The sequence below is a fragment of the Salmo trutta genome, chromosome 35 (genome assembly GCF_901001165.1).
Source record: "Salmo trutta chromosome 35, fSalTru1.1, whole genome shotgun sequence".
NCBI lineage: Eukaryota > Metazoa > Chordata > Actinopteri > Salmoniformes > Salmonidae > Salmo > Salmo trutta.
The window spans coordinates 2,966,695-3,110,873 of NC_042991.1; the positions used below are offsets into that span (position 1 = coordinate 2,966,695).

The 144,179-nt window shown below is 42.9% G+C and overlaps 2 protein-coding genes and 1 pseudogene across 4 annotated transcripts; 2 read left to right on the forward strand and 1 right to left on the reverse strand.

Moving 5' to 3' along the window:
• The first annotated feature begins 7,023 nt into the window (after positions 1-7,023).
• Positions 7,024-66,054, forward strand: LOC115174453 (A-kinase anchor protein 12). The gene is made up of 4 exons (XM_029732985.1): positions 7,024-7,324; positions 42,562-42,667; positions 55,741-60,459; positions 65,848-66,054. The coding sequence occupies exons 1-3, from the start codon at positions 7,208-7,210 to the stop codon at positions 60,432-60,434; spliced, it is 4,917 nt and encodes a 1,638-aa protein (XP_029588845.1). The 5' UTR covers positions 7,024-7,207; the 3' UTR covers positions 60,435-60,459; positions 65,848-66,054.
• Positions 66,055-87,198: 21,144 nt separating this feature from the next.
• Positions 87,199-95,688, forward strand: LOC115174388 (estrogen receptor-like; annotated as a pseudogene).
• Positions 95,689-107,002: 11,314 nt separating this feature from the next.
• LOC115174454 (uncharacterized) lies at positions 107,003-117,789 on the reverse strand. 3 transcript variants are annotated; one of them, XM_029732987.1, is made up of 8 exons: positions 117,645-117,789; positions 116,995-117,137; positions 116,751-116,841; positions 116,509-116,637; positions 116,090-116,117; positions 114,018-114,062; positions 107,477-107,603; positions 107,003-107,259 (listed from the first exon to the last, which is right to left on the reverse strand). In XM_029732987.1, exons 2-8 carry the CDS (start codon positions 117,000-117,002, stop codon positions 107,151-107,153), a joined length of 537 nt encoding a protein of 178 aa, XP_029588847.1. In that variant the 5' UTR covers positions 117,003-117,137; positions 117,645-117,789; the 3' UTR covers positions 107,003-107,150. The 3 variants fall into 3 exon arrangements, with proteins under 3 accessions (XP_029588847.1, XP_029588848.1, XP_029588846.1); XM_029732988.1 differs by having other exon boundaries at positions 107,004-107,259; positions 116,751-116,838; XM_029732986.1 differs by lacking the exon at positions 116,751-116,841 and having other exon boundaries at positions 107,010-107,259.
• Between the last annotated feature and the right edge of the window lie 26,390 nt (positions 117,790-144,179).

The window sequence follows — 144,179 nt, forward strand, 5'->3', positions numbered from 1 at the left end:
CGTACCCGAACGCTGAGAGAGCACAGCTAGGATTGAGGTCAGGGCATGTGATGGCCACTCCAATACCTTGACTTTGTGGTCCTTAAGTCATTTTGTCACAACTTTGGAAGTATGTTTGGGGTCATTGTCCATTTGGATGACCGATTTGCGACCAAGCTGTAACTTCCCGACTGATGTCTTGAGATGTTGCTTCAATATATCCACATCACTTTCCATCCTCATGATGACATCTATTTTGTGAAGTGCACCAGTCCCTCCTGCAGCAAAGCACCCCCACAACATGATGCTGCCACCCCCTTGCTTCACTGTTGGGATGGTGTTCTTCGGCTTGCAAGCCTCCCCCTTTTTCCTCCAAACATAATGATGGTCATTATGGCCAAACAATTCTATTTTTGTTTGTTTCATCAGACCAGAGGACATTTCTCCAAAAAGTACAATCTTTCTCCCCATTTGCAGTTGCAATCTGTAGTCTGGCTTTTTTATGCCGGTTTTGGAGCAGTGGCTTCTTTCTTGCTGAGCGGCCTTTCAGTTTATGTCAATATACTTTTGATATGTTTCCTCCAGCATCTTCACAGGGTCCTTTGCTGTTGTACTGGGATTGATTTTCACTTTTCGCACATATGTACGTTCATCTCTAGGAGACAGAACACGTCTCCTTCCTGAGCGGTATGACGGCTGCTTGGTCCCATGGTGTTTATACTTGCGTACTATTGTTTGTACAGATGAATGTGGTACCTTCAGGCATTTGGAAATTGCTCCCAAGGATGACCCAGACTTGTGGAGGTCTAAAAAAAAAGTTCTGAGGTCTTGGCTGATTTCTTTAGATTTTCCCATGATGTCAAGCAAAGAGGCACTGAGTTTGAAGGTAGGCCTTGAAATACATCCACAGGTACACCTCCAATTGACTCAAATGATGTCAATTAGCCTATCAGAAGCCTCTAAAGCCATGACATCATTTTCTGGAATTTTCTAAGCTGTTTAAAGGCACAGTCAATTTAGTGTATGTCAACTTCTGACCCACTGGAATTATGATACAGTGAATTATAAGTGAAATAATCTGACTGTAAACAATTGTTTGAAAAATTCCTTGTGTCATGCACAAAGTAGATGTCCTAACCGACATACCAAAACTATAGTTTGCTAACAAGAATTTTGTTGAGTGTTTGAAAAACGAGTTTTAATGACTCCAACCTAAGTGTATGTAAACTTCCGACTTCAACTGTAGATAAAAGCAGAAGTGCTGAACCTAACCATTCAGACCACAGTCCTACCTACCTACCTACATATAGGTTTTCAAAAATGTTCTGTTTTAGTGTTTGTCCAGTAAGTTTCCTCAAGAAAAAAGCCAAAAAAAGATAAGCTAAACACAGATATATACTGAACTAAAATATAGACGCAACATGTAAAGTGTTGGTACAATGTTTCATTAGCTGAAATAAAAGATCCCAGAAATGTTTCATACATACAAAAAGCTTATTTCTCTCAAATTTTGTGCACATACTTGTTTAATCCCTGTTAGTGAGCATTTCTCCTTTGCCAAAATAATCCATCCACCTGACAGCTGTGGCATATCAAGAAGCTAATTAAACAGCATAATCATTACACAGGTGTACCTGTGTACAATAAAAGACCCCTCTAAAATGTGCAGTTTTTCACACAACACAATATCACAGATGTCTCAAGTTTTCAGGGGGCATAGAATTGGCATGCTGACTGCAGGAATGTCCACCAGAGCTGTTGCCAGAAAAAGTAATGTTCATTTCTCTACCATAAGCCATCGTCATTTTAGAGAATTTGGCAGTACCTCCAACCGGCCTCACAACCGCAGACCATGTGTAAACATGGGACCTCCACATCCGACTTCTTCACCTGCGGGATATTCTGAGCAGGAAGGGGTGAGGTTGCTGAAGAGTATTTATATCTGTAATAAAGCCCTTTGACTGGGCCTGGCTCCCCAGTGGGTGGGCCTGTTTCCCAGGTGGGTGGGCCTCTGCCCAGTCATGTGAAACCCGTAAATTAGGGCCTGATACATTTATTTCAATTGAAGGAACCTATCCTATGAAGTTTTATCCTATTTTCTATTGGATTTTTGTATTGAATCCTTTTGTATCTTATAGGAATCTCATAGGAGTCCAATAGGACTGGTTACACAATCTGATAGGATTGTTCTACTATGGATCCTATTCTTGGATTCCTATGGGATTCTATAGGATAAAATCCTATAGGATAGAATCCCATAGGACTCCAATAGGACTGGTTCCAAAATCTGATAAGATTTTTCTACTAGGGATCTACCAGAAAACGGGGTTGATTTGCATACACAGACAAGGCACACACAGTGCATTTGGAAAGTATTCAGACCCCTTGACTTTTCCCACATTTTGTTACATTACAGGCTTATTTTTAAATGGTCCAAAAATGTTTTGCAAATGTATACAAAAAACTGAAATACTGAAATATTACATTTACACCCTTTACTCAGTACGTTGTTGAAGCACCTTTGGCAGCAATTACAGACTCGAGCCTTCTTGGGTAGGACGCTACAGGTTTGGCACACCTGTATTTGGGGAGTTTATCCCATTCTTCTCTTCAGATCCTCTCATGCTCTGTCAGGTTGGATGGAGAGTGTTACGCCATAGCTATTGTGAGGTCTCTCCAGAGATTTTAAATCGGGTTCAAGCCCGGGCTGTGGCTGGGCCACTCAAGGACATTCAGAGACGTATCCTGAGGCCACTGCATTGTCTTGGCTGTGTGCTTAGTGTCGTTGTAGTATTGGAAGGGGAACCTTCACCCCAGTCTGAGGTCCTGAGCACTCTGGAGCAGGTTTTCATCAAAGATCTCTCTGTACTTTGCCCCGTTCATCTTTCCCATGATCCTGACTAGTCTCCCAGTCCCATTTAACGTCTTCATTTAACTTTTAATGACATCCCAAAATAGACACCCCAAAATAGACAATCTTCCACATTCCATCTCTCATCATTACCAGCATTTGGAGGATGAAATATATTGTCCCTGTGTCCATTGTTTGATGTTCTAGATTTGGGCTGTAAACTCTTCATAAGGCACGAAGACATTCCGATCACCAATACTAGAGACCAGAAAGGAGTTGGTCTGCTGCCTTACAATTTACGATTGACGTAAGGTGTCATAAAAACCCCACATCAATCCCTCTACAGAGAGAGCTCTGTAACCTGGTCCTTTGGATCCTCACAGGAGAGGCATGGCACTCCAGACGTGACCCTTGACATTCAGGCCAAAGAGTTTAACCTTGGTTTCATCAGACCAGAGAATCTTGTTTCTTTAGGTGCCTTTTGGCAAACTCCAAGCGGGCTGTCATGTGCCTTTTACTGAGGAGTGGCTTCAGTCGGTCCACTCTACCATAAAGGCCGGATTGGTGCAGTGCTGCAGAGATTGCTTTCCTTCTGGAAGGTTCTCCCATCTCCACAAAGGAACTCTGGAGCTCTGCCAGAATGTCCATCGGATTCTTGGTCACCTACCTGACCAAGGCTCTTCTCCCCTGATTGCCAGATCTAGGAAGAGTCTTGGTGGTTTCAAACTTCTTCCATTTAAGAATGATGGAGTCCACTGTGTTCTTGGAGACCTTCAATGCTGCAGAAATGGTTTGGTACCCTTCCCCAGATCTGTGCCTCAACACAATCCTGTTTCGGCGCTCTATGGACATTTTCTTTGACCTCATGGCTTGGTTTTTGCTCTGACATGCACTGTCAAATGTGGGACCTTATAAATACAGGAGTGTGCCTTTCCAAATCATGTCCAATCAATTTAATTTTCTACAGGTGGACTCCAATCAAGTTGCAGAAACATCTCAAGGATGATCAATGGAAACAGGATGGACCTGAGCTCAATTTCGAGTCTCATAGCAAAGGGTCTGAATTAGGGTCTGTTTTTTATTTTTAATAAATGTGCAAACATTTCTAAAACCTGTTTTTGCTTTGTCATTATGGGTTATTGTGTGTAGATTGATGAAGACATTTTTTTATTAAATACACTTCAGAATAAGGCTGTAACGTAACAAAATGTGGAAAAAGTCAAGGGGTCTGAATGCTTTCTGAATGCACTGTATATTTAGCAATAACAAACAAGAAAAAACATTTCTACAATAATAACGTTAGAAAACCAGAGATTCTCTGAAGCTGACCTTGGGAGTTAGGCTAATTAACACTGCAAGCTCATGCTAGCTGTGACGTCATCAGTCACTCTTAAAGGGACATGCTTTCTTACAGGTAAGTTGATACCGATTGGGGCGCTGGAGATGGGGGGTGTGAGCAGGTGGGTCTAGGCAAGGTTGATGTTGTGGATATTTGAGTATGTTGTTGTTTATATGTGTATGTTTTGTATTGTTGCGACAAAAATTAAATAACTATAGGATTCAATCGGATTACTTTGATTTCCAGTAGGAACAAAAGTAGTCCTATAGGATTCTGATATAGGTGATACAAAATCCTAACATATATGGTACAATAGGATTACTTTTGATTTCCAATCGGGGAAAAAAGTTGTCAAATATGATTCCATTTGGATTCTGATACAGGTGGCATGAGAATCCTATAGGCAGTGGCGACCTTTCATTCAGGGCAGGTGGGGCTTTCCTGTTTTGAATTTTATTTAGGCATTAATACGTCACATATCAGTTTGCAAACAATGTAAAGAAAATATATATTATTGAGTTAATAAAGTAATATTCTTGAGTAAAGCAGCTCCAAAATGCAGGTGTTTCAGCCTAGCTCAGTGTTTTCTGTGGTGATGGGGCAAGCCAGAAGAAAATACTGAGTTGTGACGTGATTGGCTCAGTGTTCTATCACTCATGGGGACACTACATCACCGCCACGTCTAAGGGTAGAGCTAGAAAATTCAAGCCCCTTGGGTGCTGCCATAGTTACATTAGAAGTGCCCATCCAAGAAGGGTCAAGGTCATTGGCCACAGATAACATTACGTCAAATTACATTATATCTACAGTAGCTTTGATTGGACTGATCATGTCAACATCATACTTTCAAAATCGTAGCTAGCAGTCATCAACATGAATGAAGTCGACAATCTACTGGCAAATCCTTTTTAACCCTTGCATATGAAGAGAAATAATGAAGAGAAATTATAGATAAAACGTATCAGTGCTCATCGGTCATTGGACATAAACATTACACAACAAGTTGGAAATCGCAAATTCAACAATTAATGATTTGGAAGGAATCAGTGTGGCTAACTACAAGCATTGCAAAGCAACCATTAGCCTGCTATTCAGTGGAGTGGCTGTGTGGTCCCAAGTCTAAGATTAAGGCTCTCTTTAACTATTTTAAAATTATAAACATTCAACATTGGCCATGCAGTCAATGAAGCATGATTTGTGCAGCACTCAAAACAACTGTTAACTCGGGAACTGCAAACTTAAGTGAGTTCAAGCCAACTGGGAACTAGGGAAAAAATGAGCTATGACTGGGAAAATACGTTTGTGTACGGACAGACGCTGGGAGATGCGAAGCAAGTACAGGGAGTGAATATTTAATAAATAACAGACATGAAACAAAACACGGACAGCTTCTGGACAAGGGAAACATAACATTAATGCTGGCACAGGGATCAAACTGAGGAATAGACAAATATACTGTAGAGGAGGCAATCAATAAAGTAATGGAGTCCAGGTGAGTCCAATGAAGCGCTGATGCGCGTAATGATGGTGACAGGTGTGCGTAATGATGGGCAGCCTGGCGCCTTCGAACGTAAGAGAGGGGGAGCGGGAGCAGGTGTGACAGTTTGGAACTTTCATCCAACTCGGAATTGTACATTTGGAACTCGGGACTCTTTTTAGATCTACGACCTGAAGATCACTGATGTAATCATGATTCAACTGTTTTTTTTCCAGAGTTCCCAGTTGTCTTGAAAGCACCATAAATCCAGAGAATGCCAGACTTTGATGGCAAAGTTTGCCTAAGTAGGCCGCCATGCCACCTTCCTGTTCAAGTGAGCACAGCACAACAAGGTGAGTCCAAAAATGTATTGTATGCTGCTGCATAAATGATGTCATATGCCAAGGGGATGTGTATACTGTAGCTAAGAAAGTAATACTAAGTGTATGTTGTGTAGCCCATGTGCCTCACTTTAATAATTTGGTCTATTTTCACCTCTTAATTTCGGCTACTGTTCTGACTTGATGGTGCACATGTAGCCTACAACCTGTTTTTGAGAAATGTAATCATTGAATATTGTAAGAGCTTTCATTGTCTGCTTATATGCCCCCTTTATTTATCCTACCATTCTGACTTTGTGTACAGGGAGAACACTGTAAGAACAGCCCATGTTCTGAATTCTGTCACTGTACATTTCAAAAGTGCTGAACAAATAGTTATATTGACTACGTCCGTCCTAGATCGCTCATTAATGCCTCTTATCTGCTTGTCGTCCCCTTATGCCATAGTTTCTACATCTCAATTGTCAGTAGAAACCACATTTGTTTAAGCAAGTCAGCCATATCAGCAATGTTTTTTTAAAAGGCAGTAAATGAGGCTGAATGAACTGTTTCGCTGCCAACAAGGCTCCGCTGATAGCCAGGTGTCGCAGTGGTTAGGCGTTGAGCCTGCTGTTGGGACAGCTTTTTGTAGGCCCTAACAGTTTGTTGGCAGTGTTTGTCACCATTATAGTACAATTCATGCATTGTTTAGTTTTGTGTTGTGTAGTGGTTTTGCTGGCATTCATCCCACATGTTCTATTTTGCACGACCAAGATGTACATGCCAAAATCAACACTGCCTATAGGATCCAATATGATACTTTTTTATTTCCAATACTTGCAGAAAACTTAGGCATAAACAATAAATATGGTACAGTACAATAGGGAAAATAGAATAAAGATGCTCTTCCCCTCTGATCTGAAAACAACGCGCTCTGTGTAGCAGGTAGAAAGTCACAGTGACACGATGCTGCTGCCAAATTAAGTGATTATGCAACACTTGCTATTGCACACTGGCTTTGGCCATGTTGTAGGGAGGGGAGGAGCGGGGTCCTAAAAGAGTTCGCTGCCATTCACGTTTCATCACTTGAGCGCTCGACTACCCCGGATCTGTGCTAGTACGCATTTTAGGCGCGTGGATGCATACTTGCTATCACTGACTACCTTTTTTACTTTTATCGCGTTTGCAGTGGTTTCCGGACGAGCAGGAGCCAAAGAGGTTAAATAAGTGCGGGTTTCGCGATGGGAGCACAGACCTCAGCGCATCCGGACGGGAAGAACCAAGAGGATGCATCAGCCGAGAATCTGAGATCAGCGGTGAACGCGATTTCGGAGGGAGATAGCGTCGTCGAATCCAAGGTAAAACAATGGTACCCAGTAATGGCCACTTTACAGCTGACAATGTCAATATCGACTATTCTCAGGCTTAGCCTACATCCCAGGTTTATAAACATATTTGAGTTTATTTTTATAAACAAAGTATAAAATATTGGGCATCAATGTTGAATATTTTTGAGAAATCATAAACTCACGATGCTGCGATGCAGTGTCACTTTTTTTTGCTGAGTAATGCTATGAGGTGCCTGTGGTCGCTGCAGTTAGCTTGTCTGTAGTAGGCTGTAGTATCGGACTAAACTCTACTCCCGCAGTAATAAAAACGCCAACTGTGGTCTGCCGTGGTCACGATTTACGGCTCAGTACCATGGGCTCACGGCATCAACAGTCCCAGTGTGCGTTTCAATAGCCTATAGCAGCCTAACCTACTGCAATATTCCAACATTTATAGATGTTTAAGATACATGGATCTGCTGCTGATGATGATGGAGAATGATAAGAAGAAGAATAAAACAGATGTATTAGACATTTATAATCATATTTACAACACACATGCAGTCATAATACAGGCTGCAATATTTTGTAGCTTGTAATGAATGACACTCCCCAGGTTGATTGACAGCCACTTGTCTTGGTCTTCAGATTTAGCCTCCACATCTTGATAGTTTCCTGCACTTTTTGAAACATATTCAAAGATACCCTAGATAAAATGATGAAAATCATAAAAAAGGTATTGGCCAGTAATAACCTTTTAGCTTTTTGTGTCACATGATAATGCCATGTTTTGATTCCAATGTGCTTGTCCAAGCTCATACATAGCTGACTAATTTAACAATTTGCTGGTCCCATGTTAGTATGTAGGGTGCATAACTGCCACATCTATGTTATATTGCGAACAATGAACTATGGATCATGTTGACAACAAGGTTCATATGACTGACACTGATTCTGCTGTGGTGGACAGTGCAGTGCAGTGCCCCAGACTCAGCAGCGCTGGGAAGGCATGTCTCAATTTGCACCTTGTGAAAAGAAAAATAACAAGAGCACAGCAAATGTCCAAATGCCTGGCTGGTTCTGACTTAAGATCCAGACGCACCGACACACACACCTTAATTTAATTAGGCATAACAATCATTCTTTTACTTTGGCTAGTGTCCTAGAAGCCAGGCGTGGCACAGTGGGTGTCCAACATGATACACTCTGCAGCTGGGAGCTGTGGATAGGCATCAGTGATGTTTTTGTTCTACTGTAAGATAAGAGGAGATAGGCCCACTGACTCCAGATGGGTTATGGATATATTGCTTCTGTGTGAACGCTTCTGTAGGTGAACGCTTCTTTATGTGTGAATAATTCAGCTTTAAGAGGACTTCAGTTAATGGCTTGGTACATTTGGCCACCTGCTGTTTTTGAAGCACCATTAAACATAATGCATTTCTTGACCTTTCAGTAGCCAGAAGTTGAAAAGTCAAGTTGATCTTTATTTTGTTGTATTTTAAAAGGTCAACAGCTACATCAAAGAGTATTGAAATATTACCCTTCTATGCTGAACAGCAAATTAATAGTAAATATTAAAGACTTTCAAAGTTCCATTATATTTTGATGAAGCTGTATAGCACAAACTAAGCATTCACTCAAGCTTGTTTTTCTGTGTGCTGTGTTTGCTCCTGATGTCATGGTGTGTAATAGTGAGGGTATTGTGATTTGTGATTTTAGCAAGAACAGAGAAATAGGCATGTATGTATTGCAGATGACAATATGTAGCCCACTGTAGCAGCTTTGTAGGACTATTCAAGCAACTTGCTACTTTGCTACTTCAAATATTTTTGCTTTCTCACCAATCTCAAATTTTAGTAACTTCTTGCATTTTTACCCAACGAAGTTGGGGGATTGGATACAGGAGCCAGCTTTATGCAATGATGATGAAGGTCATGATTTTGATGGTTTCCCATCTAAAATGTTTCCCATCTGATTGGTTTAATGTCCACCTATCGAACTGGAGAGCATTCTAAACTTGATAAGCCCAGGAAGAGATCAACTCCTCACTGAAGTAGCTATGAGTCGCATACACACCTATTCAGTTTCAGCCTGAAGTAAATCAAAAGTTTACAGTTTTTCAGCCCTTTAGTGACTAAACTAACATTGAATGCATGTTTACGGCAGAGTCTTTGTCATTTGGCCTAGGACATTGTCTCTCAGGGCCATCATGTGTTAAGAGTTTTGGTCGGGATGCAAATCCAGCCAGCTTTAGATGTTTGCTGTTGTCTTTAAGCCTACCTTATGGTGTGAGGTTTTGCTTACCTCATATGTCATATAATCCAGCCCATCTGACTGAGTAGACCCTCATGACCTGTTATAACATAGGTATACCATCTTTATGATATTTAAATGTAGGATTGTCACCCAGTGGCAATGAGAAGCTAGACCATCTCAGGGATGGTGGGGATACAGCTCTAACAGATCCACAGATGATGCAATTTCTATTGCACTCCACACTGTCCTTTCCCACCTGGACAAAAGGAACACCTATGTGAGAATAATATTCATTGACTACAGCTCAGCGTTCAACACCATAGTGCCCTCAAAGCTCATCACAAAGCTAAGGATCCTGGGAATAAACACATGTATCTGGATCCTGGACTTCCTGATGGGCCGCCCCCAGGTGGTAAGGGTAGGTAACGACACATCTGCCACGCTGATCCGCAACACTGGAGCCCCTCAGGGGTGCGTGCTCAGTCCCCTCCTGGACTCCCTGTTCACCCATGACTGCATGGCCAGGCACGACTCCAACACCGCCATTAAGTTTGCAGACGACACAACAGTGATAGGCCTGATCACCGACAATGACGAGACAGTCTATAGGGAGGAGGTCAGAGACCTGGTCGGGTGGTGCCAGAATAACAATCTATCCCTCAATGTAATCAAGACAGAGGAGATGATTGTGGACTACAGGAAAAGGAGGACCGAGCATGCCCCCATTCTCATCGACGGGGCTGTAGTGGAGAAGGTTGAGAGCCTCAAGTTCCTTGGTGTCCACATCACCAACAAACTAGAATGGTCCAAACACACCAAGACAGTCGTGAAGAGGGCAAGACAAAACCTTTTCTCCCTCAGGAGACTGAAAAGATTTGGCATGGGTCCTCAGATCCTCAAAAGGTTCTACAGCTGCAACATTGAGAGTATCCTGACTGGTTGCATGGCTGCCTGATACGGCATCTGCTCGGCTTCCGACCTTAAGACAAATTGCAGACTGTCGGTCACACTTGATATGGCCACACAACTTTTACCATAGCCTGTAGGTGAGCATGTCATAACATCTCTTTTTTTGAAAGCGTGTTCAAGCAGAGGAGTTGTTGCCTTCATCAACTCGGAAATTAGTGACTAACACGCGCACCCCTTCTACTGGCATGTGGGGAGGGTTCTTGAAATGTAACATCCATCACAATGTAGCAGCTGGAATCCAGCAGCCCATTCTAGCCATTTCAAAAGGCGGCGTGACAACATCGTGAAATTTGATATATGGTTACGCAAGAATAGGCGGGATCCTAAATACTAATGCGGGGGGGGGGTGGAAACAATATTTACTTATCACAATGTTATTTTTGGACGATAGTATATCGATATTTGACTCCTAATATCGATTTGTAAAAAGCCAACTAGCTAATGTAGCTAGTGATAACTACCGCTAGTCGGCACTACTTGAACCAAAACTCGGTTATTTTTCACCCTATAGCTTGTTCTCCATCTTCTTTTTAAATAATGAGCCATCATGTTTTCAGCACTTTTATTTCCCTGACTGATAAAAACATATTTTCTCATTTACTTATCACAATGTTATTTTTGGACGGTAGTATATCGATATTTGACTCCTAATATCGATTTGTAAAAAGCCAACTAGCTAATGTAGCTAGTGATAACTACCGCTAGTCGGCACTACTTGCACCAAAACTCGGTTATTTTTCACCCTATAGCTTGTTCTCCATCTTCTTTTTAAATAATGAGCCATCATGTTTTCAGCACTTTTATTTCCCTGACTGATAAAAACATATTTTCTCATGCTCTCTCATCTCTCTGTAGCAGACATATAGTGAGCAATATGTTTGGAACATCAAATTGCAATAAAATCACCGTATCGTATCGCAATACATATAGAATTGTGAGAATCGCAATACATATCGTATCGGCACCTAAGTATTGTGACAATATTGTATCGTGAGATCGCTGGCAATTCCCAGCCCTACTAAATACATTGTTTTGCTCCTGACACACAATACCTGTGTCAATCAAGAAATGTATGTAGCATGAACATTCCTTACACAGCACCATCCATCCATAAGCACATACATGCATTCATACAAACACTGTTTACACATGTCTGTGTCATGCAGTTCACAATAGAGGGCCATTCACTTGCTCTCAGCAGAACACAGTAGCGGGTGATTATAAACATTGACATGGTTAATGTTATGTAATGTAATGAGTAGATCGCTTAAAGGCCCATACGTTCTTTTATAATGAGCTTTGGCTGATCTAGCTCCGTTATGACTCTTATTATCCTGTTTAGGACTGAAGGACGAGGCAGGCATAGAGGGATGGGAGTGGGTGAGGAGGGGGGAGGAGGAGAAGAGGGCGTAAAGCCAAATTGAGGAGCCATTGAGGATAGGCTGAGGGAGACAGGCTTGAGTGTGCACCAGCCCAAAACAACCAGGAAGGAGAGTGTTTTGGGTGGGTGGGGGGATGGCGTGATGAGAGAGGGGGAGAGGTCAGGAGAGAGGTAGAGAGAGACCAAGAGGTGGAGTGAAATGGGGACCTGCCAGGGTGACAAAGACAGATGAATCGGGTGATTGTTCCTGGTCCCCTTGGTTAAAAGGACCCCGATGACAGCAGGGGTAGAGAGTGAAACGGACTCAGGTAAAGAAAGAGTCTAATGGGGAGATCTAGGCAGCCAGGCCACCCGTGATACAAGTCAGTATTCGACGTCCATCCATGTCTGAACACGTTGGAAGATGACGCGGAAACCGACCACTAGGGGCAACAGTGAGCGATGTTACCTTCAAGTAGATTGTAGATGGGGTTGGCAAATGAACGTCTAATTCTGACATGAGACTGTGAGAGCTAGTTGGATCGAGGACCTCCTCTCTCATCTGCAGCTATGGGTTAATGGTAGAGTTTGGACTGAGTAGGAGTCTGTAGCTAGGTCCCAATGCTCTCACAAGGCCTTCCTCTGTTCCCCAACCTCTTCTCTTCATAACAACTGAGGGGTGGAAGGACTGGATAGGATTCAACAATATAGCATTAACCTATCCAATCCTGTCAGATCTTTGATCACAAAGGAAAGGCAATGATGAGAGAATGCTATTGAAGACTACTGAGACATGCATGCCTTTGATTCAACCTTTCATTGACTAGGTTCATGTTATAGGAGCCTCACCTGATTACATCATTCAGTTAAACCGTATTGGAAGTAGCTTCTGGAGGTTAATCACATTTATATATAAAGCCCTTTTTACATCAGCCGATGTAAAAAAAAGTGCTGTACAGAAACCCAGCCTAAAACCCCAAACAGCAAGCAATGCAGATGTAGAAGTACAGTGGCTAGGAAAAACTACCTAGAAAGGCAGGAGCCTAGGAAGTAACCCAGAGAGGACCCAGGCTCTGAGGAGTGGCCAGTCCTCTTCTGGCTGTGCCATGTGGAGGTTATAACAGTACATGGCCAAGATGTTCATAGATGACCAGCAGGGTCAAATAATAATAATCATAGTGGTTGTAGAGGGTGCAACAGGTCAGCACTTCAGGACTAAATGCCAGTTGGCTTTTCATAGCTGATCATTCAGAGTTAGAGACAACAGGTGCGGTAGAGAGAGAGAGAGTCGAAAACAGCAGGTCCGGGACAAGGTAGCACGTCTGGTGAACAGCTCAGGGTTCCATAGCCGCAGGCAGAAAAGTTGAAACTGGAGCAGCAGCACGACCAGGTGGACTGGGGACAGCAAGGAGTCATCAGGCCAGGTAGTTCTGAGGCATGGTCCTAGGTCTCAGGTCCTCCGAGAGAAGAGAGCAAGAGCAAGAGAGAGAGAATTAGATGTAGGATACTTAAATTCACACAGGACACCGGATAAGACTCCAGATGTGCCTTGCAAAAGTATTCATCCCCTGTGGCGTTTTTTCCTATTTTGTTGCATTACAATCTGTAATTTAAATAGATTTTTATTTGGATTTCATGTAATGGAATTGGGCTAATTCTTTATGAAAGGCAAAAGCAGTTTGGGAAGGGAAATAGAATTGGAATTCCCTTATCTTATCTGGTATTTTTTTCTAATCTTTACAGGAAAATGCCACGGGCACTGCGAAGAATTTAGCCTGTCCGTAAGCGAGACGTCGGTCTCGGCGACATGGCTGGTTTTCCTTTTATAGTCCATGATTGTCTGTTGTCCCTGCCTCAAACGTCTCGTGTCTAAGCCGTTGAATTGCGACTCCATTTAGAGATATTCATCTTTAAGTAAATCACATACATTTGGTTCCACCTTTGGTCTACAACCAAACTCTAACGTATAACTGTTGGGATCAACTGAAAACATGCCCTGTTTTCCAAAAATACATAAAATGCTGGTTGTCCAGTAGATTGGTCAGACCATCGTTGAATAGTAAGAAGCACAGGCACTTCCTGTTTGAGTTTCTTCCTATAGGATGGGAGGAGCAAGATGGAGTCATGGTTAGATTTGCCGAAAGGAGGACGGGGGAGGACCTTGTAAGCATCCCGGAAGTTTGAATAGCAATGTTCGAGAATCTTAGTAGAGCGAGTAGGACAGTCAATATGTTGGTTGAATTTCGGCAGCCTAGTCCTCAGATTTGCTTTGTTAAAATCCCCAGATACGATAAATGCAGCCTCAGGATATGTGGTTTCCAGTTTGCATAAATTCCAGTGAAGTTCTTTGAGGGCCGTTGAGGTTTCGGCTATTGATGGGATGTAACGGCTGTGGCGATGACGGAGGAGAATTCTATTGGGAGATAATATGATCGCCATTTAATTGTGAGGTATTCTACGTCAGGTGAACAAAATGACTTGAGTTCCTGTATGTTCCTAAAATTACTCCATGAGTCGTTAATCATGAAACACAACCCCCCCCCCCCGCACCCTTCTGCTTCCCGGAGAGATATTGATTCCTGTCTAAATGATGTACTGAGAATCCTGCTGGCTTTACTGACTCCTACAGAGTATTAAGAGAGAGCCATGTTTCCATGAAACAAAGTATGTTACAGGCCCTCCAGAACACCTACAGCACCCGATGTCACAGGAAGGCCAAAAAGATCATCAAGGACAACGACTGTTCACCCCGCTACCATCCAGAAGCCGAGGTCAGTACAGGTGCATCAAAGCTGGGACCAAGAGACTGAAAAACAGCTTCTGTCTCAAGGCCATCAGACTGTTAAACAGCCATCACTAACAGAGAGGCTGCTGCCTACATACAGACTTAAAATCATTGGCAACTTTAATAAATGGATCACTAGTCACTTTAATAATGCCACTTTAATAATGTTTACATCTTGCATTACTCATGTCATATGTATATACTGTATTTTATACAGTATACACATATACTGCTTTGTCATTGCTCATCCATATATTTATATGTATATATTCTTATTCCATCCCTTTACTTAGATTTGTGTATTAGGTAGTTGTTGTGGAATTGTTAGATTACATGTTAGATATTGCTGCACTGTCAGAACTAGAAGCACAAGCATTTTGCTACACTCGCAATAACGTCTGCTAACCATTTGTGTGACCAATACAATTTGATTTGAATAATTAACATTTTCTTAGAAAGCACTCTACCTTTCCACAATTCCTTTACTCATACATAAAGTACTTCAGGAGGTAATAAATGCTTCACAGATTGGGTGTGGAGGATATTTTTTGTGAACATATTAGAACAGCCATGGTCTTGTTTGTGTTTGGTCCTGTGTACCCGTTGTTTTAGGTTAAAGTGTATGTCATGTGCAAGGAAAGTCTTAACATGATGCGAAACAGCTCCAGGCGTTCCATGCTTTTCTTAACTCTTGTTCTGAGCACCTGAGATTCACTATGAAATCTGACACACGTCAAATCAGTTTTCTTGATCTTTTGATTTTGTGTGAGGATAATGTTCTATACACAGTTTGTTGAGGGCTGATAGCTGTCACCCGCTTCCATTGAAAAACAGTTTGCCCTTCAGCCAATTCTGTTGAAACAAAAGAATTTGCAATAAACAAATCAGATTTCCACAGAAACATGGCTGATGCAAAGATTAAAGGAATGGGGGTACAAGAAATGTCAGATCAGTACTGCCGTTGAGAAAATCCCAAACAATTGAGACATGATCTCTTTCAAGGACTGCCTCTCAAAAATAAGCAGTCTTGCATTCTTACAGCAGCCTATTCAAAGTGCTCTGAACAAATTAAGGGAATCGTTCAAACTTTGGCACATTCTAAGATCTGATGACGGTATTGGTAATGTGTTTTCGGACCCTGCCTTGGTCATATTCTCACGGGGCAGAAATCTTAGAGATCAATTGATAAATTCTGATTTACCACCCCAAAATACCCCAGCACAATGTCACCTTGCGCCTCCAGATGGAAAAAACAAGTGTAATGGGTGCGCTCAATACAATGGCACTTATAAATGTAGATTCTTCAAACACCCCCAAACAGAGAAACAGATCCCAATCAATGGTGTAATCAGGTGCTCCACTAAGACAGTTATTTATCTTATAACCTGTCCTTGTGGTAAAAATGATGTAAGCAAAACGAAGCGTGAACTGAAAGTAAGAATCTCTGAGCATCTTAGCACCATTAGGTGCAAAAACTTGATGTACCCAATTGGGGACAGTTTTTGGAAGCAAACCACTCTATTTTGTCCCTTCTCTTTATCGGCATCGAACACGTCACCCTCCCTAGGAGAGGGGGTGACCTTAACAATTTATTGTTACAACGAGAGGATTGATTAAATCCTAATTGCAATTTTTAGAGGAGATCAATTAGGACATTTCTGCCCACGTCATCAGTGAGACTCTTCTAACGCAGTTCCATAGTTCTGTTGTTTATGGAAGGGTAGTATACAGTTGTAGTGTGTGTGTAGTGTCTCGTTAGTATGGGTGTGTAATTGACTGTGTTTCCTGTGTTTAGTAGGCTTGGGCGGTGTCCAGATTGTCATACCGTCATACCAACCTCGAGCCATACTGGGATATTCAGTAATACCGACACTGAACACAAGGGGCACGATTGTAATCCGAAGGTTAGCACTGCTAACAATTACATGTAAAATCCCATAGAGAATGCTAACGAAATGCTAATGAGTTCATTGCAAACATTTGATACAGTCTCTGACGTAAGGTATTTGCAGGACAGACATCCTAGCTCATAAAGTTATACAAGTAACTAAAAAAATGCTACTCACAGTTTGCTGCATGCACAATTCATATATTAGACAGCAATTATCTTGATCCAGAAGGGGATTCTCTGCTGTTGACAAGTGAAACTTGGATTTGAAAGAAGCTAACCACTTAGCTAAATAGTTAACTAGTTGCAACATTTTCAACCCAAATGCAAAACTGCAGAGTATTTAGCACATTTTATAGAGTTAACATATTAGTTACAAGATATCTAGCTGGTAAACATTTAGTTGTGAGTTCCATATCGTAACTAGATCACCTAGATCACCTGGATGCACAACAGTGAGTGTCTCACAAGGCTCTGGTCTCATGTCGTTGTGAGCTTGTAAACAAAAATCACGTGACTGGGGACTACCGGTAAGCTTCATAATGAAAAATTATGTGATAGTTGAAATGAAAAACGCAATCTTCTTTATCTCCTAACATACTGGTCTTGAATGGCGCTGGAAGAGAATGCTGCCGTTTTACGGGCTCTTAACCAATTGTGTGTGTTTTTTTGCATTATTTATAACTTATTTTGTACATAATGTTTCTGCCACCATCTCTTATGACCGAAAAGAGCTTCTGGATTTCAGGACAGCGATTACTCACCTCGTGCTGGTTGAAGATAATTTCTTTAACGAGTCGGATGCAAAGGATTTACTTCAGACACCCGACAGGCCCTCATGCCCGTCTACCATCAGTCCTATTAGCCAACGTACAATCCTTGGATAACAAAATAGATGAGCTACAATCATGAATATCCTCCCAGCAGGACATAAAAAACTGTAAAATCTTATGTTTCACCTAGTTGTGGTTGAACGATGACATGGATAAAATACAGCTGGCGGATTTACGCTGCATCGGCAAGATAGAACAGCTGCCTCCGGTAAGACAAAGGGTGGCGGTATGTATATTTGTAAACAACAGCTGGTGCACAAAATCTAATATTAAGGAAGTCTCAAGATTTTGCTCACCTGAGGTAGAGTATCTCATGAGAAAGCTGTAGACCACACTATTTACGAAGAGATTTTTTTGTAGCTTTCTATTTACCACCACAAACCGATGCTGGCACTAAGTTCGCACTCAATAAGCTGTATAATGCCATAAGCAAACAGGAAAACGCTCGTCCAGAGGCGGCGCTCCTAGTGGCGGGGACTTTAATGCAGGGAAACTTAAATCTGTTTTACCTCATTTCTATCAGAATGTTAAATGTGCAACCAGAGAAAAGAAAACTCTAGACCAGCTTTACTCCACACACAGAGATGCGTACAAAGCTCTCCCTCACCCTCCATTTGGCAAATCTGACCATAATTCTATCCTCCTGATTCCTGCTTACAAGCAAAAACTAAAGCAGGAAGCACCAGTGACTCGGTCAGTAAAGAAGTGGTCAGATGACGCAGATGCTAAACTACAGGACTGTTTTGCTAGCACAGACTGGAATATGTTCCAGGATTCTTCCGATGGCATTGAGGAGAACACCACATCAGTCACTGGCTTCATCAATAAGTGCATCGATGACATCATCCCCACAGTGACCGTATGTACATACCCTAACCAGAAGCCAAGGATTACAGGCAATATCCGCACTATAATAATATTTGGAAGATAAATACACAACGCAGAGACAGAGTACAAGAATAGAACTTACGATCAATGGAAAGTGTTTTTTCTGTAATAGGGAATTATTGATCAATGTTTCGGAAACATGGGAGGAATATGTCTTCTGAAATAGGATACTTGTTATTTAGCCATTTGCTAATTTTATTGCAAGGAATTCTAATTGTTCAACCACAGGCTAGGCCTGGGTTATAAAACTGCATGCTGTTCCTTTATTCTGGGGAGAGAGAATCACTGTAGAGAACTACTGAGAGAGCATCACTGAGGACAGGGAACAATGACCGTCTACCTCCCTGTATGATTTGTCCTCTCCGAATAAACCTATTTTCCTCCCCCTGATTTGCTTGGGGTTTGTGTTATTGAAGAGTAACATCAATTGCTAACAGGACTGTGCTAAAGGGTAGAGCTGCCGTTTTCAAGGAGTGGGACTCTAACCCAGACGCTTATAAGAAATCCCGCTATGCCCTCAGACAAACCATCAAACAGGCAATGCGGCAAACAGGACTAAGATTAAATCGTACTACACCAGCTCTGACTCTCATCGGATGTGGCAGGGCTTGCAAACTATTACAGACTACAAATGGAAGCACAGCCATGAGCTGCTCAGTGACACAAGCCTACCAGACGAGCTAAATTACTTCTATGCTCGCTTCGAGGCAAGTAACACAGATTAAATTACTACCAAGAGTGTGCAAAGCTGTCATCAAGGCAAAGGGTGGCTATCTGAAGAATCTGAAATATAAAATATATTGTGATTTTTTTTTAACACTTTTTTGGTTATTACATGATTCCATATTTGTTATTTCATAGTTTTTATGTCTTCACTATTATTCTACAATGTAGACAATAGTAAAAATGAAGAAAAACCCTGCAATGAGAAGATGTTCTAAAACCTTTGACCGGTAGTGTGTGTTTCATATCTGGTGTGTGTCGGGGGATGTCAAAAGGACAAACAATTCATAACTCAGTAGGGTCATGCTGTTGTGTCGTGTATAGGGGCATGGCGGATGTGTCCCTCTCCCTTCCCTACCCATCTCCCTCCATCCACTGTAAAATCTCTGAGATTTACTGTATTGATCAATCCCTGAGGGATCGTCAGTGTAAATCCTGCAGCCTTGGGAAGTGTACAGAGGGATGGGGAGACTCCCACACTACAGAATAGCTGACTGTGGTTATGCTTTTTGCTGAGCGATGGAAATGGATAGGGTACACGTACAGCTCCTCTCTGATAGAATATCTTATCTGTCTACGGCTGGTACACAGTAGACATGGCTGGGGGGTTGAGACTGTCTCTGTTTGGATATGAACATCTGTCAGCTTTTTTAAATGTTTTTTTAGGGGGGGGGTAGATCAGCTTTAATATATTGCAGACAGATTGTGGGTTCTATCAATGCAATTGTTTGCATAATTTTCAATCCCCACTTTTTTATAGTATTTTTTTATTATATTTTCCTGCTTTATTATTTTCCCATAACACTACCCCCCCCCCACACACACCTAAAATCTAAACTAATGGATCAACTAATGGATCAATATTTAGACTTCTACTTCCAACTTATACATTATACATTTTACGAGCACGGTACATTTTACGTTAGTTATCCCTCTTTTCCTTTAGTCCCACCCTTCTGCCATCTATCTCTGAAAAGTTTAGATTTTTGCCAATATATTTTTAAACTGTGCTGTAATGTTTCCCAAAAGTTCTGAACCATTCTCAAATCAAATCAAAGTTTAATTGTCACGTGTGCCGAATACAACAGGTGTAGACCTTAATGTGAAATGCTTACTAACAGGCTCTAACCAGCAGTGCAATTTCTAAGTAAAAATAAAAAAAGGTATTAGGTGAGCAATAGGTAAGTAAAGAAATAAAACAACAGTAAAAAGACAGTGAAAAATAACAGAATCGAGGCTATATACAGTAGCGAGGCTATAACAGTAGCGAGGCTATATACAGGCACCGGTTAGTCGGGCTGATTGAGGTAGTATGTACATGTAGATATGGTTAAAGTGACCATAAACAGAGAGTAGCAGTTGCGTAAAAGAGGGGTTGGCGGGTGGTGGGTGCCGGGACACAATGCAGATAGCCAGATAGATAGCCAATGTGCGAGGGCACCGGTTGGTCGGGCTAATTGAGGTAGTATGCACATGAATGTATAGTTAAAGTGACTATGCAAATATGATAAACAGAGAGTAGCAGCAACGTAAAAGAGGTGTTGGGGAGGGGGGGCACACAATGCAAATAGTAGCTATTTGATTAGCTGTTCAGGAGTCTTATGGCTTGGGGGTAAAAACTGTTGCGAAGCCTTTTGGTCCTAGACTTGGCGCTCCGGTACCGCTTGCCAGGTGGTAGTAGAGAGAACAGTCTATAACTGGGGTGGCTGGGGTCTTTGACAATTTTTAGGGCCTTCCTCTGACACTGCCCGGTGTAGAGGTCCTGGATGGCAGGCAGCTTAGCCCCAGCGATGTACTGGGCCGTACGCACTACCCTCTGTAGTGCCTTGCGGTCGGAGACCGAGCAGTTGCCGTACCAGGCAGTGATGCAACCAGTCGAGATGCTCTCAATGTTGCAGCTGTAGAACCTTTTGAGGATATGAGGACCCATGCCAAATCTTTTTAGTTTCCTGAGGGGGAATAGGCTTTGTTGTGACCTCTTCACGGCTGTCTTGGTGGGTTTGGACCATTCTAGTTTGTTGGTGATGTGGACACCAAGGAACTTGAAGCTCTCAACCAGCTCCACTACAGCCCCATCGATGAGAATGGGGGCATGCTCGGTCCTCCTTTTCCAATTTGTAAGTCGCTCTGGATAAGAGCGTGACTTAAATGTAAATGTAAGATATCGTCAGAGAGGGCGCTTCCTGTTTGGAATCTTCTCAGGTTTTGGCCTGCCAAAGGAGTTCTGTTATACTCACAGACACCATTCAAACAGTTTTAGAAACGTTGGAGTGTTTTCTATCCAAAGCTAATAATTATATGCAGTTTCTGGGCAGGAGTAATAATCAGATTAAATCGGGTTCGTTTTTTATCCGGCTGTGAAAATACTGACCCCTAGCCATAGTAGGTTAAAGCTAGTGAGGGAGATAAGTATTTCCAGTTTCAGAGATGTTTGTAGTTTGTTCGAGTCATTGGCAGCAGAGAACTGGAAGGAGAGAAGGCCAAAGGAGGAATTGGCTTTGGGGTTGACCAGAGAGATATACCTGCTGGAGCGCGTGCTACAGGTGGGTGCTGCTATGGTGACCAGTGAGCGGAGATAAGGGGGGACTTTACCTAGCAGGGTCTTGTAGATGACCTGGAGCCAGTGGGTTTGGCGACGAGTATGACGCGAGGGCCAGCCAACAAGAGCGTACAGGTTGCAGTGGTGGGTAGTATATGGGGCTTTGGTTACAAAACGGATGGCACTGTGATAGACTGCATCCAATTTGTTGAGTAGAGTGTTGGAGGCTATTTCGTAAATGACATCGCCGAAGTCGAGGATCGGTAGTATAGTCAGTTTTACGAGGGTATGTTTGCAGCATGAGTGAAGGATGCTTTGTTGCGAAATAGGAAGCCAATTCTTGATTTAACTTTGGATTGGAGATGTTTGATGTGAGTCTGGAAGGAGAGCTTACAGTCTAACCAGACACCTAGGTATTTGTAGTTGTCCACATATTCTAAGTAAGAACCGTCCAGAGTAGTGACGCTGGACGGGCGGGCAGGTGCAGGCAGCAATCGGTTGAAGAGCATGCATTTAGTTTTACTTGTATTTAAGAGCAGTTGGAGGCCACGGAAGGAGAGTTGTTTGGCATTGAAGCTCGTCTGGAGGGTTGTTAACACAGTGTTCAAAGAAGGGCCAGAAGTATACAGAATGGTGTTGTCTGCGTAGAGGTGGATCAGAGACTCACCAGCAGCAAGAGCGACATCATTGATGTATACAGAGAAAAGAGTTGGCCCAAGAATTGAACCCTGTGGCACCCCAATAGAGACTACCAGAGGCCCGGACAACAGGCTCTCCGATTTGACACATTGAACTCTATCAGAGAAGTAGTTGGTGAACCAGGCGAGGCAATCATTTGAGAAACCAAGGCTATTGAGTCTGCCGATGAGGATGTGGTGATTGACAGAGTCGAAAGCCTTGGCCAGGTCAATGAATATGGCAGCACAGAATTGTTTCTTATCGATGGCGGTTACGATATCGTTTAGGACCTTGAGCGTGGCTGAGGTGCACCCATGACCAGCTCTGAAACCAGATTGCATAGCGGAGAAGGTGCGGTGGGATTCAAAATGGTCAGTAATCTGTTTGTTGACTTGGCTTTCGAAGACTTTAGAAAGGCAGGGTAGGATAGATATAGGTATGTAGCAGTTTGGGTCAAGAGTGTCCCCTCCTTTGAAGAGGGGGATGACAGCAGCTGCTTTCCAATCTTTTGGAATCTCAGACAACACGAAAGAGAGGTTGAACAGGCTAGTAATAGGGGTTGCAACAATTTCGGCAGATAATTTTAGAAAGAAAGGGTCCAGATTATCTAGCCCGGCTGATTTGTAGGGGTCCAGATTTTGCAGCTCTTTCAGAACATCAGCTGACTGGAATTGGGAGAAGGAGAAATGGGGAAAGCTTTGGCGAGTAGCTGTGGGGGGTGCAGTGTTGTTGACCGGAGTAGGGGTAGCCAGGTGGAAAGCATGGCCAGCCGTAGAAAAATGCTTATTGAAATTCTCAATTATAGTGGATTTGTCGGTGGTGACAGAGTTTCCTATCCTCAGTGCAGTGGGCAGCTGGGAGGAGGTGTTCTTATTCTCCATGGACTTTACAGTGTCCCAGAACTTTTTTGAGTTTGTGTTGCAGGAAGCAAATTTCTGCTTGAAAAAGCTAGCCTTGGCTTTTCTAACTGCCTGTGTATATTGGTTTCTAACTTCCCTGAAAAGTTGCATATCACAGGGGCTGTTCGATGCTAATGCAGAATGCCACAGTATGTTTTTATGTTGATTAAGGGCAGTCAGGTCTGGAGAGAACCAAGGGCTATATCTGTTCCTGGTTCTACATTTCTTGAATGGGGCATGCTTATTTAAGATGGTGAGGAAGGCATTTAAAAAAAATAACCAGGCATCCTCTACTGACGGGATGAGGTCAATATCCTTCCAGGATACCCTGGCCAGGTCGATTAGAAAGGCTTGCTCACTGAAATGTTTCAGGGAGCATTTAACAGTGATGAGTGGAGGTCGTTTGACCGCTGACCCATTACCGATGCAGGCAATGAGGCAGTGATCGCTGAGATCTTGGTTGAAAACAGCAGAGGTGTATTTAGAGGGCAAGTTGGTTAGGATGATGAGGGTGCCAGTGTTTACGGCTTTGGGGTGGTACCTGGTAGGTTCATTGATATTTTGTGTGAGATTGAGGGCATCAAGCTTAGATTGTAGGATGGCTGGGGTGTTAAGCATGTCCCAGTTTAAGTCACCTAGCAGCACGAGCTCTGAAGATAGATGGGGGGCAATCAGTTCACATATGGTGTCCAGAGCACAGCTGGGGGCAGAGGGTGGTCTATTGCAGGCGGCAACGGTGAGAGACTTGTTTTTAGAGAGATGGATTTTTAAAAGTAGAAGTTCAAATTGTTTGGGTACAGACCTGGATAGTAGGACAGAACTCTGCAGGCTCTCTCTGCAGTAGATTGCAATACCGCCCCATTTGACTGTTCTATCTTGTCTGAAAATGTTGTAGTTAGGGATGAATATTTCAAGGTATTTGGTGGACTTCCTAAACCAGGATTCAGACATGGCTAGGACATCCGGGTTGGCAGAGTGTGCTAAAGCAATGAATAAAACAAACTTAGGGAGGACGCTTCTAATGTTAACATGCATGAAACCAAGGCTATTACGGTTACAAAAATCATCAGAATAAAGCGCTTAGGGAATAGGAGTGGAGCTAGGCACTGCAGGGCCTGGATTCACCTCTACATCACCAGAGGAACAGAGGGGGAGTATGATAAGTGTACGGCTAAAAGCTATGAGAATTGGTCGTTTATGACGTCCGGAATAGAGAGTAAAAGGAGCAGGTTTCTGGGGGCGATATAATAGCTTCAAGGTATAATGTACAGATAACTCCTCTATGCACTCGATATGTCCGATTTTAAAATAGCTTTTCGGTGAAAGCACATTTTGCAATATTCTGACTAGATAGCCCAGCCATCACGGGCTAGCCTATTTAGACACCCAGCAAGTTTAGCCCTCACCAAAGTCAGATTTACTATAAGAAAAATGTTATTACCTTTGTTGTCTTCGTCAGAATGCACTCCCAGGACTTCTACTTCAATAACAAATGTTGGTTTGGTTCAAAATAATCCATAGTTATATTCAAATCGCGCCGTTTTGTTTGTGCGTTCAAGACACTATCCGAATGGTAAAGAAGGGTTACGCGCACGACACATTTCGTGACAAAACATTTCTAAATATTCCATTACCGTACTTCGAAGCATGTCAACCGCTGTTTAAAATCAATTTTTATGCTATTTTTCTCGTAAAAAAGCAATAATATTCCGACCGGGAGTCGTTGTATCCGTTCAAAGATGAAAGAATAAAAACATGGGGTCGTCTCATGCACGAGCCTCAGTCCCATTGTCCACTGATAGACCACTTAGCAAATGCGCTAATGCTTTTCAGCCAGGGCCTGGAATTACGTCATTCAGCATTTTCCCGGGTTCTGAGAGCCTATGGGAGCCATAGGAAGTGTCACGTCATGCCAGAGATCCTCTGTTTTGGTTAGAGATGATCACGAAGGACAAAGGTATGGTGGGATGGGAGTACAGTGGAGGTAAGCTTAGGCATTGAGTGATGATGAGAGAGATATTGTCTCTAGAAACATCATTGAAACCAGAATATGTCATAGCATGTGGGGGTGGTGGAACTGAAAGGTTGGATATGGTATAATGAGCAGGGCTAGAGGCTCTACAGTGAAATAAGCCAATAAACACTAACCAGAAGAGCAATGGACAAGGCATATTGACATTACGGAGAGGCATGCTTAGCCGAGTGATCATAAATGTCCAAGTGAGATTCAGACAGCTAACAGGGCCATAGGTAGCGTACAGGGCAATGCGTACAGGGCAAAGAACAGTTTCTAAAACTGCATTTCTAAGACTTTGGTCTGTCTCAAGAAGTGAGGGTAAATGGTAGACATGTTCTCTACTATCCACTTTGTTTTAATTATTATTTTGGGTGTAGGTCTGGTACTACATCGTCAGCCTGTATTGATCATATTTTTACCACTATGGCTGAACATTGTTCCAAACCTGTGTCAGTGCCACTCGGTTGTAGTGCTCATAACTTGGTTAACTTTTTAAGGCTAGGGGGCAGTATTCGGAAGTTTGGATGACTGAGGTGCCCAAAGTAAACGGCCTGTTACTCAGGCCCAGATGTTAGGATATGCATATGCATGGTAGTATTGGATGGAAAACACTCTAAAGTTTCTAAAACTGTTAAAATAATGTCTGTGAGTATAACAGAACTGATTTGCCAGGCGAAATGCCCGAGGACAATCCATCCAGGAATTTTTTTGTTGTTGAGGTCATTGGAGTTTTCAATGCTTTTCTATGGGAAAGTCTAATAATTAGGACCCAGATTGCAGTTCCTATGGCTTCCACTAGATGTCAACAGTCTTTAGAAATTGTTTCATGCTTGTTTTTTGAAAAATGAAAAAGTATTCGTATTCTTTCGAAGTATCCCTCAAAAGGACTCTAGTCTTTTTGTGCGGGTGAATGAGTGCGCACTCCTTGTTATTTTTCTCCGGTATTGAACACAGTTTATTCCGTCTTAAATTTTATCAATTATTTACATATTAGGGTACCTGAGGTTGGATTAGAAACGTTGTTTGAATTGTTTGGACGAAGTTTACAGATAACTTTTTAGATTCCTTTGTAGGCATGTTGGGCGAGTTGGAACAGGTGTCTTTCTGAATCAAATGCGCCAAATAAACAGAAATTTTTGGGATATAAAGAAGGACTTTATCGAACAAAACGACCATTCATTGTGTAACTGGGACCCTTTGGATTGCAAAAAGATGAAGATCTTCAAAGGTAAGTGATTTATTTTATCTCTCTTGTACTTTCGTTATGCCTCTGCTTGGTTGGAAAATGTTTGTGGCGCGTTCCGGTGAGGATGCACACTTGTTTATTTATCTCTGGGAATGAACATACTATTTTCCGTCTTAGATTTTATCGTTTATTTACATATTAGGGTACCTAAGGATTGATTAGAAACGTTTTTTAACTTGTTTGGACGAAGTATATTTGGTAACGTTTGGGATTCATTTTGTATGCATTTTGAACGAGGGGAAACCAGTGGATTATTGAATGGAGCGCGCCAAACTAAACTGACTTTTTGGGGATATAAAGAAGGACTTTATCGAACAAAACGCCCATTCATTGTGTAACTGGGACCCTTTGGATTGCAAAAAGATGAAGATCTTCAAAGATAAGTGATTTATTGTATCGCTATTTTTGAGTATTGTGACACCTGTGGAACCTCTCCAGTTAACTGTTAATAAACAATGATTAATTTAAGATTGACTTTGAGTGTCCTATGTGTAGAATTTCCACTACAATTTGGCATCACGAAAAGGATGATTGATTCTGCCTGCGGTGCTTTCCAGTGGGGGTCTGCAAGGAAAACCGGTGTTACATTTTATGAAGCATGAGGGAAATTCCAATCTGACCAAAAGAGAACGAGGACCAGCCCAGACACTTACTGTGAGCTGCCCAGGAGTAGACACATCATCCATGAACAATTGAAGGACATGTCTCTTAAATTTCAGTAAGTCAATTTAAATGAATTTGTATAAAAAATAAATGATAAAACCAATAAAATTAAGGTGAGTAATGCATAAAAAGGTAACCATAGTCTTATAGAAGGTTATTCACTCGTCTTATGAGAAGACTGGAGCGAGTGTGTAACGGTACCATGGAAAAACCCTGCTGACAACTGTCTGTTGGTATTTATAAGAGATGTGCCTACATGGTCTGCAGCCACTACTAATAGCATGGGGTGTTATTATATATGTATGTGAAAGATACATATGGTGCATAGGAATAAATTAACAGACAATTATTGAAGATGCACATGGGGCAATAAGGGAGTTTACCGAGTGTGTTTTGGAATAGTACTAAGTGAATGTGGATGTGAAAGAAGTGTGAGTGTGGAAAGGACATGTTAAACTGATTAAAATTTGGATAATAAGCAAATTGAAATGTAGCTATTAAGTACTGAGTGAATGAGAGCTGTCAGGGGATGAGCTCCAGTGTGAAAGAGGTCTGAATGAATATCCCAACCAGTTCTGTGTGAGCTGAGTTTTCAATCTAAAACGTTATCTATGGGGTTCTGTCCACCACTGCCCATCGTAGTCTGGGACTACTAGCACAAGGTGTTATTGAGCACGGGGTGTTTTATATGAATAGGAAGTTGCGGCAAGAGAAACATTGAAGATGATTATGGTGCATAGGATGTAACAATATAAATGTCCATGTGGTCTGAACCACTGATAATAGCACGACACTGGGTGGTGTGATGTAAATACCTAATTCCACCACCTCCCGTCGGATCTACAGTGGCTTACGAAAGTAATCACCCCCTTGGCATTTTCCCTATTTTGTTGACTTACAACATGGAATTAAAATTGATTTTTGGGGGGTTTGTATAATTTGATTTAAACAACATGCCTACCACTTTGAAGAAGCAAAATATTTTTTATTGTGAAACAAACAATAAATAAGACAAAAAAACTGAAAACTTGAGCGTGCATAACTATTCATCCCCCCCAAAGTTAATACTTTGTAGAGCCACCTTTTGCAGCAATTACAGCTGCAAGTCTCTTGGGGTATGTCTCTATAAGCTTCGCACATCTAGCCACTGGGATTCTTCAAGGCAAAACTGATCCAGTTCCTTCAAGTTGGATGGGTTCAGCTGGTGTACAACAATATTTAAGTCATACCACAGATTCTTAATTGGATTGAGGTCTGGGCTTTGACTAGGCCATTCCAAGACATTTGAATGTTTCCCCTTAAACCAGTGTTGCTTTAGCAGTATGCTTAGGGTCATTGTCCTGCTGGAAGGTGAACCTCTGTCCCAGTCTCAAATCTCTGGACGACTGAAACAGGTTTGCCTCAAGAATTTCCTTGTATTTAGTGCCATCCATCATTCCTTCAATTCCTTCAATGATACTGCCACCACCATGCTTCACTGTGGGGATGGTGTTCTCGAGGTGATGAGAGGTGTTGGGTTTGCACCAGACATAGCTTTTTCCTTGATGGCCAAAAAGCTAAATTTAGTCTAGTCTCCCAAATGCCTTTTGGCGAACACCAAATGTGTTTTCTTATTTTTTTCTTTAAGCAATGGCTTTTTTTCTGGACACTCTTCCGTAAAGCCCAGCTCTGTGGAGTGTACGGATTAAATTGGTCCTATGGACAGATACTCCAATCTCTGCTGTGGAGCTTTGCAGCTCCTTCAGGGTTACCTTTGGTCTCTTTGTTGCCTCTCTGATTAATGCCCTCCTTGCCTGGTCTGTGAGTTGTGGTGGGCGGCCCTCTTTTGGCAGGTTTGTTGTGGTGCCATATGCTTTCCATTTTTTAATAATGGATTTAATGGTGCTTCTTGGGATGTTTAAAGTTTCAGATATTTTTTTATAACCCAACCCTGATCTGTACTTCTCCACAACTTTGTCCCTGACCTGTTTGGAGAGCTCCTTGGTCTTCATGGTGCCGCTTGCTTGGTGGTGCCCCGTGCTTAGTGGTGTTGCAGACTCTGGGGCCTTTCAGAACAGGTATCCTGAGATCATGTGACACTTAGATTGCACAGAGGTGGACTTTATTTCATTAGTTATGTGACTTCTGAATGTAATTGTTTGCACCAGATCTTATTTTGGGGCTTCATAGGAAAGGGGGTGAATACATATGCATGCACCAATTAACCATTTAACATTTTTAGACATTTTTTGAAACAAGTTATTATTTTCATTTCACTTCACCAATTTGGACTATTTTGTGTATGTCCATTACATGAAGTCCAAATAAAAATGCATTTAAATTACAGGTTGTACTGCAACAAAATAGGAAAAATGTCAAGGGGATAAATACTTTTGCAAGGCACTGTACAGGTTAATGATAACATGTCTCAGGATCTCAATCGAGGGTTACATGTCTCAGAGGATAACATGACTCATTAGAGATAACGAAGATAACATGTCTCATCAGTGGAGTTTGATGGTATAACGCTATTATGTATGTGGAGATATGAAAGAAGAAAGTACTATTCCCGAATATGCTGTTACTAGAGATTGGCGCTGCATGACAAGACCAAGCTAAACAAAGGTAAAAAGAAAGGATATTATCAGCACAAAATTAAGTCAAGGTTGATGGAAAATGCCAAATAATGGCCCCCTATCATATACACTGATAAAATATTGTATCATGTGTGGAAGGCATTAAACGTTTGAATTCCACCAAGTAGAAAGAGAAGAGGTGGAAAGGATGCTGCTGCTGTCTCGTTCTGATGATAGGTCAGGTCAAATCAAATTTTATTGGTCACATACTCATATTTAGCAGATGTTATTGCGGGTGTAGCGAAATGCTTGTGTTTCTGGGTGTAGAGAAATGCTTGTGTTCCTAGCTCCAACAGTGCAGTAGTATCTAACAATTCACAAAAATACACACATCTAAAAGTAAAGAATGGAATTAATAAATATTAGGACGAGCAATGTCAGAGTGGCATTGACTAAAAGACAGTAAAATAGAATACATGACCGACCGGCTGAAATCGGTCTTATGTAGCAAATTGAAAAATTGTGTTTTTTTACATTGTATAAAAGTAGAGACTCAGAGCTACAAAATTGCATTTGAGGAACAATGGGAAAGTAATTCTGATTTGAAAGTTGATAAACTTGTAAACTCACTTGCCTTTCAATGTTTTGGTACCTACTGGAGAGCTCTCCTTTGTCCACACCCTTTCAAGATTGTTCACACACTCTTAAGCCAGCCCCACCCAACTCTTTAAGGATTCACATGTGAAGTCATGTGCTAAGCAGTGAGTAGCGTAGTAAAGATTAATACTAGAAGTGGTAAAGGTAGTAGCCTACAAAAGGAAAAATTCCAGGTAAACAGAAAGTGTCCAGATAAAAATATTTTATAGATATTAGATGATGCTTACCAAGACACACTTGTCTAAATTGATGTGTCATGTGAAAGAAATGCTATAACCTCCAGCCACATAATGCCAAGTGGATGGGTCTCTACAGAAGGTCTAAACAGTACAGCCAAATGGTTACTTGCATAGTAGCAATATCAGAAATGGATAGTGTCAATATAAATAAAATAATAAACAGTATGTACAAGAACAATATCAATAACAAGAACAGTGACAGATTAGGTAGTTATTTGCATACAATCAGGGGTAAAGTGGCTGAGCACCAGGATAACAAAAAAATTGTAGCAGCAACATATGGCACTGCAGATAGTGCTGATTACTGGTCCGTCCGAACCAAGCATGAACAAGGGAATCTATATTCGGAGAGCCTGTTTCTGTCCTGCCCTTGACTTTGGTGCAGGGCATGTGATGTCCATAGCCTCTTTGTTGCAAAACTACCTGATTTTCTCAAAAACATAAGTTTGTCTAGCTGTGTCCAGTCCAGATGGTGCTTGTACAGGCTAATCATCTATGGGAGGAAGGATGTTCGCATTGCGCACCAGCTGAAACCTGATCCCGACTGAGTCCGGAAGCTCTTTGGCGATAACAACATCAGGCTCCAGAGCATCGAAGCTGTAAAACAGGATATAACAAACAAAAACATTTTACATTACAACCTTGCACAACATCATTTCACCTCCCAAGTTTAGATAAGAAGAACAACCTCATACAATGCAATGAAAATAATATTCACCTGAAGTGCTGGTACTGCTTGAACAGTGGCTGTGGAGTCAGGTGTTGTTGTCAGCCATAGCTTTCCACCAGCATCGTACCATCCTCCAGTCCAACCATCTGTGGGATGTTGACCCCTGTCACGGTGCTGTCCTTCACAACACCAGCAATCTCAGACAAAGTGTTCATTCTGGTCTTTCTGAAGCGCTGCTTAATGAGGCCGAAGCACCAGTTGGGGGCAAACTTGGTGTGGCCTGTGAACAGGATGTGAAGGTCCAGACTGTGGTGGAGCTTGCGCATGGTCCGCCAGGCACAATACCAGTGCACAAACTTGTTCTTGTTTTGGCCACTGCAGTTATCACAATTCAGGTCCACACGTGTCCCCCAACTCCGTAGTTGGTGAAGAAATGGTGCATGTAGTTGATGACTGCGCTGCTGCCTTTGCTGGATGACATGCCTTCGTCAATCAAGTAGTTGACTTGTTGTGGCAATCCTTCACAGCAGACACCAAACAAGCCACACTTGCAAGGAGTTAAAAAGTAGATGGGACCTTGCTGCATAGGATCAGAAGGATAGTGCACCTGCAAACAACAAAATAACATTAAGATAAGTTAATGAAAATAAAATGTAAGCCCGACTACACGTACCTCTGGAAAATAAAGAAAAAATGTGAGATCAATAAAAGTAATGCCAATCATGTTGGAGGTCAATTAAATAATCAAAACATGTTGTTTATGCTTTACATACCAAGTGGCATCATAGGGTCAGAAGGATATTGCACCTGCAAACAACAAAATACCATTAAGATAAGTTAATGAAAAGAAAATGTAACATAAAATGTAATGTCATTTTTTAATGCATCATTATCAGGTCATTGAAATAATCAAAACGTGTTGTTTATGCTTTGCATACCAAGTGTTGTCATCGATTCCTTGTAGAGACGCCACACTGCTGCTTTTGTCACATGGGATGGCAGCAGCTTTCCACCAAAGTGTTTGGGTCCTGGGTGGCGTCCAGGTAATACTATTGCATTATCCTCTGCATAGTTGTTGATGAAGTTCACCACTCGCTGCAGGTCCTCATGCTTCAGGTGTAACCTGTGCTTGCTTGGACCAGCTCTCTTTTTGATGGGAGGCATTAGATAATTCTCCTTGTATGACTGGTGGAAGAGAGTCGGGCATGTTCTACTGATGCTGAAAGACAAATTCCAGATACAAATATTTTGGCATTATTATACAACAGATAGCCGTAATCACCGTCAGACACACTTGGTTAAGTTGATGGGTCATATAATCATCTGGCGAAATGGAGTCTTTTGTTTGTACATGCTAGCTAAACAATGATCCATAATCCTAATCCATAGAGTACTAGCAATACAAACCGATTGTCACAGCTAGCTAAACTTAACCAAATAGGTTCAATGTTAGCTAGTTAGCTAGCTAACATTAGGCTATTTAGCAATGCGAAATGTCATTCTGAGAACATTACTACACACAGATCTCAAACATAATGTTAGCTAGCGAGCCAGATATCTAACGTCAGATAGCTAGCTAACAGTAAGCTTTAATTTGCAATGAAAACAACTTTCTGACAAAATTAGAAACGTATAATATCTGAAACTGTAGCTAGACTCTTACCCGCATACATAGATGAATGCTTCATGGCAGACTGCAACCCCTTTCATTAAATAAGATGTCTTGTGTCGTTTCCATTTTGTTTGTACAGCTTGATTAGCATCAAGTCACTCTGGTTCACACTGACTGTGTGCAATGTCATAACAATCAACTTCAACTTTAACCCCCACCCAAACTTTGACCATTTTACTCACCCTAGCAGAGCTGGTTAGGCTGTTTTCATGTTATCCAGAGCATGGTGACTGTATGGCAACAATTTAATTACGCTTTTTTGCCGACGTTTACTGACACCAGTCATTTTCAACCGGTATCATCAGTTATTCTGCACTCTGGCACACTCAGACGAGAGTGCTCTGAAACAATTGTTGCAGTGACGTTCTATTGAAATTGATATTTGCATAGTTGAGTCTTTTGTTAAGTTTTACTACGCAATACATAAAAAAAGCCTTGTTAGACAGGATTACCTATACAAACTGACCAGCTCAAATAGACGGAAGCGTGCTATATGGCAGACCAATCCAAAATCATCTCTCGGCTTGTCCAACCCACTCATAATCTCAGCCAATCATTGGTAGCGAGAAGGTCGCCCCCTTTTTGTGTGGCTTAACCAACTAGGCTTGTAATTTAACAATTGTATTCGTATTGACAGATGGCATACACGTTTGTTATTAAGGTACATGAAAGTTTACATGTTCGAGAAGGCATTTCTGCTAAAAAAAAACAATTTTGATTTAAAAAAAATTACGTTTACATTGAAACGGTTCTCATGTGAAGTAGTGACCCGCGATATACGCCTCGTTTCCTGAAACAGGTCACATACAGTTCACATACAGTGTATACATATGTAATGAGTAAAGCAGTATGTAATATTATATTAAAGTGACTAGTGTTCCATTTTTAAAGTGACCAGTGATTTCATGTCTATGTACATAACGCAGCAGCATCTTGGAGAGTTCATCAATGAGCTTGACGCCTTGATAAGTTCCTTTCCTGAGGATGGCTCACCCCTCACAATTCTGGGTGACTTTAACCTCCCTACGTCTACCTTTGACTCATTTCTCTCTGCCTCCTTCTTTCCACTCCTCTCCTCTTTTGACCTCACCCTCTCACCGTCCCCCCCTACTCACAAGGCAGGCAATACGCTTGACCTCATCTTTACTAGATGCTGTTCTTCTACTAATCTCACTGCAACTCCCCTCCAAGGTAGTGGTCGGAGGACCACTACCTTGTATCCTTTTCCCTCTCTCTCTCCTCCAACACTACTCACTCTGCCCCTACTCAGATGGTATTGCGCCGTCGCAACCTTCGCTCTCTCTCTCCTGCTACTCTCTCCTCTTCCATCCTATCATCTCTTCCCTCTGCTCAATCCTTCTCCAACCAATCTCCTGATTCTGCCTCCTCAACCCTCCTCTCCTCCCTTTCTGCATCCTTTGACTCTCTATGTCGCCTATCCTCCCGGCCGGCTCGGTCCTCCCCTCCTGCTCCGTGGCTTGACGACTCATTGCGAGCTCACAGAACAGGGCTCCGGGCAGCCGAGCGGAAATGGAGGAAAACTAGCCTCCCTGTGGACCTGGCATCTTTTCACTCCCTCCTCTCCACATTTTCTTCCTCTGTTTCTGCTGCTAAAGCCACTTTCTACCACTCTAAAATCCAAGCATCTGCCTCTAACCCTAGAAAGCTCTTTGCCACCTTCTCCTCCCTCCTGAATCCTCCTCCCCCCCCCTCCTCCCTCTCTGCGGATGACTTTGTCAACCATTTTGAAAAGAAGGTTGACGACATCTGATCCTCGTTTGTTAAGTCAAACGACACCTCTGGTCCTGCTCACATTGCCCTACCCTATGCTTTGACCTCTTTCTCCCCTCTCTCTCCAGATGAAATCTTGCGACTTGTGACGGCCGGCCGCCCAACCACCTGCCCGCTTGACCCTATCCCCTCCTCTTTTCTCAAGACCATTTCCGGAGACCTCCTCCCTTACCTCACCTCGCTCATCAACTCACCCTTGACCGCTGGCTACGTCCCTTCCGTCTTCAAGAGAGCGAGAGTTGCACCCCTTCTCAAAAAACCTACACTTGATCCCTCCGATGTCAACAACTACAGACCAGTATCCCTTCTTTCTTTTCTCTCCAAAACTCTTGAGCGTGCCGTCCTTGGCCAGCTCTCTTGCTTTCTCTCTCAGAATGACCTTCTTGATCCAAATCAGTCAGGTTTCAAGACTGGTCATTCAACTGAGACTGCTCTTCTCTGTGTCACGGAGGCTCTCCACACTGCTAAAACTAACTCTCTCTCCTCTGCTCTCATCCTTCTAGACCTATCTGCTGCCTTTGATACTGTGAACCATCAGATCCTCCTCTCCACCCTCTCCGAGTTGGGCATCTCCGGCGCGGCTCACTCTTGGATTGCGTCCTACCTGACAGGTCGCTCCTACCAGGTAGCGTGGCGAGAATCCGTCTCCGCACCACGTGCTCTCACCACTGGTGTCCCCCAGGGCTCAGTTCTAGGCCTTCTCCTATTCTCGCTATACACCAAGTCACTTGGCTCTGTCATATCCTCACATGGTCTCTCCTATCATTGCTAGGCAGACGACACACAATTCATCTTCTCTTTTCCCCCTTCTGATAACCAGGTGGCAAATCGCATCTCTGCATGTCTGGCAGATATATCAGTGTGGATGACGGATCACCACCTCAAGCTGAACCTCGGCAAGACGGAGCTGCTCTTCCTCCCGGGGAAGGACTGCCCGTTCCATGATCTCGCCATCACGGTTGACAACTCCATTGTGTCCTCCTCCCAGAGTGCTAAGAGCCTTGGCGTGACCCTGGACAACACCCTGTCGTTCTCCGCTAACATCAAGGCGGTGACCCGAACCTGTAGGTTCATGCTCTACAACATTCGCAGAGTACGACCCTGCCTCACACAGGAAGCGGCGCAGGTCCTAATCCAGGCACTTGTCATCTCCCGTCTGGATTACTGCAACTCGCTGTTGGCGGGGCTCCCTGCCTGTGCCATTAAACCCCTACAACTCATCCAGAACGCCGCAGCCCGTCTGGTGTTCAACCTTCCCAAGTTCTCTCACGTCACGCAGTGCCCTTCTTTGGGTGTAGGGACTGATCAGGGCCTGAAGGTACGGAGGTGCTGTTCCCCTCACAGCTCCGTAGGCAAGCACCATGTTCTTGTAGCAGATGCGGCCAGGCAGTCATGGGTGAACAGGCAGTACAGGAGGGGGCTGAGCATGAACCGTTGTGGGGGCGGCCTGTCAGGAAGTCCACAACCCAGTTGCACGGGGCGGGGTTCAGACCCAGGGCTCCTGAGCTTAATGATGAGCTTTGAGGGTACTATGGTGTTGAATGCTGTGCTGTAGTCAATGAACAGCATTCTTACATAGGTATTCCTCTTACACAGATGGGATAGGGCAGTGTGCAGTGCTATGGCGATTGCATCGTCTGTGGATATATTTGAGCGGTATGCAAATTGAAGTCGGTCGATGGTGTCAGGTAAGGTAGAGGTGATATGATCCATAACTAGCCTCTCAAAGCCCTTCATGATGACAGAAGTGAATGCTACAGGGCGATAGTCATTTAGTTCAGTTAACTTTGCTTTCTTGGGTAAAGGAACGATGGTGGACATCTTGAAGCAAGTGGGGACAGCAGACTGGGATAGTGAGAGATTCAATATGTCTGTAAACACTCCAGCCAGCTGGTCTGCGCATGCTCTGAGGACGCGAAAGGGATGCCTTGAGAGGGTTAACATGCTTTAATGTCTTACTCATGTCGGCCAGGGAGAACAAGAGCTCACAGTCCTTGGGAGTGGTGGCACTGTGTTATCCTCAAAGCGGGCGAAGAAGGTGTTTCGCTTGTCCGTGAGCAAGATGTCGGTGTCCGCGACATGGCTGTTTTTCAAATCAAATCAAATCCTTGATTGTCTGTAGACCCTGCCATATACTGTAGACCTTGCCGCATAGGCAGGCGGGTAGCCTAGTGGTTAGAGCGTTGGGCCAGTAACCAAAAGGTTGCTAGATCAAATCCCCAAGTTGACAAGGTAAAAATCTGTCATTCTGCCCCTGAACAAGGCAGTTAACCCACTGTTCCTAAGCCATCATTGTAAATAAGAATTTGTTCTTAACTGACTTGCCTTGTTAAATAAAGGTAAAAAAAAATTAAAACATACGTGTTGTGTCTGAGCTGTTGAATTGTTACTCTGCTTTGTCTGTGTACTGACATTGTGCCTGTTTGATTGCCTTATGGAGGGAATAACTACACTGTTTGTGTTCTACCATATTCCCAGTCACTATGCCATGGTTAAATGCGGTGGTTCGTGCATTTAGTTTTGTGTGAATGTTGCTGTCTCTCCACTGTTTCCAGTTTGGGTAAGTTAATAGTCACAGTGTGAACATCATCCCCTCATCCCCTATACACTTCCTGATGAACTCAGTCATTGTATATGTATATGCCAATGTTATTCTCAGAGGCTACCTGGAACATGTCCCAGTCTGCGTGATCAAAACAATCTTGAAGCATGGATTCCGATAGGTCAGACCAGCATTGGATAGACCTTAGCATGGCTACTTACTGTTTGAGTTTCTGCCTATAGGAAGGGATGAGCAAAATGGAGTCGGGATCGGATTTGCCAAAGGGGGGTCTTGTAGCCATCCCGGAAGGGTTTGAGCGTTTTAGCAGCATGAGTACTACAGTCATTGTGTTGATAGAACTTTGGTAGCGTTTTCCTCAAGTTAAAAGTTAAAATCCCCAGCTACAATAAAGGCAGCCTCAGAATATGTGGTTGCCAGTTTGCACAAAGTCCAGTGTAGTTCCTTGAGAGACGTCATGGTATCGCCTTTAGGGGGAATATACATGGCTGTAACTATAACTGAAGAGAATTCTCTTGACAGGTAATACGGTCAGAATTTGATTGTGAGGTATTCTAGGTCAGGTGAACAAAAGGACTTGAGTATCTGTACGTTATCACAATCACACTATGAGTAGTTAATCATGAAATATACACCACCGCCGTTCTTATTCCCGGAGTTCTTTATTTCTGTCTGATCGATGTACTGAGAACCCAGCTGGCTGTATGGACGGGGACAGTATATCCAGAGAGAGCCATGATTATGTGAAACAGAGTATGTTACAGTCCCTGATGTCTCCCTGGAAGGAGATCCTCACACTGAGCTCGTCCACTTTATTTTCCAGAGACTGAACATTAGCGAGTAATACACTCGGAAGCAGTGGGTGGTAAGCACGCCTCCTGAGTTGGACTAGAGGTCCACTCCAAATACCTCTTCTCCGCCGGCGGCTTCTTGGAGCAGCCTAAGTTCAATTGCCCTGGGGGGTATGAACAAAGGATCCAATTCGGTAAAGTCATATTCCTGGTCGTAATGCTGGTGAGTTACCATTGCTCTGATATCCAAAAGTTCTTTACGGCTGGATGTCTTAAACCTCTTGATGTTCTCCGTCCCGTATGCGGGATCAACATCCAGCGTAAAATCATTTCGCCATATTCATAACCGAACAATAGAAAAATTTCATATTTTCTTTTTTTCAAATATAGGACTATTTTATATCGTTTTATAGATACACCTCTCCTGAATCGAACCACGTTGTCCGATTTCAAAAAGGCTTTACAGCAAAAGCAAAACATTAGATAATTTTAGAGGAGTATATATCGTCAAAGTATTCACAAAGCCATTTTCCGACCAACCACATGCATCACAAATAACCAAAAAACAGCTAAATGCAGCACTAACCTTTGACAATCTTCATCAGATGACACTCCTAGGACATCATGTTACACAATACATGCATTATTTTGTTCGATAAAGTTCATATTTATATATAAAAACAGCATTTTACATCGGCGCGTGACGTTGAGAAACTATTTTCCCTCAAATGCATCCGGTGATCAGCGCTACAATTTACTAAATTACTATTCGAAAACATTTTTCAAATGTAATATTGTCATTCAAAGAATTATAGATGAACATCTCGTGAAAGCACCTGCATTGCCAGATTTAAAAATAATTTTACTAGGAAATCACACTTTGCAATAAAAAGGGATGCTATACTCAGAGAAATAGGCTAGCAATACAGGTCTGCGCCATCTTGGAACAATCGAATATCAAATCTACTCTTGTATATTATTGTAAATATTCCCTTACCTTTGATTATCTTCATCAGAAGGCACTTCCAGGAATCCCAGGTCCCCAACAAATGTAGTTTTGTTCGAAAAAGTTCATAATTTATGTCCCAATAGCTTCTTCTTGTTAGCGCGTTCCGAAGGCACCTCAAAATGTTCCGTCGTGTGCGGGACTCCTCCTAACGAAAGCCCCCCAAAAATATATTTAAGTTCGTTCAAACATGTCAAACGTTGTATAACATAAATCTTTAGGGCCTTTTTCAACCAGAGCTTCAATAATATTCCATGGGGACGGTTGCATTGTCTTTCAAACGTTTAGAAAGGGGAGGGTAGCCGGGGCGCCCGCATCATAATGGTGATGGCCCTCCCCATGTGACCAAGATCAACAGCCTCTCTTTCAGTCAGTTTTCACAGTAGAAGACTCAAACCACTTTGTAAGGACTGGGGACATCTAGTGGAATCCATAGGAAGTGCTCAATGAACCATAGCTCACGGTGTGATTTATTGGCAAAGTGCTGAAGTTGAGTCCGCAAATCAGATTACCACATCCTGTTAGAAACTGTCTCGGGGTTTTGACTACCATATGAGTTCTGTTATACTCACAGACACCATTCAAACAGTTTTAGAAACTGTAGGGTGTTTTCTATCCACATCTATTAATTATATGCATATCCTAGCTTCTGAGTTTGAGTAGGAGGCCGTTTAAAATGGGCACGTATTTTTTTCAAAAATCGCTGTAGCGCCCCCTATCCTAGGCGACCGTCAAGAGGATAACACACAACAACATTCTGGGTTAATAATGTAAGAAAACAAAATACTGCAAAGTTGCTTAGGAGCTAGAAGCAAAGCTGCCATGTCTGTCGGCGCCATCTTGCATCCCAGGTACAAATAATCTTGACGGTAAATTGCTTAGAGTTACAACCAACCACATATTCACCCCAATTGTAATTGGTGCTTGGTGTGTGGGATGTGCCCAGAAATCTGGAAAGAGTCAAAGGTCATTCCACTACCTAAGGGAAACAAATCTGCCTTCACAGCATGTTGCCTGTGTTAAGATGTGTTAGGATTCGGCATGGGCCTTCAGATCCTCAAAAAGTTCAACAGCTGCACCATTGAGAGCATCTTGAATGGCTGCATCACCGCTAATTGAGGGCCTGATGATTAGTTGACAAGTTGAATCCGGTGTGCTTCAATAAAACTGTGTACTGTTGGGGGTACTCGAGGACCAGAGTTGGGAACCACTGGCCTGAAGTATGATGGCATTAGCATTATGGGCATTTGCAATGCACATTGTTTACATATTGTTGAGCTTATGTGTTCTAAATTTAAAAATGATAACAGTAGTAAATGTAAACTCAGCAAATAAAGAAGCGTCCTCTCACTGTCAACTGCGTTTATTTTCAGCAAAGTTAACATGTGTAAATATTTGTATGAACACAAAAAGATTCAACAACTGAGACATAAACTGAACAAGTTCCACAGACATGTGACTAACAGAAATGGAATAATGTGTCCCTGAACAATGGGGGGTCAAAATCTAAAGTAACAGTCAGTATCTAGTGTGGCCACCAGCAGCATTAAGTACTGCAGTGCATCTCCTCCTCATGGACTGCACCAGATTTGCCAGTTCTTGCTGTGAGATGTTACCCCACTCTTCCACCAAGGCACCTGCAAGTTCCCGGACATTTCTGGGGGGAATGGCCCTAGCCGTCACCCTCCGATCTAACAGGTCCCAGACGTGCTCAATGGGATTGAGATCCGGGCTCTTCGCTGGACATGGCAGAACACTGACATTCCTGTCGTGCAGGAAATCACGAACAGAACGAGCAGTATGGCTGGTGGCATTGTCATGCTGGAGGGTCATGTCAGGATGAGCTTGCAGGAAGGGTACCACATGAGGGAGGAGGATGTCTTCCCTGTAACGCACAGTGTTGAGATTGCCTGCAATGACAACAAGCTCAGTCCGGTGATGCTGTGACACACCGCCCCAGACGATGACGGACCCTCCACCTCCAAATCGATCCCGCTGCAGAGTACAGGCCTCGGTGTAACACTCATTACTTCGACAATAAATGCGAATCCGACCATCACCCCTGGTGAGACAAAACCACGACTCGTCAGTGAAGAGCACTTTTTGCTAGTCCTGTCTGGTCCAGCGACAGTGGGTTTGTGCCCATGGGCGACGTTGTTGCCGGTGATGTCTGGTGACGACCTGCCTTACAACAGGCCTACAAGCCCTCAGTCCAGCCTCTCTCAGCCTATTGCGGACAGTCTGAGCACTGATGGAGGGATTGTGCGTTCCTGGTGTAACTTGGGCAGTTGTTGTTGCCATCCTGTACCTGTCCCGCAGGTGTGATGTTCGGATGTACCGATCATGTGCAGGTGTTGTTACACGTAGTCTGCCACTGCGAAGACGATCAGCTGTCCATCCTGTCTCCCTGTTGCGCTGTCTTAGGCGTCTCACAGTACGGACATTGCAATCTATTGCCCTGGCCACATCTGCAGTCCTCTTGCTTCCTTGCAGCATGCCTAAGACACGGTCATGCAGATGAGCAGAGACCCTGGGCATCTTTCTTTTGGTGTTTTTCAGGGTCAGTAGAAAAGCCTCTTTAGTGTCCTAAGTTTTCATAACTGTGACCTTAATTGCCTTCCATCTGTAAGCTGTTAGTGTCTTAACCACCGTTCCACAGGTGCATGTTCATTAATTGTTTATGGTTCATTGAACAAGAATGGGAAACAGTGTTTAAACCCTTTACAATGAAGATCTGTGAAGTTATTTGGATTTTTACGTATTATCTTTGAAAGACAGGGTCCTAAAAAAGGGATGTTTCTTTTTTTGCTGAGTTTATATATCCAGTGCATTCGGAAAGTATTCAGACCCCTTGACTTTTTCCACATTTTGTTACGCTACAGCCTTATTCTAAAATGGATTATATTAATGTTTTTCCTCATCAATCTACACATAATACACCATAATGATGAAGCGAAAACAGGTTGAAATTTTTTTTCTCCAGATTTATTAAAAACAGAAGTACCTTATTTACATAAGTATTCAGACCATATGCTATGAGATCTCAGGTGCATCCTGTTTCCACTGATCATCTTTGAGATGTTTCTATAACTTGATTGGAGTCCACCTGTGGTAAATTCTATTGAATGGACATGATTTGGAAAGGCACACACCTGTCTATATAAGGTCCCACAGTTGACAGTGCATGTCAGAGCAAAAACCAAGCCATGGCTTGGACAAAAAGATTTGTCCGTAGAGCGCCGAGACAGGATTGTGTCGAGGCACAGGTATTATTACTGCACTGTTTTAAATCTGAGATGGCACATGCCCTTGTGCCCCCTATGGCCATGACACCTCTGGGAGGTGTGTAGCTACTTTGTTATGAATTTGACATTATATGTCATTTGTTGGATGGAGGAATATTATTATGATACATGTTTTTTTATTTTGAAACCTTGATGAAAACCATTTGTTTTTTTCTGCTCTCTTGACATGACAATGAGTGGATTGAATACTGTGCGGATGCTGTGCTTTACTGATGAGTATATCTGCTGTATTGTTGGAGTTATCTTTCAGTGCTCTCTCTCCCCCCTTCCTCATCAGCTGCAGCAGAAGAATGGACTGATCTCCATCTCCAGTCTGAATGGGAAGGCAGATGAACAGACAGAGCTCAATGACCACTCAGAGGACAATACCCTGGCAGAGGAAGGTTAGAGAGACAGTTGTTTATTTATCTATGTGATTGTGATTGTCTGTGAGCTTGTGTTTATGTATGGATTTGTCTGTTTGAGTTTGTCCCTGGTCTTATTTGTGCGTTCGATGTGCAGGTGGGTGGGGTGTGTGTGAGAGAGTGTGAGTGTGGTATGGCCCCTGACTGACACAAAATACAATACCACCCATGTTCAGCCTCTGGCCCTTCGTGTGTGGGTGTGGGTGTCTGTGTGATCTGTAGATCCCTGCAACTATGTCCCTCTAGAGCCTCTTGATCCTTCACTAATCTTTCTGTCAATGCTGATGTAACGATCGTCTTAGAGAGGTGACCAAGATGCAGCGTGGCACGTGTTCATGATTATTTATTTAAATCAAACAAACCCAACAAAGGCAAATGAAAGCGCACAGTTCTGCCAGGTATAGAAACACAAAACAGAAAACAACTACCCACAAACACAGGTGGTGAAAGGCTGCCTAAGTATGATTCCTAATCAGAGACAACGATAGACAGCTGCCTCTGATTAGGAACCATACTCGGCCCAAAACATAGAATGCCCACCCCACACCCTGACCTAACAAAATAGAGAAATAAACCGTCTCAGGTCAGGGCCTGACAGTACCCCCCCAAAGGTGCGGACTCCCGGCCGCAAACCTGAACCTATAGGGGAGGGTCCGGGTGGGCATCTATTCTTGGCGGCGGCTCTGGTTCGGGGTGTAGCCCCCACTCCGCCCGCTGATCCCCCCGCTTCTGTGTCGCCGGAGGAACGTGACCGTGGATCATTGCCGGAGACTCTGGGCTGCAGGCCGCCGCTGAAGACTCTGGGCTGCAGGCCGTCTCAGGGGGTTCCGGACTGCAGGCCGTCTCAGGGGGTTCCGTACTTGGGACCGTCGCTACAGGCTCCATGCTGTGGATAATCACTGCAGGCTCCCCGCCATGGATCACCACTGGAGGCTTTGTGCCATGGATCATCACTGGAGGCTTTGTGCCATGGATCATCTCTACAGGCTCTGGGCCATGGATCATCCCTACAGGCTTCTTGCCATGGATTATCACTTGAGGCTCCGGGCCATGGATTATCACTGGAGGCTTCGTGCCATGGATCATCCCTACAAGCTCCGGGCCATGGATCATCACTGGAGGCTTCTTACGTGGTGCCGGAACGGGTCTCACCGGACTGAGGAGACATACTAACAGCCTGGTACGTGGAGCAGGCACAGGGCGTACCAGGCTGAATAAACTCACTGGAGGGAGAGTGCGAGGAGCAGGCACAGGACGTACTGGGCTGTGGAGGCGCACTGGAGGGAGAGTGCGAGGAGCAGGCACATGCTCACCACGATAAGCACGGGGAGTTGGCTCAGGTCTCAACCCTGACTCCGCCAATCTACCCGTGTGCCCCCCCAAAAGAATTTGGGGGCTGCCTCTCGTGCTTCCGTCCTTGCCGTGCTAGTTCCTCTCTCGCTGCCTTCACCTGCTTCCCCGGCAGGCTTCTGTATCTCTCCAATACTTGCCCCCAAGTCCAATCTATCCTCTCTCGCAACTCCTCCAGAGACCAGGAATCGATCTCCTCCCGGGCACGCTGCTTGATCCAGTTGTGGTGGGTAGTTCTGTAACGATCGTCATAGAGAGGTGACCAAGATGCAGCGTGGCACGTGTTCATGATTATTTATTTAAATCAAACAAACGAAAGCACACAGTTCAGTCAAGGAACAGAAACACAAAACAGAAAACAACTACCCACAAACTCAGGTGGGAAAAGGCTGCCTAAGTATGATTCCTAATCAGAGACAACAATAGACAGCTGCCTCTGATTAGGAACCATACTCGGCCCAAAACAAAGAAATACAAAACATAGAATGCCCACCCCACACCCTGACCTAACAAAATAGAGAAATAAACCGTCTCTCTCAGGTCAGGGCGTGACAGCTGAAGGGACACCTACAGTCTCCTATTGGAGCTTTGAAACTGGTCCCTCACATGGTGACCAGACCGTCCGTGTGTAACATCGCATGATTTTGTTCACCCACACCAGACGCAATCAGGACACGCAGGTTGAAATATCAAAATGAAATCTGAACCAACTATATTAATTTGGGGACAGGTCAAAAAGCATTAAACATATATGGCAATTTAGCTAGCTAGCTTGCTGTTGCTAGCTAATTTGTCCTGGGATATAAACATTGGGTTGTTATTTTACCTGAAATGCACAAGGTCCTCTACTCCGACAATTAATCCACAGATAAAAGGGTAAACCGAGTTTGTTTCTAGTAATCTCTCCTCCTTCAGGATTCTTCTTCTTCGGACTTTATATGGTGGTTGGCAACCAACTTTAAGGTGCATTACCAACTGGATTAAGGTGTGGACCTTAGTTCATCTTTCAATCACCCATGTGTGTATACGCTCCTAAAAACCAATGAGATGCATGTGGGTATATGCTCCTAAAAACCAATGAGGAGATGGGAGAGGCGTGACTTGCAGTGCGTCAAGCATCACAAAGAGAACCAAGTTCTATGTTAGCGCCTGGCTACGCAGATGCTTGTTGACGCGCGCAAGCAGAGTGGTGCAATGATTGAATAACATGTATGTGTACATTTATTTTGCAACCCTCGCGCATGCGAGCCATGTGATCCGCATGTCACACACTCACATAGCCAACACACATCTGGACTGCGTGGAGGCTCAGTTGTTCTAGGTAATCTGGTGTAAGACTGTGTGTAGACACCTGCCCATTCACTTGAACTAGCCTGAAAGTCATTTGTTTGTGGGATTTTAACTAAAGCCAGGTAGAATTACTCGACCCTGCCCACTCTATGTATGTGTGTTTGTTTATTTACATTAAGGTTCCTAACAGGGTCTCTGTCTATCTGGGAGGGCTGCACGGGCACTTCCCTCCCTAAATATTTAGCAGGCCGTGACCTGACTCGAACAAAAGTGAACCTCGCCGTTTAATAACTCTGTTCTGCCAGGGGAAGGAGTAACTCTATGCTACTTTAAATAGAGAGATATGTCACACACCACACTGTCAAAAAGCCTATTTAATGAGGTGATGCACTGTATGTAGAGAATGATCTGGTGAGATTAGACATACAGCACATTAGGAAAGTATTCAGACCCCTTCACTTTTTCCACATTTTGTTACGTTACAGCCTTATTCAAAAATTGATTAAATACATAAAAAATCCTCATAAATCTACACACAATACCCCATAATGAGAAAGCAAAAACAGGTTTTTCAAAATTTTTGCAAATTTTAAAACAGAAATACCTTATTTACATAAGTATTCAGACCCTTTGCTCTGAGACTCGAACTTGAGCTCAGGTGCATCCTGTTTCCATTGATCATCCTTGAGATGTTTCTACAACTTGATTAGAGTCCACCTGTGGTAAATTCAATTGATTGTACATGATTTGGAAAGGCACACTCCTGTCTATATAAGGTCCCACAGTTGACAGTGCATGTTAGGGCAAATGCCAAGCCATGAGGTCAAAGGAATTCTCCGTAGAGCTCAGATAGAGGACGGTGAGGATGGCAAAGAGAGGATGGCACAGATCTGAGGAAGGGTACCAAAACACTTCTGCAGCATTGAAGGTCCCCAAGAACACAGTGGCCTCCATCATTCTTAAATGGAAGAAGTTTGGAACCACCAAGACTTTTCGTAGAGCTGGTCGCCCGACCAAACTGAGCAATCGGGAGAGAAGGGTCTTGATAAGGGAGGTGACCAAGAACCCGATGGTCACTCTGACAGAGCTCTAGAGTTCGACTGTGGAGATGGGAGAACCTTCCAGAAGGACAACCATCTCTGCAGCACTCCATGCAAACATAGACTTGGAATCACTTGCCACTTTAATAATTGGAACGCTAGTCACTTTGTTTACATAATGCTTTACTCATCTCATATGTGTACATACTGTATTCTATTGTACTGTATTTTAGTCAATGCCACTCCGACATTGATGAATCTAATATTTATATATTTTCTAAATCCATTTTTTGACTTTTAGATTTGTGTGAATTGTTGGAGCTAGGAACACAAGCATTTCACTACACCCGCAATAACATGTTAAAACCTGTTAAGGATAGGGGGCAATATTTTCACATTCGGATGAAAAACGTGCCCAAATTAAACTGCCTCCTACTCAGACTCAGAAGGTAGGATATGCATATTATTAGTAGATTTGGATAGAAAACACTCTGAAGTTTCTACAACTGTTTGAATGATGTCTGTGAGTATAACAGAACTCATATGGGAGGCAAAAACCTGAGAAAAATCCAACCAGGAAGTGGGAAATCTGAGAATTGTAGTTCTTCTTTTGAATCCCTATCGAAACTACAGTGTCTGTGGGGTCATGTTGCACTTCCTAAGGCTTCAACAGCCTTTAGAAACTTGTTTCATCCGTCTCCTGTAACTGGGCAGAAAATAGGAGCTCAGTCTGAGGACAAAGGACTTGGTTATGTGCGAGCGCGCCGTTCCTTCTTTTTCTTCTTGAATGAATACGCTATTGTCCGGTTGGAATATTATGGACGTTTTATGTTAAAAAGACCCTAAGGATTGATGTTTCTACGAATGGTAATGGAACATTTTGACTTTTCGTGTCTGGATTTACGCTCGCGCGTTATGCCTTTGGATAGTGATCTGAACACACAAACAAAACGGAGGTATTTGGACATAAATATGGAGTATTTCGAACAAAACAAACATTTCTTGTGGAAGTAGGAGCCATGGGAGTGCATTCTGATGAAGATCAGCAAAGGTAAGGGAAGATTTATAATACTAATTCTGAGTTTTATTGATGCCATGACTTGGCAGGTAACTGTATAGCTTGCTTTGATGCTTGAGCTATGTACTCAGAATATTGAAAAATGTGCTTTCACCGAAAAGCTATTTTAAAATCTGACACAGCGGTTGCATTAAGGAGTAGTATATCTATAATTCTTTCAATAACTGTTCTAAAGTTTATCAATGTTTATGATGAGTATTTTTGTAAATTGATGTGCTCATTCACCGGAAGTTTTGGGTGGCAATACATTTTCTGAACATCACACGCCAATGTAAAATTGGGTTTTTGGATATAAATATGAACTTTATCTAACAAAACATACATGTATTGTCTAACATTGAGTCCTGGGAGTGTCATCTGATGGAGATCGTCAAAGGTTAGTAATTAAGTTTAGCGGTATTTGTGGTTTTTGTGACGCCTCTCCTTACTTGCAAAATGGCTGTTTGGCTTTTCTTGTTTAGGTGATGTGCTAACAGTTGTAAATTAGAACTTGTTCTCAACAAGCCAACCTGGTTAAATGAAGGGGAAATAAAAAAATAAATTAAAAGTGATGTACTGGGCCGAACGCACTACCTTCTGTAGTGCCTTGCGGTCAAAGGCCGAGCAATTGCCGTACCAGGCAGTGATGCAACCAGTCAGGATGCTCTCGATGTTGCAGCTGTAGAACCTTTTGAGGATCTCAGGACCATGCCAAATCTTTTTAGTTTCCTGAGGGGGAATAGGCTTTGTCGTGCCCTCTTCACGACTGTCTTGGTGTGTTTGGACCATTCTAGTTTGTTGGTGATGTGGACATCAAAGAACTTGAAGCTCACAACCAGCTCCACTACAGCCCCGTCGATGAGAATCCTTTTCCTGTTGTCCACAATCATCTCCTTAGTCTTGGTTACGTTGAGGGATAGGTTGTTATTCTGGCACCACCTGGCCAGGTCTCTGACCTCCTCCCTTTAGGCTGTCACGTCGTTATCGGTGATCAGGCCTACCACTGTTGTGTCATCTGAAAACTTAATGATGGTGTTGGAGTCGTGCCTGGCCATGCAGTCGTGGGTGAACGGAGTACAGGAGGGGAGGAGGTCCCTGGGGGGCTCCAGTGTTGAGGGTCTGCGTAGGCAAATGTGTTGCTACCTACCCTCACCACCTGGGTGCAGCCCGTCAGGAAGTCCAGGATCCCATTGCAGAGGGAGGTGTTTAGTCCCAGGATCCTTAGCTAAGTGATGAGCTTTGAGGGTACTATGGTGTTGAACGCTGAGCTGTAGTCAATGAATAGCATTCTCACATAGGTGTTCCTTTTGTTTTGTGAATAGCATTCTTGCATGGGTGTTCCTTCCGCTTTCCCTGTTGTCCAGGTGGGAAAGGGCAGTGTGGAGTGCAATAGAGATTGTATCATCTGTGGATCTGTTTGGGCGGTACGCAAATTGGAGTGGGTCTAGGGTTTCTGGGATAATGGCGTTGATGTGAGCCATTACCAGCCTTTCAAAGCGCTCTATGGCTATGGACGTGAGTGCTACGGGTCTGTAGTCATTTCGGCAAGTTGCCTTCGTGTTCTTGGGCCCAGGGACTATGGTGGTCTGCTTGAAACATGTTGGTATTACAGACTCAATCAGGGACATGTTGAAAATGTCAGTGAAGACACCTGCCAGTTGGTCAGCATATGCCCAGAGCACACGTCCTGGTAATCCGCCTGGCCCCGCAGCCTTGTGAATGTTGACCTGTTTAAAGGTCTTACTCACGTAGGCTACGGAGAGTGTGATCACACAGTCATCCGGAACAGCTGATGCTCTCATGCATGCCTCAGTGTTGCTTGCCTCGAAGCGAGCATAGACGTGATTTAGCTCGTCTGGTAGGCTCGTGTCACTGGGCAGCTCTCGGCTGTGCTTCCCTTTGTAGACTTTAATAGTTTGCAAGCTCTGCCACATAAGATGAGCATCGGAGCCGGTGTAGTATGATTCAATCTTAGCCCAGCATTGACGCTTTCCCTGTTTGATGGTTCGTAGCAGGGCATAGCAGGATTTCTTATAAGCTTCCAGGTTGGAGTCCCACACCTTGAAAGCGGCAACTCTACCCTTTAGCTCAGTGCGAATGTTGCCTGTAATCCATGGCTTCTGGTCGGGGTATGTACGTACAGTCCCTGTGGGGACGATGTCCTTAATGTTCTTATTGATAAAGCCAGTGACTGATGTGGTGTACTCCTCAATGCCATCGGAAGAATCACAGAACATGTTCCAGTCTGTGATAGCAAAACAGTCCTCTAGTTTAGCATCTGCTTCATCTGACCACTTTTTTATAGACCGAGTCACTGGTGCTTCCTGCTTTAATTTTTGCTTGTAAGCAGGAATCAGGAGGATAGCAGTTGTGGTCGGATTTACCAAATGGAGGGCGAGGGAGAGCTTTGTACGTGTCTCTGTGTGTGGAGTACAGGTGATCTAGAATTGTTTTCCCTCTGGTTGCACATTTAACATGTTGATAGAAATTAGGTAGAACTGATTTAAGTTTCCCTACATTAACCTCTCTAGGGTAGGTGGCACCAAATCGTCCCACCTACGTAACAGCCAGTGGAATCCTGTGGCGCATTATTCAAATACCTTAGAAATGCTATTACTTCAATTTCTCAAACATATGACTATTTTACAGCATTTTAAAGACAAGACTCTTGTTAATCTAACCACACTGTCCGATTTCAAAAAGGCTTTACAACGAAAGCAAAACATTAGATTATGTCAGCAGAGTACCCAGCCAGAAATAATCAGACACCCATTTTTCAAGCTAGCATATAATGTCACAAAAACCCAGAAGATAGCTAAATGCAGCACTAACCTTTGATGATCTTCATCAGATGACACACCTAGGACATTATGTTATACAATACATGCATGTTTTGTTCAATCAAGTTCATATTTATATCAAAAAACAGCTTTTTACATTAGCATGTGACGTTCAGAACTAGCATACCCCCCGCAAACTTCCGGCGAATTTACTAACAATTTACTAAATTACTCACGATAAACGTTCACAAAAAGCATAACAATTATTTTAAGAATTATAGATACAGAACTCCTCTATGCACTCGATATGTCCGATTTTAAAATAGCTTTTTGGTGAAAGCACATTTTGCAATATTCTAAGTAGATAGCCCGGCATCACAGGGCTAGCTATTTAAACACCCAGCAAGTTTAGCCTTCACCAAACTCCGATTTACTATTAGAAAAGTTTGATTACCTTTGGTGTTCTTCGTCAGAATGCACTCCCAGGACTTCTACTTCAATAACAAATGTTGGTTTGGTCCCAAATAATCCATAGTTATGTTCAAACAGCGCCGTTTTGTTCGTGCGTTCAAGACACTATCCGAATGGTAAATAAGGGTTACGAGCACGGCGCATTTCGTGACAAAAAAATTCTAAATATTCCATTACCGTACTTCGAAGCATGTCAACCGCTGTTTAAAATCAATTTTTATGCCATTTTTTTCGTAAAAAAGCGATAATATTCCGACCGGGAATCTGCAATTAGGTAAACAGACGAAAGAAAATAAAGCACGGGGTCGACTCGGGCACGCGCCTAAGCCCATTGTCCTCTGATCGGCCACTTGTCAAAAGCGATAATGTGTTTCAGCCAGAGGCTGCCTCGATATCGTTCAGCTTTTTCCCGGGCTCTGAGAGCCTATGGGAACCGTAGGAAGTGTCATGTTACAGCAAAGACCCTCAGTCTTCAATAAACAGAGGCAAGAAGAACAACAACTTGTCAGACAGGCCACTTCCTGCATGGAATCTTCTCAGGTTTTTGCCTGCCATATGAGTTCTGTTATACTCACAGACACCATTCAAACAGTTTTAGAAACTTTAGGGTGTTTTCTATCCAAAGCCATATTCTAGTTACTGGGCAGGAGTAGTAACCAGATTAAATCGGGTACGTTTTTTATCCGGCCGTGTAAATACTGCCCCCTAGCCCTAACAGGCTAATCTAGAATTGTTTTCCCTCTGGTTGCACATTTAACATGTTGATAGAAATGAGGTAGAACTGATTTAAGTTTCTTACATTAAAGTCTCCGGCCACTAGGAGAGGAGCGCCGCCTCTGGGTGAGTGGTTTCCTGTTTGCTTATTTCCTTATACAGCTGACTGAGTGTGGTCTTAGTGCCAGCATCTGTCTGTGGTGGTAAATAAACAGCCGCAAAAAGTATAGCTGAAAACTCTCTAGGCATGTAGTGTGGCCTGCAATTTATCACAATATACTCTTCAGGCGAGCTGAATCTAGAAACTTCCTTAGATTTTGTGCACCCGTTGTTGTTTACAAATATGCACAGGCCACCCCCCCACCCCCTCTCGTCTTACCGGAGTGTGCTGTTATTTCTTGCCGGTGCAGCGTGTATCCCGCTAGCTGAATATCCATGTCGTCATTCAGCCACGATTCCGTGAAACATAGGATATTACAGTTTTTGATGTCCCGTTGGTAGGAAATTCGTGATCGTACCTCGTCTAATTTATTGTCCAATGATTGCACGTTGGCGAGTAATATTGACTGTAACGGCAGCTTTCCCCCTTGCGTTCTGCGGATCCTCACAAGGCATCCAGCTCTGTGTCCTCTGTTCCTGCGTCTCTTCCTCTTGCAACTAACTGGGATGTTGGCCTTGTCGGGTGTTAGAAGAATGTCCTGTGCGTCCTGCTTGTTGAAGAAAAAATCTTTGTCTAATCCGAGGTGAGTGATCGCTGTCCTGATATCCAGAGGCTTTTTTTGCTGTAAGATACGGTTGCAGAAACATTATGTACAAAATAAGTTACAAATAATGCGAAAAAAATCACATAATAGCACAATTGGTTGGGCGACCGTAAAACTGCTGCCATTTCTTTTGCTGTCATTTTATAACCTAAACAATAGAGAAACTACGTCTTACAGTAGATGCAAGATTCTATAAAGTCATAGCTATAATTTTGGAAGAAGCAACACAGCTGAGGAGTTTACAGTATACCCTTGTCTGTAAGCTTTCTTTGTTTTGGGACTGAATCTTTGTTCAAGCGTTGGCAATGGAATTGCTTTCATTGTCTCCTCCAGGGCTTCTTGTTGGGTGGTGTCAATGATCAAACCTTTTGTTTTACGAAATCTGACTGCAATTAATCTATCAAATGATTGATTAAATCCACTCAAGGGGTCAAAATCTCTCAGCTACTGTTTTTCTAATGTGGTTTAAATTATCTTCAAATGTTGAAGATGAAATCTTTAGATACAGTTGAAGTCGGAAGTCATTAAAACTCGTTTTTCAACCACTCCATAAATTTCTTTTTAACAAACTATAGTTTTGGCAAGTCGGTTAGGATATCTATTTTGTGCATGACAGAAGTAATTTTTCCAACAATTGTTTACAGACATTGTTTGCAGTTATTTCACTGTACCACAATTCCAGGGGGTCAGAAGTTTACATACACTAAGTTGACTGTGCTTTTAAACAGCTTGGAAAATTCCAAAAAATGATGTCATGGCTTTAGAAACTTCTGATAGGCTAATTGACATCATTTGAGTCAATTGGAGGTGTACCTGTGGATCTATTTCAAGGCCTACCTTCAAACGCACTGCCTCATTGCTTGACATCATGGGAAAATCAAAAGAAATCAGCCAAGAAATCAGAAAAAAATGTAGACCTCCACAAGTCTGCTTAATCCTTGGGAGCAATTTCCAAACGCCTGAAGGTACCATGTTCATCTGTACAAACAATAGTACGAAAGTATAAACACCATTGGACCACGCAGCCCTCATACAGCTCAGGAAGGAGACGCGTTCTGTCTCCTAGAGATGAAGGTACTTTGGTGCGAAAAGTGCAAATCAATCCCAAAACAACAGCAAAGAACCTTTTTTATTTACCTTTATTTATACAGGTTTATTCTCATTGAGATAAATATCTCTTTTCCAAGAGAGACCTGGTCCAATAGCAGCAAGGGGAACAACATTTCAGACAAACCAAATTACATACACTCACACAACATTAAACAACATTAAACAAAACTATAAACACACATACAGTACAACAAAAACATATTACATTTAAAAACACAAACATCTTGACTAAAAACAGCTGGCCTAAAAACAATTACACTCTTCTATAATATATACATTGATCAAGTGTTTAAACTCCACCAAGAAAACTAGATCATCACATTTTAAAATGTTCAAAAGAGAATTCCAGGACCACGGTGCTAAATAACTAAAACTATTTCTACCATGACCTGTTCTAATTTTTGGTGCTGTTAGAAGCAAATCAGAATGGGACCGTAATTGATACTTATTTACTGACCTAACTAAAAAATAACAGAGATAAAATGGCATTTTACCCAATATGGCCTTATAAATCAGTGTATACCAGTGTTTAAGCCTACACAAGGTCAATGACAACCAGCCAACAGCGCTGTAGAGATCACAATGATGTGTTAGACGTTTCTGATTTGTAATGAACCTGAGGGCTGCATGATACACTGAATCAAGTGCTCTCAGGGTAGTGGCTGAGGCCTGCATATATATAACATCACTAAAATATAAAACCGACAGTAATGTACATCGTACCAGCTCCTTCCTGGCCTCAAAAGAAAAACAAGCCTTATGCCGGTAATAAAATCCTGTTTTCAGCTTGAGCTTCCTTATCAAGTTCTCTACATGCACAGTGAAGCTCAGCTTATCATCAACCCACACACCCAAATATTTGTACACTTTAACTTGCTCTATATTAGGTCCAGCCAATGTAGCAATGACATGATTTGTAACATGCCTGGCATTTGAAAATACCATGCATTTTGTTTTACCCAAATTTAGAATCAGCTTTAAATCATACAGATTCTGTTGTATGATGTTAAATGCTCTTTGGGCATTTTTAAAAGCTAAAGATAAACTACTACCACTTGAATAAAGAACAGTATCATCTGCATAAAAATGAACATCCACTGTTTCAATAATTAACCTTGTGAAGATGCTGGAGGAAGCAGGTACAAAATAATCTATATCCACAGTAAAACGAGTCCTATATCGACATAACCTGAAAGGCCGCTCAGCAAGGAAGAAGTCACTGCTCCAAAACCACCATAAAAAAGCCAGACTACGGTTTGCCACTGCACATGGGGACAAAGATCATACTTTTGGGAGAAATGTCCTCTGGTCTGATGAAAGAAAAATAGAACTGTTTGGCCATAATGACGATCCTTATGTTTGGAGGAAAAAGGGGGAGGCTTGCAAGCCGAAGAACACCATCCCAACCGTGAAGCACGGGGGTGGCAGCATCATGTTGTGGGGGTGCTTTGCTGCTGGAGGGACTGGTGCACTTCACAAAATAGATGGCATCATGAAAGAAAATTATGTGGATATATTGAAGCAACATCTCAAGACATCAGTCAGGAAGTTAAAGCTTGGTCACAAATTGGTCTTCCAAATGGACAATGACCACAAGCATACTTCCAAAGTTGTGGCAAAATGGCTTAAGGACAACAAAGTCAAGGTATTGGAGTGGCCATCACAAAGCCCTGACCTCGATCCTATTGAAAATGTGTGGGCAGAACTGAAACAGTGTGTGCGAGCAAGGAGTCCTACAAACCTCACTCAGTTACACCAGCTCTGTCAGGAGGAATGGGACAAAATTCACCCAACTTATTGTGGGAAGCTTGTGTAAGGCTACCCAAAATGTTTGACCCAAGTTTAAATTGTTTAAGGCAATGCTACCAAATACTAATTAAGTGTATGTAAACTTCTGACCCACTGGGAATGTGATGAAATAAATAAAAGCTGAAATAAATCATTCTCTCTACTATTATTCTGACATTTCACATTCTTAAAATAAAGTGGCGATCCTAAGTGACCTAAGTCAGTGAATCTTTACTAGGATTAAATGTCAGGAATTGTGAAAAACTGAGTTGAAATGTATTTGGCTAAGGTGTAGCCTTCCCTGTAGCTCAGTTGGTAGAGCATGGTGTTTGCAACACCAGGGTTGTGGGTTCGATTCCCTCAGAGGGCCAGTACAAAAAAACAAAAAAAAATGTATGAAATGTATGCATTCACTACTGTAAGTCGCTCTGGATAAGAGCGTCTGCTAAATGACGTAAAATGTAAATGTAAAAATGTGTATGTAAACTTCCGACTTCAACTGTACATTATATCAGTTTCATATTTTTTATTGTTTTCTACCCATTTTCCTTTTGCCCTGACAGTCTTGTTTCTAGTCTGGCTCCACCCTATGTGCCCGTGTGAGATAAAGAGTGCCTGCTGGTTGTTGTTTGTGGGAATGTGTATTACCTCAACCTAAAGATGAATACTTATCTCCCTGTCATTTCAGTTGATGGCGTGTCCGTGTCTCAGAAGGAGGTTGTTCATGAGATGATGGACTCCCTCCAGGCTGCGGTGGCCTCTCAGGTGAACAGAGAGAAGGAGGAGAATGAGTCTCCTGACGCCAACAACATCACCGGGCCTGAAGAGAAGGAGGTTGAGGAGAAATCGGGTGAGGCCAACGAGCTGGGCTTCAAGAAGATCTTCAATTTCATCGGCTTCAAGTTCACTCTGAAGAAGGACAAGAATGAGAAGACTGATCCGGTGCAGATGCTGACGTTAATGGACAAGGACGTGGAAGGAGGGACTAAGGGGTCTGAGGAAACTAAAGAGGAAGCCGCCACTGCAGAGGAGAGGAAGGCGGCTGAGCAAGAGACCGCCACTGTTGAGGCTGACGCCTCTGAGACCACAACTGAGGCTGCAACTCCAGTGGATGCCCCATCTGAGACTGTGGATGGAGAGGCTGCAGAGAAAGAGCCCTCGGAACCAGCTGCAGCTGCAACTACCCCACGTGGCCAGGAGGCCCCCCTGTCTCCCTTCAGAAGGTTCTTTACACAGGGAATCTTCTCCAACCAGCGCAAGAAGGCAAGTATCAAAAAGGCCAAAGAGGAGGAACCAAAAGAGAAAGCTGCTGAGGAGAAGATAAAGGAGGGAGAGGAGAAAGCAGAGGCTGGGGTGGAGCGAGAGAAAGCAAAGGAAGAGGTGAAGGAGGTGGAGCCAGTGACACTATCAGAAACTGAGACACCTGAAGCATCTTCCGAAGAGATCAACGAGGAGATCCAAGCCGAAGTTGACATGGAAATCTCAGAAGCCGCTATTACTGATTATGCCAAACAAGCAGAGGAGAATGTTGAAGGAGCTGTGGATTCAGACAAGGCCCCAGTTGAGGTCACCACCGAGGTTGAGCTTTTCTCATCCCAGAAGAAGTTCAAGGCCCAGGGAAGCCCACTGAAAAAGCTCTTTACTGGGGCTGGCCTGAAGAAGCTCTCTACCAAGAAACAGAAGAAAGACAAGAAAGATACGGAGACCAAGCTGACCGAGTCTGGGGAACAGGCGCCTGAACAGCTCCAGCCCTGTACAGAGTCGGCAGAGGTCCAGAAACCTGACAGTGGGGCATCATCTCCAGAGGAGTCTGGTGAGCATGCCATCGGGGTGGAAGCCACCCAAGCTGAGGTCAGCCAAGAGGCTGATGAGGAGGTAACCAGATCAGATGAAGGCAAGAAGAAAGAAGGTATCATGCACTGGTCCTCCTTCAAGAAGCTGGTGACACCCAAGAAACGAGTCAAGAGGCCCTCTGAGAGCGAGGACGAGACAACTGTTGAGAAGGCCATGTCGGCCACCCTGTTCTCCACTGAGAGCGCCGTGTTTGTGGAGAAAAAGAAAGAGGAGCCGGAACTCACTGAGGAGGAGCCAAAAACCGAAACCACAGAGGACCTGGAGGGCAGCACAGAGGACCCCAAAAAGATGAAGATGGACACCTCACTCTCCTGGGAGGCCCTGATGTGTATGGGCAACAAGAAGAGGACCAGGAAGACCTCTGAAGATGAGACCAAAATCGAAGAGGAGGCACCACCAACTGGGGAAGAGCAGGTTAAGACAGCAGAGTCTCCTCTTGGCTGCTGCGGAGAGTCAGACAAGGAAAACACAGTGTCATCCCCCGAACCAACCACTAGCCCCGCCGCAGGAGACTCCACCTGGGATGCTCTCAAGCGTCTTGTCACCCATAGACAGAAGCCCAAAAATGAGGAGAAGACAGATGAATCTGGTGGCGAACAGGTAATATCAGACAGTGAAATTCCCAAAGAAGAGTCCTCCTTCTCTCTGAGGAAACTCATTCCCGGACGCAGAAAGAAGAAGCTGCTTTCCTCCAATCTGGGGTCTGGTGAGGAAGATTCCGACACACCGGCCGTGGTCCCTCTCTCAGAGTACGACAACGAGCATGCCGAGAGTAAAGAAGAGGCTGAAGCCGAAATGACAGTGGAGACAGTGGATTCTGAGGAAGCAGCACCAATCACTCAGGTCCAATTTTCCATTGAAGAGAGATCCCCCTCTTGGATCTCAGCCACGGGGGTCATGGAAAACCTCCAGGAGATTCCACATGATCAGCTGAGTGACATCCCAGAAGAGGGTGCCGCCACCCCCAAATCTGCTGACACCACCATCGCAGAGGACATTGCAGAACAGACCTCAGAGGCAGTTTCATGCCAAAAGCAGGAACCTGAGTTGTCTGTTGCCAAGGTGACTGAAAATTCTGATGCCGAGAACATTTTAGAGCAGATCCCAGAAGCAGTCATTTGCCAGGAGCCTGATCTGTCTGTTTCTGAGGTAACTGAAGAGATGATCCCAGCCACGTATGGCAAAACCACCCCTCTGTCCAATGAGCCTGAGACAGAGTCTTTGGAGGTCCAGCAGGAGGCTGTGGAGCTGCTCAGTGATCTCCCAAGCCTGACTTCTGTGGAAATCATAGAGATCCCACTGGAGGAGGCTGCTTCCGTCCCAGAACCCACACCGCCGATCGAGTTCGCCGAAACCAAATCAAATGTTGTCTTGATGGTGCATGAAGAAATCGAGGGTTCCGCCATCTGCACTGTCCTGGGCACCAAGGAGATCGCCAAGGTGGCTGTGGAGAAGCTTGTAATTCCCACCATGGAATGTCTAGCTGAGATCAGCAATGGTCTGTCTGCTGAAATGCCGGTAGAAGATAAGGCTGATCCAACTGAGGCGGCTGACACTAATGAAGACCCAGTGTTCCAGGCTCAAGTGGAGCAGGTCGAAAGCATATTCCTGGAGCCGCCACTAGAGAAAACTATTGAAGACATCCCAGATCCTGATATAGCCACTGAGGGTAAAGAGCATGAAGATGAAAAGGTCGTCACGATCAATAATATCAAGATGGAGGTTGAAATTGTTGAGGCCCCTGCGGTGAATGAGAACATTGTGGACCCCATTGTACTAACTGTCGAAGACTCCATTGCTGCTAACATTTTGGATGGCTCTGAGGCACCTGTCATTGAGGTCAAAAGTAAAGAAGAGATGGCTGCCGTCGAAGAGGTCACTGCTGTAGAGGAGGTGAATGAGCCTGCTGCCCGAGAAATGGTCACTTCACTAACTGATGCTAACCAGCCCACAGTCACTGAAGTGTGCGAGGCAGCCATTGTTGCCCCTGCTGAAGAGTTTGCCATTGTAAAGGAGACCACGCACCTCGTCTGCCCACTGTCTGAGTCCTTGGAAACCCAGCAAGTGGAGGTCACAGAGGCCATGGCAGTGGAAAAGGTCTCAGTGGCAGTTGCAGAGCCCGCTGGCGATGACCAAATTCAAGTGCAGGTGACTGAGGTTGGCGTTACAGAGGCTGAAGAGACAAAGGAGGCAGAGGCCATGGAGGAGACGGGCTTGGTCGTTGCTCAGGTGGTCATCCAGAGTGCTGTGGAGAAAGTGTCTGAAGCAGAGTTTGAACCCAAAGCGCCTGTCTCTGCCACTGCTACCATCACAACTCAAGATGCACCACCAGTCCAGGTGGTAGCAACGAGAGAGAAAGAGATTGAACTAGTAGCAGAGGAGAAACCTGTCATTGCTGAAACTCCTGTAGTCCAAGTTGAGGCACCAGCACCAGAAACCCCAGCAGAGGTGTCTGCTACTCCAGAGGCACCAGCCGAGGCTGAAAAAGCACCAAAGGAAGTCCACGAGGCTGTCCAGATCATTGAGACCGTTCCAGTCACAGTTGAAATCACAAAGAGTGTCATGGAAGAGGTTACCAAGGAGGTGGAGGATGTTCTCAAAGAGGAAGTAGAGGAAATAAAACAGGAAGTGCAATTAAAGCAAGCAATGGAGGTCAATGTAAGTGTGGAGAAAGTTGTAGAGGTTGAAGTTGTAACCGAGGTGGACCAGACAGAGAGTGAGACAGATGGAAAGGCAAAGGAGGAGATCAAAGAGGTAGAGGGCAACATTGAGGCATTAGAGGTTCAGGAAGTTCCACAATCTGAGGTAGAGGAAGTAGTTAAGGAATTCCAACTCGAGGTTCAACAAGCTGAGGTAAAAGCGGTGGTTCAGGAAGTGATCGCAGAGGTTCCCACTCCAGAGACAGCTGAAGAGAAGTCAGAAGCAACGGTTGTGACAGAAGAGACCCCAGTCCCAGATGCCCCCACAGAGACTGCTGAAACCCCAGCCCAGCCAGAGGAGACAACTACAGAGGTCGTAGTCCCACAGACCACACAGGTGGTCATACAGGCAACAGAGATCACTGAAGAGGCAGCGGAGGAAATCATGGTGGAGGTGGTAGAAAAAGATGCCATTGTAAGCTCACCAGAGACAAAGGAAGCCCCGGCCAAAAAAGACACAACAGACCCTGAACAAACGGCAGACACCACCACCCCTGAAACCACACCAGATACCCCCGCCCCTGTTCCAACTGTCGCCGATTTTGTCGAAACAAACATGAAAGACGACAGTGCCGCAGTTCAGGAACAGGCATCGGACGACCCCCAGACAGCACTGGAAGAGCATCAAACGGATGTTTCAACAGAGGCTGTGGCTGCCATTCAAGACGCCCCAGTTAACAGCATGGAAGAGGAGGTTGCTGTTGCCATGGCTGTGACAGTTGCCAGCTCAGCGGAGGCAGCGGCAGAGAAGGCGACGTCGGTGAAGTGTGCGGAGGTGATGGTGCAGGTGATTGAGGATGTGGTGAAGGAGATCAAACCTGTCTCCTAAGAGCTCACAGTAGCATCCTGAGCAGGTGAGGAGTCTATATTATACAATTACCTTTTTTAAGCAGTGAGTGGATGTTGTCAAAGAGTTCCAAAATTATTTCCCCACAATTACTATAAATCCATTTAGTTAATGTTAGTCATCTGATCATACCCTCTGCCTTGTCTTCTACCAGAAGAAAGTAAAAGAAAGTGTTTTCTTGTGTTTTACCAAGGTATTCATTCTAGATATGTTATTATGGTTATTTTATTCCACTAGCAAAAAAAAAGAGTGATAGAAAAGAGTACCACATTTATTTTGTTATTTCCAGAATTCCTTTGTCGGGTATCACACAATCTTCTCATGGTGGCTTTTTAAAAACAACAATGGGCCCTACTTCTATTAGGGGAGAGAGAGATGTAATCTACAATATATCCCATAAAGCATTCTCCACTCGGACACATGAGTCATAAAGTTATTCTGTTTTAAACTACTCTGAGTGCTCAAAGTATAACATCATAGAAAGATCTCTTAGAAGAAAAAAAATCACTGATTGGGCTTTTCTAGATAACTCAGTTGCCTAATTGCTATCCACAGGATGGGAGATGGAGACCAGTTCCCTTTCAGTCAGCACTCTCGGTACAACACAACTTTTAGGAGTCAAACTCTCGCGACTTTGACAGGTGTAAGCATTAGGCTCGGATTCATTATTCAAATTCTTCCACTCTTCACCTCGATGTGAGCAGTAACGATTCACACTACTAAAAACACAATTTTTGGGAACGCAAGACTATCTAACTTTGCGCCAACTAAACTGTCCCTTCGTGGTAGAGCGTGCTCACACCAGGGCTTGGTGTCCAATGCGTCATTCATAGAACTGTGCCGAGTTCATTCTGCGCATGTCCCGGTGTACCATTCTGGTGCTCGGGAAAAGCATGGGAGCTACTGTGGTGGCACATTGTCATCTTTGGCTGATGCTCTCACAGGTGCCAGACAGGGACAGACAGATGTACCCTGATGAGACGATTTTCTCCTATGGGGTTGTTCAGCTCGGCCCTGGAGGCCACACATGCCTGGTTCAAGGTTAAAAGAAGCAAGAATAGGCGCCGCACGCTTTTCTCCCCCGGAGGTCCTTCAGGGCTGTCGGTGGAGCACCTTCCCTAAAGCCGACAGGTGGAGCCCCGCTGGCTAAGAAGGCTGCCCCAGGGGCCGGGCCCAGCACCAGGGCAGATCGTTACGTGTCCGAGGCAGAGCCTCCCCAAACACCCATTGTGACAGCAGTACCCCCAAGTGGCACGGCCAATCTGGGTGTGTCACTGATGGCCAATGCCCCCGAATCCAGAGTGGACCGGGCTTCAGACAAACATTTGCACGTAAACACATTGTTTCAACCCCATTGTTCATGGGTATCAAAAGTGTTGTGTATCCCACATGTGATTTCAATCAAGCATGTCCCTCCACATTCAGACACACAGTTGTCTTGTCTTGTCGCATAAACTGAATTTAGGTGAACTATTCAAATTTTTGCAACCAGGAAATGGCGGAGTGATTTCTGCATAGTGCAGGAAATATCCTCCCTGCTCCAGAAGTAGGCAATACCGGCCCAGCTGGTACAGTCAGTATTCCGAAAAGGGAAGGGGGCTACGTTCCATTCTAGACCTTCGTACCCTAAACAAGCACCTCAGGGTTTGCACATTAAGAATGCTCACAAACCAGAGGCTGTTATGGTCCATGCGTCCCGGCGATTGGATCAGCACAATCAACCTGAAGGAGGCGTATTTTAATATGCCCATGTACCCTGGTCACAGGAAATTTTGGAGGTTCCATTATGAAGTGATAGCCTACGAGTTTTTGATCCTGTTGTGCTGTCTGTCCCTCTCGCTTCGTGCCTTTTTAAAGGTAGTGGAGGCAGCTCTGGCACCCATGAGGGACCAGGGGCTGAGGGTGTTGGCCTATCTGGACGATTGGCTGATAGCAGCAGAGTCAAGGGAACAAGCTATGTTGCACACATCCAGGCTAGTGTCCCATATTCAGTCTCTAGGTTTTATTGTAAACCAGAAAAAGAGCTGTCGGACCCCATTGCAGTGCATTCTGTTCCTGTGTCTCGAGTTAGACTTGCATGTGAATCACACTTTTTATATCCATGCAGAGGGTATCCAGGTTCTGGCTCAGCTTTGCCCAATTTTGGATTTTTGCCAGTTCCTTTCGCCAGTGCGTTTTCGCCAGTTCCTGCGCTTACTGTGGATGATGGCTTCTATGGTAGTAGGCGTTCCCCTGGGGCTATTATTGATGCAGCCTTTCAAGCACTGGGTGCTAGCCACTCGCTTGGACACAACTCGCCACCTAAACCGGTCGCTTTGGGTGTCCATGGCATGGCTGCGGGTACAGGCCCAGTGGGAGGACCCCCAGGTACTGTCGCAAGTGGTTCTCATGGGCCAGGTGTTATTCCGCAAGGTGGTCACAACAGGGATGCGCTGTGCAATGGCTACTCAATTCTGGGGATATGGACGGGGATTACTAATGTTACTGTCCCCACTACAACAACAAAAAAAATACTTAAATACTTGTCATTTTGTCCTTTAAACATTTAACTGAAATACTGTAGAATTCCGTTCCTTCCTATGGAGGACTGCTCCTACTGGGGAGTGCAATATGGCCCACCAGTGGCTTCAAAGCCTCTCAATAGCCAATACATACAGTGCTTTCAGAAAGTATTCACACCCCTTGCCTTTTCAATATCCAGAATTTAAAATGGATTAAATAGAGATTTTTTTCTCTCACTGGCCTACATACAATACCCTATAATTTCAAAGTGGAATTATGCTTTTGGAGAAAAAATCTGAAAAGGAAAAGCTGAAATGTCTTCAGTTAATAAGTATTCAACCCCTTTGTTAAGCCTAAATAAGTTCAGGAGTAACAATGTGCTTAACAAGTCACATAAATTGCATGGACTCTGTTTGCAATAATAGTGTTTAACATAATGTTTTTATGACTACCTCATCTCTCTACCTGACATGAATATCCCTTTGAGCATGGTGACGTTATTAATTACACTTTGGATGGTGTATCAGTACACCCAGTCACTACAAAGATACAGGCGTCCTTCCTAACTCAGTTGCCGGAGAGGAAAGAAACCGCTCAGGGATTTCACCATGAGGCTAATGGTGACTTTAAAACAGTTATAGATTTAGTGACTGTGATAAGAGAAAACTGAGGATGGATCAACATTGTAGTTACTCCACAATATTAGCCTAATTGACAGTGAAAAGAAGGAACCCTGTACAGAATAACAATTTTCCAAAACATGCATCCTGTTTGCAGCAAGGCACAAATAATACTGCAAAACTAGTGGCAAAGCAATTAACTTTTTGTCCTGAATACAACGTGTTATGTTTGGGGCAAACCACTCAATATTTTCAAGCATAGTGGTGGCTGCATCATGTTATGGGTATGCTTGTAATTGTTAAGGACTGGGAGTTTTTCAGGATACATTTTTAATGCAATTGAGCTAAGCACAGGCAAAGTCCTAGAGGAAAACCTGGTTCAGTGTGCTTTCCACCAGACACTGGGAGATGAATTCACCTTTCAGCTGGACAATAAACTAAAACACAAGGTCAAATCTACACTGGAGATGCTTACCAAGAAGACAGTGAAATGTTTGAGTGGCCGAGTTACAGTTTTTACTTAAATCTTCTTGAAAATCTATGGCAAGAACTGAAAATGGTTGTTTAGCAATGACCAACAAACAATTGGAGTTTGAAGAATAATGGGCAAATGTGGCATAATCAATGTGTGGAAGGCTCTTAGAGATTTACCCATAAAGACTCACAGCTGTAATCTCTGCCAAAGGGGATTCTAACATGTATTGACTTAGGGGGTTGAATACTTATCTAATCAAGACGTGTGTTTTTCTTTAATCTTCTACAAATGTTACAATTTTTCTAAGGGGTGTGATCACTTTCTGAAGGCACTGTAGCATCAGCAAATCAACATCATTTAGTTCCTCTGGGCCTGGCCCCTGAGAGGGCGCGAGGTTTACCTCTGAAGGTTATTGCTGCTATTCAGTTTGCAAGGGCACCATCCATGAGAGGGCTTTATGTGTATAAGTGACAGGCGTTTGAGCTCTGGTGCAAAGATAAAGGACTTGTTCATTTTCAGTGCTTCGTGAGAGACATCCTAGTGTTCCTACAGGGTCGGGCATTCTCCACACTGGGGGCCCAACACTTGGTTGTTAGGTTCCTTAAAGGTGTGTGCTGTCTCAGACCGGTCTCTAAACCTATTGCGCCAACATGGGATTTGGCTATGGTTTTGGAGGCGCTCTTTGAGACTCTGGAGTCGGTGGATCTTAAGATCCTCTCCTACATGACCTTCCAGCTCATGGCTTTGACCTCGGCTAAACGTGTTGGGGACCACGCGTCATCCAAATACCCTTCCTGTACTCAGTTCGCCCCTGGCAACGGTAAGGGGACGTTGCATCCGAATGCTGCCTTCTTCCCGAAAGTCATGGTTATGTCCCACAGGACTTTAGCTTTTGAGCAATTTCCCTTATTGCCTCCTCCTTTTGCTTCTGAAGCGCAACAGAGGTTACATGCCCTGTGTCCAGTACGAGCTTTATGCACGTACATTGAGCGGACCTGGGATTTCCGGTTAGGTGACCAGTTTTTTGTCTGTTTTTCCAGCTCACGGCAGGGCACTCTCTAAGCGTCTCTCCCACTGTATTGTGGAGGCTATCTCCCTGGCATATAGCAGAAAGGGGCAAGGGTTTCATAGCGGCCACTCCACCAGGTGTCTGGCAGCATCTTAGACATTATTTAAAGGGTTGACTGTAGGGCATATCTGTGCTGCGGCGAGCATCACCACTCACTTTGTGAGGTTTTATCGCTTGGATGTCACTGCTCTCAGTGTAGCCCACAGCATGCATACAGCTAGGACAGGAGAGGGTCATTAGGCAACGTGTCCCGTGTGCACAATACCCAACTACTGCATCTTGAGGGGTGGAGGTCTGGGTGGTCTGCCATGGGCCATTTCATTTGGTATCCGTTGGGGCCAGCTTGGGGCGGGATTCTAGTTCCCCATAGTTGTGTTGTACCACGAGTACTGACTGAAAGGGAACGTAATGTTATGAATATAACTACTGTTCTCTGAAGGAGGGAAATGAGGTACAACACCTGTTTGGCCCCGCACCGCCTGTTTCTAGGCTCTGTGAAGTGCAGTACTGAATTGAAGGAATTAATCCGAGCATCACGCTTATCACCTGTGGAAGACATGATTTTTGGCATGATTTTTGTTCTTCAATCGAAGTCGCTTGAGTGCAACTCCCCATAGTTGTGTTGAACCTTGTTTCCCACCTTCAGGGAACAGTAGTTATGGTTATAACGTGTGTTTCCAAGGATAATGGTATCCATTTATTAATAACATGTATTTCTCTCTACCCCAGCTATAGATGCAAGATGGTTGACTGGTAGACCGACTGTCCTGACCAGGAAGTGAGTGATAGTGAAAAGGGGAAAGAGAGAGATCGAGCGAGAGAATGCTCTATGGAGAAACACACTGAGACTCAGCTCCAACCCACCCTGCCCAGAGTGACTGAGCGACAACTTCCCCCTCTCTTTCCCCCATGCCCCCTTCACCCCCTGTCCTGCAGCACCAGCCCCGTCACACAGAGGTGATCCCCCCCACCCCTGGAGTGAAGCATCAATCCCCCTAAACACACACCAGGCCACTGTCCTAGTCCCACACATCTGAAGCTTCCCACCTGGCTGGTAATCAATGTGATGTGCGCTTGCTGTCTTGGTGAGCTTCCATCGCCCTTGCTGCAACTCGGGAGTCTGCTGTCCCATGGAGAGTGTGTGTGCGTGTGTGTGCGTGTGTGTGTGTGTAAAAGTTAAGTGAGTTCGAGAAAGTGTGTGTGTGTGTGTGTGTGGTCTTAGAGTTGGAGGATTATTATCTTGTATATTGTAATTATATTTTGTGAGTATTTTCTCATTCTCCCCATCCTTTATCTTTTCTATTTCTGATTGTATAGAATATGTGCCCCATTTTCTCATACATATGTAAGACAATGTTTGGATTTTGCAGAAATTCTACCTTAACCATGGTACAGATGTGATTTCAATGGCAGGTTCCGGTATCATTGATTACAGAGGATGAAAGCCAATAGAAGTGCAACAATCTTAAACTTTAACCTTTGACATTGTGCTTACCTTCACCTTTCAGCCTGACAATATATTTTCTGCTCCTACTGTAGATAAAACATACTTCACTGGCAGACTGACTGTGAAAAAAGTATTGTTACTTTCTGAAATATATAGTATGTCTCTGATTATCATGTAGAAATACAATAAAGCACTATAATACACTACAATGCAAATTTTGCTGAGATAACAAGGCCTAGGAGGATGGAAAGTTGCATAATGGTAAAGGCCATCCATAGGCCACGTACTCTCATGCAATGCCATACCAATTGGCCACATAGTGGCGCTATAACAAACGATTGAAAAGGGAAACGCTCCTCACCCCTTGTGACCTAAAGTCCTGAAATTCAGTACATCCCTCCCCTCACAAGGAGCAAATTTGCCTCAAGAACACATAATGGCTGCCATGATGGATTATTCGCTATTTTGAATTCTGTTGAAAAACACTCAATACTCCTCTGGCACTGAATGACCAATCTCCACAGAACTTGATACATGGCATCTACGAACAAATTTAGGAAATAAGAAAGGCTAATAGTTCTTCCATGAAGGGTATCTATATTATTATGAAGGTAAGTTAATGTTTTCATTATGAAGATTGCATTTATACTGATCTAAATAACTAGGGTTTTGCAATGTCATCCTAAGACTTGCTTGATACAGTATACAGTACAAGAGCTCAATCTTGAAGCGTGTAATAAACCTTGTGTAGTTATTCTAAACACATTTCTATAGTAAACCCTCTTGATATTGGTATTCTGTAGCAAGTTTGACATAGGTTTGCATTCAGCAGACGCCAATAGTTTTTGCAATAATGTTTTTTAAGAACGAGTACTAATGCATGCGCTGTTTAACATTGATATAGTCCATCGGAAAAGTTATTTCTCAACAGGTTACATCTGACACAAACATGTCTAAACCATCTCGAGTGGCGCAGCGTTCTAAGGCACTGCATCTCAGTGCTAGAGGCATCACTACAGACACTGGGGTTCAAATCCAGGCTGTATCACAACCGGCTGTGATTGTGAGTTCCATAGGGCGGTGCACAATTGTCCCAGCATCGTCCGGGTTTGTCCGGTGAAGGCCATCATTGTAAATGAGATTTGTTCTTAACTGCCTTGCGTAGTTAAAGGCTAATAAAAATCTCTGGCCACAACAGTGATCTTTTAAATGAGCAAAGTAGGCAATGCATCTGAAGTTAAGTTAAACTAAATTGTTTAGCTAATTCAGTGATGTTTATATGAGGCGAAGTTATAAGCAAAATATAAATCAATGCATTTTTTCCTGGTGCCACACCAGTAATGCATTCCTGGCCAATGTAGTATAGGCCAAATTTTACCAGAGCGAATATCGACAAAGGGTCTCGGAGTATATGTTCATGTAGGATAACTTTTGCGGAGAGAGAATGAATGGTGATATACCATACATTTTATTTTGATGACAATGTCAATAAATAACATAGTTAGGTGGTGGCGGTGACCTTTGTTACCCAGTATGCATGTAGCAGTTAAACTGTTATGGTTGTTACTGTCATTCCAAAAGCATTACCAACATCTTCAGAATGTTGCCAAGTATGGTACTATTTTGTAGAAAAAAGGAATATTAATTAAAATGCCTTCATTTCTATGACATGTTCAAGGGAAACAAAGGTGAAAAACGACAACGAGTTTTGGCTGCATGGCCTTCGTCAGGGAGCACAAAGATATGATAATACCATGTCCTCTTTTGAACAGCTTTTTCCAATCAACCCTGATTTGAAGCGGGAGTGGTTACAGAATTCATTAGACATTACCTAGTAAGCAATACTATACACATTAAAAAGTTAAATACTATAGATATGTTATCAAAATGCAAATAAAGTCTATGTAACGCCCTGGCCATTGGGTGGGCGTTCTATGTTCATTTTTCTATGTTTTGTATTTCTTTGTTTTGGGCCGTGTGTGGCTCCCAATCAGGCACAGCTGTAGTTCGTTGTTGCTGATTGGGAGTCACACATAAGTAGCCTGTTTTTCCTTTGGGTTTTTGTGGGTGATTGTTTCTGTTTAGTGCTTTCGGTTTCATTGTTAGTACCTGACAGAACTGTCGGCTGTCATTTTCTTTATTTTGTCAAGTGTTCTCTTTTTCAATTAAAATTCATTCAAGATGAACACATTCTCCGCTGCACCTTGGTCTTTCTCTAACGACGGCCATTACAGTCTAGAAGTACCAGAACCCGTAGTAAAGTAGTTCTAACCGTGAATATAACTGGGCAAAGTAGCAGTGACTATTTTGCATGTAAATCTTGGTTGGGAAAACTCCCCAAAGAAGTTTTAGATGTATGCCAGCAAAGCCACTACACAGCACAACACTAAACAATACATTAATTGAACTATAATGGAGACAAACGGTGCCCACAAACTGTTAGGGCCTACATAAAGCTGTCCCAACCGCAGTCCCAACACCTTACCACCACTACACCTGGCTATCAGAGGAGCCTTGTCTGGTAGCGAAATAGTTCATTCAACCTCATTTATTGCCTTTTAAAAAAACATAGCTGAAATGGCTGACTTGCTTAAACAAATGTGGTTTCTACTGACAATTGAGATGTACAAACTATGGCATAAGGGGGCGACAAGTGGATAAGAGGCAATCTGTAATTTTGATTAAGACATTAATTAAGGATTGGACACTTTCAATTTCTGCCTAAAATGACATACCCAAATCAACTGCCTGTAGCTCAGGACCCGAATCGAGGATATGCATATTTCTGATACTATTTGAAAGGAAACACTTTCAAGTTTGTGGAAATGTGAAATATATGTTGGAGAATAACACATTAGATATGGTTCAAGATAAAACAAACAAAAAAACATGTTTTCTTTGAAACGCGAAAGGAAGGCCATACATTGACCTAGGAATATGGGTGTAATTTAGATGTTGTCCAGAAGATGGCACCAGTGTGTGCATCAGACTGATTCTACATAATATTTTGTATCCCTGGTGCCCCTCATGAGTTTACCCAAATGTACCCAAGTGTCTGAATTGGTCAATTGATAAATTCCCAAGTACGTAACTATAGAGAACATGCAAAAATATTATGGTATTACATTTTTTTTGTTTACACACTCCAAGGAATGTCATACATGATGGATCATTAGCTTCCCTACATAAAAGACACTAACCTTCACACATCTAGATGTCCGGACGGGGTTAATGTGGAGCCAGAGACAGCCGAAGGGTCAGACTGAAGGATCCAGATCAGTTAGAACTCAAGTTTACTATTACTTATTTAATTTAACCTTTATTTTAGCAGGAGATGAGCATCAATAATTTTACGGATGAGCCCTGCATCAATACATCAAATAAACATACGGTGGGGGAAAAAAGTATTTGATCCCCTGCTGATTTTGTACGTTTGCCCACTTACAAAGAAATGATCAGTCTATAATTTTAAGTAGGTTCATTTGAACAGTGAGAACAACAAAAAAATCCAGAAAAACGCATGTCAAAAATTTTATAAATGATTTGCATTTTAATGAGAGAAATAAGTATTTGACCCCTCTGCAAACATGACTTAGTACTTGGTGGCAAAACCCTTGTTGGCAATCACAGAGGTCAGACGTTTCTTGTAGTTGGCCACCAGGGTTGCACACATCTCAGGAGGGATTTTGTCCCACTCCTCTTTGCAGACCTTCTCCAAGTCATTAAGGTTTCGAGGCTGATGTTTGGCAACTCGAACCTTCAGCTCCCTCCACAGATTTTCTATGGGATTAAGGTCTGGAGACTGGCTAGGCCACTCCAGGACCTTAATGTGCTTCTTCTTGAGCCACTCCTTTGTTGCCTTGCCTGTGTGTTTTGGGTCAGTCATACTGGAATACCCATCCATGACCCATTTTCAAAGCCCTGGCTAAGGGAAGGAGGTTCTCACCCAAGATTTGACGGTACATGGCCCTGTCAAATGATGGGGTGAAGTTGTCCTGCCCCCTTAGCAGAAAAACACCCCCAAAGCATAATATTTCCACCTCCATGTTTGACGGTGGAGATGGTGTTCTTGGGGTCATAGGCAGCATTCCTCCTCCTCCAAACACGGCGAGTTGAGTTGATGTCAAAGAGCTCCATTTTGGTCTCATATGACCACAACACTTTCACCAGTTGTCCTCTGAGTCATTCAGATGTTCATTGGCAAACTTCAGACGGGCATGTATATGTATTCTTGAGCAGGGGGACCTTGCGGGCGCTGCTGGATTTCAGTCCTTCACAGCGTAGTGTGTTGACAATTGTTTTCTTGGTGACTATGGTCCCAGCTGCCTTGAGATCATTGACAAGATCCTCCTGTGTAGTTCTGGGCTGATTCCTCACTGTTCTCATGATCATTGCAACTCCACGAGGTGAGATCTTGCATGGAGCCCCAGGCCGAGGGAGATTGACAGTTCTTTTGTGTTTCTTCCATTTGCGAATAATCGCACCAAATGTTGTCACCTTCTCACCAAGCTGCTTGGCGATGGTCTTGTAGCCCATTCTACCCTTGTGTAGGTCTACAGTCTTGTCCCTGAAATCCTTGGAGAGCTCTTTGGTCTTGGCCATGGTGGAGAGTTTGGAATCTGATTGATTGATTGCTTCTGTGGACAGGTGTCTTTTATACAGGTAACAAACTGAGATTAGGAGCACTCCCTTTAAGAGTGTGCTCCTAATCTCAGCTCGTTACCTGTATAAAAGACACCTGGGAGCCAGAAATCTTTCTGATTGAGTGGGGGTCAAATACTTATTTCCCTCATTAAAATGCAAATCAATTCATAACATTTTTGACATGCGTTTTTCTGTATTTTTTGGTTGTTATTCTGTCTCTCACTGTTCAAATAAACATACCATTAAAATTATAGACTGATCCTTTCTTTGTCAGTGGGCAAACGTACAAAATCAGCAGGGGATCAAATACTTTTTTCCCCCACTGTATTATATAGAGTATTGGGAACACAATCAATATAATGAAATATGTGGACCAATAGACAATAAGACACTGAAAATACACAGCCACACAATGTCATATCCAAATAACCTACACATAGGCTATACTAATATATGGTATCCCACAAAAATATCTCAAATGAATAGGGGGCAGTATTGAGAATTTTATTGAAAAAATATGTGCCCATTTTTAACTGCCTCCTACACCTACCCAGTAACTACAATATGCATATACTTATTATATATGGATAGAAAACACCCTAAAGTTTCAAAAACTGTTTGAATGGTGTCTGTGAGTATAGCAGAACTCATTTGGCATGCAAAACCCTGAGACAGATTCTGACAGGAAGTGGATACCTGATGTGTTGAATTGACTTTGAGCCTATGCCATTGAAAAACAAAGGGGGTTAGGAATATTCTGGCACTTCCTATTGCTTCTACAAGATGTCCCCAGCCTTTACAAAGTGTTTTGAGTCTTCTACAGTGAGATCTGACCGAATAAGAGTCATGGAACGTGATGGCCCATTAGACCCCTGGCGCGCGATTTGATGGTGGGTACTCTCATTCCGAAACGTTTTAAAAGAAAACCCAATGGTCCGCCTTGAATTTTATTCATGTTCTGGTTAAAAAAGGCCCTAATGATTTATGCGATACAACGTTTGACATGTTTGAACGAACGGAAATATATTTTTTCCGTTCTTGAAGTGAAGTGAAGTCCGGCTGGCTTAGATCATGTGCTACAACACGGAGGTTTTTGGACATAAATGATGACCTTTTTTGAACAAAACTACATTCGTTATGGACCTGGGACTCTTTGGAAGTGACATCTGATGAAGAGAATCAAATGTAATGGATTATTTATATAGTATTTTCGATTTTAGATTCCTCCAACATGGCGGTTAGTCTGTATCGCAATGCGTATTTTTCTGGCGCAGTGCTCAGATTATTGCAAAGTGTGATTTCCCAGTAAGGTTAATTTTAAATCTGACAAGTCCATTGCGTTCAAGAGATGTAAATCTATAATTCTTTGAATGACAATATAATATTTTAGCAATGTTTTCTAATATTAATTAATTATTTTGTTGTCATGACTTGACTGCCGGTATTGGAGGGAAACGATTTCCTGAACATCAACGCCATAGTAAAACGCTGTTTTTAGATATAAATATGAACTTGATAGAACTAAAAATGCATGCATTGTCTAACATAATGTCCTAGGAGTGTCATCTGATGGAGATTGTAAAAGGTAAGTGCATAATTTTAGCTGATTTTATGGTTTTGGTGATGCCTGTCTTTGAATCGACAATGCATTGCACACAGCTATTGTCAATGTACTCTCCTAACATAACCTAACTTTATGCTTTCCCCGTAAAACCTTTTTGAAATCGGTAAACGTGGTTAGATTAAGAAGATGTTTATCTTTCAAAGGCTGTAAGTTAGTTGTATGTTTGAGAAATTTGAATTTTGACATTTATTTGGTTTCAAATTTGCCGCTCTTGAAATGCACCTGCTGTTGATAGCGTGCCCCCCGTGGCGCACCCTAACGTCCCACATAGCCTCAAGAGGTTTTAAACAACTACAATAGCATGAGAAGCAAAAACATATTTTACTTAATGGTCTAAAAGGACATTTTATTCCCAAAAACATTTCTTCCATGTTCAGCCGAAACTTACGCTCACTGGAAAAGTCCTCTATGAGTTCTGGTTCACTCTCCCAGTCAAATTCTTCAATAATTTATCCATGTCCTACTTTTACAGTTCTCAGAGTTTGAAGAACTAATTATGCTATGCATAATGCAAACTCCTCTTCGTCCGGTTTATTTTCAATGGAGAATGAATCCTGTTGCGCGTGGGCTTAGCACAATGGCTTTTACTCATATAAAGGGCCATCACATACTCATGTAAAGCCCAGCTCATTGGCTAGCTAGTTATGCTTCAAAATGATAGGTGGTCATTGGACCAAGATACTGTCAATCAAGTGAACACCGCCTGTCTCAATGATGTCTGTCCTTCATGGGCTAAAAGAGGTGTTGTGTAGCCAATACTTAATGTAGAATGGTGAAACAAAGTTTAGTTGACTTCTAGAGTGTCTGAGGATTGCACAGAAATCGAACTTGACGGGGTAAAACAAGGTATAGTGTTTTATTTTTCATCAATTGTTTTGATGCAAGTTGAGTCGGAATTCATGAGAAACGCTGTATACAACATGGATCATGATAGGATATCAACAACAAAAAATTATCAAACAAAACTATGCTACATTTTAGCTCTGGGACCCTCAGGATGACAAATCAAAGCAAGACTACTGAATTTAGGTACATTATTTACCTTCACAGGTGAATGTATCAAACCACTTGTCTTGACAAGTATTTTGTTGTTGTGCACTATCCTCAAACAATAGCATGGTATTTTTCCCGCTGTAATAGCTACTATAAATTGGACACTGCAGTTAGATTAGCAATAATTTAAGCGTTCTGCCCATATAAGAATTGTCTTTGTCCCGGAAAGTTGGCTGTTGTTTACAATGTCAATTCTAGTCACATGATTGAATGTTAATTAAAAACTGTCCCGATTTCGGGACACCGATCCAGAGCGAGCTAGGACGGACGTAGTCAATATATGTTTAGCACTTTTTAAATTTAAAGCGTCAGAATTCAGAAGTATGCCATTCTTACAGCATTCTCTCTGTACACCAAGTCAGAACCGTAGGACAAAAAAGGGGGCATAAAAGGTGAAATAAAAAATTAGCAGACAATGAAAGCTCTTAAAATATTTGACATTTCTCTAAAACAGGCTATAGGCTACATATGCACCACCAAGTCAGAACAGTAGGCTAAATTATGAAGGGAGAAGGGACCACATTATTAAGGTGAGTCACATGGGCTACAAACAGCTTACTATACAACATACACTTAGTATTACTTTCCTAGCTACAGTATACATATCTCCCTGGCATATTACATAATTTATGCAGTAGCATACAAGACATTTTTGGACTCCTCTTCTTGTGCTGTGCTCACTTGAACAGGAAGGTGGTGCAGTGGTCCTTCGTGGGCAAATTCTGTCATCAAACTTTGTCATTAGTCTGGCATTCTCTGGATTTGTTTTTTTCAAGACAACTGGGAACTCTGGGGGGGGGGGAAACAAGGTTGAATCATGACTTTAGTTATCTTCAGTTCGAGACTTGGAATTCCAAGTTGGATGAAAGTTCAAAACATATTTTCCCAGTCTGAGCTAGTTTTTTTCCCCCCAGAGTTCCCAGTTCTCTTGAACTCCAGTTGTTTCCAGTTGTTTTGAACACGGCAAAAGTCATGCTGGATTGACAGCATGGCCAATGCTGAATGTTTATCCTTTTAAACTTGTAAAAGAGACCACTAAACCCAGACTTGGACCACACATCCACACCACTGAATAGCAGGCCAGTGATTACTTTGCAATGCTTGCAGTTAGCCACTGATTCCTTCCAAATTACTCATTGTTGAATTTGTGATTTCCAGCTTTGATGTGTGATGTTTATGGCTGATGTGCACTGATACGTTTCATCTATAATTTCTCTTCATAATTTCTCTTCAAATGACAAGGATTTATTTGCCAGTAGATTGTTGACTTGATTCATGATGATGACTGCTAGCTTGCTAGCTAAGATTTCAAAATGATGTTGACATCAGTCCAATCAAAGCTACTGTTGCTATAATGTAATTTGTCATCATTTTATCTGTAGCCAATGACCTTGACCCTTCTTGGAAGGTTACTTCTAATGTAACTCTATGGCAGCTTGAATTTTCGAGCTCTCCCTGTAGATTTTGCGGTGACGTAGTGTCCCCATGAGTGACAGAATACTGAGCCAACCACGGCGCAACTAGAGAACATTACCAACCCCTACGCTCCGTATTTTCGCTGGCTGCCCCACCACCACAGAAAACACTGAGCTAGGCTGAAACACATGCATTTGGGAGCTGCCTTACTCAAGAAAGCAAAAAAGAGACCACGTTTGTATGCAGCTTAATTAACTCAATTATTATTTTAAAAAATGTTTTACATTGTCTGCAAACTTATATTTGACACGTATTAATGGCAAAATAACATGCAAAACAGGCAACAACAAAAAACAAAAACCGGTAGGGCTTTTCCCTGAACGACGGGTCACCACTGCAAAGTGGTAAGAATAGGCAGTGGTGTAAAGTACTTATCCCAAAAAACTACTTAAGTACTACTGTTATCTGTGCTTTATTTTATTATTTATATTTTTTGCAACTTTCACTTCACTACATTCCTAAAGAAAATAATGTACTTTTTACTCCATCCCAGACACCCAAAAGTACTCATTACATTTTGAACGTTTAGCAGGAGAGGAAAATGTTCCAATTCACACACTTGTCAAGACAACATGCCTACTGCCTTCCATCTGGCGGACTCACTAAACACAAATGCTTTGTTTGTAAATTATGTGTGAGTGTTGGATTGTGCCCCTGGCTATCTGTACATTTAAAAAAAGAATACATTATTGTGCCATCTGGTTTTCTTAATATAAGCAATTTGAAATGATTTAAACTTTTACTAAAGTATATTTTTGCAATTATATTTACTTTTGATACTTAAGTATATTTAAAACCAAATACTTTTAGACTTTACTTTACTGGATGACTTATTTTTACTTTTCTATTGAGGTATCTTTACTTCTACTCAAGTATGACAATTTGGTACTTTTCCACAACTGAGAATAGGAGAGCCATCTATTTTTATAGTACACTAGATCACAGCAAACATGGACCACAGCAGTCTAAACACACCTGAGGGCAATACAGCATTATGTCCACTAGATGACGGCAAAGGGAACTCACAACCCTACAGGAAAAGTGAGAAATCCAGATCTTAATTTAAACCAGGACACTTAGTGGCCTGTAGTTTGTAAATCCCAAAACTTTCTCTTTGGTTTAGTTGTTTAAGACGGTCCCATTTCTAATTGAGGCCGGAACATGATCAATACCTATAGCTTGTAGGAAGGCATGGTCGCCATGGTGTAAGGACTTGTAGTGCCTTGCCATGGGGTAGTCTTCAATGCCTACCCTTATGGCGTACTTGTGTTCCACTAAGCGGTCTTGAAGGCGTCTATTACTCATGGACGTCCAGTCCAACCGTTATAATCAGGGCTGTAGTGCTGTGGGTGCACAGCGGAGCGGCTCTCCGCCTCTTCTCAGAATGGTGCTTTGTCTTGCAAGATCACTTCATTATTAATTATATTCTTCATAACAAACCAAATATAATATCAGGCTACTGATATACCAAAAACACCATGTAATTTCTTATGACAATTTAGGATGATTGTGCTGAAACGCAGATTTTTTTTCGTCATGCGGTGGCTGTGTTCAACTTCATCTAATCTAAAATTCGATTAGTTAGGCTAGTTAGTCATCTTTCCTTACATCATTCAAGAAGATCGAAATGCATATTCCCATGAAACGGATTGTGATAAAATGGTTGGCATGTATGCAGCATGGACGTTTCACCTGTAAAACGTGAAGAATTATCATTCACGACTGACTGTGATGTCATAATTTATAATAAAATGGGCGTAATTTGGTGTTTTAAGATTTTAAAAAATAACATTTTCCTCTTACAGTATGTAAAGGCATAGGAAATAATGCAAGTTGGATGTAACCTATATTCTAAAATGATTTTATACAATAAACTTCATGTTGGTACTAACTTTCATTCAGAAATGATGGTTTAATAATAAAAAAAATGGTGCTCCGGTAGACTTCCAAAAAATACCACTAGACCACTGGTTAAAATAAATGTAAAGCAATTTCCATGTGTGGTCAGCTGATAATTCCAGCACCATTTTGTTTGGGAAAGCGTCATGGCGAAGCATGGGAACTCTACACACATTAGGCCTATTGCCTACCTGATGAGCTTCCCTGATGTTTTCCTGAACTTTCCAATACTTTTCCGATGCATTTCAGTGACTTAGCCTACTGATGTGAATACACATTTGACACCTTTCCAATAGGCTATTCAAGTCATTTGACATATTTTTGTTTAAAAAGGTCATAAGGCCTACATCGTTTCAATAACAATATAGTTGAAACCACGACTGGCTTCATTCATTTACTGAATCTATTCACGTAATTTTATGCTAGGCTACTTGCTGATAGATTATTTTAAATATTATTGTAACAGTAGGCCTACCTACACAATAATCTCATATGGGGTTACTGACCACAATCGATTGAATTAATGATAATAAGTGTTGATACATTTATTTGGCCTCGGCGAGCACAGCACATGGAAGAAAACATAGCACTGCAGCAAGGGGTGCTGGAAGTACTGCAGAAAAATGTAAACACATTGGCCAAATTTTAGGGTGAGTGTTGGTAAAGTGGGACACTTTCTGAAAATTCATTTTCCGGGAACACCTTACAGATATCATTCTAAATATCTTAAGAACTCTACTAAACTATACAAAATAAAAAAATTAAGAAATATTAAAACAAGATAGATGACAATTCAGAAAACACATTGTGCTGAGACCACATTTTAAGTCAATACTGGCAAATTGGGACACCTTGATTGTTAAAGTAGGACATTTAATTATTTATTGTAAATAAGGAAAAATGTGAGTAATTTCTATACTTTAATGAGAAACTTAAATTATTCATTCAAATGAAATATATTAAAACCATGTATTTTTGGGTAATATTATTATCATCATCATCAATCATCCTTTATTATAATTATATGAGGTAGTCTATATGTATTGTATAGCCTATAAATCCAATAAAATGTACTTCATCTAGGCCTATAAGCTCAACATTGTCAACACTACACTCTAATGGAGATTTGGTAGAATGAAACCAGAAAGACCTTACCCCTCAACAATTACAATGACTGTTTTATTGTCACCAGAGTCAAATACAGCAAAATTAACTTTGTTAGTCATCATATACAGTTGAAGTCAGAAGTTTACATACACTTAGGTTGGAGTCATTAAAACTCGTTTTTCAACCACTCCACAAATGTATTGTCAACAAACTATAGTTTTGCTTTTCTTAGTACCCAATTCACATTCATTATATAGATAGGCACGCATTATTTTGTCTGGTTTAGCGTCCCAGATAAAGCAAAATATTTTTTGCTCATATATGATTTGAAAAATAAGTAAGATATGACTAAGTGTAACAGTGTAGGTTCCGTCCCTCTCTTCGCCCCAACCTGGGCTCGAACCAGGGACCCTTGCACACATCAACAACTGACACCCACGAAGCATCGTTACCCATCGCGCCACAAAAGCCACGGCCCTTGCAACGCAAGGGGAACAACCACTTCAGGTCTCAGAGCAAGTGACGTCACTGATTGAAACGCTATTAGCGCGCACCACCGCTAACTAACTAGCCATTTCACATCGGTTACATAAGGAGTTAATCAGGGCAATTTTTCCATAAATAGATGGGTATTTACCTCTCCATGGATGCAGAATCTTGACTATTTTTACAAGGTGTCACAGCCTGATCTATTTCACCTGTCTTTGATTGTCTCCAGGTGTCGCCCATCTTCCCCATTATGCCCTGTGTAGTTATACCTTTGTTCTGTCTGTTGTCAGTTCGTCTTGTTTGTCAAGTCAACCAGTGCATCTGGGTCTTACCTTCATACCTGATACAAGTTTCTATTGAAATTCATTGTGGAAAGCTAATTTATATATTTTGTGATGTGAATACCAAGTATGTCTACTTCACCGTCAGCCCATTTTAAAGGTAAACTGCAGGATAATGTAAAAGTTGTATTTTTTTAAGATTCAGTACATACAGTAATATTGTACACTTATCATAATTAGGTTTCAATGAGACATTGCAGGGATCTAGTTTGCGGACTGAATATAAAACTTGAGTCACCAGCATACATGGACACCTTTGTTTTTAGGGCGTGCACAGGGAAGGGCATATCCACAGGAACCAGGGGAATCCCTAAACTATGGGCAAAAGAACGGTCAATTAAAATCCCAGCTGCGCCTGAATCTACGAGCGCCTTATGCTGGGCATGCGGGGAAAACGTAGGAAATTTGATAAACACATACATGTGAGCAACAGGGGGCTCTGTGTGAGCCTGGTGCCGACTCAGCTGGGGTGACACGATAGTGCCCTGCCTGCTGCCTCGACTCCCTGAGGAACCCCCCCAGCACCGACCAGCAGTGTGCCCTCTGCGGCCACAGATGGTGCAGGGAATGGCCCCTCCTCTGGTCGCCCTAAGTGCAGCACCTCCCAGCTCCATGGGCGTCGGAGCGGAGGTGCTGGGGGATGGAACTGACAGGCCCCGATCCGGACGTCCGCGGGCAGTCAGCAGGTTGTCCAGCCGGATGGACAGGTTCACCAGCTGGTCCAACGTGAGGGTGGTGTCTCGGCAGGCCAACTCCCGACGGACGTCCTCGCGCAGACTGCACCGGTAGTGATTGATCAGGGCCCTGTCATTCCATCCCGTGCTGGCGGCCAGGGTCCAGAAGTCCAATGCAAAATCCTGCGCACTCCTCGTCCCCTGCCTCAGCTGTAACAGTCGTTCACCCGCCACTCGACCCTCAGGTGGGTGGTCGAAAAAAAAACTGCCCAACCGCGGCGGCTGAACTCTGCATAATGGTCCAATGGCGCGTCTCCTTCACTCCATACGGCGTTGGCCCACAGACGAGGGCGGACACGCTCTCACATCCCGAAGGAGCCAGGTGGACGGTCGCCAGGTAGAGCTCCAGCTGTAGTAGGAATCCCTGGCATCCGGCAGCTGTCCCATCATTCTCCCTCGGGAGCGCGAGCCGAATCCTGCTGGGACTGGGTGAAGAAGGGGTGGACAGTGGGGTCGACGGTGGTGGAGGCGCTGGAAATCCTCCTCCTCTCTCCCAACGATCCATCGTCTGCAGCTCGCGATCCATGGCGGTGCAAAGACGTTGCAACATGGTCGCATGCTGCTGGACGCGCTCTTCTACTCCCACAGGGAAGGCGTCTGCTCCTGCAGACTCCATTCGTTTTGGTGAGTGATTCTGTAATTGGAGGAGTCAGGCGCAGTAAGGAGCGTAATTTACTCAAAGAATCAATAAATACAACACAATCAACTAGCCCACAATAACGGACCATATACATACAAACAATCACTCACAAAAAACAATGGGGGAACAGAGGGTTAAATAATGAACAAGTAATTGGGGAATTGAAACCAGCCTTGTAAAACAAAGACAAAACAAATGGAAAATGAAAAGTGGATCAGCGATGGCTAGAAGGTCGGTGACTTCGACCGTCGAACGCTGCCCGAACAAGGAGAGGGACCGACTTCGGCGGAAGTTGTGAAAGTAGCTTACTTTTATTCCATAAAACACCATTTTAAACTCTGCATTTGATAACAATAACCCATCAAATGTTATTAGTTGGCACTCAACTAATTAAGCCTAGTATTGTGCAAGTATTTTATTTTACAAGCATTTGAATGCTGAAGGTGCTGCACAGATACAGTATGCAAGATCAGGAGTACACCTCTTTGGTCAGCACGCACTGACCACGCACTGACCAAAAATATTTGTAGATCAATAACTGTCAACGCAGTAAGATGCTAAGTTTGACACAGAAGGGGAGAATGCATCAGTTGTCACTAAAGATGGGCGTTATTTTCGGAAGGTAGAAAGAAAGTAATATGAGCAAAAACAAATATTGAACTGGCAAGTTGTAAAGTTTGAATTGATATTCTGACCATGCATGCTAGATTTGGATCGGTTTGGGGTCCCACGGGCCGATGCGCTCATATCTTAAACATTTGCACCTGGGACCGATGAGGCGATACCTATAGATGAATGTTACATCCGTAGTTTAAAGAATAGCACCAACACCTGTCTTATTCAGTACATACGAATTGTTTTTTCTGTTTGATAGTAGAAAATATGTTGTTTACTCATGTCATCAGAATCCCTCTGTAACCAGTGCTGGTGCTGTTGTGATCCTTAAATGACTGGATCTTTCTCTGCAAAAAATCTGAAAAGAAAATGACGTCTCATTTATTACAAAAACGGACGTAGTTTAATCAAGAACTTCAATGACTGGTCTTCTCTCTGTCACGTCCTGACCAGTATAAGGGGTTTTTAGTTATTGTAGTTTGGTCAGGACAGGGTAGGGCGTATTTGTTTTATGTGGTTCGGGGTTTTTGGGTAATGTTCTTGTTTTGTTTTTCTATGTTGTGTATTTCTTTGTTGGCCTGGTATGGCTCTCAATCAGGAACAGCTGTACATCGTTGTTGCTGATTGAGAGTCATACTTAAGTAGCCCTGTTTTCACTTGTCCCTTTGTGGGAAGTTGTTGTTGCACTGCTGTGTTAGCCTGCAATACTGTTCGTTTCGTAAGTTTTCTTGTTTGTGTTACGTGTCTCAAAATAAAGATAAAATGAGCACTCAACCCGCTGCGCCTTGGTCGAGTATATACGACGATCGTTACACTCTCATACTTTCGTGAAAATGAAACCAGAATTATAGTAAGAAAGGAGGAACCAATGATTTTCATTTCTCTCATCTCTCCCCCTCTCTCTCTCACTTATTATTATGCTGTTAATCTTATCCTGGGAACGTGTATAAAAAATGATCATGATCAAGACTACTTGTTTAGTACTTGACATGAAGTCTAAATCTGGGTTGTTTACTGAGTGAAGAGATTCAGTACAGAGAGGAGAGCTTCTCTAGCCAGCAGGCCAAACAGGAGTCTATTCTCTTCCAGTTTGCAGTGCTATCGGTCAATGAACTACCATTTTGACAAGCAAAACTAAAAATTCGTAATACATGAAAACAGGTGTCAATTTGTCAATAAAGTTTGGAAAATGTTGAATCCCCCAGTATGACCTCAGTTGTCTTTGTCGAAATGAAGAATCTTATCTTTAGACTAGGATATGGAGAGCTGATCTGTCCCTTTTTATGTACTGATAATTCTTGTACTCGTTGAGGACTGGAAATACAAGTAGTCTTAAATAAGTCATAACTGCGTAGCGCGAGGTCCAATCTGCATGTCCAGTTGTCCATTCTTCCTGTGAAACAGGGTTATCTTCCAGTATACAGTGCCTTGCAAAAGTATTCATACCCCTTGGGTTTTTACTATTTTGTTGCATTACAACCTGACATTTAAATAGATTTTCATTTGGATTTCATGTAATGGACACATGAGTTTAAATTGGTGAAGAGAAAAAATATATATATATTTTTTTTTTTCAAATTTTAAAAACAAAAAAATGGAAAAGTGGTGCGTGCATATGTACTCACCCCCTTTGCTGTGAAGCCCCTAAATAAGATCTGGTGCAACCAATTACCTTCAGAAGTCACATAATTAGTTAGATTGCACACAGGTGGACTTTATTTAAGTGTCACATGATCTTTCACATGATCTCAGTGTATATATACACCTGTTCTGAAAGGCCCCAGAGTCTGCAACACCACTAAGCAAGGGGCACCACCAAGCAAGTGGCACCAGAGAGACCAAGGAGCTCTCCAAACAGGTCAGGGTTGAGTTGTAAAAAAATATCAAACTTTGAACATCACACGGAGCACCATTAAATCCATTCATAAAAAATGGAAAGAATATGTCACCACAACAAACCTGCCAAGAGAGGGCCTCCCAACAAAACTCACAAACCAGACAAGGAGTTCATTAACCTGTTAGGGCTAGGGGGCAGTATTTACACGGCCGGATAAAAAACGTACCCGATTTAATCTGGTTACTACTCCTGCCCAGTAACTAGAATATGCATATAATTATTGGCTTTGGATAGAAAACACCCTAAAGTTTCTAAAACTGTTTGAATGGTGTCTGTGAATATAACAGAACTCATATGGCAGGCAAAAACCTGAGAAGATTTCATGCAGGAAGTGGCCTGTCTGACAAGGTGTTGTTCTTCTTGCCTCGGTTTATTGAAGACTGAGGAGCTTTGCTGTAACGTGACACTTCCTACGGCTCCCATAGGCTCTCAGAGCCCGGGAAAAAGCTGAACGATATCGAGGCAGCCTCTGGCTGAAACACATTATCGCCTTTGACAAGTGGCCGATCAGAGGACAATGGGCTTAGGCGCGTATCCGAGTCGACCCCGTGCTTTATTTTCTTTCGTCTGTTTACCTAATTGCAGATTCCCGGTCGGAATATTATCGCTTTTTTACGAGAAAAATTGCATAAAAATGGATTTTAAACAGCGGTTGACATGCTTCGAAGTAAGGTAATGAAATATTTAGATTTTTTTTGTCACAAAATGCGCCGTGCGCGTGACCCTTATTTACCATTCGGATAGTGTCTTGAACGCATGAACAAAACGCCGCTGTTGGAACATAACTATGGATTATTTGGGACCAAACCAACATTTGTTATTGAAGTAGAAGTCCTGGGAGTGCATTCTGACGAAGAACACCAAAGGTAATCAAACTTTTCTAATAGTAAATCGGAGTTTGGTGAAGGCTAAACTTGCCGTGTGTCTAAATAGCTAGCCCTGTGATGCCGGGCTATCTACTTAGAATATTGCAAAATGTGCTTTCACCAAAAAGCTATTTTAAAATCGGACATATCGAGTGCATAGACGAGTTCTGTATCTATAATTCTTAAAATAATTGTTATGCTTTTTGTTAACGTTTATCGTGAGTAATTTAGTAAATTGTTAGTAAATTCGCCGGAAGTTTGCGGGGGATATGCTAGTTCTGAACGTCACATGCTAATGTAAAAAGCTGGTTTTTGATATAAATATGAACTTGATTGAACAAAACATGCATGTATTGTATAACATAATGTCCTAGGGTTGTCATCTGATAAAGATCATCAACGGTTAGTGCTGCATTTAGCTGTCTTCTGGGTTTGTGACATTATATGCTAGCTTGAAAATAGTTACGTATGCTCAAGTGTTATGTTTTTTTGTCTTATTTCTTGTTTGTTTTACAATAAAAAACATTTTTTATCTGCAAAATGGTAGGCATGTTGTGTAAATGAAATGATACAAACCCCCCCAACAAAATCTATTTTAATTCAATGTGTAAGGCAACAAAATAGGAAAAATGCCAAGTGGGGTGAATACTTTTTTAAGCCACTGTAGGTTGAAGGTCAGGTGTTGTCCTTGTATGCCCTGAAACTTGCCTAAGGGAATGGAAGAGTCATTGAAAAACAATAACTTTTAAGCATTGGTTTAATTTCAACGTGCAGGGTTGGGTGATTATCCCTGTGATGTAGCATGTGCGTAAAACCTATCTGTTGCTTTGGCTGGTTTATCGTTTGTATTTGCGCAGTAGCAATCAGTGATAAGGTATCCCTGTTGAAAGGCCCTATAATGGCAAAAAATATACTTAAAATATAATTTTCTTGAGCACAGTAGGTTATGTTTTAGTGTAGTTTGGTATAATCTTACTGCAATGCTGCTGTATGATTTTCTGTTAAAAAAAAATATATTAAAATATGGAACATACGTCGTCTGATTTGTCTATATCCACTTATCGTTTCCCTACTGAGAGTTGCATAATGTTGGCATCAAAAGAGTGTTGACCTCCCATTCTGTTTGCTGTGTTATGGTGACCTGCTCTACAGACGCAGCCAGATCGATATTGATGGTGTATCTTTAATTTGTTTATTTTATTTGTATTTTTACCTACCTATCTCTTGTTCTCATTGTGAAACGACGCCAGATCTTAGAAAGACAGGAGACAGCGAGATGAGAAAGGGAAGGAACAGTCCCTACACAACAATGCTCATGATTAGACCCAAAGGAAGAGCTGAAGATTGATCCATAATGACATGAAGGTAAGTGTGTGTGTATGTGTATATATATATGTATATATATATATGGTATCTTTGTACATACTTTCAAGTGTAATTGGTTCCTATTTTATAGCTTCCTACTTGTGGATTAGATTTGTGTCATTTCACCGGGAGTATATTTCTCAGTTTTTCAAGCAAGTCAGTCCCGTGATAGGCACATTCAATAATGATTTGATTTGAAGTCAGTGTCAGAAAGGAGTGGTATTCTGGGCGACTGCAGTACCTACATACACTACATATATAAAAGTATGTGGACACCCCTTCAAATGAGTGGATTTGGCTATTTCGGCCACACCCGTTGCTGACAGGTGTATACAATCGAGCACACGAACATGCAATCTCCATAGAGAAACATTGGCAGTAGAATGGGCTCAGTGACTTTCTACGTCGCACAGTCATAGGATGCCACCTTTCCAACAAGTCAGCCCACCAGAGCTGCCCCGGTCAACTGTAAGGGATGTTATTGCGAAGTAGAAGCGTCTCGGAGCAACAACGGCTCAGCCGCGAAGTGGTAGACCACACAAGCTCACAGAACGGGACCCCCGAGTGCTGAAGCGCATAACGTGTAAAAATCATCTGTCCTTAGTTGCAACATGTACTATTGAGTTCCAAACTGCCTCTGTAAGCAACATCAGCACAAGAACTGTTCATCGGGAGATTAATGAAATGAGTTTCGATGGCCGAGCAGCCTCACACAAGCCTAAGATGACCATGTGAAATGCAAAGTGTCGGCTGGAGTGGTGTAATGCTATCGGCCATTGGACTCTGGAGCAGTGGAAATACAATCTCTGGAGTGATGAATCACACTTCACCATCTGGCAGCCCGATGGACGAATCTGGGTTTGGCGGATGCTAGGAGAACACCACCTGCCCGACTGCATAGTGACAACTGTAAAGTTTGGTGGAGAAAGAATAATGGTCTGGGGCTGTTTTTTCATGGTTCAGGCTCCTTAGTTCCAGTGAAGGGACATCTTAATTCTACAGCATACAATGACATTCTAGACAATTCTGTGCTTCCAACTTTGTGGCAACAGTTAGGGGAAGGCCCTTTCCTGTTTCAGCAACACAATGCCCCCATGCACAAAGCGTGGTCCATACAGAAATGGTTTGTCGAGATCAGTGTGGAAGAACTTGACTGGCCTGCACAGAGCCCTGGCCTCAACCTCATCAAACAACTTTGGGGTGAATTGGAAGGCTGATTGCGAGCCAGGCCTAATCGCTCAACATCAGTGCCTGACCTCAATAATACTCTTCTGGATGAATGAAAGTCCATGTAGCAATGTTCCAATATCTAGTGGAAAGCCTTCCCAGAAGAGTGGAGGCTGTTATAGCAGCAAAGGGGGGACCAATTCCATATTAATGACCATGCTTTTGGAATGAGATTTTCGACGAGCAGGTGTCCACATACTTTTGCCTATATAGTGTATAAACTAACTGACTTAAGCATTCAGAGAGGAAATCACAGCAGGGTGAAAAGCTGTGTCTGCTAAAAACTTTTCAGGGAAAAGAAGCTGGCGTTTCAGAAAAATTAAAGAAAGGACAGGGGAGTTCTTGGAATGACTGCATGTTTCTTTCCTTCTTATACTCTCTCCCTCTGTCATTCTCTTTTTCTCCTTTCCTCTATCCCTCTTAGTTAAGGGAATAGAGAGAAAAGGTCTGCCTCTCGATGGAAGGAGGCGAGGTAGGAATTTTTGGGGGTCTGTGTGTCTAGCCGGAAACTGGGAGGGAAAGAGAAAGAGGAAGAGGGGGGAGAGAGAACACAGTGAACCCCACTCCCAATCCTCTTCAGCGTAACAGCCTGTATTGAGTTGTTTGGCACACATTGAAGAACAGAGCAAGAGACGGAGCGGGAAGAGGAAAAAAAGAGAGGCAAAACAAAGCACCTCTCCCCTCCCACCCCCTAGTGAGCCAGTCTAAATCATACTGGTTATCAGTGCTGTTGTTCTCTGAGTGTGATGCTGGTCAGACAGACCCAGGCACAGACCTCCAAACCTTGCGGAGCTCCTCTCAGATCCTAAGCAACCCTGGAGAGCCTAGCTATCTCCCCCCAGAAACTCTTGCCGCAGCCACCGCTCACTCCCTACAGTGACATGTACCCCGAGGAGACCCGTGGGGGTGGAGGAGCAGCCGCCATCGACTACCTGGAGGGAGTGTATGACTACACTGCCCATGCCCCTGGCCTGGCCCCCCTCTACAGTTCCTCCACCGCATCCCTGGATGCCCATGGACCCCCCTCGGACGGCAGCCTGCAGTCCCTTCTGTTTGTGCCCTCCACTCCCCAGCCCAGCCCCTTCCTCCGCCACACCAGCCTCCCCAGCCAGTCTTTCTACCTGGAGATCTCCTCCACACCCGTAAACAGGTGAGAGATATAACTGTCTTTGACCCTTATGGGGGGCAAGAGTTAATTATCTGGCTGAATGTGAGCGGCTCGGATAGCTGTATTGTACCTAGGTGATCAAATCACATTTTTATTTGTCACATGCCCCGAAATACAACAGTGAAATGCTTACTTATAAATAAAGCTTTTAAAAATTGTTTTTTTATAGGTTTTTCTCATTGAGATAACATCTCTTTTCCAAGAGAGACCTGGTCCAATAGCAGCAGGGGGAACAACATTTCAGACAAAACAACTTACATACAGTAACACAACATTAAACAAAACTATAAACACACATACAGTACAACACAAATTTACGTTAAATACACAAAAGTCTTGACTAAAAACAGCTGGCTTAAAGACAATTAAACTCTTCTATGATTATATACATTGATCAAGTGTTTAAACTCCACCAACGAAACTAGATCATCAAATTTTTAAATGTTCAGGAGAGAATTCCAGGACCACGGAGCTAAGTAACTGAAACTATTTCTACCATGACCTGTTCTAATTTTTGGTACTGTTAGAAGCAAATGAGAAGGGGACCGTAATTGATATTTATTTACCGACCTGACTAAAAAAGAACAGAGATAAAATGGCATTTTACCCAATATGGCCTTATAAAATCAGTGTATACCAGTGTTTAAGCCTACGCAAGGTCAATGACGACCATCCAACAGCACTGTAGAGATCACAATGATGTGTTAGACGTACTTACTTACAAGCCCTTGTAAGTAATGTGTAAGAGAGAGTGATATCAGTGACCCTATTCCACTCCATTTGATCTGAATGTTTGTTAGAGTTAGTGTTAACTCTTGTGATGTTAGTTTTAGCAGTGTTGTTTGGACAGTGTGTTGCTGACTATGTAGTGTCGTTCAACAGTTGCTGTGTCCCTGTTTTTTTTCTTCTTCTTCACCAGACCACTGATTTATGTAATTGTCACAGAGCATTTCAATAAAGACATGTCATATTCTGTCCCATATGACATGATTGCTTGGAGAGAAATAGATTGATAGTCTACATTGATTGACATAGATTGAGTTTAGGTTTAGTCTTTTTCTAATTGTTCGCTTCAATTATTTCACTGTCCTTACTCCACATTAACAATATGTATTTGTCTTCCTGTGATCACATTTTGTTATTTGGCTCAGTGTACTTTTGTTTCTCTAGCATCCTCTTTTAAGTAGTCTTACAAACAATGACAGTCAGACAAAATAAATACTTTAAAACTAAACATGTACTCATGAAACTAAGTCCTAACACCTTTTCAATAATGTTTTGTCCTCACATATTATGCTCATTATATGTGACAGTACTGTACTAGGTTAGTTTAATTTAAAAGTAAAACATTCATTATCAGAAGGGAAATATTTAGGCTGTTGAAAAGCCTTAGCTACGGAGTTCTAATTCCTCAGATTAGCGACTTTGCTGGAGACCTTGCGAAAAGAACAATATGTAAGAACAACAAAAGTACACACGTACAGTTCATTTTCTGAATGAGGTGGAGACAGATCTAATTCCTGGGGGGATAGTAAATGAGTCCAAGTTGCTGCTGTTAGCTACAATTGGCTTGAGGGATTGAGGGGCGCAATGGTGTTGTCAACCTCAACAAGACGAAGCTGCTATTCCTCCTGGGGAAGGCCTGCCTGCCTGCCAACTTCCCAAAGTGCAAAAAACTTTAGTGACCCTGGACAACACCCTGTCATTCTCTGAAAACATCAAAGCAGTGACTCGCTTCTGGAAGTTCATGCTCTACAACATCCATAGAGTACACATTTTTCACACAGGAAGCGGTACTTGTAATCTCCCATCTGGTCTACTGCATCTCTGTTGGCTGGGCTCCCCGCTTGTGCCATCAAACCCCTGGAATTTATCCAGAATGCCGCAGCCCACTTAATGTTCACCCTTCCCAAGTTCTCCAATGGCACCCCTCTCCTCCGCACACTCCACTGGCTTCCAGTCAAAGCTTGCATCCACTACAAGACCATGGTGCTTGCCAACGGAGCAGCAAGGGGAACTGCCCCTCCCTATCTTCAGGCTATGCTCAAACCCTACACCCCAACCCCAAGCACTCCGTTCTTCCACCTTTGGTCTCCGGGCCGTCCCACCCCCACAGGGGGTCAGTGCCCTCTTAGCCCAGTCAAACGTCTTCTCTGTTCTGGCACCCCAAAAGTGGAATGACCTTCCCCCTGAAGCTAGGACAGTAGGTCTGAAACCCTACATCTTCAAAGAGTATCTTAAATAAGACAACCCTTATCCCCACCCCCATTGTATGAATTTAACATGTACTTCTGTTTTCCTACTAGCACTAACTTTGCTGAACTTCTTAAGTGAGGAAAAATTTACATTAACACGACTGTGATGTAGCTCTCACCTAGCTACAGAATCTTAAGATGAATGCTCTAACTGTAAGTCACTCTGGATAACAGCGCCTGCTAAATTAGTCAAATTAAATGTAGTCACCTCTCTTACAGCTCTCTTTATTGAATGAGAAAATATCTTTGTTTGACTGTTGTGAGATTTCTATCGGAGAAACTGATGTTGGTCATTTCAACTTTTGAAAGCACTTAAATTGAAACTGAGGCAGAGGTCATTAGAGGAATATGTTTTCAAAGAGAACCAGCACATTTTTGTAGCCCAAAAGTCACATTTTGAATCAATGAGTTTGCAAAGGTTTTTTGTGACGTCATCTTGAAAAGAATTTCACAAAGAACAACTCCAGGTTGATTCATCCCAGAAAAGCCAATCATCTGACCATCCTGACCAACCCTGTGTTGCAGGTCGAGTGTGGGAGCCAATCAGCAGTCAGTGTCCCAGGAGGAGCTCAGCAGCGCCTCCGACACTGTGGCGGAGTCAGGGTCAGGCTCAGGTTCAGGGCCAGGGGTCGGAGTGTTTGAGATGGCCAAGGAGACTAGGTACTGTGCGGTCTGCAGTGACTATGCCTCTGGGTATCACTACGGAGTTTGGTCCTGCGAGGGCTGCAAAGCCTTCTTCAAAAGGAGCATCCAAGGTAAGCCTCTCATCCCTACTACTATATCCCACTTCACTTCAAAACATTTAACTCCCTCTATTCACTGTATCAGAAGACGTACTCACGACCAAACTTTTGAAATTCATATCTAAGCCCTCTTAGCAATAAGGGTGCCACAAAAATCCCACGTAATTCCCCATTCAGCACTGTACTCTATTAAAAGTAACTGACTGGCACCCAATGTTCCCTCTAAACTGCGCGTGAGCAGTAGCCCCACGAAGCTCCCCCGGCACTGCCATGCAGAAATATCAGCCCACAGAGAGAAGCACGTTATTGAACTTCACTCAGCTTTCTAGAGCAGTGGTCACGTTGATCTCCAAGGCATTCCTAGTCGATCGCCAAACATTTCTGTAAAAAAAAAATATATATATTTGCTTCAGGTTGTTGCCAGTAGGTGTACCCGATTCAGCTGCCCTCTGTGCCGGGTAGGCAAACTGTTGCCATTTCATGTGTTTGAAGGTACAAAGTGATCTTGACTCAGAAAAGGTTGGTGATCACTGTTTGAGTTTTTCTTGTTAACATTACAAATGTTTCCCTTTACTGTGGCACATGTGATCAAATCAACGCAATATTAGCCACTTTCAATGCAACATACCGAAACAAAATGAACTATGCAACAGATTTTGTTGTAGGCAGAAGGCATCGGAGTAGGATTCTATTGAATTGACATGCACTACTCAGCCCGTACTCTACACAGATCGGTGTGGTATAAACAATCAGAGTTGCAGTCGGCCTATATGCAAATGTACCATTACCATATATGGATCTGTGTCATTTACGTTGAACTGGATTGTGTTTACAGCATGAGCGGTCGTGACTAGATGTGCTTGTTTTGAGATCAAAGAGAGCTGCTTGTAGCCACGTGTGCACATGTTGTTCATATCCTTTGCTAGTTAGTGAGTTATTAGCCCAGTTATAGATCATTTGTAGTCAGTAATAGGGGACTGATTGCTTCCTACAAGAGCACAACATGTGTACATTTCTAAACATCTTTAAAAAGCTAGTCAGGCAAAGAGCTTTTAATAAGCTAAAGGGTAGCATCATTTGTCTGATTCTCTGTAAGCATTATTATTCTCTGTAAGCAGAGGGTAGCATAATTTGTCTGATTCTCTGTAATAATGGTATGAGAATAATAATGCATTTTCTTTTGTAAAGTGGTTTCTTGCATCAAACAACACAATAGATTTTAAGTCACTTGTCTCAAGGACAAGTGGAAAAACAGGTTAATGTCAAGCCATGCATGTTTTTTTCAAAAGTCTCATGAAATGTAGGCCTACATTGAACACTACACATTGGCTGAATGATAGTACAGCTATTTCCCTGTTAAAATTTTATGGGATGCATTTTCTTCATTGTTTTTGATGGTAGGCCTACATTGTGATAAAATAGCACAGTAGCCTACATGGCCACTGTTAAAACTGTAACTTAAAGGGGGTACAGCCTAAGTGTTAACAGTAAACGCATGCTGGAAGTTGCACAGAATTTTCACAACGGTCAAGTTTGTACTCAGCAGACCTGACATTTGTTCAGTGCCGGAAAAAATGAGAGGGATCATTGCTGGCACACACTGTCATTTTTAGCAGGTTGATGTTTTTTTCCATGAGTCTTGTCCTGGAGGCAAAACTGAGCGATTTCAAAATTGGCTGTATTATAAAAATGTATAGGGAAAAATGTTTCTTTTTGGTCTTCATTTAAGGCTAGGCATTAGGGTTAGCAGCGTGGTTAGGTTTAAAATCTGATTGTATGACTTTGTGGCTGTGTCAGCTAGTGACCACTCTGTAGGGCTGCCTCAAGAACAAGATTTATGACCAAAAACGCCAAGCTGCTCATTTTCAGCTCTTGTTATAAGTTGTGCAGAGGTTAAGGGCACATGTATGTGTGTGTGTGTGTGTGTGTGTGTGTGTGTGTGTGTGTGTGTGTGTGTTGAGAGAGTGACTTATCTAAAGAATGACCGGTACATACTGACTATCATTTTCAGCTGTTATTATAAGTTGTGCAGAAGGTGTGGGCACATGAACATTATTGAGAAACCAACCTTGACATTGGCTGTTAATTGTTCCCAGCCAGCATCAAACCTCTTACAGAGAGAAGACCATCGACGTTTAACTGTCATTTACCAGTACCACTTTAGTGATATTGCTAAAGGTACACTGGGTGTAGAGAAGGAACTAATCAAAGAGAACAGAACGACCTGAATTAAGGGAAAATATAATGTTCCTTTCATATCTGAATGAGAGTCTGTAGCTTTTTTTGCAAGTGTCTTGTATAGTAGGTATTATGCCATAGATGTAGACAGTTTTCATTATTACTGAAATAGAACATGTTGTAAAACCATATTCTAATATTCTTTCAACGTTGAATAGGCTATCCTAGGTAGCGGAGTTAATTTTACCTTGTACGGCAGAGGAATCTTAATAAATTACATTTCATGACGTTTCGTGGGGGTGGACATCACACAGCAAAAGACACATAATCAGAACACAGTAGTCTCATGGTAATAAAACTTTGTAGATACTACATTTGAATTTACTCTATGCCAGAGAGATATGAAAAAGAGGTATAGAGTGTTCCTCTCTGTCAAATAACCTCAACCTGTGTGCCAGTCCCAGTGATTAGATCACAATAAAGTTTACTTCCAGGTCACAATGACTACATGTGCCCTGCGACCAACCAGTGTACCATCGACAGGAACCGTAGGAAGAGCTGCCAGGCATGCCGCCTCAGAAAGTGTTACGAAGTGGGCATGATGAAAGGAGGTGAGCAAGGGAACACAATGGTGCTCACGTGTGTGCCCGCACACACACAACTTACAGTTTTGGTTTGGATTGCCTCAGTAGTGTGAAAAGGGTAGTATTAGTTAAGACCGCTTGATGCTGAAAGGACAGGTGGTGTGTGGCTAAGCATTGTGTGTGCAGATAAAATAGAGACATATTTTACCATGGCCTTGAACCACTTTTCTCTGATGGGTGTAAAGGATTGATTAGTAGCCTACACACCCACAGTTTTGTTTTCATACTTCATGAATGCACACACATCCATACACACAGCGAAATTCTACAGCAAGGAAAGGATATGAAGTTATACGTGGGAGCAAGAGTGTAAATAGCGAGATAAGTGTGTGCATGGTTGTGTGTGTGTGTGTATATATATATATATATATGTGTGTGTGTGTTCATTACTAACTCTACTGTAAACCCCAGGCTTGCAAAAGGACCGCGGTGGGCAGGTTCTCCAGAGGAATAAGAGGCATGGTGGCCCTGCTCGTGACAACAGTGTCCTGGAGCACAGCAAAGCGCCCCTTCAGGATAGTAGCAGGAATAGCAGCTTCGGTGGTGGAGGAGGAGGAAAAGGGCGGCTCAAGATCACCATGCCTCCTGAACAGGTCTGAACATTTCACTGGCTTCCTCCATTTCATATATCTCCAATGTAGCCACTTTCATTTAGCAACAGTCCTAAACAATTCAGTTAATACAAATTAATATGTAAGTGGAAACAAAGTACTAAGATTATCTTACTCGCTTGCAATCATAATCACGGGTAAAATTGGAATTAAATGCACGGTGCCAGAATTCCTGCTCTCCTCCCCCAGGTGCTGTTCCTGCTGCAGGGTGCGGAGCCTCCAGCCCTGTGTTCTAGTCAACAGTTGGGCCGTCCCTACACAGAGATCACCATGATGACCCTGCTCACCAGCATGGCTGACAAGGAGCTGGTGCACATGATCGCATGGGCTAAGAAAATACCAGGCAAGAACCTAACACGGCACAGAAATTATACAGTGCCTTCGGAAAGTATTCAGACCCCTTGACTTTTTCCACATTGTTACGTTACAGCCTTATTCTGAAATGGTTTAAGTGACCAGTTTTCCTCAGCAATCTACACACAATAGCCCATAATGACAAAGTGAAAACAGGTTTTAAGATAATTTTGCAAATGTAAATAAGAAATACATTATTTACATAAGTATTCAGACCCTTTGATATGAGACTCGAAATTGTGTTCAGGTGCATCCTGTTTCCATTGATCATCCTTTAGATGTTTCTACAACTTGATTGGAGTCCACCTGTGGTCAATTCAATTGATTGGACATGATTTGGAAAGGCACACACCTGTTTATTTAAGGTCCCACAGTTGACAGTGCATGTCAGAGAAAAAACCAAGCCATGAGGTCGAAGGAATTGTCCGTAGAGCTCAGAGACAGGATTGTGTCGAGGCACAGATCTGGGGAAGGGTACCAAAAAATGTCTGCAGCATTGAAGGTCCCCAAGAACAGAGTGGCCACCATCATTCTTAAATGGAAGAAGATTGGAACCACCAAGACTCTTCCTATAGAACCTTCCAGAAGGACAACCATCTCTGCAGCACTCCACCAATAAGGCCTTTACTGTAGAGTGGCCAGACGGAAGCCACTCCTCAGTAAAAGGCACATGACAGCCCCCGTGGAGTTTGCCAAAAGGCATATGGAGAAAACCTGGCACCATCCCTACGGTGAAGCATAGTGGTGGCAGCATCATGCTGTGGGGATGTTTTCAGTGGCAGGGGCTGGGAGACTAGTCAGGATCGAGGCAAAGATTAACATAGCGAAGTACAGAGAGATTCTCAATGAAAACCTGCTCCAGAGCACTCAGAAGGTTCACCTTCCAACAGGACAATGACCCTAAGCACACAGCCAAGACAATGCAGGAGTGACTTCGGGACAAGTCTCTGAATGTCCTTGTGTGGCCCAGCCAGAGCCCGGACTTGAACCCGATCAAACATCTCTGAAGAGACCTGAAAATAGCTGTGCAGCAATACTCCCCATCCAGAGAGAGAGCTTGACAGGATCTGCAGAGAAGAAGAGAAACTCCCTAAATACAGGTGTGCCAAGCTTGTAGTGTCATACCCAAGAAGACCAGATGCTGTAATGTGCTCTTTAGTATGGAATTTCTGCTGCGCTATCCCAGCCCATAGAAGAAGGCAAGTGTTAATGCGTCCTGTTGTTCAGCCAATTATGTAGCTATCAGGCGAGTGTCGATGTTTTTATGGCGGCGGGGATCATATTGTCACCGAGGTTTTAGATTATATTACCGTTTGTTCTAGCGAGTATTTTAAAGTTTGGGGGGTTCACACCATTACTTTTGTGCTACAAAAATGTATCTTATCCCATTGCCTCCGTGCACAAGCATGCGGTCCAATCCAAAGACAGGAATCTCAGGTATTGGCTATTTCTATAAAAAGTTAGAAATAGCCAACAGCCAATAATTTCTCAAGAAACCTGTATACTGTACCCCTGTGAGTCATGTCATGGGCCAGTAGGGTTGCCAACTGTCCCGTACTCGCCGGGATGTCCCTTATATTGGGCTAAATTGGTTGGTCCAATACCTCCCATGTCCCGTATATTCATCCAATCACAGTATAGCGTAAATGCGCCAATTCCTGTAAAGTCATTTCTGTTGTTCGGTCGGTTTGGAATATCAAGGAAATATGGATAAGCCTGCAAAAAAGACTGTACAGCTACAACAAACAATGGGAAGCACAAAAGACGTGGGTTAAGCCCGTTAGTGGTGACCCGATCAAAGCTTTCTGTACTTAATGCCTTCGGGAATTCTCAATTGGCCATGGAGGGGAGAATGACCTAACTCAGCTTGCATCCACAGAAATGCACAAGGCGGCCACGCTAGCTAAAGATGCTAGCAATATCGGAGCATTCTTCGTGATGTCTACTGCGGAAAATGACAAAATCGCAGCAAGTGAAGCCTCGTTTGTGTACCATATGGTTAAACACGGACTCGGCTACAACAGCACTGACTGTCTTGTTAAGCTCAACGGTGCTTTATTTCATGACTCAAATGTTGTCAAGATGCACTTGGGAAGAACGAAAGATGATTACAATGAAGGCTGAGATGATTACAATGAATGTTTTAGGACCAAAGACCGTGCAGGATATTTTGGATGATCTGTCCCTGAACGAAGGCGAGCCCATGTATGTCTCAGTTGCCAGTGATGCCTCAAACAAGGGAAATAGGAAAATGTTTCCTGTGTGCGTGAGATATTTCTCTGTCTGATGGTGTGCAGTGCAAGTTACTTGACTTTTATGAAGACAGTGATGAAACTGCAAATTGCATACATCAAGCTCTGATTAACTGTCTGGAAAAGCATGAACTGGATATTAGACATCACAGCCTATGCAGCAGATAATGCCAATGTCAACTTTGGAAAACACCACTCCGTATACCAGTTATTGAGCAGTACCAATCAATCGCATTCTGAAAGCGAATTGCCCAGTTCACAAAGCTTATAATACCTGCAAGCACACCTGCGCTCAGCTGTCAGTAGATATTGAGAATTGTTTTAAAGATCTACAGCCACTTCTCAGTATCTGCTTCCCGAAGAAAGGAACTGCGTGCATTTGTTTGCCTTTGACATTGAGTGGCGTGAAATTCTGCGACATGTTTGCACATGATGGCTCTCTTCATCCTACAAATCAAATCAAATGTATTTATATAGCCCTTCTTACATCAGCTGATATCTCAAAGTGCTGTACAGAAACCCAGCCTAAAACCCCAAACAGCAAGCAATGCAGGTGTAGAAGCAAAGTGGCTAGGAAAAACTCCCTAGAAAGGCCAAAACCTAGGAAGAAACCTAGGGAGGAACCAGGCTATGAGGGGTGGCCAGTCCTCTTCTGGCTGTGCCGGGTGGAGATTATAACAGCACATGGCCAAGATGGTCAAATGTTCATAAATGACCAGCATGGTCAAATAATAATCATAGTAGTTGTCGAGGGTGCAACAGGTCAGTAACACAAGAGTAAGTGTCAGTTGGCTTTTTCATAGCCGATCTTTGAGTATCTCTACCGCTCCTGCTGTCTCTAGAGAGTTGAAAACAGCAGGTCTGGGACAGGTAGCATGTCCGGTGAACAGGTCAGGGTTCCAGCAGGTCTGGGACAGCTAGCATGTCCGGTGAACAGGTCAGGGTTCCATAGCTGCAGGCAGAACAGTTGGAACTGGAGCAGCAGCACGGCCAGGTGAACTGGGGACAGCAAGGAGTCAAAGACAGGTAGTCCTGAGGCATGGCCCTAGGGCTCAGGTCCTCCGAGAGAAAGAAAGAAAGAGAGAAAGAGAATTAGAGAGAGCATATTTAAATTCACACAGGACACCGGAAAAGAGAAGAGAAATACTCCAGATGTGACAGACTGACCCTAGCACCCTGAGATAAACTACTGCAGCATAAATACTGGAGGCTGAGACAGGAGGGGTCAGGAGACACTGTGGCCCCATCCGATGAAACCCCCGGACAGGGCCAAACAGGTAGGATATAACCCCACCCACTTTGCCAAAGCACAGCCTCCACTCCACTGGAGGGATATCTCCAACCACCAACATACCATCCCGGGACAAGGCCGAGTATAGCCCACAAAGATCTTCGCCACGGCACAACCCAAGGGGGGGCGCCAACCCAGACAGGAAGACCAGGTCAGTGACTCAACCCACTCAAGTGACACACCCCTCCCAGGGACTGCATTGAAGAACACCAGTAAGCCAGTGACTCAGCCCCCGTAATAGGGGTAGAGGCAGAGAATCCCAGTGAAAGAGGGGAAACCGGCCAGGCAGAGACAGCAAGGGCGGTTCGTTGCTCCAGCCTTTCCGTTCACTTCACACCCCTGGGCCAGACTACACTTAATCATAGGACCTACTGAAGAGATGTGTCTTCAGTAAAGACGTAAAGGTTGAGACTGAGTCTGCGTCTTTCACATGGGTAGGCAGACTATTCCATAAAAATGGAGCTCTATAGGAGAAAGCCCTGCCTCCAGCTGTTTGCTTAGAAATTCTAGGAACAATTAGGAGGCCCGCGTCTTGTGACCGTAGCGTATGTGTAGGTATGTACGGCAGGACCAAATCGGAAAGATAGGTTGGAGCAAGCCCATGTAATGCTTTGTAGGTTAGCAGTAAAACCTTGAAATCAGCCCTTGCCTGAACAGGAAGCCAGTTTAGGGAGGCTAGCACTGGACTAATATGATCAAATTTTTTGGTTCTAGTCAGGATTCTAGCAGCCGTATTTAGCACTAACTGAAGTTTATTTAGTGCTTTATCCGGGTAGCCGGAAAGTAGAGCATTGCAGTAGTCCAACCTAGAAGTAACAAAGGCATGGATTAATTTTTCTGCGTCATTTTTGGACAGAAAGTTTCTGATTTTTGCAATGTTACGTAGATGGAAAAAAGCTGTCCTCGAAACAGTCTTGATATGTTCTTCAAAAGAGAGATCAGGGTCCAGAGTAACGCCGAGGTCCTTCACAGTTTTATTTGAGACGACTGTACAACCATCCAGATTAATTGTCAGATTCAACAGAAGATCTCTTTGTTTCTTGGGACCTAGAACAAGCATCTCTGTTTTGTCCGAGTTTAAAAGTAGAAAGTTTGCAGCCATCCACTTCCTTATGTCTGAGTCACAGGCTTCTAGCGAGGGCAATTTTGGGGCTTCACCATGTTTCATTGAAATGTACAGCTGCGTGTCATCTGCATAGCAGTGAAATTTAACATGTTTTCGAATGACATCCCCAAGAGGTAAAATATATAGTGAAAACAATAGTGGTCCTAAAACGGAACCTTGAGGAACACCGAAATGTACAGTTGATTTGTCAGAGGACAAACCATTCACAGAGACAAACTGATATCTTTCCGGCAGATAAGATCTAAACCAGGCCAGAACTTGTCCATGTAGACCAATTTGGGTTTCCAATCTCTCCAAAAGAATGTGGTGATCGATGGTAACAAAAGCAGCACTAAGATCCAGGAGCACGAGGACAGACGCAGAGCCTCTGTCTGACGTCATTAAAAGGTAATTTACCACCTCCACAAGTGCAGTCTCAGTGCTATGATGGGGTCTAAAACCAGATTGAAGCGTTTCGTATACATTGTCTTCAGGAAGGCAGTGAGTTGCTGCGCAACAGCTTTTTCAATTTTTTTGAGAGGAAGGGAAGATTCGATATAGGCCGATAGTTTTTTATAACTTCTGGTTCAAGATTTGGCTTTTTCAAGAGAGGCTTTATTACTGCCACTTTTAGTGAGTTTGGTACACATCCGGTGGATAGAGAACCGTTTATTATGTTCAACATAGGAGGGCCAAGCACAGAAACCAGCTCTTTCAGTAGTTTAGTTGGAATAGGGTCCAGTATGCAGCTTGAAGGTTTAGAGGCCATGATTATTTTCATCATTGTGTCAAGAGATATAGTACTAAAACACTTTAGTGTCTCCCTTGATCCTAGGTCCTGGCAGGGTTGTGCAGACTCGGGACAACGGAGCTTTGGAGGAATACGCAGATTTAAAGAGGAGTCTGTAATTTGCTTTCTAATGATCATGCTCTTTTCCTCAAAGAAGTTCATGAATTCATTACTGCTGAAGTGAGAGCCATCCTCTCTTGGGGAATGCTGCTTTTTAGTTAGCTTTGCGACAGTATCAAAAATACATTTCGGATTGTTCTTATTTTCCTCAATTAAGTTGGAAAAATAGTATGATCGAGCAGCAGTGAGGGCTCTTCGATAATGCACGGTAATGTCTTTCCAAGATAGTCGGAAGACTTCCAGTTTGGTGTGGCGCCATTTCCAATTGTCTGGAATCTTGCTTATGACAAATGTTTTTAGGGGTGCAACTGCATCTAGGGTATTGCGCAAGGTTAAATTGAGTTCCTCGGTTAGGTGGTTAACTGATTTTTGTCCTCTGACGCCCTTGGGTAGGCAGAGGGAGTCTGGAAGGGCATCAAGGAATCTTTGGGTTGTCAGAGTTTATAGCACGACTTTTAATGCTTCTTGGTTGGGGTCTGAGCAGATTATTTGTTGCGATTGCAAACGTAATAAAATGGTGGTCCGATAGTCCAGGATTATGAGGAAAAACATTAAGATCCACAACATTTATTCCATGGGACAAAACTAGGTCCAGAGTATGACTGTGGCAGTGAGTAGGTCCAGAAACATGTTGGACAAAACCCACTGAGTTGATGATGGCTCCAAAAGCCTTTTGGAGTGGGTCTGTGGACTTTTCCATGTGAATATTAAAGTCACCAAAAATTTGAATATTATCTGCGATGACTACAAGGTCTGATAGGAATTCAGGGAACTCAGTGAGGAACGCTGCATATGGCCCAGGAGGCCTGTAAACAGTAGCTATAAAAAGTGATTGAGTAGGCTGCATAGATTTCATGACTAGAAGCTCAAAAGACGAAAACGTTTTTTTTTTTTTGTAAATTTAAATTTGCTATCGTAAATGTTAGCAACACCTCCGCCTTTGCGGGATGCGCGGGGGATATGGTCACTAGTGTAACCAGGAGGTGAGGCCTCATTTAACACAGTAAATTCATCAGGCTTAAGCCATGTTTCAGTCAGGCCAATCACATCAAGATTATGATCAGTGATTAGTTAATTGACTATAACTGCCTTTGAAGTGAGGGATTTAACATTAAGTAGCCCTATTTTGAGATGTGAGGTATCACGATCTCTTTCAATAATGGCAGGGATGGAGGTCTTTATACTAGTGAGATTGCTAAGGCGAACACCGCCATCTTTAATTTTGCCCAACCTAGGCACAGACACGGTCTCAATGGGGATAGCTGAGCTGACTACACTGACTGTGCTAGTGGCAGCTGGCCAACTCTTACTTCATACACAAGGTCCCTTGGGGAGACCTGTCCAGTGGCACTGAATAGTATTTTTGAGTATGAAGAAAAAAAACAGAAGCTGCTGAGATTTATCTGCATTTTCCACACCGTGGGGTGTGTTTTTGACCAACTCAAAGCATGAGTAAACAACTCTCCATCACAAATGTATACAAGTAAGTCCAAAAGTTAAAAATGAAGATGCTTCAGCAGAAGCAGGACCTATTTTTTGGATACCAGACTAAGCAGCTGATGGACCAACAATTGTCAGCACAAAGGTCCAAGCAGCAACAGGACTTTGAAGTTCTATGACACTGTCATTACATACATTGACAAGTGGTTTGATTTCTCACCAGAAAATGTAATGGTGAAATTGAAACCGATCGGCCTCCTATGAGGAGTTCTCCTTCACTGACCTGGAGCAGGTGGTGGTTGCCCTCAAAATGACAGACAGTATGAACCAACTCTATGAAGAGTTTTGTGCTAGCTGGGAGGAAATACAGAAAGCCAGACAGGATACCACAAAATCCACCAGTGAGAAATGGGTGGCAGTTTTCCAAAACCTAGGGAAAGCCAACTTGATCAACATGTTTAGGATTGTCTCATTTGTCAGTGTGCCAGGCTCAAATGCCTTTATAGAGAGGATTTTCTCTGATGACCATTAAATGGTCAGATTGCAGCACAGAGGCTCTGTGACAGAGCTGATCAAAAATGAACTTCAAATATGTGAACTGTGACTTGTCATGTAAGGACATCTCTGGCTATGCAAAAGGACAGAGGACTGCTTGTATCAGTCAAGTGCAGCAAAAAAAATATCCATGGAAAAAGTAGACTTGGTGAGTGACTCATGCCCCTTTTCCATTTGAAATGTTTGTTTTTTGCTGTAAAGGTCCAAATTGTAATTTCTTTGATCATTTAATTTGAGGTTTATTCACATAAGTTTAAGTAGTACGTCTTTGTGCTGACTAGATGTTAATCTAACCTAGCCCAGATGCAGGGAAAGTGCTCATTAATCAACATTAATGAGAGGGCTGACAAACCAGCTTGTAATAACTGAAACAATGTACAGTGGAAAATGAGACACTACTGAGGGAAGAACAAAGAAACAATGTTTTAATACAAGCTGTTGAATCGGGTTATAAAGCAAAAAGATCTGGATATATCACATGACATTTAAGGAAAACTAAAATATCTAATTGAAGACTGTTTATATATTCTTCCTTTAGTCTCACATGACTAAATCACAGTAACTGTCTTACTGCCTGTCAAACCCATTTAGAATGCTGTATAGCCTGCCTGTAAGTGTAACAAGATCAACAGTATTCAGAACAGATTAAATACAGCACTCTATGCCTTATCAATACTGTAGGCACTATCAGCTCTGAAATATAACACATTCCATTGGCTGTCATTGACCAATAACTCATTGACCATAATGAATTAGATAAATACTTTAAATTACATACGGCAACAATTATACTTACACAATAGTATATTTTAAGATGTATTAATATAAAATACATTGAATGATTCTTCATAATAAGCATTTCTATTAAGTGCACATGGTAACATGGCCCTCTGATAAGCTAGGTGACATTTTGCCCATATTGATTAAACTTGAAATCCTCTACAAACCTTAAGGGTCAGGGGCTAGCTAGGGTGTAATGCCAAGTGATAGGAGTTTGAGGATTTGCAAGGGCATGCCAGAGTGCCAGAAGGAAAGGCAGGAGAGGAGTTACTGTATTTCTGTTGTAGCATTATACTACGAAGAAGGATGAGTGACTCAGCGGAAACTGCCTAAGGAATATAGTGAAAAGGAATGCTGTCCATCTACTCTGCTCACTATACAAGGGAGTGGATGGAGAGATGTGAATTTCTGTGTGCGTGCGCTTCTGAGCCAAGACACTCATTAGCTTCCACAGCAAGAGATCAATATGCTCTCATAATGTAAAATGACAGCCACCTCATATTCCAAGCACATTAAAATGATTTAGAAAAATACATAAAAACATTAAATTAATACAGTTATGACGTGTGTGTGAGCGTGGTGTAGCTGTAATAAGAGCTTTCACAGTGAGTTAGCATATTCTCTTTTGTGTAGGTGGTCTCTTTAGTGCTGTTCCCATAGACTTCCAGTCATTGTGATAACACTAGTTAGAGGTAGTTTTGCAAGCCAAATCTAACTTCCTTCATACTGGACATAAAAATGGTATCCACAAGTTCATCTGACTCTGGGGAAGTAGATAAAGGGCTTCATTGACAACATCCCAAACTATCCCTTTAAGTGATCAGGTTTGCCGGCTGAGAACCTTTTCTAATTTGCAATGACGACTCTGGCCAGGAAGTGAACCCAAAGCAAATTAATAGAGGTCGACCGATTATGATTTTTCAACGCCGATACCGATTATTGGAGGACCAAAAACGCCGATACCGATTAAAATCGGCCCATTTTTTTTGTTTCTTTGTAATAATGACAATTACAACACTGAATGAACACTGAACTAGTCTGGGATAGGGGGCAGTATTTTCACGGCCGGATAAAAAAAACGTACCCGATTTAAACTGGTTACTACTCTTGCCCAGAAATGAAAATATGCATATTATTAGTAGATTTGGATAGAAACCACTCTACAGTTTCTAAAACTGTTTGAATAGTGTCTTTGAGTATAACAGAACTCATATGGCAGGCAAAAACCTGAGAAGATTCCAAGCAGGAAGTGGCCTGTCTGCGAATTTGTAGTCCTTCTGTTGCTTCTCTATCGAAACTACAGTATTTGAGCTGTTTCGCGACACTTTCTAAGGCTTCCATTGGCTCTCTAAAGCCTTCAGAAACCGGATTGGAGACGTCTCCTGTCTCTGGGCAGATAACAGGAGCACAGTTTGTCAGTGGACTGCCTGGTGACAGAGAGATTGGAGATGCGCATTCACGAGACCTCGCCATTTTTTCTCTTCCTTTTTGAATGAATACAGCATTGTCCGGTTGGAATATTATTTCTATTTTACAAGAAAAATAGCATAAAAATTGATTTTAAACAGCATTTGACATGCTTCTAAGTACGGTAATGGAACATTTAATTTTTTTGTCTGGAAATGCGCTCGGTCACTACCCTTTGGATAGTGACCTGAACGCACAAACAAAATGGAGGTATGGATTATTTGGAACAAAAACAACATTTGTGGAAGTAGCAGTCCTGGGAGTGCATTCTGACAAAGAACAGCAACGGTAATACAATTTTTCTAATAGTAATTCTGAGTTTAGGGAGCCCCGAAGTTGGCGGGTGTCTGAATAGCTAGCCTTTGATGGCTGAGCTATGTACTCAGAATATTGCAAAATGTGCTTTCGCCGAAAAGCTATTTTAAAATCTGACATAGCGATTACATAAAGGAGTTCTGTATCTATAATTCTTAAAATAATTATGTATTTTGTCAATGTTTGAGTAATTTAGTAAATTCACCGGAAGTTTTGGGTGGGAATGCTAGTTCTGAACATCACATGCTAATGTAAAAAGCTGTTTTTTTTATACAAATATGAACTTGATTGAACAAAACATGCATGTATTGTATAACATAATGTCCTAGGAGTGTCATCTGATGAAGATCAAAGGTTAGTGCTGTATTTAGCTGTGTTTTGGGTTTTTGTGACATATATGCTTACTTTGAAAATGGCTGTGTGATTATTTTTGGCTGTGTACTCTAACATAATCTAATGTTTTGCTTTCGCTGTAAAGCTTTTTTGAAATCGGACAATGTGGTTGGATTAACAAGAGTCTTATCTTTCAAATGGTGCAAAATAGTCATATGGTTGAAAAATTGAAATTATTGCATTTGAGGTATTTGTATTTCGTGCCACGTTGTTCCATTGGATATTTGGTGAGGCGTTCCGCTGCAAAAGGTTAACTTAATACATCAATAAAATCAATTTAGCCTCAAATAAATAATGAAACATGTTCAATTTGGTTTAAATAATTCAAAAACAAAGTGTTGGAGAAGAAAGTAAGTGTCACAGACTTCGTAAGGATTGGACCAAGGCACAGCGGGTAAAGTGCTCATCTTCATAATTTATTTAAAGAAAACACTTAAACAAAATAAACAAACAACGAAAGGCTCCCAGGCTATACAGAAAATAACCACCCACAAAACACAAGTGAAACAAACCTCAACTTAACATGGCCTCCAATTAGAGACGACAACCAGCTGCCACTAATTGGAGGTCCTACCAAAAACCCAACAGAAATAGAAAACATAGAACCTAAACCAAAAACACCAAAACAAACACCCCCTGACCAAACTACAATGACAAATAACCCCTTACTGGTCAGGACGTGACAAAAAGTGCAATATGTGCCATGTAAAAAAGCTAACGTTAAGTTCCTTGCTCAGAACATGAGAACATATGAAAGCTGGTGGTTCCTTTGAACATGAGTCTTCAATATTCCCAGGTAAGACGTTTTAGGTTGTAGTTATTATAGGACTATCTCTCTATACCATTTGTATTTCATATATCTTTTGACTATTGGATGTTCTTATAGGCACTTTAGTATTGCTAGTGTAACAGTATAGCCTCCGTCCCGCTCTTCGCTCCTACCTGGGCTCAAACCAGGAACACATCGACAACAGCCACCCTCGAAGCAGCGTTACCCATGCAGAGCAAGGGGAACAACCACTCCCAAGTCTCAGAGCGAGTGACGTTTGAAACGCTATTAGCGCGCACCCGCTAACTAGCTAGCCATTTCACATTGGTTACACCAGCCTAATCTTGGGATTTCATAGGCTTGAAGTCATAAACAGCGCAATGCTTGAAGAATTGCGAAGAGCTGCTGGCAAAATGCACGAAGGTGCTGTTTGAATGAATGCTTACGAGCCTGCTGCTGCCTACCATCGCTCAGACAGACTGCTCTATCGAATCATAGACTTAATTATAACATAATAACACACAGAAATACAAGCCTTTGGTCATTAATATGGTAGAATCCGGAAACTATTTTGAAAACTAAATGTTCATTATTTCAGTGAAATACGGAACCGTTCCGTATTTTATCTAATGGGTGGCATCCCCAAGTCTGTTACAATTGCACAACCTTCAATGTCATAATTATGTACAATTCTGGCAAATTAATTACAGCCTTTAAAGAAAGGCATTGATGTTTGTGGTTAGGTACATTGGTGCAACGACAGGGCTTTTTTCGCAAATGCGCTTGTTAAATCCCCCATTTGTCGAAGTAGGCTGTGATTCGATGAGAAATTAACAGGCACCGCATCAATTATATGCAACGCAGGACACGTTAGATAAACTAGTAATATCAACCATGTGTAGTTAACTAGTGATTATGTTAAGATTGATCGTTTCTTATAAGATAAGTTTAATGCTAGCTAGCAACTTACCTTGGCTTCTTGCTGCCCTTGCATAACAGGTAGTCAGCCTGCCATGCAGGCTCCTTGTGTAGTGCAATGTAAGGCAGGTGGTTAGAGCGTTGGACTAGTAACGGGAAGGTTGCAAAACCGAATCCCCCCTGAACAAGGCAGTTAACCCCCGTTCCTAGGCCGTCATTGAAAATAAGAATGTTCTTAATCCGACTTGCCTAGTTAAAGTGTAAAAAAGTTATATTTTTTATTTATTTTTTAAATCGGTGGCCAAAAATACAGATTGTTATGAAAACGTGAATCGGCCCTAATTGAATCGGCCATTCCGATTAATCGGTCGACCTCTACAAATGAATTTCTCCCACATATTGTTCTCTCTCCCCCTCTATCCCTTCACCCCCTGGTCCCTTCTCACATGATCACTGTTGCCTACTGGTTCACAGCGGAGTAGTTGACAGGGTGGCTCTGGGGCTTCTCTGGGTCAGGAGAGGGTTCTCTAGTGCTCCCATTCACCCGATGTCCAACAAACATGCACACTCTAGAAAATACAGAAATACTCCACTCAGATACATAATGAAATACTGAGTTATTGAAAATACAGTATATCAATATACACAATTCTCCTCAACACATCAATAGAACATAAAAACGTCACCCAATCTTCTCAATTAAACGGCTTCAGACTTTCACCATTTCCTGAATGAACACGCCAATCCTGAGTTTCACAGTACATCCCCTCTAATGAGGATGCTTACCGGTATAAGTGGATCTTGTAGCGAATAAGGAGAACCAGGATGATGATGATGACAGCAGCTGATATTCCAAAGGTAAGCACAAATGTTATCCCTGGTACACACCAACCACCAAAACATATATTGTGCTCTGTTGAAGAGGAAAGGAGGGCAGATCAGCATCAAACGAAGACATTTTAGTTCTCTAATCTTATGCATTGTTCTTTAACAGTACATTTTGGAATATCAAGTCTTGTAATATTATAGTATGGAAGGTGTTAAATAAACCCATTTATAATTAGTGTTACTACAATATTTAGTTTATTTAGCACTGGTAGTTAACTAAGTGCTGCCATTGTAATAAAGACCCACTCATTCCAGGCCTATCAAAAAGTTTAACAGGCGTGTCTAATCCTGAATGCTGATTGGTTAAACAGCATTCCATCTGGTGTCTATTCCACAAGTTACCACCGGCTAAATCTATGACCTTAAAATACCTATTTACTCTGATCTGACTGCAATCCACGGTCATCAGCCCAGCCAAGCAATTTATAAACTTGAACCCCCACTATAGTGCATCTAGACATTCTCATTTCTTTCAGAGTAACATTTAGTTTAACAGTAGAGGTTTGTATAAACCTTGCTGTCAGTCTCTGACATTTGCAACATTGTTTCACTTTCGATCGCCAGCTGTACCATAGTAATGAACGTGTCGGGACGAGAGACAGGCAAGTAACATTTCTCAACCAGTTAATCATGAATCGGCTGAAAAATACTTTGTATACAGTATATCAAATTAATGTAAATTGAAAAAGGTCAAAGAAACTAAATGCAGCTAGCTTCCAGACTTTCCAGCTACAGTCTGAAGTGATTGTTAGCTGTGTTGATGGCTAGCTCCTCTGAACAGTGTCCTGACGAGTGAGCACATTTTCTATTCCATTAGCTCATTGTTATAGATGTATCCAAATAAATATAACTAGAAGACAGCTTAAAAAAAATTCAAATGCAGCTACTTTGCTGTTATTCTGGCTGTACTTTTTGATGTGACTAAGTTAACCGTACTGTAGTTGGCTAGCTAGCAAGCATGGGATAAAAACGTTGCCAGCCAGTATGGCAATGGAACATTTAGAAAGAACGACTGGGTCACATCCATAGAAACAGAACAAAAAGACTGAACAACTTGGTTGCATCTCTGGCAGCTGAACCGATAGAACGAACAACCACTCGGCTTGGGTAGTGTTACGGCTTGGTAGTTGTGGAGGAGGAATGAGGCGCAGGAAGCAGCGAACACAGGGTAGTGGTGTTTTTAATATACACTCACACAAAAACAAATGTTCCCACACACAGGGGAGAAAGTACATACGGCGTCAAAACAACGTCGACACGAACATAAACCGTCTGTCAAATAAACAATCATTAATCCCGCACGAACAGGAGCGGGCCAGCTAAACTAAATAGCCCCTCTAATGGCTAATTGACCACAGGTGTCACAAAATAAAAAAAGGGAAAAGCAAAAGGGAATCGGTGGCAGCTAGTAGGCCGGTGACGACGACCGCCGAGCGCCACCCGAGCAGGAGGGGGCGCCACCGTCGGTGGGAATCGTGACAGTACCCCCCTTCTGACGCGCGGCTCCCGCAGCACGCCGACACCGGCCTCGAGGTCGACCCGGAGGGCGAGGCGCAGGGCGATCCGGACGGAGGTGGTGGAACTCCCTCAACATAGATGGGTCCAGGACGTCCGCCGCCGGCACCCAGCACCTCTCCTCCGGGCCGTACCCCTCCCAGTCAACGAGGTACTGTAGGCCCCTCGCCCGGCGTCTCGAGTCCAGTATGGCCCGTATGCTGTACGCCGGGGACCCCCCGATGTCCAGAGGGGGCGGAGGGACCTCCGGCACCTCATCTTCGTGAAGGGGACCAGCTACCACCGGCCTGATGAGAGACACATGAAACGAAGGGTTAATACGGTAATAGGAAGGGAGTTGCAACCGATAACACACCTCGTTTATCCTCCTCAGGACTTTGAAGGGCCCCACACACTGCGGCCCCAGCTTCCTGCAGGGCACGCGGAGGGGCAGGTTCCGGGTCGAGAGCCAGACCCTGTCTCCCGGTGCGAACACGGGCGCCTCACTGCGGTGGCGGTCAGCACTCCTCTTCTGCCGCGCACTGGCCTCCTTTAGTGAGTCCTGTACGGCTCTCCAGGTCTCCTTGGAGTGCTGGACCCAGTCCTCCACCGCAGGAGCCTCGGTCTGACTCCGGTGCCATGGTGCCAGGACCGGCTGGTAACCTAACACACACTGAAAGGGTGATATGTTAGTAGAGGAGTGGCGAAGTGAGTTCTGGGCTAACTCAGCCCAGGGAATATACCTCGCCCACTCCCCTGGCCGGTCCTGGCAATACGACCTCAGGAACCTGCCCACCTCCTGGTTCACCCTCTCCGCCTGCCCATTGCTCTCGGGGTGATAACCGGAGGTCAAACTGACCGAGACCCCCAGCCGCTCCATAAACGCTTTCCAGACCCTGGATGTGAACTGGGAACCTCGATCAGAAACAATGTCCTCCAGCACCCCGTAGTGCCAGAAGACGTGGGTAAATAGGGCCTCCGCAGTCTGCAGGGCCGTAGGGAGACCGGGCAATGGGAGTAGACGGCAGGACTTAGAGAACCGATCCACAACCACCAGAATCGCCGTGTTCCCCTGAGAGGGGGGAAGATCTGTCAGGAAGTCGATGGACAGGTGCGACCATGGTCGTTGTGGAACGGGGAGGGGCTGTAACTTCCCTCTTGGTAGATGCCTAGGAGCCTTACTCTGGGCACACACCGAACAGGAAGAGACATAGGCCCTCACGTCCTTAGCTAAGGTGGGCCACCAGTACTTCCCCCTTAGACTCCGCACTGTCCTCGCCTCACCAGGATGACCCGCAGTGGGTAGCGTGTGCGCCCACCGAATCAAACGATCACGAACACCGAGCGGCACATACATGCACCCCAAGGGCACCTGCGCAGGCGCAGGTTCTAACACCAATGCCCACTCGATGTCCGCGTCCACCTCCCATACCACAGGGGCCACCAGCCTAGACGCTGGAATGATGGGAGTTGGATCGATGGGCCGGTCCTCCGTGTCATAGAGACGGGACAGCGCGTCGGCCCTAGTATTCAGGGAACCCGGTCTATAGGAGATGGTAAACCTAAACCGGGCGAAGAACATGGCCCACCTCGCCTGACGTGGATTCAGTCTCCTCGCTGCCCGGATGTACTCCAGGTTTCGGTGGTCGGTCCAGATGAGAAAGGGGTGTTTAGCCCCCTCAAGCCAGTGCCGCCACACCCTCAGAGCCTTAACCACTGCTAGCAACTCCCTGTCCCCCACATCGTAGTTACGCTCCGCCGAACTGAGCTTCTTCGAAAAGAAAGCGCAGGGGCGGAGTTTCAATGGCACACCCGAGCGCTGTGATAGCACGGCACCCACCCCAGCCTCGGACGCGTCCACCTCCACTACGAACGCTAAAGACGGGTCCGGGTGCGCCAACACGGGTGCGTCGGTGAACAGCGTCTTCAACTTCTTGAAGGCTCCGTCCGCCTCCGTCGACCATCGCAAACGCACCGGCCCCCCCTTCAGCAGTGAGGTAATGGGAGCCGCTACCTGGCCAAAACCCCGGATAAACCTCCGGTAGTAATTGGCAAAGCCTAAAAACCGCTGCACCTCCTTCACCGTGGTTGGAGTCGGCCAATTACGCACGGCCTTAACGCGGTCACACTCCATCACCACCCCCGTGGTGGAAATGCGATAACCCAGAAAGGAGACGGCTCGTTTGGAAAACTCACACTTCTCAGCCTTAACGTATAGGTCATGCTCCAGCAGTCTACCAAGCACCTTGCGCACCAGGGACACATGCGCGGAGCGGGTGGCGGAATATATCAGGATGTCATCGATATAGACTATCACGCCCTACCCGTGCAGGTCCCTGAGAATCTCGTCAACAAAGGATTGAAAGACGGCTGGAGCATTTTTCAACCCATACGGCATGACGAGGTACTCATAATGGCCTGATGTGGTACTAAAGGCGGTTTTCCACTCGTCTCCCTTCTTGATACGCACCAGATTATACGCGCTCCTGAGATCCAGTTTTGTGAAGAACTGTGCTCCGTGAAATGATTCCACCGCCGTAGCGATGAGAGGTAGTGGGTAACTAAACCCCACCGTAATAGCGTTTAGACCTCGGTAATCAATGCACGGACGCAGACCTCCCTCCTTTTTCTTCACAAAAAAGAAACTCGAGGAAGCGGGTGAGATGGAGGGCCGAATGTACCCCTGTCCCAGGGATTCCGTGACATATGTCTCCATAGCCGCAGTCTCCTCCTGTGACAAGGGGTACACGTGACTCCTGGGAAGCGCAGCGTCAACCTGGAGATCTATCGCACAATCCCCCTGTCGATGAGGTGGTAATTTAGTCGCCCTCTTTTTACAAAAGGCGATCGCCAAATCGGCGTATTCAGGGGGAATGCGCACGGTGGACACCTGGTCTGGACTCTCCACCGACGTGGCACCTATGGAAACTCCTAGACACCTACTTGAACACTCCGCTGACCACCCCTGGAGAACCCCCTGTTTCGACGAAATACGGGGATTGTGACCAGCCAGCCAGGGGACCCCCAGCACCACCGGAAACGCAGGCGAATCAATAAGGAAAAAACTAATGCGTTCCTTATGATTCCCCTGCGTTACCATGTCCAGTGGCACCGTAGACTCCCTGACTAACCCTGACCCTAATGGCCGGCTATCTAGGGAGTGCACAGGGAAAGGGGAATCTATCGGCACCCGCGGAATGCCCAGCTTAATGGCAAGTCCACGGTCCATAAAATTCCCAGCTGCGCCTGAATCGACTAGCGCCCTATGCTGGGAAGAGGGAAAAAAATTAGTAAACAAAACAGGTAAAAACACGTGACCAACAGGGGGTTCTGGGTGAATCTGGTGCTGACTCACCTGAGGTGACCGAGAAGTGTTCTGCCTGCCATCTCGACTCCCAGACTGGCTCCTCCTGCACCGGTCGGCCGTGTGTCCTCTCCGACCACAGCTGGTGCAGGAGGAGCCACCTCCTCCGGTGCCCCTTTGCACGGCCCCCCCCACCTCCATAGGGGTAGGGGCGGGGGTGCACAGGGGTGGAACGGGCAGGACCCTCTCCGAACGCCCGCGGGCAGCCAGCAAATTGTCCAGTCGTATGGACATATCTATGAGCTCGTCCAGGGACAGAGCTGTGTCCCGACAGGCCAGCTCCCTGCGGACGTCCGCCCGGAGACTGCAGCGGTAGTGGTCTATGAGGGCCCTGTCGTTCCACCCCGCCCCAGCAGCCAAGGTCCTGAACTCCAGGGCGAAGTCCTGGGCACTCCTCGTCTCCTGCCTGAGGTGGAACAGCCGTTCACCCGCCGCTCTTCCTTCCGGAGGGTGGTCGAACACGGCCCGAAAGCGGCGGGTGAACTCTGGGTAGTGGTCCCTCGCCGAGTCTGGACCGTTCCAGACCGCATTAGCTCACTCCAGAGCTCGGCCCGTCAGGCAGGAAACGAGGGCACTCACGCTCTCCTCACCCGTGGGAGCAGGTCTGACGGTGCCCAGGTACAGCTCAAGCTGGAGCAAAAATCCCTGGCACCCAGCCGCCGCCCCATCGTACTCCCTCTGAAGCGCCAAACGAAGCGCGCCAGAGCCAGACGTCATGGGGGGCGAAGATGGCTGTATCGGGGGAAGTGGAGGTGGAGAGAGGATACCACTTCTCTCCCATCGGTCCATCCTCTCCATCATCTGGTCCATTGCCGATCCGATGCGATGGAGGACTGTCGTGTGGTGGAGTACGCGTTCCTCCATCGAGGGCAGAGGAGTGGCCGCTGCTCCCGCTGATTCCATGCCTTTTATCTCGGTGCGGGATTCTGTTACGGCTTGGTAGTCGTGGAGGAGGAATGAGGCGCAGGAAGCAGCGAACACAGGGTAGTGGTGTTTTTAATATACACTCACACAAAAACAAATGTTCCCACACACAGGGGAGAAAGTACATACGGCGTCAAAACAACGTCGACACGAACATAAACCGTCTGTCAAATAAACAATCATTAATCCCGCACGAACAGGAGCGGGCCAGCTAAACTAAATAGCCCCTCTAATGGCTAATTGACCACAGGTGTCACAAAATAAAAAAAGGGAAAAGCAAAAGGGAATCGGTGGCAGCTAGTAGGCCGGTGACGACGACCGCCGAGCGCCACCCGAGCAGGAGGGGGCGCCACCGTCGGTGGGAATCGTGACAGGTAGCAACCCTAGATGTGTGTCAGGACCATCTTGTGGATAAAATAGTAAGTAATTATGACTGTCTCTGGCCTAACACCTATGCCAATATATCCTTCAAACACTGGCTTCATCACTATCAATATGCCTGCTATTACTGCTGCCAAGAGAATCAAAGCCTCTGAATCAAGCAGATATTAGATAGCAAAGGAATGTATTCAGTTACAGTATACAGTAGTAAAAGTGGCCGATTACTGGAGCCATAGCAACAATGCCAAGATATTTCCAGCTACTGTGAGTCATCACCTGGTTTAATGGGTTCCTGGTCAAATGGCTTCACAGTACAGTTACCTAAAAAAGTTCAAAGACAATGTTCAAGTTGGTGGACAAACCCAGCAAGCCTTGAGAATAGCACACACACTTACACATATGCCATGTAATTAAATGCAGTTGCAGGTTATTGGTGCAATTACATAGTTAATGTTCTTACTGTGTTGTAACATGAAATACACACCATGGTTTCAGTTAACCATTCTTAGAAAGACAAACAGTGCATTCAGAAAGTAGTCAGATCAATACTTTTTTACATTACAGCCTTATTCTGAAATTGTTTTCCCCCCTAAATCTAAAACACAAAAAAGCAAAAACAGATGTATACATTCTTGCAAACGTATAAAAATAAAAACTAATATCACATTTACATAAGTATTTACTCAGTACTTTGTTGAAGCACCTTTGGCAGCGATTACAGCCTCAAGTCTTCTTGGGTATGAAGCCTGTATTTGGGGAGTTTATCCCATTCTTCTCTGCAGATCCTCTCAAGCTCTGTCAGGTTGGATGAAGAGTGTCACTGCACAGCTATTTTAAGGTCTCTCCAGAGATGTTAAATTGGGTTCAAATCCAGGCTCTGGCTGGGCCACTGAAGGACATTGAGACTTGTCTCAAAGCCACTCCTGCGTTGCCTAGGCTGTGCGCTTAGGGTCATTGTCTTGTTGGAAGGTGAACCGTCGCCCCAGTCCGAGGTCCTGAGCAGATTTATCAAGGATCTCTCTGTACAGTTACTCGATCCTGACTAGTCTCCCAGTCCCTGCCACTAAAAAACATCCCTACAGCTTGATGCTGCCACCACTATGCTTCACCGTAGGGATGGTGCCAGGTTTCCTCCAGACATGACACTTAGCATTCAGGCCAAAGAGTTCAATATTGGTTTCATCCTTTAGGTGCCTTTTGGCAAATTCCAGTGGGCTGTCATGTGCCTTTTACTGAGGAGTGGCTTCCATCTGGCCACTCTACCATAAAGGCCTGATTGGTGGAGTTCTGCAGAGATGGTTGTTCTTCTGGAAGGTTCTCCCATCTCCACATCGGAATTCTAGAGCTCTGTCAGAGTGACCATCGGGTTTCTTGGTCACCTTCCCCTGATCGCTCAGTTTGGCCGGGTTGCCAGCTCTAGGAAGAGTCTTGGTGGTTCCAAACTTCTTCCATTTAAGAATGGAGGCCACTGTGTTCTTGGGGACCTACAATGCTGCAGACATTTTTTGGTACCCTTCCACAGATCTGTGTCTCGACAACCCTGTCTCGGAGCTTTACAGACAACCTTATAGACAGGTGTGCGTCTTTGCAAATGTTTGTGTTGTAGAAACATCAAGGATGATGTCCAATCAATTGAATTTACCACAGGTGGACTCCAATGAAGTTGTAGAAACATCAAGGATGATCAATGGAAACAGGATGCATCCGAGCTCAATTTCAAGTCTCATAGCAAAGGGTCTGAATACTTATGTAAATATGGTATCTTTATATTAATACATTTGCAAAAAATTCAAAAAACCTGTTTTCACTTTGTCATTATGGGGTATTGTGTGTAAATCGATGAGGAAAAACATTAATTTAATCAATTTTAGAACAAGGCTGTAGCATAACAAAACGTGGAAAAAGTCAAGGGGTCTGAATACTTTCCGAATGCACTGTAGGGGGGGACGTTATTCTGCTCAGACGTTGCCAACACCTGCCTGATCTTACAAGACATGGATAGGTACTTTATGTATCAGTTACCCACATATGTCTGGCAATCTGGTGCCCGTCTGCACAGTCGGACGTGGCAAGGAACCATTGGTTGATGCATGCAATGTCTGAGCAGGAGAACGAGACCCTAGGTCGAGTTCCTGCCCGGCTAGATGTGCATCAACTAATGGGTACACGCCACATTATTGACTGTGCTGTCTGGCATTAAATGGCTATATCATGTGGTTAGCTGATAGATAGGTTAAATACCTAGGCGTTATAAGTTCTGACATGCGTCAGCAATGTAATCGGGCAGGAACGCCACCTAGCTCACTAATCGTTATTTAACAATTCAACTGATATGAAATCATACTCACTAAGGCACTCTACTTCCCGATTTGAATTCTATAAGAAATGGAGAAAGAAGGTTTACAGATGGCAGAGAGAGGAAAGGATCAGTCTACTCTAGACATTCTGAACATGCCTGCGCATGTCTGCACATGTCTGCACTCGCCTTCTCCCCTAAAATAAATAATACCATCTGCTATGTTCTGTGCTCGTGACTGATAGCCAGTGTGAATTTGTGTATTCTGGCAAAAAATGGCAACTGTGCATTACCCAACTACACAGGTGTTGCATTGTGAGCTTGTCTTTATAAAGCACTTTAAGACCTAGTGACAGTACAGCATGTGTACACAAATGAAATCCATAATCATGATCTTTATTTTCATGTCCCAACACACAGTAACCATACAGTAACAGCAGGGTTGTAGTGGATAGTAAACATTCTACGCACCGTTTTATTATGTGTGCATTCCTCTAGGTACTTCAGCCTGTCCATGCAGCCTATGATGGTAATAGATTGACTGGTTTGAACCACAACACGATCTGTGTCAATGTCTTTGTCATAGGTGAGAACAGTGCCCTAAACAAAATAAAAACAGAAAATTGTTGCCACAACTTAACATAACTCACTGGTCACAGACCCTGGTCCAGGATAGCTACAGAAATGCAACTGATTCAACTAATTATCAAGACCTTGATTAGTTGAATCAGGTGTGTTAGTGCTGGGCTGGCACTAAAGCCTGTATATCCTGTAGTTCTCCAGGACTGGGGCTGGTCACCACTGCTGTGAAAGAATACAGTGACACATCTACCAGTTGCCTCATCAGGTCCAACATGAAAGTAGTACTGCACAGCATGTACTGGCGTGTCATTGAGACAATGTTGATCTCAGCTATACAGATGTAGCCTCGAAATAAGCAATTATATGGTCACTCACATTTGCATCCAACCACTGCCTTACACAGGTTGAGGGCGATCCTGGCAGGGGCTTTGAGAGTTGATAGGTCGTTGTACCGTTGACATGTACAGTGTTACAGGCAACGGTCTGGGCGCTGACACAGCTAACCAGCAGAGACACCACTGTGAAAGAAAGGGAACTTAGTCTTGACACAGCATGGATTGCAGAATCAGAGACAGACATAACATGCATGCTTCAAATATTACAGGAATGTTTAACATCTGTCCACAAACACCAGATGTATTGTTCTACAAACTGTCAAATTAAGAGGTGGGAAAACTGGTTTGAGCTGTTTCACAAATCAGTAAAACTATGACATTTTGGATATACTTCGCCATTGTTTTGCAAATGACGCATCACGCTAATAATACTGATAACACTGCATACGTGTATACACCCGCTGCATTAACATTCAGGCACGCCTCTCCTTCGAGGGGATTTAGACAGACAAACATTGACAAAATACATCAAGTGAATCATCCAAATCCTCCAAACTGCGATATCAGAACACGGTCCGTATTAATAAAGTCCGTATTAATACATTAGACAAAAAATGAAATAAAAAAACACTACATTTCAATATATATAACTATTACTTTAGCCTACTTGAGATAGGTAAGGTTACTTACAGAACACGCAAATCAATTTCATTGAAACCTTCCGTATGACACAGCTGATCCAACAACTAGAGCAGTTCAACATTCGGTGCGATCTAAATCTGAAAGTGAACAGAGAACACGTCTTGAGTTTGTTTCATACTGTGTGTGTGGGGGAGTCATTGTGTGTCATATGGAACCCCGTTTGGGTCTTAAAGCACGTGGTAAAAATGCGAACTTTAAAGCTACGTGTGTAATGTAAACAGGTGCGCAGGCGCTAAATTAATGCCTACACGAGTCAAATAAGCGCGTGCAAATGTGGCGATTCAACATGTACTAAATAAATGGCTGCAAGCGGTCCTGCACACGTCAAATTATGATAAATATACACCTACACACGCTAATTTAACGCGTTCTTTAATATGCTAATTTTCCTAGCTCCTTTCAACCAGATTTCACAGTTTGAAGGAACTTTCTTTTCTACTGCATTGCACGCAGAGTATGAACCTTTACAAGTTAACCGTTTTGTCTTTGAAATTTGTTGTTACTGAATAATAAAGTTTATCAGCTAGTTTACAGTGGAAGGATGGCTATACAATTCAGCTAACATTAATCTAGCACCAGGATAAGCAGTGCTTAGCATAAGCTAAATCAGATCAACTCAGCAAAAAAGAAACATCCTCTCACTGTCAACTGCATTTATTTTCAGCAAACTTAACATATGTTCATACAAATATTTAAACAACAAGATTCAACAACTGAGACAAACTGAACAAGTTCCACAGACCTGTGACTAACAAATTGTATAATGTGTCCCTGAACAAAAGGGGGGGGGGGAAGGGGTCAAAATCAAAAGTAACAGTCAGTATCTGGTGTGGCCACCAGCTGCATTAAGTACTGCAGTGCATCTCCTCCTCATGACTGCACCAGATTTGCCAGTTCTTGCTGTGAGATGTTACCCCACACTTCCACAAAGGCACCTGCAAGTTCCTGGACATTTCTTGGGGGGGGATGGCCCTAGCCCTCTGATCCAACAGGTTCCAGGCGTGCTCAATGGGATTGAGATCCGGGCTCTGCGCTGGCCATGGCAGAACACTGACATTCCTGTCTTGCAGGAAATCACACACATAACGAGCAGTATGGCTGGTGGCGTTGTCATGCTGGTGGGTCATGTCAGGATGAGTCTGCGGGAAGGGTACCACATGAGGGAGGAGGATGTCTTCCCTGTAACGCACAGCGTTGAGATTGCCTGCAATGACAAGCTCAGTCCGATGATGCTGTGACACACCGCCCCAGACCATGATGGACCCTCCACCTCGATCCCGCTCCAGAGTACAGGCCTCGGTGTAACGCTCATTCCTTCGACGATAAACGTGAATCCGACCATCACCCCTGGTGAGACAAAACCGTGACGTGTCAGTGAAGAGCACTTTTTGCCAGTCCTGTCCAGCGACGGTGGGTTGGTGCCCATAGGCGACATTGTCGCCGGTGATGTCTGGTGAGGACCTGCCTTACAATAGGCCTACAAGCCCTCAGTCCAGCCTCTCTCTCAGCCTATTGCAGACAGTCTTGAGCACTGATGGAGGAATTATGCATTCCTGGTGTAACGTCGGCAGTTGTTGCCATCCTGTACCTGTCCCGCAGGTGTGATGTTTGGATGTACCGGTCCTGTGCAGATGTTGTTACACGTGGTCTGCCACTGCGAGGACGATCAGTTGTAGGTCCTGTCTCCCTGTCTTAGGCATCTCACAGTACAGACATTGCAATTTATTTCCCTGGCCACATTTGCAGTCCTCATACCTCTTTGCAGCATGCTTAAGGCACGTTCACACAGAGGAGTAGGGACCCTAGGCATCTTTCTTTTGGTGTTTTTCAGAGTCAGTAGAAAGGCCTCTTTAATGTCCTACGTCTTCATAACTGTGACCTTAATTTCTTACCGGCTGTAAGCTGTTAGTGTGTTAACGACCATTCCACAGGTGCATGTTCATTAATTGTTTATGGTTCATTGAACAAGCATAGGTTTAAACACTGTTTCCCTTTACAATGAAGATCTGTGAAGTTATTTGGATTTTTACGAATTATCTTTGAAAGACAGGGTCCTGGAAAAGGGACGTTTCTTTTTTTGCGTGCTAATTTAGCCAACGTCGGTAGCCTCGAAAGCTGGCCATATTATCTCATATAGTTAGCCTCGGACTGCCCGGTCATACTGCTAGCCGCAGTGAACGGCGCCGTCTTGTGTTTTATTAAAAGCCCTGCTGAAAAAAACGTCAACTTTGACAGCCACGGAAACACATTGGACTATGTTAATACTATCAAGGTAAATTACATACTAGCAAGATTGTTGTTTGAATGCAGGGCCAGGCATACATAGATTAGACAAAGGAGATGCTCAGAATCCAGGTAGTTCGATTTTTGACTAAAGGTAAGCTGGACAATAGAACGAGTCCAAATTCACCCAAGGCTGAAAACGGCAATAGAAAGTTGGCTAAGCTGGAACACTAGCTCGAGCCCATAGCAAATTAATTGAATAGAATGTTCGCAGAGCCTATTATAACTGTAATTAGGCTAAATGGAATTCTAAGCATAAATGGCACAATTTATCCCTTTTCATTTTATCACTACAATTTGTTCTGACGAAACTGGAAAAAAACAACTTGTGTAGAAAGTAAACATATGCTCCTCTATGGTGTCAACTGCGCTTATGTCTGCATAAGGAGAACGTAGAAAAATTGCAACTAAGGACTATTTTTGGCCTAATGACATTGCGATACACTTCCCAGACTTACATAATTAGAAATGTTAAATTTGTTAACTGCGAGGGTTGCATGAGGTAATTTTTTCACAGGCTGTTGAAGAGGCAGTCTTGTTTTCTATTACTGTTATATGAGATATTAAGATGATTTCATAATGCATGTATACTAGAGTTGAGGTTAGCGCATCTGACTAGTGATTATTTGTCCGGGGTGCAATACCTGCTGTTTTTTATTCTCTCCCAAACCCAACAGGCCAAATACGATATTTTTATATAAATAACTGTAAAGTAATGAGTGACCATTTTAGAAAATCATGGGACGGTGTTTTATTGCATGCTATTTTATGTCAATCGGGGTTAGAAAAATGGTGACCATTACAGCTACATTGTGTTAAGTCAGGGTTAAAATAGGTTAGGTCTAAAATAGGTTATCCCTAGGGTTTTTAACAGTATGGGTTTATAGCCCACCCCTGTGGCCTTCTGTGGGTAATACATAGCTCATTCGTGACACTTGTTAGGCTCATAATCTGAGGTAGCAACTACGTCAGATCTACAAATCAATGAGCTAGACCTATCCATTTGGTTTGCAACTCAGTGAACCTGCGCAGCAGTCGCTAAATTTGATGCCTATGAACAAATATATTTCGAAGCATATCAAATTACCCAGCAGCCATTTAGAAACAAGTCATTAAAATAAGTTTATTTCTTAATTCAAAAATGTCTTCTGGCTGTTTTAAAATAAAAAACAAAATTGGCCACATCTTGAAAAAGAGGACAGGAATATATACTATGTTCAGGTTTACACCTTTTCTGAAAAAAGAAGGGTTAACTATGAACATAGTGTTTAACGTTTGATGGGTATGCGCCAGTCATTAGAACGCATTGGTCACAATAACATGTACCCATGTGAATAGTGAGCTTGCTCACAAAGTAGCCGTAACCTTGTTAAGAATAAATTACCCGAGATAAGCCTCCGAGTTCAAAGTGGGGAGGTCTGACGATGCTCAGTAGAACTAATGAGCTGGCAGGGTGATAAAATACAAAAATATGGCCTATTCTTTTGTAATTACTTCAAAATTACAGCAAGCAGCTGGGACATATTGTAATACAAAACTGGGCTCCACAGCAGATGCAATGAACATGTTTTTAATCAGAAAAAAAGCATTGTTAAAAAAAAAACCTGTCCAGCCAGTTAGCTACTAGCTTAGCCAGATACAGCCTGTGATTGAGGCCAAGCTAATTTTGCAGCTAAACTACTACAAATAGGGTGATAAGCCTTAGTTACTAAATGACAACCTGATTCATTCTCGAAGTGTCGACTCAATTGCTTATTTCAGAAAGTAGGCTTCACTTCCGAGTTACGTCTGTAGGCATTAGCTTGCGAGCTACCGTGATCTAGCTAACATGAGCTAGCCAACATTCAATGATTCCAACATGCCACAATCTTGCTTTACATCTGATAGATATTTAGCTACTGTAGGTAGATAGATAATGGTTTATGATAATTGCAGTTCATTATCTAGCTAGCCAACCAACTTGGCAGCTATCAAAGACACTCACTCGGTATCTTCCAATACTGTTCTGACCAACTAGACATTACTTCAGACAACGTCGGCTGACTCCTTGCCTACTCCTGTCTATAGGTCTTCTAGGTTGAAAACAATATTTATAGACCAGGTCAGAGTCCAAACAGTACCAGGGGATAGGCAGGCTCGAGGTCAGAACAGGCAGAGTGGTCAGGCAGGTGGATTCGGCATCAGGACAGGCAAGGTTCAAAACCAGGAGGCCTAGGAAAAACAGACTGTGAAAAATAGGAGCTAGGAGAACCGCTGATTGACTTGGCAAGACAAACTGGCACAGAGAGACAGGAAACACAGGGATAAATACACCGGGGACTAATGAGGAAAACAGGAGACACCTGGAGGTGGGTGGAGACAATCACAAAGACAGGTGAAACAGATCAGGGCGTGACAGTTAACTGATGTGGAACAGAGTTCCATGTAGTCATGGCTCTATGTAGTACTAAGACCACTGGTGGCATGTCTTGTGGATTATGCATGGGTGTCTGAGCTGTGTGCAAGTATTTTAAAAATACAGCTCGGTACCTTCAGCTTGGCAACACCTCTTACAAAAACAAGTAATGTGGAAGTCAATCTCTCTTCCACTTTGAGCCATGAGAGATTGACATGCCATGAATGTAAGTTCTCTGTGTACTTTTAAGGGCCAGCTGTGCTGCCTGTTCTGAGCCAACTGCAATTTTCCCAAGTCACTCTGTGTCACCTGACCACACGACTGAACCGTAGTCCAGGTGCGACAAAACCAGGGCCTGTAGAACCTGCCTTGTTGATAGGGTTGTTAAGAAAGCAGAGCTTTATTATGGACAGACTTCTCCCCATCTTAGCTACTTTTGTATTAATATGTTTTGACGATGTCAGTTTACAATCCAGGGTTACTCCAACAGTTTGATCACCTCAACATGCTCAATTTCAACATTATAAGATGTAGTTGAGGTTTAAGGTTTAGTAAACTATTTGTCCCAAATACAATGCATTTAGTTTTGCGCACAGTAAGTAGCCACCGCCCCTGAGCGAGGTCAGCCATACCAGTGATTGTCCGGGAGGTGAGTTTATCGTCTCTACCTCATGTTGATATTCAAAGTTCAAACCACTAAGCGTCTAGCTGCAGCTTTATGTCTCTCTGGTCTAGCTTGTAATTTTCTTAACCCATCATTTTATACAGTTTGTTCGAAAGGGGGTTAAAGTGAAACATGGATTTGAAATGAAATTGAAACTGTGGCCATTCTTCATGCGAGTGAACATTAGTTATTGTTCTGGATACTGCAAATGCACTAGATTTCCAAGTCTCATATTCAGGTGACATCATATATTCAGATGAAGATGGTATAAAGACCATTTTGAGTTCCAGAGAGGGTGCAACATGCATTGCCATTACATAATACTGGGGGAGGGGGGTGCACAGGGAATTAATAGCAAATGTGTAAAGTACTTAAGTAAAAACACTTCAAAGTACTGAGGATCGAACCCTTTTTTTTTTTCCCAAAAGGACATACCCAAATCTAACTGCCTGTAGCTAAGGACCTAAAGCAAGGATATGCATATTCTTGATACCATTTTAAAGGAAACACTTTGAAGTTTGTGGAAATGTGAAATGTAGGAGAATGTAACTTTTTTTGTACCATCATCTTTGAAATACAAGACAAAGTCCATATAATGTATTATTCCAGCCAAGGCGCAGTATTATATTTTGGCCGCTAGATGGCAGCAGTGTATGTGCAAAGTTTTAGACTGATTCAAGTTCATAATTGTCTACTCTCCTCAAACAATAGCATGGTATTCTTTCATTGTAATAGCTACTGTAAGTTGGACAGTGCATTTAAATTAACAAGAATTTAAGCTTTCTGCCCATATCAGATATGTCTATGTCTTGGGAATTGTTTTTGTTACTTCCAACCTCATGCTTATCACATTAGCCTACGTCAGCTCAACCATCCCGTGGGGGGTACACCGATCCCATAGAGGTTAGTTTGTGGGGGTATCTGTACTTTAATATTTACTTTACTATATTCTTAACTTTTACTTCACTACATTCATAAAAAAATGTTTTACTTTTTACTCCATACATTTTCCCTGACACCCTAAAGTACTCATTACATTTTGAATGCTTAGCAGGGCAGAAGAATTGTAAAATCCACACCTCTGGTCTGGCAGACTCCCTAAATACACATGCTTCTTTTGTAAATTATGTCTGAGTGTTGGATTGTGCCCCTGGGTATCCGTAAATAAATAAAAAACAAGAAAATGGTGCCACCTGGTTTGGTTAATATAAGGAATATGAAATAATTTATAATTTAACTTACTCAAGTAGTATTTTACTGGGTGACTTTCACTTGAGTCTTTTTCTATTAAAGTATCTTTACATTTACTGAAGTATAACAATTGAGTACTTTTTCCACCACTAATTAATAGCCAATGCTGACCTCCAATGTTTGGCCGCTCAGAACAGAAGTGGAACGGGAATAGATAGTACCCCTTGACTTATTCCATTTTATTAAATGAAAATGAAATACAGAAATATCATATTTACATAAGTATTCACACCCCTGAGTCAATGCTTTGTAGAGGTACCTTTGGCAGCGATTACAGCTTTGAGTCGTCTTGGGTATGTCTACAGTGGCAAGAAAAAGTATGTGAACCCTTTAGAAATACCTGGATTTCTGCATAAATTGATTATAAAATTTGATCTGATCTTCATCTAGGGCACAACAATAGACAAACACAGTCTGCTTAAACTAATAACACACAAACAATTATACATTTTCATGTCTTTATTGAACACACCGTGTAAACATTCACAGGGCAGGGTGGAGAAAGTATGTAAACCCTTGGATTAAATAACTGGTTGACCCTCCTTTGGCAACAACCTCAACCAAACATTTTCTGTAGTTGTGGATCAGACCTGCACAATGGTCAGGAGGAATTTTGGACCATTCCTCTTTACAAAACTGTTTCAGTTCAGCGATATTCTTGGGATGTCTGGTGTGAACTGCCCTCTTGAGGTCATGCCACAGCATCTCAATCGGGTTGAGGTCAGGACTCAGACTGGGCCACTCCAGAAGGCGTATTTTCTTCTGTTGAAGCCATTCTGTTGTTGATTTACTTCTGTGTTTTGGGTCATTGTCCTGTTGCGTCACCCAACTTCTGTTGAGCTTCAATTGGCAGACAGATAGCCTATCATTCTCCTGCAAAATGTCTTGATAAACTTGGGAATTCATTTTTCCATCGACGATAGCAAGCTGTCCAGGCCCTGAGGCAGCAAAGCAGCCCCAAACCATGATGCTCCCTCCACCATACTTTACAGTTGAGATGAGGTTTTGATGTTGGTGTGCAGTGCCTTTTTTTCTCCACACATAGTGTTGTGTGTTCCTTCCAAACAACTCAACTGTAGTTTCATCTGTCCACAGACTATTTTGCCAGTAGCGAGGTGGAGCATCCAGGTGCACTTTTGCGAACATCAGATCTGCAGCAATGTTTTTATTGGACAGTAGTGGCTTCTTCCATGGTGTCTTCCCATGAGCACCATTCTTGGTTTAGTGTTTTACATATCGTAGACTCATCAACAGAGATGGTAGCATGTTCCTGAGACTTCTGTAAGTCTTCAGCTGTCACTCTAGGATTCTTCTTAACCTCATTGAGCATTCTGCACAGAGTAGCAACAGTGCTGAACTTACTCCATTTATAGACAATTTGTCTTATCGTGGACTATTGAACATCTTTTAGAGGCTTTTAGAGATACTTTTGTAACCCTTTACAGCTTTATGCAAGTCAACAATTCTTAGTCTTAGGTCTGAGATCTCTTGTTCGAGGCATGGTTCACATCAGGCAATGCTTCTTGTGAATAGCAAACTCAAATTTTATAGGGCAATGCAGCTCTAACCAACATCTCCAATCTCATCTCATTGATTGGACTCCAGGTAGGCTGACTCCTGAATCCAATTAGCATTTGGAGAAGCCATTAGCCTTGGGGTTCACTTACTTTTTCCAACATAATGTGAACGTTTAAATTATGTATTCAATATAGACAAGAAAAATACAATAATTTGTGTGTTATTAGTTTAAGCACACTATGTTTGTCTATTGTTATGACTTATATCAAGTTCAGATCAAATTTGATGAACAATTTATGCAGAAATCCAGGTAATTCTAAAGGGTTCACATACTTTTTCTTGCCACTGTATATCAGATTTGGACATCTGGATTTGGGGATTTTTTCCCATTCTTCCTTGCAGATTTTCTCAAGCTCTGTTAAATTAGATGGGGAGTGGCCGTGTACAGTAATCTTCAAGTCTTATCACAGATTTCCCATGGACTTGGCTGGGCCACTCAAAGACTTTCCCATTCTTGTTCTGAAGCCATTCCAGCGTTGCTTTGGCTGTATGCTTGGGGTCATTATCCTGTTGGAACATAAAGCTTTGCCCCCAGTCTAAGGTCATTTGCACTCTGAAGCAGGTTCTCAAAGATTTGACTGCATTTAGCTCCATTCATTGTTCCCTCTATCCTCACCAGTCTCCCAGTCCATGCTGTTGAAGAGCATCCCCATAGCATGATGCTGCTTCACGGTAGGGATGGTGTTTGATGGGTGATGAGCTGTACATGGTTTTCTCCAGATATAGCACTTTGCATTCAGGTCAAAGAGTTACATTTTCTTCCTATCAGGCCACATTTTTTGTCTTATGCTCGCTGTCTTTCATGTGCCTTTTTTGCTAACCACAGGTGTGCTTTCATGGAAGCCATTCCTGAGAAAAGGGCACGTCTGGCCACTACCATAAATTGTATTTGTCACATGCGCAGAATACAACACACCTTACTGTGAAATGCTTACTTACAAGCCTTTAACCAACAGTACAGTTCAAGAAAAAGAGTTAAGAAAATATTTACTCAATAAAATAATGTAAATAATTTAATAAAAAGTAACACAATAAAATAACAATAACGAGTGAATATATAGGGGGTACCGGTACCGAGTCAGAAGCGTACATAACTTAGCCAAATACATTTAAAACTCAGCTTCACAATTCCTGACATTTAATCCTCGTAAAAATTCCCTGTCCTAAGTCAGTTAGGATCACCACTTTATTTTAAGACTGAAATGTCAGAATAATAGAGAGTGATTTATTTCAGCATTTATTTTTTCCTTCATATTCCCAGTGGGTCAGAAGTTTACATACACTCAATTAGTATTTGGTAGTATTGCCTTTAACTTGTTTAACTTGGGTCAAACATTTTGGGTAGCCTTCCACAAGCTTCCCACATTAAGTTGGGGGGATTTTGGCCCATTCCTCCTGACAGAGCTGGTGTAACTGAGTCAGGTTTGTAGGCCTCCTTGCTCGCAGATGCTTTTTCAGTTCTGCCCACAAATGTTCTAAAGGATTGAGGTCAGGGCTTTGTGATGGCCACTCCAATACCTTGACTTTGTTGTCCTTAAGCCATTTTGCCATAACTTTGGAAGTATGCTTGGGGTCATTGTCCATTTGGAAGACCCATTTGCGACCAAGCTTTAACTTCCTGACTGATGTCTTGAGATGTTGCTTCAATATATCCACATAATTTTCCATCCTCATGATGCCATCTATTTTGTGAAATGAACCAGCCCATCCTGCAGCAAAGCACCCCCACAACATGATGCTGCCACCCCTGTGCTTCACGGTTGGGATGGTGTTCCTCAGCTTGCAAGCCTCACCCTTTTTCCTCCAAACATAATGAAGGTCATTATGGCCAAACAGTTCTGTTTTTGTTTCATCAGACCAGAAGACATTTCTCCAAAAAGTATGATATTTGTCCCCATGTGCAGTTGCAAACCGTCGTCTGGCTTTTTTATGGCAGTTTTGGAGCAGTGGCTTCTTCCTTGCTGAGCTGCGTTTCAGGTTACGTTGATATAGGACTCGTTTTACTGTGGCTATAGATCCTTTTGTACCTGTTTCCTCCAGCATCTTCACAAGGTCCTTTGCTGTTGTTCTGGGATTGATTTGCACTTTTCGCACCAAAGTACGTTAATCTCTAGGAGACAAAACGTGTCTCCTTCCTGAGCGGTATGACGGCTGCATCGTCCCATGGTGTTTGTATTTGCGTACTATTGTTTGTACAGATTAACGTGGTACCTTCAGGCATTTGGAAATTGCTCCCAAGGATGAACCAGACTTGGTCTACAATTCTTTTTCTGAGGTCTTGGCTGATTTCTTTTGATTTTCCCATGATGTCAAGCAAAGAGGCACTGAGTATGAAGGTAGGCCTTGAAATGCATCCACAGGTACACCTCAAATTGACTCAAATGATGTCAATTAGCCTATCAGAAGCTTCTAAAGCCATGACATCATTTTATGGAATTTTCCAAGTTGTTTAAAGGCACAGTCAACTTAGTGTATGTAAACTTCTGACCTGCTGGAATAGTGGTACAGTGAATTATAAGTGAAATAATCTGTCTGTAATCAATTGTTGGAAAAATTACTTGTGTCATGCACAAAGTAGATGTCCTAACCGACTTGCCAAAATTATAGTTTGTTAACAAGAAATTTGTGGAGTGGTTGAAAATGAGTTTTAATGACTCCAACCGAAGTGTATGTAAACTTCCGACTTCAACTGTAAACATAGCCTTCAGTACATAGTAAACATGGTAAAGTGCCTAATTCCTTACATAAGGGAGAGCAGGCCATGTCCAGACTTTCTCGGTGACCTCAAGTACTGATTAACTCTGTCTTTAATGCTTTTTCGGGTTGCATCAGTCATGGACAGAAACTTCTGAGACACAATATTAATGATGAACACCCGGAGGTTCACTGGTAAGCCACATTTGCCTTGGGATTCATCCCAGTTTGTATTCTGTGTCCACTCATGGTATCTCTCTTTGGTTACACATCCTTGGAATAGCTGAACAGCATAACGGTCCGGACGGCCCTTGCTGTGCCTGGTGAGCAGTTCTTCAAGTTCTGTTTCAGAACAGGAATGGAAATGTCAGGGTGACGACCTGACGAACCTGCCACGTATGTTGACTGCATGTCGGTCTTCAAAGTTTGAATCTGATCCATGTGCACCTTCATCAGATGAGCAGAATGGTACCGCCCTGAGCCCCCAGTGGCCTATGATAGAAACAGTAGGTCAATTAAGAATAAAAAGTTACTCCAAAACAGAATTGCTGCGTACAGAAACACATTTTAAGAATCTAGCAAAACTAACCGCTTTCTTGGGAACCATGCGATTTTTTTCTCCATGGATGGTTGTTGGCATGGTTGTATGCTCTGCAAAAACACATTCACGTTTTTAGTACACAATTATTGATTTTATTACACACTATGCCTACACATTGATAGGCTATACACATATTTTTTAAGAAAATGCATTGAAACCAAAACACCTTTAGTTTTGGTGATCCTTTCAGCTCCGGCTCATTTTCAAGTCCTCTGATGGTTACAGTCCAAACCCTGGTACGGGTAGCACCATAGAAAGAAGCTGGCTTGATGAAAACTATGTCCATTTGGTCTGTTCTATTTGGTCACAATGTCATTTTTTTTAGATAAACAGCTCGTTTTTGAATGGTAACTGTGTTAAGGGTGGAATTTGGTGTGGGGTGTACTTGAAAGGTGTGACTTTCAGGTTACAATAGGCCGTAAGTATACAGCAGATCACCGATTTGTTCTCACTTTGATTATGCTGTAATAACATACTGTAGCACCATGACCTCTATTCATTTAAGTGAGCAGATTAGGGCTTTCAGGAGTACTGCCAATAAAGTTTTAATCAATTAGTATGTTTGAGTTTAACCACAATATTTGTTGTATTATTTGTTCTTTTTTTTCTGGTGGATTAAACTGAAAATGCAACCAACTTTCTATGGCTTGTTTAAAATAAACAATATTTTGGAGATTATAACCTAAAGTGAGCGAGAAAAAGGCCATTCTTGAACATGGGGTGAGACATTCTTACTAATTTGTAAATAAAGACAGTTTGTTATTTAGAATTATATATTTCTGTTTTTAGACTGAGAGAAACCAAAAGCCCACCTTCGCCTCTCCCGGTCACGGTCTGCACGGGTATCGAACCTGCATCTGCAGCAATGCAGTGTCTTAGACCACTGCGCCACTTGTGAGGTCCCATCCACAAAGTTTTAATGCTGATCAGTTGCCTTGCACAAAGTATGAAAATAAAGAGAGGTGTTGGCAAGAGTCTATTGTCCTGCTAATAGCCCATAATGGTGTCCAGGTCTGGATAATGAAAATATTTATTTATTAAAGACTATCAGAAAGAATGTTGGTACTTATTTATTTTGATCCAAAGCCATGAATGAATGAGTCACTAAGCTTTATGTAGGTGCCAAGGTAATTTGACTGCGCCATCAACTTGATTATTTAGCAGACATCACTTGCTTATATTCAGTCAACACATATATCTTTAAAAATCATGGAATATAATTGAACATTTTAGTTTCTCTTAGAATAAAAACCTTAGTGTAACAACAGTTTTAGTACGTAATACTGAGGAGTAGAAACTTTGTTGTTGTTGTATTTTTCAGGGTGTGCAGGTGCAGGACAGAGGAATAGCAATTCAGTGAAATTCAATTTTGAAGTCGTGCACAATTATCAGTTTCTATTTGGTTTATGTCGTCCATTCATTGTCAGTTAGAGATACATTAGCGCCTTGGGACTCAAAAGCATAATCAGTGCTCTAACTCCCCCTTGCACTGGTCTGGATCAATGAAGCAGTGATGCAGGGTACCTTACTAAACCACAAATTACCAAAGTCCCGCGGCATAATCTCATAACTTTTAGTTGAGCAACCACTGTATGTCTTCCAAATGTTCAAGCAATAACCAATAGTACAACCTTAGTGGAAACTTGAAAGACTTAACTTCACCACATCTATAGGTCACTCTTAGAACCAGGCAGCCACTTTGGGACTACAGTAGATACATTACATGCACAGCTACCATAGATAGTCTGGCCTTCATTTTACCATACTTGCTTTATTGGCCATTTGCACAGATATTCTGTCACAGTGACGAACATGACACACATGAATACATACGATTGTGGACACACCACGCTTGAGCAATAGCCGGGTCTCGCCAGGTACATGTTGAAAGATTTGTTGTGTATTTTGAAAACTGATAGTTAAAAGGAATTTATAATAAATTGAATACTTTGTGCTCACATGAGAGTCAGATGCTCAGTTATTTTTTGCCTGAAACAATCAAGTTATTCACTAAACATTATTCTCTCCAGATACACAAGGTGACATCGCTTTAAGACTTCTGCCAGTGGTCCTCCCAACACCAGTCTACAAGATGGGCAGGAAGACATTTCGACCCAGCTTCAATGAGGCCAGAAAGTCATTCATTGACTTGCAGCCTGTAAGTTTAAATAGTGGATAGGCATACGGAAATTGATAAGGAAATTAGATGGCATTTTGTAAACCTTGAATGAAAGGAACAACACTCTATTGAGACATGTTGCAGACTCGTTCAAAATGATGCTGTTCATCTCCTTAAGAACAAACAGGAGTACATAACTTTCCATAATTTACCTGAAGAAAAACAAGCTTTGCTTGATTTAGTACATAGTGTGAGAAGTGACAGGAGGAAGCACAGCCCTCCGGCTGATGTGTTCTTGTCAATTAATAGATCAATGGATGGATGAGCCACGAGTGTCTCTTTCCAATGATTAAGGCACTATTTATAGCTCTGTTAAATTGACTTTTAGTTTCCATGCATTTGTGCCTGCTTTTCGCCTACAGTACGATATGTGGCTCAGTTGCCTTTAGTTCAACTACTGAAGCAAGTTCTGGTATGCTTTAATTCTATCACAGCAATTTATTTGAAATATAAATGTTACATTTTGGGGATTGTGAAAAGCGCTTTCTGAATGAAATACAATTATCAAGTAATGAGTCATTAGTCCATGACCTTAGTAGTGACCTTCAAATGTAATATTTTACACTTGTTCTGTGTAACAATGTTTTAACTCGACCCCAATGTAGACCATTGTATGGTAAAACAGCATGGTGTGTGTGTGTGCTGTCACCAATGATATCCGAGGTGTGTCAGCGAATTAGAATATCTATTGATTAGCTCCGGCACTGTCTTATAGACAGATCTGTGTTAATACTACTTAAGACAGACAGTGTCACACGCACACATGCTAATTATTGGCTTTGGATAGAAAACACCCTAAAGTTTCTAAAACTGTTTGAATGGTGTCTGTGAGTATAACAGAACTCATATGGCAGGCAAAAACCTGAGAAGATTCAGACAGGAAGTACCCTCTCTGACCATTCCTTGAGCTTCTTGGCTCTGTTTAAAGAAAATTTAGGATCTTTGCTGTAACGTGACACTTCCTACGGCTCCCATAGGCTCTCAGAACCCGGGAAAAAGCTGAATGATGTAATTCCAGCCGCTGGCTGAAAAACTTTAGCACGTTTGGATAGTGGCCGGTCAGAGTACCATCAGACTGAGGCTCGTGCATGAGGGGATCCCATGCTTTTACTTTCGCTCTCTTTGTACTAAAAAACAATTTCTCGGTCGGAATATTATCGCTTTTGTACGAGAAAAATGGCATAAAAATTGATTTTAACCTCTCTAGGACCGGCGGGACAAATTCGTCCCACCTACGTAACAGCCAGTTGAATCCTGTGGCGCGATTTTCAAAACCTTTGAAATGCTATTACTTCAATTTCTCAAACATATGACTATTTTACAGCATTTTAAAGACAAGACTCTCGTTAATCTAACCACACTGTCTGATTTCAAAAAGGCTTTACAACGAAAGCAAAACATTAGATTATGTCAGCAGAGTACCCAGCCAGAAATAATCAGACACCCATTTTTCAAGCTAGCATATAATGTCACAAAAGAAGACAGCTAAATGCAGCACTAACCTTTGATGATCTTCATCAGATGACACACCTAGGACATTATGTTATACAATACATGCATGTTTTGTTCAATCAAGTTCATATTTATATCAAAAAACAGCTTTTTACATTAGCATGTGACGTTCAGAACTAGCATACCCCCCGCAAACTTCCGGGGAATTTACTAACAATTTACTAAATTACTCACGATAAACGTTCACAAAAAGCATAACAATTATTTTAAGAATTATAGATACATTACTCCTCTATGCACTCGATATGTCCGATTTTAAAATAGCTTTTTGGATGAAGCACATTTTGCAATATTCTGAGTAGATAGCCCAGCCATCTCGGGCTAGCTATTTAGACACCCGGCAAGTTTGGCCTTCACCAAAATCACATTTACTATTAGAAAAGTTTGATTACCTTTCCTGTTCTTCGTCAGAATGCACTCCCAGGACTTCTACTTCAATAACAAATGTAGGTTTGGTCCAAAATAATCCATAGTTATGTTCCAACAGCGACGTTTTATTCGTGCGTTCTAGACACTATCCCAATGGTAAATAACGGTCATGCGCACGGCACATTTCGTGACAAAAGATTTCTAAATATTTCATTACCGTACTTCGAAGCATGTCAACCGCTGTTTAAAATCCATTTTTATGCCATCATTCTCGTTGGAGCCGTAGGAAGTGTCACGTTACAGCTAAGATCCTGACTCTTCAATAAACAGAAGCAAGAACAACAACACCTTGTCAGACAGGCCACTTCCTGCATGAAATCTTCTCAGGTTTTTGCCTGCCATAGGAGTTCTGTTATACTCACAGACACCATTCAAACAGTTTTAAAAACTTTAGGGTGTTTTCTATCCAAAGGCAATAATTATATGTATATTCTAGTTACTGGGCAGGAGTCGTAACCAGATTAAATCGGGTACGTTTTTTTATCCGGATGTGAAAATACTGCCCCCTAGCCCAAAGAAGTTAAACAGCGGTTGACATGCTTCGAAGTACGGTAATGGAATATTTAGATTTTTTTTGTCACGAAATGCGTCGTGCTCGTCACCCTTCTTTACCTTTCGGATAGTGTCTTGAACGCACAAACAAAACGCCGCTGTTTGGATATAACTATGGATTATTTGGGACCAAACCAACATTTGTTATTGAAGTAGAAGTCCTGGGAGTGCATTCTGACGAAGAACAGCAAAGGTAATAACATTTTTCTTATAGTAAATCTGACTTTGGTGAGTGCTAAACTTGGTGGGTGTCTAAATAGCTAGCCGTGATGGCTGGGCTGTCTACTGAGAATATTGCAAAATGTGCTTTCACTGAAAAGCTATTTTAAAATCGGACATAACGAGTGCATAGAGGAGTTCTGTATCTATAATTCTTAAAATAATTATGTTTTTTGTGAATGTTTATCGTGAGTAATTTAGTAAATTCACCGGAAGTTTGCGGGGGGTATGCTAGTTCTGAACTTCACATGCTAATGTAAAAAGCTGTTTTTTGATATAAATATGAACTTGATTGAACAAAACATGCATGTATAACATAATGCCCTAGGGGTGTCATCTGATGAAGATCATCAAAGGTTAGTGCTGCATTTTGCTGTGGTTTGGATTTATGTGACATTATATGCTAGTTTGAAAAATGGGTGTCAGATTATTTCTGGCTGGGTACTCTGCTGACATAATCTAATGTTTTTCTTTCATTGTAAAGCCTTTTTGAAATCGGACAGTGTGGTTAGATAAAGGAGAGTCTTGTCTTTAAAATGGTGTAAAATAGTCATATGTTTGAATAATGGAATTTTTTGTATTTTTGAGGAATTTGTAATTCGCGCCACGCCCATCATTGGCTATTGGAGCAGGTGTTCCGCTAGCGGAACGTCTAGATGTAAGAGTTAACTAAATTTAGTAATGAATAATTATGTGCACTGTCTTGTGCAAGTTTTAAATTGACACAATACCTGTTAGCAAAGGTGTCAGCTAAAGATGACATGCAGGAGCTTGCAAGGATTTGTAGGTTTGCATGATGTCTACTTTGATACTAATTAGCATTTTCGATTCAGAGTAAATTGAGGCAAATATATTGATAAAAGTCACCTTTTCCGAGAAAGATTTACATGGTTATCAAAACATCACGCCAGGGTAATCCGACACGAAACACAGCTCTTATTTTAAGTGTTTTAAAAATTCCCTATGGGAAACATGAATAGTGGACAAACGATTGGAACCCTTTGTCTAGGTTTTATGGATATTATGACAACCCCACGTGGGGCTTTGCATGGCGTCCAGCGTATGGGTGAGTGGGTGTGTCGAAAGGAAATTAGTGGGTGTGTGGAAAGCAGTGGGTGTGTCAAACGCTTTAGGTTAGACAGTTTTGATTGAGCTGTTTTTTTCTTAAATTTCTTACTATGCAACTACCGTACATTGAGCTACCATACCGCAAGAGTTTGGATTTCTGCTTAAGTCTGAAGCCGAAATCATACGTCAAAATTGGCTTGTGAGAGTAGAGAGCTGCCTAGTGTATGCCAACTTATTTGTCATGAGAAACCATAAGAGTTGTATTTGTTATGATCGCTATGTAGCAATCCAGGCTGTATCACATCGGGCCGTGATTGGGAGTCCCATACGGCGGGACACAATTGGCCCAGTGTCGTCGGGGTTTGGCCAGAGTAAGCCGTCATTGTAAATAAGAATTTGTTCTTAAGGGGATAGGCGTCCCGTCAGCGGGACACCTGTCGACAACATCCGGTGAAATTGGAGGCGCGCAATTCAAATAAATAATCGTAATATTACACATTTATGAACATACAAGTATCTTATATCATTTAAAAGTTTAAACTATTTTTATTAATAATGCCACTTTAATAATGTTTACATATCCTGCATTACTCATCTCACGTGTATATATTGTATTTTATACCTTCTATTGCATCTTGCCTATGCCGCTTTGTCATTGCTCATCCATATCAAATCAAATTTATTTGTCACATACACATGCTTAGCAGATGTTAATGCAAGTGTAGCGAAATGCTTGTGCTTCTAGTTCCGACCATGCAGTAATATCTAACAAGTAATATAACCTAACAATTCCACAACAACTACCTTATACACACAAGCGTAAAGGAATGAATACGAATATGTACATAAAACTATATAAATGAGTGATTGCCGAACGTCATAGGCAAGATGCAGTAGATGGTAAGAGTACAGTACATACATATGAGATGAGTAATGTAGGGTATGAAAACATTATATGAAGTGGCATTGTTTAAAGTGGCTAGTGATACATTACATCAAGATGGCAAGATGCAGTAGATGGTGTAGCGTACAGTATATACATATGAGATGAGTAATGTAGGGTATGAAAACATTATACAAAGTGGCATTGTTAAAAGTGGCTGTTGATAAATTGATTACATACATTTTTCCATTATTTAAGTGGTTGGAGTTGAGTCAGTATGTTGGCAGCAGCCACTCAATGTTAGTGATGGCTGTTTAACAGTCTAATGGCCTTGAGATATAAGCTGTTTTTCAGTCTCTCGGTCCCCGCTTTGATGCACCTGTACTGACCTAGCCTTCTGGATGATAGCGGGGTGAACAAGCAGTGGCTCGGGTGGTTGTTGTCCTTGATGATCTTTTTGGCCTTCCTGTGACATCGGGTGGTGTAGGTGTCCTGGAGGGCAGGTAGTTTGCCCCCGGTGATGGGTTGTGCAGACCTCACTACCCTCTGGAGAGCCTTCCGGTTATGGGCAGAGCAGCTGCTGTACCAGGCGGTGATACAGCCCGACAGGATGCTCTCGAAACACTGTAACCATTGATAAATCCACTATAATTGAGAATTTCAATAAGCACTTTCTATGGCTGGCCATGCTTTCCACCTGGCTACCCCTACCCCAGTCAACAGCCCTTCACCACCCACAGCAACCCGCCCAAGCCTCCCCATTTCTCCTTCACCCAAATCCAGATAGCTGATGTTCTGAAAGAGCTGCAAAATCTGGACCCCTACAAATCAGCTGGGCTAGACAATCTGGACCCTCTCTTTCTAAAATGATTAGCCAAAATTGTTGCAACCCCTATTACTAGCCTGTTCAACCTCTCTTTCGTATCATCTGAGATCCCCAAAGATTGGAAAGCTGCCACAGTCATCCCCCTCTTCAAAGGGGGAGACACTCTAGACCCAAACTGCTACAGACCTATATCTATCCTACCCTGCCTTTCTAAGGTCTTCGAAAGCCAAGTTAACAAACAGATCACCAACCATTTCTAATCCCACCGTACCTTCAGTCTGGTTTCCGTTGGTCATGGGTGCACCTCAGCCATGCTCAAGGTCCTAAACGATATCATAACCGCCATCGATAAGAGACAATGCTGTGCAGCTGTATTCATCGACCTGGCCAAGGCTTTCGACTCTGTCAATCATCACATTCTTATCGGCAGACTCAACAGCCTTGGTTTTTCAAATGACTGCCTCGCCAGGTTCCCCAACTACTTCTCAGACTGAGTTCATTGTGTCAAATCGGAGGGCCTGTTGTCCGGACCTCTGGCAGTCTCTATGGGGGTACCACAGGGTTCAATTCTCAGGAAAACTCTTTTCTCTGTATACATCATGTCGCTCTTGCTGCTGGTGATCCTCTGATCCACCTCTATGCAGACACCATTCTGTATACTTCTGGCCCTTCTTTGGACACTGTGTTAACTAACCTCCAGACGAGCTTCAATGCCATACAACTCTCCTTCTGTGGCCTCCAACTGCTCTTAAATGCAAGTAAAACGAAGTGCATGCTCTTCAACCGATTGCTGCTCGCACCTGCCCGCCCGACTAGCATCACTACTCTGGACGGTTCTGACTTAGAATATGTGGACAACTACAAATACCTAGGTGTCTGGTTAGACTGTAAACTCTCCTTCCAGACTCACATTAAGCATCTCCAATCCAAAATTAAATCTAGAATCGGCTTCCTATTTTGCAACAAAGCATCCTTCACTCATGCTGCCAAACATACCCTCGTAAAACGGACTTGCCTGCAGATCCTTGACTTCGGTGATGTCATTTACAAAATAGCCTAAAACACACTACTCAGCAAATTGGATGCAATCTATCACAGTGCCATCCGTTTTGTCACCAAAGTCCCATATACTACCCACCACTGCAACCTGTATGCTCACGCTGGATGGCCCTCGCTTCATATTCGTCGCTAAACCCACTGGCTCCAGGTCATCTATAAGTCTTTGGTAAAGACTTAGGTAAAGACCCACCATATCTCAGCTCACTGGTCACCATAGCAACACCCACCCGTAGCACGTGCTCCAGCAGGTATATTTCACTGGTCACCCCCAAAGCGAACTCCTACTTTGGCTGCCTTTCCTTCCAGTTCTCTGCTGCCAATGACTGGAACGAATTGCAAAAATCACTGAAGCTGGAGACTCATATCTCCCTCACTAACTTTAAGCACCAGCTGTCAGAGCAGCTCACAGATAACTGAACCTGTACATAGCCCATCTGTAAATAGCCCATCCAGCTACCTCATCCCCATACTGTTATTTATTTATTTATATTTGTTTGCTTCTTTGCACCCCAGTATCTCTACTTGCACATTCATTTCTGCATATCTATCACTCCTGTGTTTAATTGCTAAATTGAAATTATTTCGCCACTATGGCCTATTTATTGCCTTACCTCCCTTATCTTACCTCATTTGCACACACTGTATATATACTTTTTCTATTGTATTATTGACTGTATGTTTGTTTATTCCATTTGTAAATTTGTGTTGTTGTTTGTGTCACACTTTTTTGCTTTATCTTGGCCAGGTCACAGTTGTAAATGACAACTTGTTCTCAACTAGCCTACCTGGTTAAATAAAGGTGAAATAAAATAGAAAATAACGCTCCGTATGTAGCCAAACGTAGCTGCTGCTCATTCCGTTTGCTCTAAAATTGATAAATGGTCAAAAAAAAGTAAAGCCCTCTTCCACAGAGACACATACCAGCTCTACTGGTAGTACTGCTACTACCTGAATGAATTAAATGAATGAATGAATTAATTAAAATGTATTTTCGTGTCAAATCGCCAATTGGCAACCCATCCCTTATGGGATTAATTGACACATTAACAAACATTACAACTCACTATGGTAATTCAATGATAATTCTTCTTCCGCCGTTCTCTGCATTGCACATCTTATAGTGTGAAAAAAATACAATACATCAATACATAGTAGTCAATAAGGTTATCCAGACTGTCACATCCTGAGCATAGTAAGATGTTGTTTTCTATGGTAGAGTAGGTCAGGGCGTGACAGGGGGTGTTTTGTGTTTTTCTATGTTTTCCAGTTCTATGTTTAGGGTCTAGTTTTCTATTTCAATGTTGTTTTTTGGGGGGATGATCTCCAATTAAAGGCAGCTGGTCCTCGTTGTCTCTAATTGGAGATCATACTTAAGTAGGTTTTTTTTTTCCACCTGTGTTTGTGGGTAGTTATTTTCTGTTTAGTTATCTGTTACCTGACAGAACTGTTGGCCGTTTGTTAGGTATTTTGTCTTTAGTGTTCTGAGTTAAAATAAATATCCATTATGAGCACTCAACATGACAGCTGTTGCACAGACAATAATTACATCCCTAGAGCAGTAAAATAATATACATACATATATACACACACACATAGTTGAAATCGGAAGTTTACATACACTTAGGTTGTAGTCATTAAAACTCCTTTTTCAACCACTCCACAAATGTATTGTTAACAAACTATAGTTTTGGCAAGTCGGTTACAACATCTACTTTGTGCATGACACAAGTAATTTTTCCAACAATTATTTACAAACAGATTATTTCACATATAATTCACTGTATCACAATTCCAGTGGGTCAGAAGTTTACATACACTCAGTTGACTGTGCCTTTAAACAGCTTGGAAAATTCCAGAAAATGATGTCATGGCTTTAGAAGCTTCTGATAGGCTAATTGACATAATTTGAGTCAATTTGAGGTTTACCTGTGGATGGACTTCAAGGCCTACCTTCAAACTCTGTGCCTCATTGCTTGACATCATATGAAAATCAAAAGAAATCAGCCAAGACCTAAAAAACAATTGTAGACCTCCACAAGTCTGGTTCATCTTTGGGAGCAATTTCCAAACGCCTGAAGGTACCACGTTCATCTGTACAAACAATAGTACGCAAGTATAAACACCATGGGACCCCACAGCCGTCATACCGCTCAGGAAGGAGATGCGTTCACTCTCCTAGAGATGAACGTACTTTGGTGCAAAAAATGCAAATCAATCCCAGAACAACAGCAAAGGACCTTGTGAAGATGCTGGAGGAAACATGTACAAAATAATCTTTATCCACAGTAAAACTAGTCCTATATTGACATAACCTGAAAGGCTGCTCAGCAAGGACGAATCCACTGCTCCAAAACTGCCAGAAAAAAGCCAGACTACGGTTTGCAACTGTACATGGGGACAAAGATCGTACTTTTTGGAGAAATGTCCTCTGGTCTGATGAAAGAAAAATAGAACTGTTTGGCCATAATTACCATTCTTATGATTGGAGGAAAAAGGGGGATGCTTGCAACCCGAAGAACAGCATCCCAACCATGAAGCACAGGGGTGGCAGCATCATGTTGTGGGGGTGCATTGCTGCAAGAGGGACTGGTGCACTTCACAAAATAGATAACATCATGAGGAAAGAAAGTTATGTGGATATATTGAAGCAACATCTCAGGACATCAGTCAGGAAGTTAAAGCTTGGTCGCAAATGGGTCTTACAAATGGACAATGACCCCAAGCATACTTCCAAAGTTGTGGCAAAATGACTTAAGGACAATAAAGTCAAGGTATTGGAGTGGCCATCACAAAGCCCTGACCTCAATCCTATAGAAAATTTGTGGGCAGAACTGAAAAAGTGTTTGCGAGCAAGGAGGCATAGAAACCTGACTCAGTTACACCAGCTCTGTCAGGAGGAATGGGCCAAAATTCACCCAAAACATTTGACCAAAGTCAAACAATTTAAAGGCAATGCTACCAAATACTAATTTAGTGTATTTAAACTTCTGATCCACTGAGAATGTGATGAAAGAAATAAAGCAGAAATAAATAATTCTGTCTACATTTGTTCTGAAATTTCACATATTTAAAATAAACTGGTGATCCCAACTGACCTAAGACAGGTCAGTTTTACTAGGATTAAATGTCAGGAATTGTAAAAAACTGAGTTTAAATGAACTTGGCAAAGGTGTATGTAACCTTCCGACTCCAACTGTACATACACATACACACACATACATACATACATACAGTGCTCAAAAAATAAAGGGAACTCTAAAATAACACATTGTAGATCTGAATGAATGAAATAATCACGCAAAAATAATCAATGGAAATCCAATTTATCAACCCATGGAGGTCTGGATTTGGAGTCACACTCAAAATTAAAGTGGAAAACCACACTACAGGCTGATCCAACTTTGATGTAATGTCCTTAAAACAAGTCAAAATGAGACTCACTAGTGTGTGTGGCCTCCACTTGCCTGTATGACCTCCCTACAACGCCTGGGCATGCTCCTGATGAGGTGGTCTCCTGAGGGATCTCCTCCCAGACCTGGACTAAAGCATCCGCCAACTCCTGGACAGTCTGTGGTGCAACGTAGCGTTGGTGGATGGAGCGAGACATGATGTCCCAGATGTGCTCAATTGGATTCAGGTCTGGGGAACGGGCGGGCCAGTCCATAGCATCAATGCCTTCCTCTTGCAGGAACTGCTGACACACTCCAGCCACATGAGGTCTAGCATTGTCTTGCATTAGGAGGAACCCAGGGCCAACCGCACCAGCATATGGTCTCACAAGGGGTCTGAGAATCTCATCTCGGTACCTAATGGCAGTCAGGCTACCTCTGGCGAGCACATGGAGGGCTGTGCGGCCCCCCAAAGAAATGCCACCCCACACCATGACTGACCCACCGGCAAACCGGTCATGCTGGAGGATGTTGCAGGCAGCAGAACGTTCTCCACAGGGTCTCCAGACTCTGTCACGTCTGTCACATGTGCTCAGTGTGAACCTGCTTTCATCTGTGAAGAGCACAGGGCGCCAGTGGCGAATTTGCCAATCTTAGTGTTCTCTGGCAAATGCAAAACGACCTGCACGGTGTTGGGCTGTAAGCACAACCCCCACCTGTGGACGTTGGGCCCTCATACCACCCTCATGGAGTCTGTTTCTGACCGTTTGAGCAGACACATGCACATTTGTGGCCTGCTGGAGGTCATTTTGCAGGGCTCTGGCAGTGCTCCTCCTGCTCCTCCTAGCACAAAGGCGGAGGTAGCGGTCCTGCTGCTGGGTTGTTGCCCTCCTACGGCCTCCTTCACGTCTCCTGATGTACTGGCCTGTCTCCTGGTAGCGCCTCCATGCTCTGGACACTACGCTGACAGACACAGCAAACCTTCTTGCCGCAGCCTGGATGACCTGCACTACCTGAGTCACTTGTGTGGGTTGTAGACTCCGTCTCATGCTACCACTAGAGTGAAAGCACCGCCAGCATTCAAATGTGACCAAAACATCAGCCAGGAAGCATAGGAACTGAGAAGTGGTCTGTGGTCCACCTGCAGAACCACTCCTTTATTGGGGGTGTCTTGCTAATTGCCTATAATTTCCACCTGTTGTCTATTCCATTTGCACAACAGCATGTGAAATTTATTGTCAATCAGTGTTGCTTCCTAAGTGGACAGTTTGATTTGACAGAAGTGTGATTGACTTGGAGTTACATTGTGTTGTTTAAGTGTTCTCTTTATTTTTTTGAGCAGTGTACATACATACATACATACATACATACATACATACATACATACATACATACATGCCATAAACACACAAATAAATACAGATTTAAAAAATAAACAGAAGTCACTTGAACCCAGTCTGACACAAAGAATAGATGGATATGGTAGACAAGCCTATACACAATCTAAATACACACACATATAGAAGATAAATATTTGTACTCTTTAATTATAGGTAGACCTTTTTCTTTTACTCCATGCTTTATGTAAATATTCTGCAAACGGAAATACACAATGGACAAAAAAACATTTCAATTTCTCCTCATCACTCAGCCACAGGTACATCTGGTGTGCTTTCTGAAATAAAAGCAAGCGTATATCGTGGTAGAAAAGAGGATAAAATGAGTTTCATTCTTTATTTCTTCAAGGTCACAATAGTTACATAGGCTTTCCTCTTCCATTTCACCACAATACCTGTGCACACAGCAATCTCTTGTTTTTAGGTAGGTTATACATACTGTATCTCTCACACACGAATTCAACCTTAATCAAACAAAAGGTTCTCAATTTGGGTTTATGATTAATCTCCTCCACCCATTTTTTTTCATATTGCATTAGCAGTTGTTTTTTAATCATATCTATCTCTCCCTTAATTTGGTTTTCATACAGATGTTCACAGTCACTGTTGAAAAATGTCAGACATTTCAGTTGCCCAGGCTCCCCCCATGGATAGATCCCATTGAAAAACTTTACTAGCTATTCTGGTAGTTGGCATATCCAGCAGTCTATTCCAAAGTCTCACCATACATGCCTTGTATCTCACCTCACAGGGTTCCCAGCCCATATCCACTGTTATTGCAATAGGTATATGTGCAAACTTATGGACACCTAAAAAGTAACGTACTGCTCTGTTATGAACATGTTCATTTTTGAAATACCTCTTAGCACCCCACACTCCTGCTGAATAGTCCAGACAGGGCACACGCATGTCTGTTACAGTTTTCAATACGTGGCATAACCAAGATCTTTGAGTGTTTTCGTTTTTCCTATAACTCCCCCAAGAGCTCTACTTGCTGAGTCGGCCAGGGCAGATGTTGGGTATAGAAAGGTAATATGTTCATATGCCCCTGAATTCTCATGTATTTTCTGCATTGTGCAAAGATATGGGCAGTGACCATGTAACGCTTTTACAACATACAGAAGTGCGCTGGTCATCAAGGGGCAAAGTATTGACACATTTCTTTTTTTTATTGAAACAAGCTTAAAGTTTTCTATCATGACCATAATTTTAACTTGTCTGTCCGCTTGCATGACGACGAGATTTTCACACGACTGGCCTGTCTGGGTCATGTTTCTTCTTGCCTGAATGATCAGAATCTAGGATTACAGGGACTCTGCAACTGTATTCAACGTGCGGGACAAAATTTAGGTTGTGATTAAGAAGTTGGAGCTCTTCTCTGTCAAGGACAACACACGTCTTTCCATTATTGTATGACGTTTTGTGTGCAAATGAACTCAAGCTTACGGACAATGTCAAACGTGATATAGCGAAGCACCTAAGTGAGTTGGGTGTAAGGTACTTTCCTGAAACGGACAACACAAACAACTGGATTCATTATCCCT

Bases quoted from the DNA above. Each gene is read 5' to 3' on its own strand.
- LOC115174453 (XM_029732985.1), top strand. From the start codon at position 7,208: ATGGGAGCACAGACCTCAGCGCATCCGGACGGGAAGAACCAAGAGGAT. The intron at 7,325-42,561 runs GTAAAACAATGG...CTTCCTCATCAG, and splicing joins ATAGCGTCGTCGAATCCAAG to CTGCAGCAGAAGAATGGACT. The intron at 42,668-55,740 runs GTTAGAGAGACA...CTGTCATTTCAG, and splicing joins CAATACCCTGGCAGAGGAAG to TTGATGGCGTGTCCGTGTCT.
- LOC115174454 (XM_029732986.1), bottom strand. From the start codon at position 117,717: ATGTTGAACTGCTCTAGTTGTTGGATCAGCTGTGTCATACGGAAGGTT. The intron at 117,138-117,644 runs GTAAGTAACCTT...TTTCTTTCACAG, and splicing joins GAAATTGATTTGCGTGTTCT to TGGTGTCTCTGCTGGTTAGC. The intron at 116,638-116,994 runs GTGAGTGACCAT...TATTTTGTTTAG, and splicing joins GGCAGTGGTTGGATGCAAAT to GGCACTGTTCTCACCTATGA.